This window comes from Myzus persicae, unplaced genomic scaffold (assembly GCF_001856785.1).
Source record: "Myzus persicae strain clone G006 unplaced genomic scaffold, MPER_G0061.0, whole genome shotgun sequence".
Classification (NCBI taxonomy): Eukaryota; Metazoa; Arthropoda; class Insecta; order Hemiptera; family Aphididae; genus Myzus; species Myzus persicae.
The window spans coordinates 739,632-883,810 of record NW_019102098.1 but is presented as its reverse complement, the minus strand read 5'-3'; the positions used below and the strand labels follow the sequence as shown (position 1 = coordinate 883,810).

At 28.0% G+C, this 144,179-nt stretch overlaps 16 protein-coding genes across 27 annotated transcripts in view; 7 read left to right on the top strand and 9 right to left on the bottom strand.

Moving 5' to 3' along the window:
- Nucleotides 1-8,387, top strand: part of LOC111031197 (cytochrome P450 4C1-like) — a 10,484-nt gene extending 2,097 nt beyond the window's left edge. Inside the window, exons 2-13 of the mRNA XM_022311043.1 lie at nt 352-557; nt 665-774; nt 1,055-1,145; nt 5,081-5,269; nt 5,333-5,402; nt 5,478-5,604; nt 5,678-5,759; nt 5,871-5,977; nt 6,093-6,161; nt 7,275-7,443; nt 7,510-7,695; nt 7,776-8,387. Of these exons, the coding sequence (XP_022166735.1) occupies nt 353-557; nt 665-774; nt 1,055-1,145; nt 5,081-5,269; nt 5,333-5,402; nt 5,478-5,604; nt 5,678-5,759; nt 5,871-5,977; nt 6,093-6,161; nt 7,275-7,443; nt 7,510-7,695; nt 7,776-7,969 (1,599 nt within the window). The 5' untranslated portion in view covers nt 352 and the 3' untranslated portion in view covers nt 7,970-8,387. The remainder of the gene's footprint in view (nt 1-351; nt 558-664; nt 775-1,054; nt 1,146-5,080; nt 5,270-5,332; nt 5,403-5,477; nt 5,605-5,677; nt 5,760-5,870; nt 5,978-6,092; nt 6,162-7,274; nt 7,444-7,509; nt 7,696-7,775) is intronic.
- A 2,070-nt stretch (nt 8,388-10,457) lies between these two features.
- Nucleotides 10,458-15,686, bottom strand: LOC111031200 (protein lifeguard 1-like). Its single transcript, XM_022311045.1, has 4 exons — nt 14,892-15,686; nt 12,251-12,329; nt 11,667-11,928; nt 10,458-11,581 (listed from the first exon to the last, which is right to left on the bottom strand). The coding sequence occupies exons 2-4, from the start codon at nt 12,294-12,296 to the stop codon at nt 10,948-10,950; spliced, it is 942 nt and encodes a 313-aa protein (XP_022166737.1). The 5' UTR covers nt 12,297-12,329; nt 14,892-15,686; the 3' UTR covers nt 10,458-10,947.
- Nucleotides 15,687-18,593: 2,907 nt separating this feature from the next.
- On the bottom strand, nt 18,594-21,146 carry LOC111031203 (probable peptide chain release factor C12orf65, mitochondrial). 3 transcript variants are annotated; one of them, XM_022311049.1, is made up of 3 exons: nt 20,707-21,146; nt 20,461-20,627; nt 18,594-19,313 (listed from the first exon to the last, which is right to left on the bottom strand). In XM_022311049.1, the coding sequence occupies exon 3, from the start codon at nt 19,248-19,250 to the stop codon at nt 18,798-18,800; it is 453 nt and encodes a 150-aa protein (XP_022166741.1). In that variant the 5' UTR covers nt 19,251-19,313; nt 20,461-20,627; nt 20,707-21,146; the 3' UTR covers nt 18,594-18,797. The 3 variants fall into 3 exon arrangements, with proteins under 3 accessions (XP_022166741.1, XP_022166742.1, XP_022166743.1); XM_022311050.1 differs by having other exon boundaries at nt 20,830-21,146; XM_022311051.1 differs by lacking the exon at nt 20,461-20,627 and having other exon boundaries at nt 20,830-21,146.
- Nucleotides 21,147-21,554: 408 nt separating this feature from the next.
- On the top strand, nt 21,555-27,054 carry LOC111031202 (mitochondrial carrier homolog 2-like). Its single transcript, XM_022311048.1, has 7 exons — nt 21,555-21,677; nt 22,536-22,620; nt 23,934-24,096; nt 24,308-24,439; nt 24,544-24,733; nt 26,596-26,663; nt 26,727-27,054. Exons 1-7 carry the CDS (start codon nt 21,555-21,557, stop codon nt 26,878-26,880), a joined length of 915 nt encoding a protein of 304 aa, XP_022166740.1. The 3' UTR covers nt 26,881-27,054.
- Nucleotides 27,055-30,844: 3,790 nt separating this feature from the next.
- On the bottom strand, nt 30,845-33,709 carry LOC111031225 (DNA repair protein complementing XP-A cells homolog). The gene is made up of 6 exons (XM_022311084.1): nt 33,005-33,709; nt 32,784-32,907; nt 31,755-31,885; nt 31,373-31,544; nt 31,182-31,299; nt 30,845-31,116 (listed from the first exon to the last, which is right to left on the bottom strand). Exons 1-6 carry the CDS (start codon nt 33,112-33,114, stop codon nt 30,962-30,964), a joined length of 810 nt encoding a protein of 269 aa, XP_022166776.1. The 5' UTR covers nt 33,115-33,709; the 3' UTR covers nt 30,845-30,961.
- A 210-nt stretch (nt 33,710-33,919) lies between these two features.
- Nucleotides 33,920-44,266, top strand: LOC111031224 (guanine nucleotide-binding protein subunit beta-5). 2 transcript variants are annotated; one of them, XM_022311082.1, is made up of 10 exons: nt 33,920-34,225; nt 39,763-39,977; nt 40,050-40,186; nt 40,266-40,384; nt 40,580-40,709; nt 40,793-40,936; nt 41,879-42,019; nt 42,078-42,174; nt 43,655-43,821; nt 44,121-44,266. In XM_022311082.1, the coding sequence occupies exons 2-10, from the start codon at nt 39,791-39,793 to the stop codon at nt 44,130-44,132; spliced, it is 1,134 nt and encodes a 377-aa protein (XP_022166774.1). In that variant the 5' UTR covers nt 33,920-34,225; nt 39,763-39,790; the 3' UTR covers nt 44,133-44,266. The 2 variants fall into 2 exon arrangements, with proteins under 2 accessions (XP_022166774.1, XP_022166775.1); XM_022311083.1 differs by having other exon boundaries at nt 33,921-34,120.
- A 41-nt stretch (nt 44,267-44,307) lies between these two features.
- On the bottom strand, nt 44,308-51,408 carry LOC111031220 (origin recognition complex subunit 2). 3 transcript variants are annotated; one of them, XM_022311076.1, is made up of 12 exons: nt 50,358-51,408; nt 50,185-50,274; nt 49,555-49,641; nt 48,058-48,222; nt 46,176-46,286; nt 45,959-46,090; nt 45,721-45,887; nt 45,439-45,656; nt 45,246-45,378; nt 44,927-45,170; nt 44,614-44,850; nt 44,308-44,550 (listed from the first exon to the last, which is right to left on the bottom strand). In XM_022311076.1, exons 1-12 carry the CDS (start codon nt 50,452-50,454, stop codon nt 44,351-44,353), a joined length of 1,881 nt encoding a protein of 626 aa, XP_022166768.1. In that variant the 5' UTR covers nt 50,455-51,408; the 3' UTR covers nt 44,308-44,350. The 3 variants fall into 3 exon arrangements, with proteins under 3 accessions (XP_022166768.1, XP_022166770.1, XP_022166769.1); XM_022311078.1 differs by having other exon boundaries at nt 50,181-50,253; nt 50,358-50,405; XM_022311077.1 differs by having other exon boundaries at nt 44,351-44,550; nt 50,185-50,253.
- Nucleotides 51,409-51,538: 130 nt separating this feature from the next.
- On the top strand, nt 51,539-55,976 carry LOC111031222 (pre-mRNA 3'-end-processing factor FIP1). The gene is made up of 11 exons (XM_022311079.1): nt 51,539-51,872; nt 51,934-51,973; nt 52,396-52,814; nt 53,565-53,691; nt 53,804-54,027; nt 54,158-54,300; nt 54,370-54,478; nt 54,767-54,844; nt 54,902-55,071; nt 55,172-55,228; nt 55,314-55,976. The coding sequence occupies exons 1-11, from the start codon at nt 51,723-51,725 to the stop codon at nt 55,456-55,458; spliced, it is 1,662 nt and encodes a 553-aa protein (XP_022166771.1). The 5' UTR covers nt 51,539-51,722; the 3' UTR covers nt 55,459-55,976.
- Nucleotides 55,806-65,446, bottom strand: LOC111031223 (synaptic vesicle glycoprotein 2B-like). Its single transcript, XM_022311080.1, has 11 exons — nt 65,238-65,446; nt 65,121-65,164; nt 62,728-62,889; nt 62,216-62,378; nt 61,759-61,880; nt 59,481-59,722; nt 58,842-59,026; nt 58,255-58,502; nt 57,758-57,917; nt 57,558-57,685; nt 55,806-56,283 (listed from the first exon to the last, which is right to left on the bottom strand). The coding sequence occupies exons 1-11, from the start codon at nt 65,342-65,344 to the stop codon at nt 56,228-56,230; spliced, it is 1,617 nt and encodes a 538-aa protein (XP_022166772.1). The 5' UTR covers nt 65,345-65,446; the 3' UTR covers nt 55,806-56,227.
- A 3,455-nt stretch (nt 65,447-68,901) lies between these two features.
- LOC111031194 (leucine zipper transcription factor-like protein 1) lies at nt 68,902-73,910 on the bottom strand. Of its 4 annotated transcripts, XM_022311038.1 has the most exons (8): nt 71,472-71,560; nt 71,011-71,403; nt 70,801-70,928; nt 70,502-70,696; nt 70,230-70,422; nt 70,029-70,148; nt 69,855-69,950; nt 69,369-69,509 (listed from the first exon to the last, which is right to left on the bottom strand). In XM_022311038.1, exons 2-8 carry the CDS (start codon nt 71,011-71,013, stop codon nt 69,369-69,371), a joined length of 876 nt encoding a protein of 291 aa, XP_022166730.1. In that variant the 5' UTR covers nt 71,014-71,403; nt 71,472-71,560. The 4 variants fall into 4 exon arrangements, with proteins under 4 accessions (XP_022166729.1, XP_022166732.1, XP_022166731.1 ...); XM_022311037.1 differs by lacking the exons at nt 71,011-71,403; nt 71,472-71,560 and adding an exon at nt 72,400-73,910 and having other exon boundaries at nt 68,902-69,509; XM_022311040.1 differs by lacking the exons at nt 71,011-71,403; nt 71,472-71,560 and adding an exon at nt 72,400-73,882 and having other exon boundaries at nt 68,902-69,509; nt 70,801-70,984.
- Nucleotides 73,911-76,786: 2,876 nt separating this feature from the next.
- On the bottom strand, nt 76,787-82,378 carry LOC111031193 (exostosin-3). The gene is made up of 13 exons (XM_022311036.1): nt 82,065-82,378; nt 81,867-81,990; nt 80,970-81,121; nt 80,252-80,906; nt 79,885-80,174; nt 79,253-79,507; nt 78,972-79,182; nt 78,766-78,896; nt 78,559-78,684; nt 78,359-78,486; nt 78,017-78,290; nt 77,849-77,953; nt 76,787-77,293 (listed from the first exon to the last, which is right to left on the bottom strand). Exons 1-13 carry the CDS (start codon nt 82,167-82,169, stop codon nt 77,189-77,191), a joined length of 2,661 nt encoding a protein of 886 aa, XP_022166728.1. The 5' UTR covers nt 82,170-82,378; the 3' UTR covers nt 76,787-77,188.
- Nucleotides 82,379-84,597: 2,219 nt separating this feature from the next.
- Nucleotides 84,598-91,296, bottom strand: LOC111031232 (peroxidase-like). Of its 2 annotated transcripts, XM_022311097.1 has the most exons (12): nt 91,135-91,296; nt 89,935-90,133; nt 89,509-89,688; nt 89,110-89,279; nt 88,832-89,045; nt 87,652-87,849; nt 87,452-87,587; nt 86,383-86,542; nt 86,063-86,239; nt 85,802-86,000; nt 85,633-85,732; nt 84,598-84,866 (listed from the first exon to the last, which is right to left on the bottom strand). In XM_022311097.1, the coding sequence occupies exons 1-12, from the start codon at nt 91,237-91,239 to the stop codon at nt 84,794-84,796; spliced, it is 1,911 nt and encodes a 636-aa protein (XP_022166789.1). In that variant the 5' UTR covers nt 91,240-91,296; the 3' UTR covers nt 84,598-84,793. The 2 variants fall into 2 exon arrangements, with proteins under 2 accessions (XP_022166789.1, XP_022166792.1); XM_022311100.1 differs by lacking the exons at nt 84,598-84,866; nt 85,633-85,732 and having other exon boundaries at nt 85,821-85,966; nt 86,031-86,239.
- A 3,094-nt stretch (nt 91,297-94,390) lies between these two features.
- On the top strand, nt 94,391-103,013 carry LOC111031214 (DNA replication licensing factor Mcm6). Its single transcript, XM_022311068.1, has 14 exons — nt 94,391-94,768; nt 94,841-94,990; nt 95,051-95,318; nt 96,269-96,417; nt 97,483-97,738; nt 97,824-98,007; nt 98,068-98,426; nt 98,853-99,020; nt 99,097-99,234; nt 99,317-99,469; nt 99,536-99,659; nt 99,751-99,891; nt 101,899-102,047; nt 102,875-103,013. The coding sequence occupies exons 1-14, from the start codon at nt 94,677-94,679 to the stop codon at nt 102,998-103,000; spliced, it is 2,457 nt and encodes an 818-aa protein (XP_022166760.1). The 5' UTR covers nt 94,391-94,676; the 3' UTR covers nt 103,001-103,013.
- A 17,534-nt stretch (nt 103,014-120,547) lies between these two features.
- On the top strand, nt 120,548-127,003 carry LOC111031181 (transmembrane and TPR repeat-containing protein 4-like). Of its 2 annotated transcripts, none has more exons than XM_022311014.1 (13): nt 120,548-120,879; nt 120,982-121,176; nt 121,259-121,490; nt 121,571-121,757; nt 121,840-122,025; nt 122,105-122,344; nt 122,424-122,620; nt 122,700-122,874; nt 122,979-123,187; nt 123,250-123,357; nt 125,125-125,266; nt 125,326-125,641; nt 125,700-127,003. In XM_022311014.1, exons 2-13 carry the CDS (start codon nt 121,122-121,124, stop codon nt 125,879-125,881), a joined length of 2,229 nt encoding a protein of 742 aa, XP_022166706.1. In that variant the 5' UTR covers nt 120,548-120,879; nt 120,982-121,121; the 3' UTR covers nt 125,882-127,003. The 2 variants fall into 2 exon arrangements, with proteins under 2 accessions (XP_022166706.1, XP_022166705.1); XM_022311013.1 differs by having other exon boundaries at nt 122,424-122,632.
- Nucleotides 127,004-127,274: 271 nt separating this feature from the next.
- LOC111031182 (putative tRNA pseudouridine synthase Pus10) lies at nt 127,275-131,003 on the bottom strand. 2 transcript variants are annotated; one of them, XM_022311015.1, is made up of 2 exons: nt 130,818-131,003; nt 127,275-129,246 (listed from the first exon to the last, which is right to left on the bottom strand). In XM_022311015.1, the coding sequence occupies exon 2, from the start codon at nt 129,242-129,244 to the stop codon at nt 127,835-127,837; it is 1,410 nt and encodes a 469-aa protein (XP_022166707.1). In that variant the 5' UTR covers nt 129,245-129,246; nt 130,818-131,003; the 3' UTR covers nt 127,275-127,834. The 2 variants fall into 2 exon arrangements, with proteins under 2 accessions (XP_022166707.1, XP_022166709.1); XM_022311017.1 differs by lacking the exon at nt 130,818-131,003 and adding an exon at nt 130,065-130,316.
- Nucleotides 130,491-141,085, top strand: LOC111031183 (beta carbonic anhydrase 1-like). Its single transcript, XM_022311018.1, has 5 exons — nt 130,491-130,700; nt 137,997-138,081; nt 138,552-138,691; nt 139,613-139,852; nt 140,507-141,085. Exons 1-5 carry the CDS (start codon nt 130,608-130,610, stop codon nt 140,714-140,716), a joined length of 768 nt encoding a protein of 255 aa, XP_022166710.1. The 5' UTR covers nt 130,491-130,607; the 3' UTR covers nt 140,717-141,085.
- Nucleotides 141,086-144,179: the final 3,094 nt, after the last annotated feature.

The window sequence follows — 144,179 nt, the reverse complement described above, 5'->3', positions numbered from 1 at the left end:
TATCACAAAACTATCGCTGTCATTAAATTACAATATATGCTTCCTAACATGTATTTTGAATGTTGTTAATATCAGACTATTTTTTTAAGAAGCCTATAAGATACCTAAGATACTAATATGATTTTATAAGAGGTCATTTCTAGGGTCTACCTAGTGACTTTAATTTTAGAAATTATTATGATTATATTACTATAATCATTATTATGAAAGTAAAATTTGCTAAGTTGTACAGAGGTCAGAGAGCGAAAAATGCACTGATATCCTCTTAAATTTTCTATAAATACACAAATCATAGCGAGACGTCCTATTAACAGAACTAATTAGGTAAATAATTTATTTTATGATTATTAGAATGGAAAATATTATACAGTCAGTAAAAAATTTCCGATGGACAACTTCAGAACTAATTGTTTACCAAGCAATTTTTTGTTTTGTTGTCATTTGGTGTCAATATAAATGGATCCGTCGGAATTTTGAAAAAGTAGCCGCAAAAATGAAAGGACCTAGAGGGTACCCATTTATTGGCTCTTCATTCAACTTTATTGGAACACCCGAACGTAAGTAAAATAATAAACACTTTTATTAGTAAATATTGAATAATATACGTCTTAATCTATATTTACCCATATGTATACCTAACCATACCTACCTATTTTGTTTTTAGAGGTTATGAAAAAAATACTTAAATTAGACGATAGATTCAGTCCAGGTCCGTTTAAAATATGGATGGGTCCATATTTCGGAGTTATTATTATTAAACCAGAGGACGTGCAAGTAATTATTTTTTGAACAGTTAAAAATAATACATATTTTCAATTACGATTTATTATTTTGTAATAGTAAATATTATGATTTAAATTAATCATAATAATAATAAACATAATTCAATCCTATACGTAACCTACACGATATGTACGCAAACTTCAACCATATTGACTTTTTTCCTATATGACGAGCACATCGGAAACTTGATGTCACTGTCACTTCTTTATAAACTATTTAAAATGAATAATATCCTCAATCCATAATTTGTATAAAATTGAATTTGTTTTAGGCTGTGTTGAATAATTCAAAGGCACTGCAGAAAGATCGTTTTTACGATTTTATTAAGAATATTTTCGGTGAAGGGTTGTTAACTGCCCCTGGTATGTACGGAGTAAATTATTAATAACCAGCATGAATTGTATAGTAAATTTTAAGTTATAAATTATAGGCATCGTGATTAATATAAATTGGTAGATATCTTATAAAAAATTTAAAAGATAATATACAGAATATAAATTTAAGTTTTTAGATTCTGAGCGAAGGGATGAATGTTTTGATTTTATATGTTTTATTTTGAGTCTGTCATCACGTTTTGGGACAGTAAAAATGCTTCGATTTTGTTTAACAGCATCTTTTCTGGTAGGAAAGTTTAAAATAGTTGGAAAATAGTTGGTTCTTTGGGGGGTCAATACTCAAAAGTAAAAAATTCCCAATAATTTTAAAAAGCGACAGGAAAACGGGAATTTTTACGAAAACCCGAAGAAATTCTACTGAAAAGTCAAATTAAATTTTGTGAGCGTTAAAAGTTGAAATTCTTACAACATTGGATAGTCCCTCCGTTTCTCATATAGTGGTATACTTATTTTGTTGTAATTCAAAAACGAATGACGGCGCATCCTTGAAATTTACACCATATGTTTATATTATCAATTTATACACTTGTACACAAATATTTTGACTCGTTTCGAGCTGTTTACGGACATTTTAAATTTTTAGTTTTTTTTTCTACAATTGTCAATAAAATGTTATTTGTTCGGTCAAAAGCTTGAAAATGTAATATAAGGTTCCTGTATATATTTACAATATCAGTTTAAAAATATTAAAAATACATAGGCAGGATTTTTTTATAAGCATTATTAAATTTCAGATATTGACAAAATTTATTTCAACCAAGAATAATGATTTATATTATTTTGTTATAAATTAAAAATATTATTCCTAGCCTCCTAGATACTTGAAACTTTTAAATTAAATTATTATATTCTATACACACAATGACTTTTCAAATGTATATTTTTTTGCAAAAATGAATTTAATTTACTGCATAGTACTATTGCTTACTAGTAAAATAAATAACCTAAATCACAATAATATCATCAAATGCACTAAATTACTAAGTAATATTATAGACTGACCGTCTTCGCTCAGAATCGTTTTTCGTATACAATGATTCCATATCAATATATTCAAATTTAACACTATTCATTACAGTGACCCACTTGTAACCTACTATTCACTTACCCGCTTTTCTTAAATCTAAAACAATAAGATAAAACTACTTATATACAAACTTTCTTTATCCGGTACCCTTTCTATATGGTTTTAAAAATAGATTTTAAATTCATTGTCAATGATATTTACATTACTAGTTTGCTGTTGAACTTGGAATAATATTCTTAACAACAAAATTGTGCAAATAGGTTTCCCATAGTTTTTCATAAGTCTGAAATTAATTGCTTTTTTTCTTAAAAATTCGGTTAGGTTGCAACATAGTATTATTTTTCAGACAAATATTCTAAAATATCTTCAATTTAGATAATTAAGAAATTATGAAATTGAAATGAATTGTTATTGATTCAATATTGTTAAAATAAATGACTTTTTTGTAACAATACTACCAAATAAATTATTCATTTCTAAAGAATCAATAATACGCTATTTTTTAGCCAATATGTACTTACTTGTGTGTAATTTTGTAATAATTTATTACATTCATGGAATATGGAAATGTGGATTAATATTAAATAACTCTGCATATTTTAGTGTAAATTTTGGATAACACCGTAACTGAAGAAAAAAATTGGTGCGCATGCTTGGTTTATCATCTTGTATAACACTATAGATGTAATTTGATAGAAATATTAATAATTTAATTGATATTATAATTTATGGATTTTAGGACGTATATGAATTATTTATAGTACATAAATCTAAAATATATAACAAAAAGCCCTTTAGCCCCCCCTGAATTCACGCTTGATTACCTAAAATAAATAGCATGTATAGCTGTTGCATATTTTTACTAAAAAATTGTTAATTTTCGTGTATCGGTGTATGGTTTTTACTACACTGGACACTAACTCTCTAACCTCTAAGTAGAGGTATGACCTAGGTATCCCTTTACAGAGGAAACATGTAAAAGTGACGTTGAACAAAGATATCCTATTGTTAGCATTGGATATTAACATCAAAGTAGGTTGGTCATTTTTATTTTGTCACCTTGGGTAAGTATAAAAAATTGTCTTTGAAGTTCGGTTACGTGGTCGGGACGCAACTGGTTTTTTGTAACGCGCTTACGTTACAGCTACTCCCCCCAAAAAGCAGCTTCCCTATCGCTATTGCTATTTTTTTTTTTAATGTAGTGTTCTAACACTTTTGCTTAAATTTAGCATGTGTATAGTAAACCGACGGAGTCGCCTTACACAGTCGTATAATAATTAATAGGAAAGTCTATAATCACCCTAAGTCTATAAGTCGCTACTCGCTTTACTATATCATAATAAATATCATTGCATTCTACCCATAATATTATTTATTGAGACCAGATATTCAACAATGCCCGATCGACACTCATCCCAAAAACCGAGATGGACATTTTTATTATATTACAGTAAATATATAATATACATATGTATATATTAATACATCATAGTACTCCACCTATAATATGTACTAAATACCCTTATGACGTTCTTTCGCCACCAATCCCGTTAGTGAAGACTGATGAATTTTTAATTCAAAACGATATACCTATCATATCACCAAAGTAGAAAACAATACCTTGATTACTCCGTTGTTCGCCCATTCGTAGAATTAACTTTTACCTACAAATATGACCGGGGACGATATTATAACAGCAGCACCTTGGTTGACACCTCTGATCCACCTACAAGTCACTACCGTGAGTGTATCTACTAACTAAAGTTTCTGTATAAATACAGGACTCTTTCCACAGTAGCATTATAATCAGTCTACCGACTATCATCCCACACTTGTAGACCTTAGTTTGATCGTTGATTTAATATTGGACATTTGGACTGTTTGGAATATTCAAGAATAGGTAGATAAGATAATCGTTTGTCGGAATTACATAACTTTCTTAATTTGATTGTATGGTTATCAATGCATGAGTTCATCTATCATATCATTTTTTTTTTTTTAATAAATGCAATAATTACCCGTAGATATATTCTGAATGGAAATAAAATATTTATTAGAAGAACTGTTTTGCTAATTTCGCTTGGATAATTTTGATTGATTGTGCCAAAAATAATTGCTTGGTCGGTTACATGGAAATTGTGAAATTGTTTCTGTGCCGGTGGGTAGATTTGGGATTAGGCGCATAATATTCGTTGTTGGATTTTAGGTAATTCGTAAACATTAATTTTTGTTCCTGTGTGCTGAGTGTTGACTCATAGAATTTTCAAATAAAACCCGTCACACATTTTTACTTGTCGAACGGTACTCGGGATTCTTAAAAAAATTTAATTCTTATACCTAAGTACATATTTTCTTAATGTGACTCTTCATTAATTATCATAGGGGCGCGTTTTAAAATATCATAAAAAAGAACACTAAAAACAAAACAAAAATATGCTTTCTAGATGAATTTAAAATTTAGTTATTTTATTAATTATTAAAATTATTTTTAACAAATAAGTAGCTAGGTGGCTACCTGTGTTAAATATTGTTAACACAACACATATTTTTATACTTATTATATGAATGTCAGTCGAATAAATAAAAATCGAAATAAACTCAATATGTATTTTGGTAATACCTAAAAAGTATGAAAAAAACTACTTAAGATTTTCAGTGCACATTTTAATCTACAAAAAGTTATTAGCCAAAAAACAAAGAATAATTAATAGATATACACACTTTGTAAAACCTTCGCTCAAAATCTACAACGTATTATAGGTTGGTATACAAAATATCATTGAAATATTAAAATAAGTTTATGAGAATTTAATACCTATAATATAGATTTACAAATATATTTTGTAAATAAAATTAAAGCATTTACTTTTTTCAGTTCATAAATGGCGTAAACATCGTCGTCTTATTACACCCTCGTTTAACTCCACTCTTCTTAGTCAGTTTTTCCCTGTATTTAACGAAAAAAACAAAATTCTCATTAGGAATCTTAAGAAAGAATTAGGTAAGACGACACCATTTGATCTCTGGGACTACATTGCACCAACAACTCTAAATTTAATTTGTCGTGAGTATTTTGATATAAAAATATTTAAATATTCAACTTTTTAAAACTGTAATTTTATATAAGAAACCGCAATGGGCTATAATCTTGACACTCAATCACAATATGGATCTGAATTCGAGAACGCAATGATAAAGTAAAAAAAACCATAACTATCATAAATAATATATAATATAAGATGTATACATAAATATTAATAATTTACTTTTAGAGCTTCAGAACTAGATTCATTAAGGATGAAAAGCCCGTGGTTGTACTTAAACTTCATGTTTAAACTATATCTTAAACTTAAGGGACATTCCGATGTATTTAATACGTTATACAAATTACCCTTAAAAGTATGTATTTTAGACTGAAAATTTTACAACGTTTAAGGCATAATAGATACAACGGTCTACTTTTAATTTTTAGATGATCCATGAAAAAAGAGAAGCCTTTGCAAAGAGGAAGATTTTAAAGAAACCAGATGCTGTGGATGTTACAGATGATGAAAGTGAGTAATTGCACATTTGCACGTTTGAAAATGTGCATACATATTACATATCCATTAAAATTTAAAATAACAATACCTATTCTATGTACTTAATTATTATTTATTATTTAGGAAAAAAATTAAAAGTATTTTTAGACACATTATTTGAATTGAATGAAGCTGGAGCTAACTTCTCCGATGATGACATTAAGGATGAGGTTGTGACCATGATGATAGGAGTAAGTAAAAATACGTATATACCTAACCTATACTCGTGATGAAAAATTATTATAATATATTTATTATTTATTCATTATTTGATACTTATACGGTAATATGTAAATTAAATTACAGGGTAGTGAAACCAGTGCTATTACAATCAGTTTTAGTCTTTTATTGCTAGCCATTTACCCAGATATCCAAGTAAGTAATTGTATTTATGCCATATTAACCTCGTGGGAATAACACATTATTAGAACTTAAGAATTCAGAAATTTACACTCAGTAACAAAATAATGAAATGTGCGTATTATTTATATGTACCTTATAGACTATAAGGTACATAGCGCACATTGCACATGTAATAAAAACTTTTAAATACGCAGTTATTTTTCATACAATATGTATTTATATGAGAATAAACTTCAAAAAATGCATAATTAAGAACCTATTAAAAAAGTATAATAATATGCAAAATTACCTATGCATTAAATGTTGTATTATCTATAAAAAATAAAAGTATATATTTTTTTTTTAAATAAAGGTATTAGTTGTGCACAATACAAAATATTTGTTAAATCTATATTATGATTCAAAATATACTTGATAACTTTTTAAAAAAAAAACTAAGTTGAATTGGAATTTTTTTTTTTGATTTGCTATCAAAATATGCATTGATATATATCTTTAATTAAAATGCAAAATTAATTAAATTCAATAAAATATGTAAAAATATGAAACAAAAATGTTCTATTTATGTTGTATATAATATGTATTATGAAACAAATGTACGTGGAGTTTAATTTGTATTTTGTAATATGCAGCTTCCTAAGAAATGAACACATAACTAAACATAAGTAATCGAGCCCATTGCTCTTATCCTTCTAAAATTTATTTTTAGGAGTTCCAATGCTAACTAGGTATATTATATTTATATATGGATTAAATTCTACAAAGAATTAACCAGTAGTCAATTTTTTTGGCAACCAATTAATTATATAATTCTTTGTACATTTTTTAAGAATTAAATTAAATTTTTTTATTGATCCGTCAAATCTAACTATACCTAGTTAGTCAGTCAACAACCGTGAACGCAAATACTCAACTCGATATCAAAATTATGATTTTCGCATGCAATTAGAAATTATCGGAACATTTTACATTTTGTGGTGTTTCTCTATAACACGTAATAACTAACTCCCATTTCTGACACAGCCTTTTAGCTTTAGAGATGATCCAACTATAATTGTTAATACCTTTCGTATTAATTCTGTGTCTTATTATTGGAATAGAGATATAATTATATTTACGTTTTAGGATAAAGTTTACGACGAAATTTATGAAGTATTTCAAGATAGCGATGAAACAATTACTATAGAAGACACTACTAAGTTGGTTTATTTAGAACAAGTGTTAAAGGAAACACTTCGATTATTCCCTGTATTACCTTTGGTATTTAGAGAACTCCAAGACGATGTTAAGATTGGTGAGTTAATTATTAAAACTGCAACTTAAATAGTTAAATAGTTGTAATAAAAAAATTATATTTCAGTTTCAGACGGTCACGTACTGCCAAAAGGAACGACGTGTGTCATATCTATATTAGGCACACATCATTATTCTGAATTGTATCCAAACCCTTGGACATTTAATCCAGAAAATTTCAATCCTGAAAATATCGCTAATCGCCACAAGTATAGCTTTATAGCTTTTAGTGGTGGCCCAAGAGGTTGCATAGGTAAGAATATGACCAATATAAGATCAATAAATTATGTTATTTATTATGTATATACTTATACCTATAAATATATAATTCAGGATCCAAGTATGCAATGTTGTCAATGAAAGTTGCGATGTCTACGTTCTTGAGGAACTACAGCGTACAAACACACTACACATTTGATGATATCAAATTAAAATTAGATTTATTATTGAGGAGTGCTAGCGGTTATCCCGTCAATATCCAACAAAGAGATAGAAGACCCACATATATACGAAATAAGAAATTGTAGGTTTCTACTTTCTACAGGATTAAGCGTGTGATTAATTTATATAATACTATAATATGTATGTCTTATTTTAATTCAGTACCTAAGTTAAGAAGATAACTTTAGGAATAGATTTGAATTAAGACTTTTATAATTTACTTTTTTTATACATAATTACCTACCTATATTATGTTTTTGCATTACACTCTTATACCTCCATTATTAAATAATTTGAACTTAATAAATAATACCTAATAAATAAACTCATTAATTTTTTGTCAATACATAGGCACCTAATATTAGGTTTATTATATTTTTACATTTATTTATTTTAAATCATAAATCATGATATATAATAAAAATTTTATACCTATTTATATTTATTGACGAAAATTAATTCTAGAAATACCCATAATAAATCATTGTTCCGTGTTTATATAATTTGTTCCTTCACAGTAAGTTCACACCTTGTATTCATTTATCACAGAAGTAATCATCATAGACACTATATTTAAATTACTGTTAACTTCCCTCGCTCCCGCAAAATAACATTTTTTTTATCGTAAATATATTACAAGGAGTCGAGGAAATTAAACAGTCTGAGTTTTGACTGTCCATTTGTGACTCACACAAACAATACCTATTTAGTATTTACCGTTCATAAACTTAAAATATTTTCAAAGCCATTTTGTGTAAACTTAAATTTTTTCAAGTTATAAAAAAACTCAATTTGAAAAAATACATTTTATCATTGAGATCTTTCATTATTTGGAAGTCGGTTTTTTGTATCCCTCATTGCCATTTGCCTTTTTAAAAAGCGTTTAAAGTAAGAATTTTGACAACATTTATCAAAATCATGAAAATGTACAAATTGTTTTGTAATATGGAAGTATAGAGTATTAAATTTATAAAGCTAAGTACCTAGCTAAGCTTTAATTGAATACAAGGTTACTCGTAAGTAATTCATAGTGGAACCAAATAATTACCAATTAATTCGAAGTTTTAAGTTAAAATTTAGATGAATTTTGTTATTTAAACAAATAATAACGGTGTTGTTTATTTTGTTGTAATTTAAAAATATTATTTGGCGGGTACTTGAAAATTATCTACGGTTATTCGCTTTTGAGTTACTACAAAACAATTAAACACATTTTATCGAAAACTGGATAGGTACCAAGGATTTGAAATTATCATAATATAAATATAATTGTAGGTACCTAGTTTAAAATTAATCAAAATATTTTGAAAAATTCAATGAGTAAATAATGTGAAGAGGTGTGGAAGTCTCTAACCACCGTCTACTATGAATAATATTATTTTAAGTTTTAATTATAATGAAATAACTTATTTGCAAACTTCAGTGATTTTTTCAACATTTTAACTTTAAACAATTATAAAAAAAAACTGTGCATATACATTTTTAATATTTTTTAATCGGAATAAGAACAACTTATGTAAAATCTTGTAGACAATTAGCATGATTTATAATTCAACATTAACATTTTTGACAACTATTCGCTTAAAATTAGCATTTATATTTTGGAAATTGAGGTAAAAAATGTAATTCTACCATTTCGCTAGCAAAATTATTATTATAATAACAGTTGCTTAATACGTGTATTATTAGGCACAAAAAATTGTTTTTTTAACACAAGAGCACTTTGGCATGTATAATGAAAATGTATATAGAAGGATTTGGAATATTCTTAAAAAAATTAATCACACTCCCCCACCCTACAAAGTTCAAGAGCTCATAGGTTACGTGCCTGGACTGTGTACAAAAAAGTTTTTGCAGATTGACTGATGGAGTAACAATGTAAAATATTTAACATAAAATAGCATAGTTTACCTTTTAATTTTTCAAGACATTTAATATATAACATAGGTATTAGGTAACAACAAATACATCTTTGTAATTAATGTATATTGCCAAATATTTTAAATCATAATCATACACTTATTTGTATATTGTACATGCGAAATATCCATTAAATTAAATGCCATAAACATATCAAATTATAAAGGTATATTTAAATAGGTTAAAAATGTATAATAACACCAATGGTTATAATATATAAGATAGCAAAAAAGAATAACAATGTGTACAAAAATAATTAAAATTTGTTTATACAATTATACCTATAACTGTATAATACTACAAAGTTTAAATTACAAATATAATATGTTTAGGAATGCTTATTTATCGAAAAAAATACAATTCATATAAATCATACGAATTATATTTTATTTCACATAATGTATTGTTCTGAATAAAATTACTCAATAACACAATATTTTTCATTACTAAATTAAAACTCATGTACAAGAATATATACTTTGAAAAATTAATTGTTATTGGTTTAAATAAAATATTATTTATTTATTTATTGAATTACATAGGCTTACATCACCCATAAATCCATTTTTCGTTGAACAATTAAGTTTAACAAGTAAAAATGTCAAGTTATTATTGCTATGCTTTGGTGCTTATACATGAATTAAAATGTTCTATAAGTATTAAATAAAAAAAAAATGTATTTTGTTAATTAATATCAAAATCCTTTAATTGTTACTTTAATTTGTTATATTCTTTAAATGTTTTATAACTGCAAATGTCGAAAATACTAAATGTCTGTTATACAATTTTGGCTAATCATAAAAAATGTATAAAACAATTTATGATGTATAATAGAAATACTTATAGATTATAAGTATGAAATACATTTGCTTCACACAAAGTATTTAATAATATGTTATTAAAATGTGTTTTTTAATACATTTTTTCGTATTATATATTAAACATATATAAATATTTAGTGAGAATAAGTGAGTAAATATTAAATATTATGAAAACTGACTCGCTGAACACAAAATAACAGAATAACTATATTTAATCAGAAAAATTAAAGCTAAAAGGAATAATAATCTACATCTTTAATTTAAATAAACAATCAACAGTTTCATTATTATTTGTATATATTTAAATCTTTACACATGAATGTTTAATCATCACCTGAAGCTCCAATTATGGCTAAAATGTACATGAAAATGTTTATTATGTCTACATAAATGGTTAATGCTGCAAATATATATTCTTCTGGAGAGATTGAATACTTATGGTCACCACCAACCATCATTTGGGTGTCATAAATAAGATATAAGGAAAATATAATTGCACCTGCAGATGCAATTATGAGGGTCATCAATTTACCAGGAAAAAATATAGCGACAATAGATGCAACCAGTAAAACTATTACAGCTACTGTTAAAAAACCACCCATTACTGTAAAATCTATTTTAGTCTGAAAAGCGAATATTGTAAGAGCAAAACATATCAATGTAGTTAAACCAAGAGCCAACAGCACTTGTTCTGGGTAGTAACGTGACACAGATACTGCTAATAAAAATGATTCAGCTAAGGTGAATACGAACAAAAGAATAAAGTTGGTAGGACTCTTGCGACGTAAGTTTTCACAGCATGCGAGAGCAATTAAAGTACCAAAAGTAATGATAATTGCAATGATACTTAACCCAGGATGTGATTTTACATAAGCTCTAGTGGCATCATGAAGAGTTGCCATAGCCACAAAAGTTAATGTGATAAGTAGCTGACACATCAAAATGCTGTAAACTTTACTGAAAGAACAAAAAATAAAATATATTAATATCATATTATAAAGGTACCATAATATTTTGTTATGAACAAATAAATTATATTTACCATATGAAGTTTTTACGTATAGTTTTATCGCTAAAGCCAAAGTTTTCAGGTGCGTTAAAACTATTATTTTGAGAATTATCTGGTATCCCTGCTCCATAATAAGGCATATTTTGTTGTGCATATGGGGGAGGATATCCACCACCAGGATAACCACCGCCAGCAGGATAACCACCAGCAGCAGGATAACCTCCAGCAGCAGGATATCCACCGTCAGCTTTTGGATATGGTGCACCTTGTGGAAAAAATCCAGGTGGTGGTGGTGCTAAAAAAAAAAGTATTTTGTTTACAATGAAACCATCCAGAATTTAGTAAATAATTGTAATCAATATTATTAATACAGTTGTTAAATGACACTTCAAAATGGGGAACGCATAATAAAAATTATTTAAACTAGGTCATCATAGAGAATGTCAATTCATGGAGTTCAAGATGATGTTTTACTTAAATTCTAAAATGATAACTGCTTATATTGTTTACTTTTTACACTACTAATATCTTAATATTGACAATTTAAGTTCAAATTGAAAAATTATCATAACATAATTCTCTAAAAAAATGTACTGAAATTAATATAATATACAAACCAGCTCCTGATCCATACGGAGTTTGTGTTTGTTGCCACGTACTCATTGCAAATGTTATTTATAAACTGGTCCAATTAATCTGAAAAATAGGACACAACAAACATTATTTAAATCAAAAATTAAATTTAAGTTATTCTTTTTTTTAAACAATAAAAATGACAAGATAAATCATACATTTCCAATACACACAAGTAAAAATGTTTTCAACATAATAATTTTGAGAATTTGTGTAACCAATTAGTAATACTTGAAAATAAATCGTTTGAAATACTAACATGTCTTAAGCAGTTAAATAAATAAATAGTTTAGGATAGACAAAAATAGTAAATGAGAGAATAGTGTAAGCGAGATAGATCAAAAATATCCTAATTATGCAAGATTAGGTAATAAGCAGGACTTTGATGGATATTAAAGGTGATAGTCTAAGATGATAACACTATCCCCCCCCCCACTCCTTCTGACATTTTTTTAGAGGATTTAGACACCCAAAATCAGTTTTATCAAATTTCATACTTACAATACATTATTCTAAACAAAAATTATTTCTCAAATCATTATCAAACATGCTAACTAAATTTGCTCTTAGTAATATTGTTAATAAAATTTTAAGGATGTAGTGTATCCTCTTTAAAATTAAGTTATCTTTTCAATAGGTTCAAACAACGCAATAACATTGACTATAGGTACTCCGTTTCAAAAGAGAATATACCAGGCGATGAACGGTTTTCGTCTGAAGGCTCGCACCTGCCACATCACAACATAGGTAGTTGAAAAAAAGTACAGAACTGAAATACCCTCTTTTGAAACGGAGTATATACAACACAGATGTGTATAGTTAATACTAATATTTTCAGTCCAGTATAAGACAAAGTTAGCCCTCGCTTGTGGAAGTTGGATGGATACAGATTTAAAGAATAATAATAATGAAGATATATATAATAAATATATTAATAAATATATAATAAATTAATAATTATGGTTAGTCAGTTTGTTTTCCAAAATTGCTTGGGCATAAAATAAAAAGAATGATAACAAGCAATAGAAAAAAAAAAATTTTCAAATCATCTGGACCCTCTTAAAAACAAATTTTGGATCCCTACTCTATGTATAAAATAAAGTAAATTAAATATTTTTCAGAAATATTTAAATTATCTGCAAGCAAAACTGAGTGACTTTTTTTATAACTGACTGGGTGACTATTGCTATATGAATTTTTTCCAACAATTTCAGCAAGCAAGTTACCAACTTATCTTATACTGGCTGTCAATATTATTATTATTGTTATTATTAATAGGGCCCAGATTTGAATGCTCCCGTGGGACTAACCGGCAGTAAATGTTTTTCAAGTACCTACCTACAAAATCTATTTCATACATCAGTTAAAGAAAAGCTTAACTTTTGTTTTGGGTCTTTTTTAAGGAAATTATTGCGGTTCAAAAGTATTGTTTGTATGACATTTGTTTACAATAATTTTTAGAGCACATTTGGGTAGCTTTTAGGGCATTTAATAAATTTGAACCATACATTTTAGGTACCTGCTAAGTTCATAATTTATTTTTATTTTAGATATTTGTATTATAATACAGCGTGATACGGACACCTAACCGACAGTTTTCTATAATATAACGACTAAGTAGGAGCTCTGAGTATTTTTTCTGATAACCTATTTATTACTAAACATATTTTTCTATGCGGTAAGACAGATTAGCGGACACCTACTATTGAGAAAATTACCCATTAAATCAGCTAACCCTCTCCACTGCACTCTACTAAGAGCCCACAAAAAAAAATAATAAGGAATTGAAACAATGATTTTCCAACTAGAATATGAATACTTTGAAATTATTCTATTTAATTATTTTTCGACTAATTTGTATAGTTATAGAATTTTGGACTATATTAATTGTACTATAAGTACTCTAAATTAAAATTATTTGACTACCTATGATTGATGATTAGGTATTCACGATTACTTGATACAGGATTATTTTTACAGGCACCCTACACAACACTTCAGTATTTGTGATAAATGATTCATTGGACTATTTCAAGATAACAGAAAACAAAACAACTATGATTCATCGGATGCCAAACAAAACCATCTCTCGGCTTTCCTACTGGGTCAATGATTATAATAGGTGTTGCACCAATACTGTTAATCCGAATCGGTTATGAGTTTGGGAAACCAGTTGTAACAGCGAAATCCATAAAAATAGGTTTACGCAACAAGACGCAAAAAATAAAATAGGCGACCTTGAACTTGCAGTATTCACGATTGTTCAGATGTCTGTTGCACTATTGGCTAATGCACACAGGGCTTACACGATTGCGATGCGTCATCACTCGGGAAGACGCGTATCAGCGTATGAGGGCGCAGCGATCGCAGCGTCATTTTTAAAGATTGGGTCGCATTTACAATTCCGTAAACGGACGGGCAACGGGATTCCAATTCGTGAAATCATCGTCCCGGGCTCCGGGTGAGAAGTGTTGCGGGTACGTGGGTGGGTGACATGTTGACACGGGCACACAGTGGTAGCCGTAATAATAATACGGGTATACGAAAGATATTAACAACAAAATACACACAATATACTTACGATAAGAGATTTTAAGTAAAAGAAATACAACGAAAATCGCTTACCCTCTGTCTTCGTGAATCCGTACAAGCTACAAACGGCAGTTATGTAACTGATCGTCTGCTTCGTAATGGGTATTATTCAGTACTGTTCACTGTAACACTGCGTTTACGATTCGTATTTCGGAGCGACACTTTTGACGACTACCGACGAGCGATTTAGGTCTACTGCTGCAGTGCTGCGTGTGACGAGATAACGACGCGCAAGTGCGCAACCGATGGACGATGGGACCAACGTGACAATGCGCCTGTGCGCAGGCCTCGATAACCGCTATTGGAATATTACCGTTGACAGACCGTTCGTGTCGTCTGTACACTGTTGAATGGCCCGAACGCCCCGAACTGCGAAGTGGATAAAAGTTTAAACACGAATTACACGATAACGATTTGCTACCTATCACCTATCGAAAGATCTAGAATATAGTTGTTATGGCCTTATGGGTTGTAGGCTACGGTGAAATAATGAAATGCAACGCGTTATCTCTCACAACGACTGATAAATGTTAAGTGACAACAAGAGCTTCCGTAATCAATAGTCGATTATGTATATAATTTTTGTGGTCTCAAACTGTCAACTTAATGTGAAATCTGAATAATGAATGAATACGGACTATAAAGTGACCAGTATATAGTGACTACTGACTAGTCTAGTTGTAACTTGCCAGAGCCTGAAATACCGAATGCTGAATACTGAAAGCGAGTGAAAAGTGAAAAGGTAGTAGAGAGCGATTAGTGGGCGACAAACAAAATACTGTATAGTTTATAAACCTAAGGAATGGGAAGTATGCTTAATGATAAGACTGCGCATATTTTTTTAGAGGCAATGTATAATTTATAATATAATATACACAACTAACAATAAACTCAAGGTGACGTCACACGTTACATTTGAGCTTATCATCGAACAGAATAGGGATTAGGGAACAGCTGATCGATTAATTTACATTATTCTAGAATTTTGGCAAGATGTTAGCTGCCACGAATTAGTATAGTACTATTCAATTTGTGGATACTACATTACAGTTTACATGTGCTGAAAAAAAACACATTTTATATGGAACACAAATTTCCATGGCCACACCACCCAACCCCGTCGACACATGTTCAGTCTGTTGGTACAAGGTCTATGTCATGTTCTATGATTTGCGATGCAGTATGCACAAGAACACAAGACGATGCACTATGCACATGCGTGAACTAGGACGTAAACGCGGTTCGTGTTGAGCATACTCATTTTAAGTATACTATGGAGCAATACCTGCAGCCTGCAAATTGCAATAACATATGATATAAACAAGGTGTAAATCACTGAGAAAGAAAATGAATAATAATAAAGATATTATATAATATTATCTATCTCGGTACTCGGTAGTATGATCGAGACTTTTTGACGGTCAGATACCGATATATATTAAGTCATGTCGATTACCATAACAGCTTCAATAGGCAAGTGGCGTCAGAAGTGCCAAGCATTTAATGACAATATGATTATAATAATATGGGTCACGAATTAAAATAAACCATATGGCATATTATACCATAGACCTATTAACTAGTTAATAGGTCTATGTATTATACCATGTAACATGTGTAAGCAAATACGTATGCGTAGATTTTAATCAAACTTTGTAGTTTGTGACATGAACTAAGATATATCTTAGTTCATGGTTTGTGATCATACCATGTTGATATGTTATTACTTATTATCATGCAATGACCACGGACTAAGATTTATATATAGGCAATAAGGTATCTTTTATCTATTAGCCAGTGTTTCATTTGGAAAAAAAATAAAAAGAGGAACTCAGCGGATGTTGGATGCTTTCCACACAAAATTAACCGTCCTATTACCGTGGCGGCTTGGCTTTCCCCCATATCCCCCCTAATCACAACAAAACAATATTAAATTTACTCTACAAATATATGTACAAAAAAAAAAAATACTTACTTATTAATTATTATTGAAAAAAACATAAAATTGGTCAACTATCAATAAATTATGCATTAAACAAGGTCCATAAATGTTAATATGAAGAACCTATCATGCATACCTAATACGATTTCTTGTCACTGTATTTTATGGTACTTGGACGTCCCTCCACCCCAGTGCCTCTTGCCAACCAACAATTTTAGCAGTACTGGACGTTTCCCCCCGTACTGAGACATTTCCCGCCTGAATCAATATATATATTTTTACACGTGAAAATAGATAGAAAATTAGAAAAATAGGTTCTTTTCCTTTGTTATACCCGAAATATAAAATATGATAATATTTTTTAATTCCCGCGAGCTATATTACCAGAGAAAAAATATTATTTAGGCTTTTTCATTTCTTTCATTTATTTAATTTTGTATTTTAATGTCAAAAGTATTAATATGAATATTATTCTGTGAAATGTCTTACCAGAATAAAAAATATAAGTTACGTGTATCATTTAATTTTATCATATTTAATTGTTTTAGTATTATCCGTTTAATGTTTTTAATATTTATATTAGTGAATTTGTATTGGCATTTGGCAAATAGCAAAAATGATATTATGACGTATTATTGGATTATATTTATATATTATTTAAATAGGATTATATTGAGCAAATTTGCATTGTATATTATTATTATTGTTTAATATTTCAATTTTTTGTCCAGGGGCAATTAATTCTTAAGGTTGTCTAATTTTATCAAAAATGCCTACCGAAAAGTCAAATTGAATTTTTATGAGAGTTTAAAGTTGAAATGTTGACAAAATTGGATATTCACTGAATTTCTCATGGAACGATTGTCCTATTTTGTGGTAATTCAAAAACTTTTAACTGTAGATGCTTAAAATTTACACCAAATGTTTAATTTATCATTTCTTATACTTGATACCATTTTCAAAATATTTTGACTTGTTTTGTTTATTTTGATTAAATGTCAAGGAACCTTGTATTACATTTTCAAGCTTTTTGACCGAGCAAATATTTTTTGGACAATAGTTTTTTACAAACTGAGATCATATTATTAAATTAGGTATAGTATTTTAATTTCTAATTTTTTTTTATGTACTGGACTATACCTCTATAATAATATATTAAATTCAATAACTACTCTGTGGCAGTAACTCAAAAATTTTATTTAAAAAATCTGCAAAAAATTTGGTGATAATTGATTAGGGCCAGGCGCACGCAAAAAAGCTGTACAAAACGTTCAGCAATAAATATTTCTGTCTTTCTTTGTTTCTATCATAACCACAGGACAAAAACTATAGTTTGACACTGTTATGGAAGTAGTAAAATTGTTTTAAAAAGTTCTAAAATAAGGTGAAGTCAAGGAATGCAGCATGCCTATTACACAAAAATTATGAAATAGCATAATAGAAAAATTATTAAAACTTTAAAATTATGTTTATGGCTCAATTTTTTCACAAGCCACAAGGTAAGACAAATAATACTTCTCAAACATAATATGTATAGTTAATGTCATAACAATATTTGTATTCAATAAGTTAAATTCTAAACACTAGTATTTCTTTTTTTGTACTAAGAATGAATCAGATGCAGTATATGTAGTAAATATATGTCCCCCCAATAACAAATAGGAGCCATTAAGCATTATATAAATTAATATATTTTGTATTCACTATATTTGTAGGCTTCTTGAAATCTAGTAGATGTTATAATCTTTGTAATTTAGGAAAATGATTTTGATTAATAGATATTTAAATGTTAGCTATTACATACATTGTTTATTTAATTATATTTATTACATTTGACTAATCAATAATAGAATATAATAAACTAAACAATTACAATTAATAAATGCATAATGTACCTACTTCTAATTTAGTAATAAGAACATTTACATTTTACAATTACCTCATTTCCAACAAAAAACAAGTCAAATACTAAACTATTGGTTATGAATTATGATAATTTAAGGTTTAAAACTACTTTCTCTTTCAATCCAATCCTTTTTCAGTGTTTCTAATTTTTTCCGTTTCCATTCTTTTTGTGCATTCTTTTTTTCCGTAATTGCTTTTTTTTGTGCTTCGACTGACTCATTACCATTTTCTATTACATCTAATTTTGTAGCAAGTTTATCTCTAGCTATTTTTCTGTTATCTTCCACACATCTTGATTCATGACATTTAATCACAATGCCAGTTGGTTTATGTTTTAATACAACACAATTAGCATTTTTATTGACGGCTGAACCACCAGGGCCACTGCCCTTAACAAACATTTCTTCAAGTTCATTTTCATTTATGATAGGTACTTTTGAGTGATCTATTGTCTGTTTCTTATTGAATAATGTTAAACTAATGCTTCTAGCATTCTTCACACTTTTAGTGTTAAAAGGTAGAGCCTTACATAATAATGAATACATTGATATAAAGGAAACGGACACAATTTAAACTATTGACTTTCTCTTTAATAACTCTTTTCCTTTCTGAAACAAATAAATATTGACAAATGGTTAATACAACTGTATTATCGAAATTAATAAAAGGCAATGTTTGTGTAAGCTTGTAAGCAATCACACTCATAATTCTGAAATTTGGTACATAGCTTATTATATACACAAGAATTTTTAATTTTGCACAGGGATTTGTTGGCTCAAAAAAAATATTATTTTTTTAAGATTTCTATTGGTTACATAAAATAAAATAGTTAAGTATTATAATTTTATAGAATTATAGGGTGTATCTTATATGAGATTAGACCAGCCATATTACCATGTTAAAACTATGCACATTTTACATTTAATGGAGTTTAAAACAGAGTAAATCCATTGGCATTATTTAATTTTTTCACGGGCAACATTGTGTAAGATCAGCTAAACATAAATATATATAATAATATCATTATGTCTATAAATAGTAAATACTTTAGTTGGTCATTGCTAGTCAAGATTAATTGTCATTTTTATTTCATGAAAAAAGTATGTTTTACTTGATTATAGCTTGGATTTGTATGTGTTAACATATTAAATCTGGTTATTCGTATGATACGACAATATGCTAAGTAAAGTCAACATTTTTTTATGGTATAGAGATTGAAAATATGAAAGCTTTTAGGTCATATTTATTTTAATCTGTAAATTTTTTGATTTTGTAGTTAAAATAGTAAAATAAAAACTTAATTTTAATGTCTCATCTTTTAGTAAAAAATTTACGTATTTTTTAGAAATTTCCCAAAAATTTAAACAAATATTCTTAGAATTTTCGAAACATATTTTTGACCTAATATTAAAATAAATTGATATAAGTAGTTACAAATAGATTTCACGGATAAAACCAGTGTAGTTATGATATTTTTAACGGCACCTATTCAGCTATTGGTTAATAGTAAATACTAAGATCAGAAAAAAACGATTTAGACCATGGACAATTAATATCATTTATATTTTTATTGATTATTGTCATGATTTATAAAGAAATAAATAATTTTATTTTTATAATTGTTAAATGCATATTTTAACTTTAAAATGTACCTATATAATATAAAAGTTGTAGTGAAATAAATATTGGTGATTAAATAAAATATAGCCATCAGAGAATTATGATTTTTTAACTGAACAAATATTCTTAACTTACATCAAAGAAAAATTTAATCTCTTCCGGTTTAACTAACTGTTTATTGACCAAAAATTCCTGTTTGATTCGACTTTTATAATAATTTTTGTCAGTAAGTTTTAAATTACAGCCATACTTCAAAAGCTCTTTGTATAATTTCTTTACTTGTAAATGGGTAATAGTCATTTCTAAAAACATAAAAAAATAATAGTTAAAATAATAACAAAAACAATAACCTATTTAAATAAATGGACTATAAGTACATACATTGGCATAATATCAGTAGGTCTGTGTGTTCTATATATATTAACAAATGGATGTAAACAATGATTTACTCTACAACACTTAGGCGTGCGTAATTATTGCATAACCACTCAACAGTAAACGTACCTGTGAAAGTGTACGGTTTCTCGGGAAATTTCAAAACATTTGAATATTGAATGGACCGTCAGACGCAGCTAAATGTATGGTTTTCTATATACATTTAGTAATTCTGCTTATAATATTTCAAGCATGAATGTATAAAACCGGAAGATATACCAAAGTTCACTTAATAAACAGACTGGAGAGTGCAGACCACGGACAATTTTTTCTATTTTAGTGATACGTCCATCGTCCTTTTTATGGTTAATGCGAGTGCCGGGTGGTGAGCCGTGACTCGTGAGCTGCGGTGGACACTAAGTACGATTAAATACATATTATACACATATTATATCCATATCTAGCTATTCAAGATTCTGTGATAAAACGATCAGCACCGCCAACCCATCCATTGATAATATAAGCATAGAATAGGTAAAATTTCACCTATTCTGTGATATTAGCAGGTATACTTATATCTTTCACTGTGACGCACTGACGCCGCCTTTGATTCTTGTTATCGACTTTCTAGCCGACCGGACGTCAGTATGATAATAAATAATAATTAATAAATTATTTTTTCTTTCGAAATGGGATTTTTGATTATTATGTCCATTTATTTTTGAGGTTTTAAAATATAACCAAATTTTTAAGGATATTGAATTGTATGGTACTATCGTCGGGTTATCTCAATAACCGGTGAGTTCAGAAGATATATGCATTTTCATTTCTAATTACTTAGACATTTTTAAGTAATGGATTCTGACACTGAAAATCGAAGGGAAGAAAATAGTGATGCTCCCAGACATACTTTAATGGGAAAATGCGTTATGAAAACCATAACTCATCCCCTGGATTATGCTAGATTTTTGGTGCAGGTAAGCCATAATGAAATATTAAGAGTTATATGGTTATATAGTTACTAAAACCAGAATACTTATTATCTTTATTATTTCTTTTAATTATATTTGTTTCAAGTTGATATTAAATAATGTATTTATTTTAAAGAAAATATTTAAAAATATTTACGAAGAATTTGTATAAGAAATATCACATGTTTAATTTTGTAATATATTAATTGTTAAGTATGTTAAAATAGGTCCTTATATCCAATATTTCAGTATTTTTTTATGTACAAAAAACCTACTCCCCTTTTAAAAAGTAAAAATAAACTTTTATATGGTCGGATTATAACTTTTGAATTTCTGTAAATAATATAGATAATCGTATTGATAGGTCTCGCATACTAAGCCCGGTAATAGTGTAACACAGGTAGGTCATAAAATAAACTCAATTTTTGCTTGGTAGGTTTCATACTTAACAAAAGCTATTTACAATAATCAATCATATCAAGGAAGGTAATAGAAAATAGAAAACTAAAAATAAAATTGAATTTACTATAATCTTGTAAATAATAACAGTATTTTGTAGTATGTAAATTATGATGAATTTGATAAATAAAATAAAAGGAACACAAATTATTTTATTACATACATATAATTTGATTCTCTTAAAACTAAAATAATTAAACCAAACTATTGTTTCATAAATATCAAAATATTTTTTTAAATTAAAAATCTATATACCAACATTTACCTAGGTATTAGTACAAATTTTTGAATGTCTAATTATTTTTAATGTATGGTATTATAGTATATACTCTGGTCTCTGGTTTATTTGATTAATATGATTTTGTTACTGAACTTTCTAAATGTAATATTATTTATTTTTAACAGATTGGCCATGAACCAATGGCACCGTATCGCCACAGAAGTATTTTTGGTGAAGAACGATTGTTCCTGCCGAATTTGGTAGTTTATGGTAATAAATGTCTACATTTAAATATAAACACCTCTGAATTTCTAGCTCAAATTAATTATTAATCAAATTGTTGTGGTTTTGACAAATGTTGTCAAAATTCTAATTTAAGACTAATTAAAATAATTGTAGATTTAAGCTCAACTTTTTTTTTGATTTCCACCAACAATTATGAGGAACTTTCAAATTTCAAATTTTACGACCAAGCAAAAATAATTTTATTGACAATTATTAAAAAAATCTGATAAAAGTCAGAAATTATTTATGCCTAATAGTCAAAAAAATGAAATAGTATATAGAAAATGCCAGTTTAAACATTCAGTGAGAATGTCATGTATCCACATTTTTGTAAGAGAAAACCAAATTTGATTTTTCTCTAAATTCCAGTTTTTCCTTAAGTTTTTTTTGGTTTTCCTCATGGTTTTAAAAATTACTGAGAATTTTCCATTATGAACTCTTAAACCAACTAGATTCCCTACCAGCAAAGTTACTGATGCTGAAAATCGAAGCATTATTTAAAATACTTATTGTGAACACAGACACAAAAAAAAACACATTGTAAAATTATTACTTTCATTACTCCACTTGGAATATAAAAGGTAGTCAAATTGCTACCGATCTGCTGTACAGTAGGTTTTGAGTGGATTACTGTATTAGTTTGATTTAAAATTTAGAATTTTAGAATTTTTAGAATTTTATGAAACGATAAAAAAAAATTAAAATTAAAAATAAATTAAATATTCATCGTTTCACTCAGAATCTAAAATCAAAAATGTAGACTGATCGATCTCAAGTAGACTTGACGACAAATTCAAATCTGTTTTCAGAATTCTTATCGCTTCAATTTATCAATCGGTACTTTTGCCGAAAAACACCTCTGAATTCTTATGTTGCACGTGTGTTAGACAAAGACAGTCGTCACCGCCACCGATCCCCTTAAGCTTTTTACACCTCACATTTATAAAAAAAAAAAATGGTAATTTCAAATGTCTTTTAGAAAATGTATAAAAAATGACAAATAAACATTTTGTCAAAATTTAAAGTATCCTCAGACCATGATTTTGTTTTTATGTAAAAATTGGAGTTTCTCCTTCATTGTTTTTATTTTTTCCTGTTATTTCGATAAGTATTGAGAACTTTTTACTTTTAACCTACCCCTACCTACCCTCCTCATTGAAAAATCTTTTGTCTGCTATTGGAATAACGTGTTATTTTCCACATTATTATAATGAGCTATGTATATAATATTATGTGTACGACAAAAACTATAGAATAAGAAGGTACTCAAGGTGACTAAAAACAATTTTTTTTTTCAGCTAAATACATTTATTCAGTTGATGGATTTAAAGGAATGTATGTCGGATTAGCTCCTAAGATCATAGGCATTTGTATTGAACATTATTCGTCGTCACTAATGTCTGATTATATTCAAATTGACAAAAATCTAAATGTAGATAATACAGATTCAGATTTAGAAGTGTAAGTTAACAATATAATTTTTAGTATCAATTATAAACTAATTTGAATACTCTTGGTGATAAAATAATAATTTGTATTTTTAATATTATACACTTGAATCCGGACTGCATTTATTATAATATTACCTCCAAACACAATTAATCCACTTATTTGTTACTTTTGTCTATTTGAGTTTATAATTTAATATATTTATTAAACCATTTCGATGTAGATGGAAAAAATGTGCAATCAAAACATCAAAGGAAATGATATGTACAGCCACAAGCATCATTTTGAGTCATCCCTTACACATTATTTCTATGAGAATGATGGCCCAATTTGTGGGTTATGAACATCGTTACACGTGAGTTTATTAAAAATAATTTATCTTTTTTCTTACTTATTATTAAATATTATCATTATATTATTTAAATGATAATGATTTATGTACTTTTCTTTTCACTTCAGTTTAGTGTTACAATCAATTTCACTTATTAGTCGTGAAGAAGGAGTAAAAGGACTATTCACTGCTATCATTCCACGTCTTTTAGCTGGTTTGGGAACTGTAATTCTTGTCAATGTGGCAAAACAAGCATTTTCACGTTATTTATTTGATCCTTCACCTTTGACATTGAACATTGCTGATTTTACCGCTTCGGTAAATTAATCTTTATGCTTTAATTATAGTTAGAATTTTAATTTTATTTAGTTGGAAGAGAAATTCTAAATGACATTAAAGTGTAACAGAGTACATTGCGACCAAAATTCGTCCAATTTCGCATTCACATCAAGACCTGCCGGCTAGGTGGTAACCTAGAATTTCCTAGGTTTAGTACCCTTAAAGGAGCACACAACACAAATAAAAAAATTCTTTAAATTTTTTTTAAATGTTAAATTATTGTAGTTATGGTTATATGAAATGATTTTGTGAAGATACGATGTAAAAAAAAATATTACTTTAAGAGATGTAGAATAGCCGCGTGACGTCACTGGGCCGGAGTTATCGTAATTGCCTATCTTATACGTGTAAAAGTTCCTGGCTTCACACAACGATTTATCAACCTAAATATTTTCTTTTTAAAATTTAATTGACGTATAAATGTGTGGTTTTATGTGTTTAAGACGATGCAAGAATCAGCATTTCAATATGACGTTTAGTTTTTTAAGTATTAAAAATCTTAAAACAGACATTTTGGTTAAACGGCGGACCCGTTGTTCGAACCCCACGCGCCGCTCGCCATGACGTGCGGTTTAACCAAAATGTCTCTTTTAAGATTTTTAATATTTAAATAACTAAACATCGTATTGCAATTCTGATACTTGCATCGTCTTAAACACATAAAACCAAATATTTACATGCAAATTAAATTGCAAAAATAAAATGTTTAGGTTGATAAATCGTTGTGTGAAGCGAGGAACTTTTACACGTATAAGATAGGCAATTACGATGACTCCGGCCCAGTGACGTCACACGTCTTTTTTCAATTGCTCATAACTTATTGAATAATGTGAGTAGAAATGTAAAATCTATACCATTATCCTTAGAATTGAACATTCTTTCAAATAAAAAAAACTTATTTTTTGTGTTGTGTGCTCCTTTAATTTCTTTGGGTACGAAACCACGGAGCTCAATCATTTGTATGCCCGAAAGAGTAGTGCTCTCTCATTGGTCCGAGTATAAGTGACTCCCTTGGGAGACTCCAAATGTAGTGGAAAATAGTTAAGACTTTATACCAAAGACATTAACCCATTGATATCTGTCCCTGAGATATAATTTAAACCAAGGCATAAGAGGTTCACCAATTCCAGACTCACCAAGAACATGAATAAGTGCTTTATGATTCACTATTATGAAAATCTGGGAATACATCTTAGATTCTGAACTTGTGGCATGTATTGGTTTTACAACGAAGTGTTTTTTTTTTGCTAACATGATTTATAGCAAAAAAATTTGCTTTGATTCTCAACTCCAATTTATTTTCTGGTAGGAAAGTGTTTCTAGTTTATATTTTTAGGATGTACAAATTAATAATTCCCAGTATTTTTTTTTAAAATTGGAGAAAATGAGGGAAAACTAGAATTTTTAAGCTTAACCAACTTTAGACAAAATTTGAATTGTAAAACTAATAAGAATGTAGACACTTGAATTTTTCATTAAATGTTTATGTAATAATTTTCTAGGTATTTAACCTTTAAAATTTTTTTTTTATAAATATCTTTACATAAAATATTTCCTCAATGATGGTACACTCGACACTTACTGTACAGCAGAGTTGTTACCTACTTTCTTCCTTGTTTACTTTAAACACCAAAACTACTAAATAAATTTAATTTTCCAAGAGAAACCATCTTTAAAGTAAAAGATTTAATTGCTTCTAAAATGGTGTAAAAATAATATTCACTGTTAAATCAATAAATTCATTGTTCAGCTTAAAACCTAAAGAAAATTGGTGTATAGTAAAAATATTTTGAATTAAAAATTTTGCTTTAAACAATAACATTTGTTTACTCTTATTTCAGTATTTAGCCAATGCAGCTACGTATCCATTTAATGTTGTAACTGCTTGTACAGCAATCAACAACTGCGGGTATGTATGGATACTTAATTTGTTTTATTTAATTTAATAATATGAAAATATTTTTTTGAATAGGTTAGCTGCTGGCATGCCTCCAGATATGCCTGTATTTGGAAATTGGTTGGACTGTATGAAATATCTGTACAGAAATGAACAGCTGAACCGCGGATCATCAACTTGGTTCAGACGTGTTCCACAAACACAATCAAAACTCCTAAAATTGCTCTAATTTAGGCGCCTAGTCATTCTATGTTGATTGTTATTTATATGTACAAAATGAAAATAAGTTAAAATTTTAGTAAATATTTTTAGCAGAACTGGAAACATAAATAGTATTGTATCATCATATTTTAAATTGCATTTTTATTATTATTAATAATTTAAACATTTTATGCAGACCAAAGTTGTTATTTTTTTTTTTTTGTAAATATTTGAAAGGCTGAATACTACATTTTTAAATATTATGTAATTTGTTTAATACAAACTACAAAATTAATACAGTTTCCATTCATATATAGTATATACAAACTTAAATTTCATTAAAGATGGTGGTCTGTATAGAGGATATATGTGCAGTTTTGGAATTTTGTTATCTATATCAGTGGTGTAGTGTGAAATTAAGAGGCAAGGTCCACTTAAGTGGCCGCTATACCCGCATGTGTTGTCTCCGTTTTACAAGTGCATAACAAATCAAATATTACATTCAGCAGATCACGTTTAGCTCAGTTAGCTTAAAAATTAAAGTGAATTGACCTCTTAATAAATTTAAAGGTAAGATTATTACGGAGGGCTACTCATGGGCTTTTTATTATATTTTAATTTTAAAGAGAGTGATGAGTATTTTAAGTTGTACAAACAATTAACGATTTTTATATACTCATAACTAAAAATTAACTACTGAAAATTTGATATGTTATGCACTTGTAAGACGGAGACAACACATGCAGGTATAGCGTCCTCTTAAACAAAAAATAAATTATTAAATAATTTTGCTAGTAGGTAATTACTAAAAAAAAATCATAATAATGATAATTGTTTTATAAGATTTAAATCTGTTTATAACCATAACATTGCGTTCTTGAAAGTTAACATTTTGAAACCTTTGTTTGATTAAAAAAATAACTTCTTAGTTTTTTTTCTTATGCTATGATATAAGTACTATTGTCTGCAAACTTAGGTTTACCTAAATGCCTAAATATTCCACTGATCTATGCAGCTGGTTTCATCATGTCATAATTTTATCACAACTTAAAGTTATGATATATTTTTTTTTTATATTGAAAGTATTGACATTTGTATATTTTTTTTCTATATACTTATAAATGTATTTAATTTGGGAAAACTCAAATAAATAAATAACTTTACATTGTTCTACAGATAGTATGTATGGTATGCATTTTGTTTTTAACATTCACATAATGCACTTTTTGCAGTTTGGCATTGCTGACTTGCAGGGAGTTTTTTATCTTAGTATTTATTTTTAGATTACTATTTTCCTGTAGCAGTTTAGCTAATTAAGGAACTTAGTTTTTATTAACTAGGAAATTAGTAAAGTTACAGTAGTCTCGCTAATCCGGATTAAACATAATGACATTTTTTTTTACCTTCCTGATAAATATAAACAAAAAATTTATACAATTCAATATTTATTGATGTACAATTTAACATTACCCATTATTATTGTTATGATTATGATATATGTATTACATATGTACATATATCAATACAAATTTAAAGAAAGTAAGACTGAGCCCACTGAAAAAATAGTACAAATACAAATACACAATAAAAATTTAATCGGAAACGATAATGTCTTAATCATGGGTATTCCCGAGTATAAACATTATACGTGAGTACTTAAAAACAAAGTATAGACTGTCCGAATTAGTGAGACTACTGCACTTTGTTTATTATTAATATACATACAACTTATAATTTTAGGGATAAAATTGCATGCCATTGGCTATAACAATCAAACTTGACAAATTCAAAAAAGGTACAAAGCAAAGTGCAAGAGAAGAAACAAGGGCCTAGGGACTTTATGAATTTGCCAACTAATCTTCCCGATAAATTATGATGTTGCATATCTTTCCAATTCCCTTCCAATTTTTCGATGTAACTACAAAAGGTTGCAAATTATGAAAAATAGTGTGTTCGAGTTGTATACATTTGGCCCTACTAATTTTAGTATAGCAATTAATGATTACAGTGAAAATAAAGTTGCAAATTTTTAAATCTAGTAAAAAATTGTTATAGTTATGACGTGGTGGGACGAACTTCACTCATCGTTGATCTATAAATATATAATTGAATTGTATAGGGTTTACAGACTTGGTAAGTACTGAACTAATTAGCACTAAATTTTGTACACATATTTCTTGAGACTCAGGAAACGTTTATAGCTATATTTTTCAACCACTAAAATATTGATCGACATAGAGTGGTTAACACATGAACTTAGTTTTGGTTCACAAAAATCAAATACTTTTTGCTGGTAGATGGGGATTCCTTCGGTATATAAAATATAATAGACTTATATAATCTACATGACTATATGCAGCTTATATACTCAACAAATATACTGCTCCACCGATTTTGACGAAAAATTCTTAGAAAATGAGGAAAGTTTAGAAAGTAGTTCAACCCTGTTCAAAAATATACTAAATACTTTATCCATTTCGCCACAGGCAATTATCCATCTCAGTTGAATTAGTTCACAAAGCGTAATACACTGACGCCAATTTGTCCATAAAATAAAGTGCTTACATTAAAACTGAGATACACCTATATAGAGCATATTTTATATTGATCATATTTTCAGGGGTGAAGTTGGGATATAAAGCTAGTTATAAATAGTAATTTTAATGATCTCATGTTAAATGATGTGCTAAACTTAATGTCTTCATTGTACCAAAACATATGCGACTAAAAAACAATTTAAAATACACAATAATGATGTACATTTACACCTTAAACCTTATAAATGTAAATTGTGCGAGCTATCATTTGGAATGTCAATAGCACTCTTCCGACATCGTCGAAAAGTAATGTATTTCATATGTTATCAAAACCCATAAATTGTTCAAGAAGAAATACAGTTATATAAACATTTTTGTTTTAGGTACACTGAAACAATGATTTCTTAGAGGACAATTGTGAATGCATACAATTAGTAGGTAGTGGTGGTGGGGTCGAGTTGTCCAGAATATGGTATATTGGTGGAGGATTACTAGTGTAAAATGCTAGTTTAGCCAACACTACAAGTCCAATTCAATTACCACACAACAGAAAACACTTTGGTAGTATAGAATATGTCATTTAGAGTCAAGTGATATCATTTTCAAAACAGTAATACCAAATTTGGATTTTTAGTAATATTAAATTTAAGAACTGATTAATATTCTTGTGCCATTTGGCAAGTAATCTAGTGTTACACGCCTGTAATTGTTGACACTGTCCACCGTTTTGCAAACTTCAACATGCAATTATTTTCCTGTAGCATTAAACCGTTTCAAGCTTCTTTGATAATATATAAATGTGTAAGTATTTGAATTATTTAAAATATTTTTTCTTTATTTATAAAAATGTAGTTGCTCGTTAAATTGTATAAAAGTATACTTAATAAAAAAATGTATAATATAAAAAAATAGTATCAAAAAATTTATAATGATGTCAACCCATGCAAAGATAATTGGTTTTCCAAAAAAAAATCAAATGCGGTGCTGGAATAATAATTATGAAATATTTTAAATAAATAAAAAATAACTGATTATGTTATATGAATAGTTTACTTACAGTCCATAGAACGATATTGGGATTGGTATTTTTTTTTTTTTGGCGGTGGTTGTGTAGTGTGTGTACACAACTGCCAGATGGACGGGGTTTTTTTTTCAATTTTTATGTCATTTATATTATTCTTTTTTTTCATGTAATTCTTTAATCTTGTAGTTATACAAATTAAAAATATTATTTATAATTGTATTGAAATACACTTTCTATTATGTTAGTTTTAGTTTTTATGTTCGTTTGACCGGCTAACTTAATATTATTATATTCTTTTATGTTCAAATTAAACATTTTAGTATTCATCTAAGATAAGAAGGTTATTATTATTATTATTTAATATATCATAGATAATTTGTGATAAAAGTATTTATCTTTTTATTTAGCTAAAAAATATGGGAAAGCCCAAATAAAAAAAATATATATATTCTATAGAAAGATTTAAATACTTTAAGTACCATTTACGAAAATAATAGTTTTGAATAGAATTGGTAGTTCTGTACACATTTATCCTAATCTAATATTAATTACATTTTTTCAAAAATTTCATGAAATCCACAAGAAGTGCAAGTATGTTCATAATTATCTTCTTCTTCATTATATATTTCTGTATCATATTCATGTTGATGAGAAGCTTTTGTGACTTTGGTATATAAACTACTTCTAGTTGACATTCTTAATTCTGAAATAAATTATTATCATAAAAGTATCATGTATCATAAATTATTATGAAATATTCACATATACCTTTGACTTTTTTCTTAAAAGTTTTTAACTTTGATGCCTTTTGCTTTTCTTGTCTTAATTCAATTTGTCGTTCCACTTCTTCTTCAGAACCCCAAACTTCTAATGCTCTTTTTTCCACCTATAAAAAGAACATATTCACATATGTTTTTTGTTGACATGTTACAATATCAAAATTGTTTCAATCCACTTACTTGAAGTAAAAGATATAATTTCATTTCACCCCATCTGGAATTGTGTGGATTTTTGCCCAGAATAAACCTAAGTGGGGGTGAGCGTAAATCAATATCACAATCTTTTAATAAATATTCTTTTTTAGCTTCTGTCTTGGTAATTAAATCAAATTTTTCTTTTCCAAATTTCTCCCTGTTAAAACCAAGATATGATAGTGTATAAATGGGAAATATATATAGTTAACATTTAAAATTTACAATTTAACCTCAACTATAGTAAATCCTGTAAACACTTTTTTTAATTTTCAGTGGTAAATATATAACAGTTTCACTATAATACACTAAATGTCTAAATTATAATCGAATTTTTTTTTAAGCCTTCATTTATATGTATATTACATACTTGCATCTATCACAGACAGGATGGTCAAAATTTGTCATTAAGTACGAAATACCAAATTCATGATTACATTCAAGACACATAGGCTGTTCAGTTTTTGATAATATTGGATTTGGTGTTGATGCTAGTATTATCTAAAATAAATAAATCAAATAAATATTAATTAGTTTCAAAAAGGTACTTGTGTTAACTTCAATAATAACTAACAAAATATATCCACTTTATCCAAGTAAAAATAACCACATTTTAGGATGTGACCTACCAGAGATTTTCAGATTTAGTTTGTGACTTATTGGGAAAAAATGTATTTAATATAAGTAATAAAATATAGTACAATTGTATAAGACATTGAACAAAACGAACTTATTTTATATTGGTATTTCTTATTGAGCAGTTAGCTTTATAACATTTTAAACCTTAACATTTTAACATTCAGCCTAAGGTATGGTAAATGATTTTAATTAGTATCCTACAACTTTATTAAGACCTCAATTTTTAATATTGACCATAATTATTTAATGGTTTATGTACGGGTCCCACCTACAAAATGTAGACATTTTATGAATGATAATAGCCAGTATGTTTTGAACAGTGGTGTGATTTCCATTCATCAGATACCACAGAAATCCCCAATAAAATTTCTCTTTGGATAACTTTAATCAATTTATTATCTCAGTTTCTTATAAAATTACAGTAGTTCATGGCAGGGTTACACGCTAAAAGATTGCCAAAAGAAATATTATCAAATTATACTTGAAACACATAAACATTTTCTACTTACATTTGTAAGTAACTGTGTATAATGACTAAATATATATTATACACTAATATACACAGAATGATACATAGTTATGTTACAAATGTATATGCATTTACAAATTAATTAATTAAATTAAATTCAGCAGTATTACGGTGGTATTTTTTTCCAGTAAAAATGTTTTGGTTGTTTAAAGATCTCGATAAATTTCAGCCCACCTTCAGAAATTATCTTACAAATTATTAATTAATCTTAAACTCAATCATTAATCATACCAGTTTATTTTTATCTGAAAGATCATCCTCGTTCAGCAGAAATCCAGCTTCAGTGTCTACATATGATTGACCGGCAACTGTGATTTGAAGACTTTTATCTATCTTTGACTGATGTGATATGGGTCTATAACAAAAAACGTTAATTATTAAAATTTAAAGTACGTAACAGCTATAAATCCATATTAAATTTTAAGCATATGTTTTAAAAATAAATCTTATACTTTTGGTAAGGTTGTACAACTGATCTAGCTTTTAATTTTTCATGTCTTATTTGCAATGCTTTTTTCCTATTTTCTTCTATGCGTTTTCTCTGATCTTCTGTAAGTTCCATTTTATACGAGGATTCCTATTTCAAATATTATAATTATTGCAATTCCGTTGTGTACAATGGACACTGGTTCCGCGGTTCCTTCCAATAGTTTTAGGAAACAATAGGTAATTTTGTAGGTAGTATTGAAAATGGAAAATAATAATAACACATTTGCACTTTTAATAATTGTTCTATTCTGTGTTTTAATAGTTATTTATAGATTAATTGATTGATTGCGATCGACAATTACCATATTCTACTATGGACATTGGACAGTTAAAATTACATAGAACATAAATGATAATTTTATGTTAAATGACAATTATTATTCCACTATAAGTTAATAATTAATCATTTTTTTTAATACCAAAAAAGAAAAATAGAATATATCAAATATTTAATATGAAATAATGACTGAACTAAAAAGCACGAACTAAAGTATTGAGATTTAAGACCTTATGGCTAAATCTTAAATCGTAGTTCGAGCATAGAAAGGATGTTATAAGTTCGTAATATTCGAGTTGGTACTTCAGAATAAAACGACGGATCACGCGATAAGTAAAATTTAAAATCTATGAAGAGTGAAGACTTCACAATTCTCTTTTTAAGAAATAACTTAATGCTTATCGTTATCTACAGTTACCAGTTACCGTGGAATAGCTGGTGTACCACAAACCAATGCTCGAAACGGCACACTCAAATACATAAAAACATGAATTTTGTGAGAAATGCTGAAAATGTTGCTCAGCTTGGACGGTTTTTTGATAATACGAAATAAAATCATTAAAATCTGAGAAAGCTCAAAATTGTACAGCTGTGTTGCAGCCCTTGCAGGCTGGCGGTAGTATACTTGTCTATGCTGACGGCTAAGTCGGTGGTGCTTACATATTGATTATTAATTCTGTACAGCCTATGCCGTCGCTGAGAGGATTTCAGTTTCAGTAATATAAAAAATGTTCTTAAGTTGGTTCGGTGAAATGATTCTTTTCAGTGAAGATTTTCCTGAATAGGAGATAAATTGAACGAGGTAAGCGTTTAAAGATTCTGCCCTTTGCACTCACTCTCTCACACACTCACTCATTCTCTCACTCTCTATCATTCTCTCTGTCTCTACTTGGATGAAACTATGACGGTACGGATCATAATATATTATATGTAATTATTATAAATAGTTAAAAATCTAATATTTAATATTATCTTATATTTTATTTAATGCTTAAATTTTTCTTAGAATCGTTTTTATTTGTATAACATGTTTTTTGTTTCACAATTAGGAAAGAGAAAATTAATTAGTAATACTATTCTTTAACATGGATTTATGTAATGAAAAATTGTAATTTTGTTGTATCAATTAATCTCAATAGATATAAAAAAATCAAATATATTAGGACAGTCAATAATTAATGGATAAACAATAATATACCTATCACAATATTGTATACTGGTAAAAATGATATTTGTGCACAAGCCTTAACAAATATTAACTATCATAATTTTAAAATAACATTCCGGATGACATATTTTATTCCCTAAGTACTGAATAAATACATTAACGCTTACTATTAAGGCATTGTTGTAAAATTAAAACATAAAATAAAAAAATATATTTTAAGACCCTTACCCTATCTTTAAAGTATACTTACTTAGAGGTATTTCAAAATTAATTTGCCTATCTACCCAAGTTTTTTGAAATTTGTGATAAGTAACTGTTAAGGGATAACTTAATAAATTTCAACCATAATTATAATTTGGTATCTACTTTATAGAAAAATTATATCATACATTGTGGTTGGTAAATATTCAATAAACCACTCACCTTCCTAATATATTGATGATGTATTGCACCAAAAATTGTATCCACAAACCACTTTTGTTCTTACCTAATAATAGTATTTCTAGGGTCACAACATTTCATCATTAACATAAAATGATAATTATGAAGAATAATTAATTGTAACATACCTTATGCAAAACAATAATCTTTTATATTCTGTACTATATCTTCATTATTGTATTTATTTATTTATTTTATTACATTATTATAATTATGTTCAATATTATCTATCATAAAAAAATGACTTTTAAAATAGATTACACTCAGTAAATATATGTATTTATGTATTTAATAAAAATGTTAATTACAGAAAAACTCCATCTACATATATTATCATTTAATATACAGTATAACAACTACGAGTGCATGCAATTTTGTATTACAAATTTTGAATTTTTTTGTTTGCTTATACATATTAAATCATATTTTGAACTTATTCGATAATATCATAGTTGAAAAAATCAGTAAGTATTATTCGTATTACCTGCTGATATTAAAACATTAATAGAAGAGAATGCCACGATTTATTTAGATGTTTTTACTAAGAATAAATCTTGAACTCACTTATTTGGTAATTGGCACTTAAATTGTAAAATATTGTCCTAAAATGGTGATTGTTATACGATTGAATAAAAAAATTGGGATTTCCTTCCATATTTTTAAGTCTCAACTTTATAAAAATTTTAAACTTTATAATACCTAAATGTGGTTCCTTCGATTCTTTTAAACCTGACATTGATACCATTTCTGATTCATACTTGATTTAAAAAGTAGAATAAACAGACTTTTTGTCCCTGTCAATTATTAAGGTAGGCCTCGAGAGTTATAAGACATTATTTGACCATAGGATATTTGGGAAAAGAATAAGTGATTTGGATGTAAATAATATTAATATGGTTTTGACATTTTGAGTTGAGAATACACAGTAACTGAAATATCAAAACATAAATAATTATGTAAATGTATTTGTATTGTACCAAAATGTATTATATTATTATAATATATTTATATAGTTTCCTTATATTATTTAAAATTTAAAATTGTATTGTAGGTTGTATATTTTATACTTATAAATTAAATTGACATTTAAAAAATAAAATAGTGATTTAAAATACCTTGGGACCAAATGTCCTATCTTAATAATTTATGAGAATGAAACGTTCTCGATTAAAAAATATGCAATACCATTATTTACAATTAACCCAGTGTATACAGCAAAATGTATTGTTAATGCAGATAAACTAAATAATATTAAGTTAATAATATAATTGTGTTGTCCATGAAAGTATGTGCAGTAAACAATTCTAATGATTTAATTAGTTTAGACTGTTATTTCATCAATTGTTGTCATATGTGACATAAACTGAAACAACCCAATATAAAAAATATTTACATAGTACATACTTATTTTAGATATGGCATAAAATTCATCATATCAGTATATAAATTAAGAAAAAAAAAGCTAATATTAAATAGGTAAACAGATTGATTCACCATGCATGCTTTTTACCTCCCCCTTTAATCCTTGAATAATATTATTATTGAAATTCTATTTTTTGGGATTTTCATGTGTAATATCTAAAGACTATAATTTCAAATGGGCATTTTGAGTTTTTATACATTTATACAGAATATTTTTGATATAAAGTAATTTTTTGCGTTTCATTGTTAATCAGATGATTCTTTTGAAATATTCCATATAATATTATATAACAAAAAAAACTAGTAACTTCTGAGTTACTTAATTGTATACACTAACCATGGGTATACACAGACTCTGGTTTCAAGGGCAGCATGAGATTAATCTGGCCCATTTCTAATAGTATATTTTAAAAATAAAGCTTTTGGTGTCCGTTTTCAAAATTGGTCACACAAATTATTGGCTTAGTAAAAAATGCAAAATTAATATTTTTTTCATTTGGTGGGAAAGGGGCTGCTAAGCTAATTATTGAGAAGCAGGAATCCTATAAGAATTCAAACTATATGAGTGTGGCAGTAGAAATGTTTCTACATATTTAAAACAAAATGTGTATTAAAATAGTTTTTAATTATGCATTTGAATGTACATAATTGTATATAATTTTGTGGATGTAAAATTTACTGCGGCCCGTAATTCAATATTTAAAGAAAAGTTCAGGAGCAGCATATTATGCTGCATCTGCTGCCCCTGTGTTCACGCTCATCCTATTCATAACTCAATGCATTTAGTTTTATATAAAAATATAATATATGTAATATTTAATCCTAGTACACAGACAATTTTAAAAGTGGTAAAAGTCCTTACACCATAATAACCTATTGTCATGGGCCTTCATCTTTTATTTATTTATTTTTTTTTTTATGTTGTAAATCAACGGGTATATACCCTTTTCCAAATTATATAAAGGAAACATATCAGATAAAAACTTAAAACTAAATAAGTGTAGTAAAACCTAACAAAAACATATAAAATTATATAAAAATAACTCTGAATTAAAAGTAATAAAAATATAAAATTATAGTTACATTATAAACATTTCTTTTTCCATATTAATCAATATTTTTTATAATAACATAGATTTAGATTTAAAACAATTACGTGAGAGAAAAAATTCATCTAAATGTATACAAATTTTATTAGCTAAAATTAAAGCTTGAGGGAAATAAGAATTGGTACCACTATTCGTTTTATAATGAGGAACTAAAAATAAATCTAAATTACGTGTAATTAGATATTATGGATTTCGAAAGCTGATTTCAGCCAACAATTCGGGACACACAATATTGTAATTAATAAGATCATTGGCAAACATAATATCAGTTAATTTCCGTCTAAGTGAAAGAGAAACAAGGCCAAAATAATCTTGAGTTAGATGGAGAGAGTACCTAGATAATTGAATATTCGACAAGTATGAAATCCTTTTAAAAAATGTATATTGTACATTGTTCAAATAATTTATATATGTCAAGTATTTGCATGACCAGATTACGGAGCCGAAATCAAGATTGGATTTAACTAAAGATGTATACAAGATTTTTATGCATAACGGATTTTTTAAATTTTTAGTATATCTATTAATAAAGCCTAACATCTTAAACGATTTATTAATCATCATATTATGGTTCGTTTTAAAAGAAAGATCATTTTCAAAATAAATACCAAGATCTTTGATAAAATTTACTCTAGTGAGAGAACACATTTCAATATTATAGTTAAAAAAGATAGGATTTTTTTTACGTATAAATGTTTTTGTATGACATTTATCAGTATTTAACGGTAATAAATTTAATTTACTCCATAATTGAAATTTATTAAGATTATACTGAAGAGATTCAGCATCACTTAAAGAATTAACTGTACAGAAACTCTTCGCATCATCCGCAAATAATAAAATGTTTATAGAACCATCAAGGACTAGTGGGAGATCATTAATAAAAATTAAAAATAGTAAAGGTCCTAAATGGCTGCCCTGAGGAACACCTGATAAGACAGGATAGTCATCAGAAACGTAAGACATAATTTTAACTACTTGAGTACGATCAGAAAGATATGAAAATAACCATTGTAAAAAGTTCCCACCTATACCAAAATTTTTCAATTTATGATTAAGTAAATTATGACTCACCTTATCAAACCCCTTTTGAAAGTCCGTATAAATAGTATCTACTTAGAAGCCTTGATCAAGAGCTTTTACAAGATAATTATGATATAATAATAAATTAGTTTGAATCGAATATTTTGGTACAAATCCATGTTGAGAAAAGCTTATATTATTACACAATAAATTTGATAATTTTTTTGAGATAATTTCTTCAAACATTTTTGGCAAAATTGACATTTTCAAAACTGGCCTATAGTTTTTCACATTTTGTTTGTCACCTGATTTATACATGGGAGAAATGAAAGATTTTTTCCAACAAAGAGGAAAAGTTCCACTGGATAGAGACAAATTAAATAAATAATGTAAAGGGTTAACGAGAGTTTTACAACACATTTTCAAAAAAATTGTAGGAATTCCATCGGGCCCAATACTTGCCTTGTCATTAAGTGAACCAATATAATCTATAATTTCGTGTTCATGAATAATAAATGAATTCAAATTAAAATTATGAAACTGATTATAAAATAAATCATTATTATAATTATCTATAATATTAGTTGTGTTAGTTGTGTATACTGATAAAAATATTTAGCAAATAACTTAATTGTATCATTCATATTATTCGCAGAAATATTGTCCAAAAATACTGAAAGGTGAATATTAGAACGATTAGATCGCAAAGATTTAATATAATTCCAAAACGACTTCTTATACCTAATCCTAAGTTAAATGGGTACCTCAAAAACTAACTGTTAAAATTTTTATTAAATAAGTACTTCTAAACATTCCAAAAAAATCTTATGCCTAACAATTTACATTTAAAAAGTGGTTCTCATTTAAAATACATTTGTGCTGTCATGGAATACTCTTAAAATTGCATACAACATTTAAGGATTTGAAAATACGTATGAACCTTAAGTATACTTAAAAATTCCAAAAACCTAAATTGTTGTTGTATTATTAAACGGGAAAATGGAGTTTTGCATGACTGGTGAATCACTTTGTAATTTCTATGATATGGTTTTTATTTTCTGAACTAACCCAATGATGTATTTCAAAAATAAATATTCTTAACTTTATTGTGTATGATAGAATTTTCATTAATATATAAAAACTAATTTATAGTTTGTACAAATTATTCTTTGCTTAGTAATTATAGTTAAATATTAATATAATGTACATATTTTTACTAGTTTTAATAGTTATACAATATTAGAACAATTATTATTTTAATATATTAAATAATCTTTATAGAACATAAACAATTCAACAATATTGCTTAATGAAAGACTGTAAGTCATATTCAGTAGCACCACCACTGGCAGATATTGCATTGAGAAACATTTGGAATTTGGACATGGCATTAGACGTAAATACTCGAACTGAAACAGTTGAATTATTAAGTCGCGAAGCTGACAGCCTAAAACACAAGCTTGAAGAAGAAAGAAAAAAACTTAACGATGTGACATGTACTTAGCTTGCTATTTAAATTATTATATCTGTTCACTATGTTCAATTCTTATTGATGATTTATGTAATAGTGGCAAATGTTGCGGAACGATTAGAGGAAGTTACATTTCTAAATATAAAACCTAGACGTTTGTTGAAAGGAAACCAAGCTAAAATGTTATGTTGTGATTGGTCTCCAGATAAACGGCATATTGTTTCATCTTCACAGGTACATAATATAAATTTACAAATGTGCAAAAGTGTTTAATAAAATATGCTTGCTTGGTGTCGGTGCATACAAATGCTAGGATGGTAAATTACTAATCTGGGATGCATTTACATCTGCAAAAGAACAAACTGTTACAATGCCAACAACTTGGGTGATGGCATGTGCCTATTCACCATCAGGCAACTTAGTTGCATGCGGGTAAGATTGTATAGGGTAGTTCATTGATTTTTGTAATATATTTTATTTTGAATAATAAAGGAAAAACTATATCAATTATGCCTGATTATCATTATTGTTAATAAATTATTACTTATTAAGTTAATGTAATCATTTAGATTAGATATCAGAACATAAATTATATTAAATAATAAGAAAAAATGTTTGTATTTTAAGTGGTCTGGATAACAAAGTAACAGTGTTCAATATATCCAATCCTGACGAAGATCCGTCTGCTAAAAAGAAAACTGTTGGTACACATACAAATTTCATGTCTTGTTGCTTATTTCCAAATTCAGATCAACAGGTAGTATTTAGTTGTTTATTCATAAGTTAGTATACAATATGTTAACAACACATTTTAATATTATATTCAATTATGTTTTTAAGATTTTGACTGGTAGTGGAGATGCTACTGCTGCACTTTGGGATGTCGAGTCAGGTCAAATGTTACAATCTTTCCACGGCCATACAGGTGACATAATGTCCATTGATTTATCACCATCAGAAATTGGGAATACTTTTATATCAGGTGTAAGTTATTATTTTTAAATTTTTTTTCTGTATTTCAACTAATCTATTTATTAAGTATTATGTGCCATAACTCATAATGTGTACAAAATATATTTGTAAATTGATATACTATCAAAGTTAAAGACAGGTACATCATACTCAATAAATACTAAAATATGCATGCATTTATTAATTTAACTTAAAAAAGCCTCATTATATGCAAAATCATTTAGTATGCTTTTGAAAAACGAAAACATTTAAAATAACATCTGTATCACTAAAGGTAAAAAAAAATATCAATTATCAGACACCGACTGATGATTAAAGTTTTCTGTATTCAACACAACTAGACATAAATCAAGTTTCTGTATGTTTTATAAAATCCCAGATAAAAAATACACTATGGAAAAAAAGCCCACGCAAAAAAATTTAAATATAAATATGAACATATGTATACATAATATATTATGTTATAAGTAATAGTTTTTTATAACTGTAACCAAAAAATCTAAAAAAATATAAGCCATAATATTAAATAGTAGATGCTTTTTATTAATTATTCATAAATTATATTTATTTATCTTTATAGTTAAAATTCATTGTACGTCAAATTATGGATCCAGAGCCAAACCTCAGTACCCTACAGTGGGCTCCTCCCCCATCTATAAAATCTACTAAGACATCTCTCATAAATAAATTAGGTTATCGACGCCCACTGCAGTGATGGATAATAATCTCAAAAATAAGACATATAAAAAGTTAAATATGCAAAAAAAAATGTCTATGAACTCTTAATATAATGAAACATTTTTTTTACCATAAAGCTATATTTTGAATAATTATTTTTTAAAAAATGCTAACATGTCCCATTATGTATATGTTATGAGTGATTTATTATTTTTACAATAATTAGTTTTTTATTGTAATATTTTTTTTTTTTAATTAAACATTTCTTTTTCTTAGAGTTGTGACAAAATGTTACTTTTGTGGGATATGAGAACTGGTCAAAGTGTTCAATCATTTGAAGGTCATCTTTCTGACATAAATAGTGTCAAATATCATCCAAGTGGAGATGCTGTAGCATCTGGATCAGATGATTCTACAGTAATGAAAACCATTCATTTTTTTTTATTTATTGCCTAATGTATTTTTAATTTATTAGTGTCGAATGTATGACTTAAGAGCAGACAAAGAAGTTGCTGTATATTCAAAAGAAAGTATTTTGTTTGGAGTTAATTCTATTGACTTTTCAGTCAGTGGTAAGTTGTATATATAGTAAATGTACGCAATATTAGGTATATATTATAAAATAAGACTTGCGAATGCATGTCCTATAGTATGATAAGTGCCTCACATTAAATTTACTTCCCTATATATCTCTATATCACAAGTAATATATAGTGCTTTACTGATTGACTATGAGGGTTGCCAACCTACCGGTATTAATCTATCACCGACCTATAAAAAGCCGGTATTTCCATCTGATTGAAAGTTTCAATATTAATATTTTAATATTTTATCGTTTTTGTGAAATTGGTTATCAGATATTGCTAAAAATGTTCTGATCATCCACTGCACAATTAAAAAATATAAAACAAATTGTACAGTATGTATTTTCAGTACCATTTTTAGTCACATGTATAGTTTGTGGGCGGATGAGAGTAATCGCTTAGGAGTTGATACTGTTAAAGCCATATTAGTTATAACTAAATTAAAAATAACTTAACATATTAATGTTCAGAGTTTTTTTAAAAAATAAATGAAAAAAATGTATTATATGCTGCAAAAAGTACCGTTAAATATACTTTTCTTGAATGTTTAGTTTACTATTTATTACCTATTTTAATTATTATTTTTACATTATGTAATATTTAATGAAAAGTCACGGAAAATGACATTTTTTTTTACCTTTTGTCGGTGTTTTCAAAATTAAAAGTTGGCCGCCCTATGACTATATAAAATCACAATTTTAAGTTATTTTAATTTATAGCAAATACAGACTGAGGCCCAAAAATATAAGGCAATAAAAAATATAAATTTTTATTAAAATAATGATTTAAACTAAATAATTAATCTCTATTTTCAAATTTATTGTAAACAATACATATAAAAATTACATTCTAAAAATAACACACAGTTAATAACTATAACAACAATTTCAGGGTTTAGAAAATTTAATTAAAAATTATAATATTTGTATGATATATTTTTATACCTACACACATTATCATTAAGTCCTTAAAATGTATTAAACCAAAATAAAGTAACGAACGAGCAATTTAGTAATTTAACTACAAAAAGTACCTTAAATTACATATAAATTACTTACAAAAAAATGTAATTAAATACCATCAAATTAATTAAAAAGTAAATTCATTACAGTAACGTGTAACTTAAGTTAGGTTTAAGTTACTTCCCTACACTAAATGTAGGACAATGGATTGAATTTGATAAATGTAGAAAGAAGTGATATATATTCTCAAAGCACTTACGATCAGTAAGGCTAGATAAATTAAAAACTGCAGGTAGGTTCATTAACGTGTGGAGGACAAACAACTTTTATAAAATAATCAACAAATGACAGGAATTTTCAATGAACCCTTTCAATCCCTATCGTATCTATAGATGAATGACGGTCCCAACGAACGGATTTGTACTCTAGGACAGATCTGACTAAGAGCCAAAATTAAGTAATTAAATTAAATAATATTAATACAATATTTAAATTATGTTATTTAGGTAGAATATTATTTGGTGGCTATACAGATTATACAATAAATGCTTGGGATAGTTTAAAATGTGAAAGAGTGAGTTTATTATATGGACATGAAAATAGAGTTACAAGTATAAAACTTTCACCTGATGGAACAGCATTAGCTTCTGCAAGTTGGGATGCTTCTTTACGTGTATGTATATTCATAACTGATTTTATAACTCAGGAGTTAATAGCTTTTTTTTACAAAAAAAATTTGATACTGAATAGCTACATTTTTTTTTATTATTCAATTATTATATAACTGTATAACTTATATCAAATCCAATGAATGAAAAATTTGAAAACTTAAGTTAATAAAGTATCAAGAATTTCTTTTTAATTATATAAAAATTAATACATTTTTTGAAATAACCATGTTATATGTTTGTTTTAACATGTGATTAACTAATACAAAATGTATTATTTACATAAACAACTTTTTTGTTATAGGTATGGGCATAAGTTATGAAAATTCAAGATTTTGAATGTAGATCTAGTCAGTAATACGTTCCGTACAATTATAAGAGTTAATGTTTACAGATAAATAATAATTATATAATCATAGAATAGTTAAAATATATAAAAATTAATTTTTATTATGCGTTGTAAATTATATTATTTTAAATATTAAAAATTATTCTTTTTGGAATTTAAACAAAAAAATATACAAAACACTGAATTTATTCATCATTTTCTTCATTTTGCTTATAAAACTGAGTAAGTACATCAACATCTACAGGAACATAGAGTACATCAGCATCACGTTTCCATTTTACTAATTCATGATCAACAAATTCAGTTAACTGACTTCTCAAAGCTAGATCTGTACTAGCTAGAAACCGTTGACGGCACCAACGATATAAGGTTGAGAATGGAACACCTTGATTAAATATCATGCATATATTAATTATTTTAAAATAAATACAAGAAAAATATAATTTACCTCCATATTTTTTATCGTTCTTATTTTCAATACGATTTTTAATCAGTAATAATAAAATACTTTTAGCATTGGATGTCAGTGATTTGAAAACATTATTCAATCCTGATAATGAATGTTGTGTTCCAATGTTTTTTACCATTAAGGATTGTATAAAATTAGTTTCAACTGTATATGGTAAAAAATTGGTACAATCCATCCAAATAAAATTGTAATCCCCAAGTTTGGTATTATCAAACACTAAATAAATGTTTGAAAATGTAATATATTATAATAATTTAGGTATTAGATAAATTTCAAACAGATCGATACTAACTTAAAGCAGAATTTACTCTATCCATAGATGCTATTAAATGTACTTTTTTTAATGAACAAATCCTTGAAAGTATATGCTGTGCTTTGTAGTTTTGTAATTCAACACCATCCAAATTGTTTATTAGAATATAAATATGTTCAGAATTCTTTAATTTTTGTTTTTCTTCAATTAGCTGAATTACGAGTTCAGAACTTCCTGGACAACTTTCAAGATCTAATAAATCAATTGTTATAGATTCTAGTATCTATAAAAAATCATGGAACAAAATTTTTAAAAATTAAAGGTGTTAATAACGAAAGAATTAAAAATTATAACGTACTTCTTTCATTGTCAGTCCAGGAAAAAATCCATTAATCACTAATACGGACTCTTCTGCTAACACAGACATTCTAAAATCATTTATAATTTGTCTTTTGGAACCAAATCCATACAGAAGTAAATTAAATCCTTCCCTAAAAATCAAATTACTGTATAACATAATAATTTGAAAACAAAGAATAGTAATTACTTACTTAAGTAAAGACATCCAATATGGAAACTTTGACACAATATCAATGTACATTGACTTTAACATTTTATCATGTTTAATGTAAGACTTTCCTGAGAGTTGATCAACCTGTTCTTTGTCTAAAACAGGGTTTTTCAATAGTTTCAATGTATTATCTGATGTCTTAGACTTTTTCACAGATTTAGCAGACTTGGATAAAAAATATTCATCTGATTTATATATCTAGAAAACATATTGCAAAATAAAAACACAAATATGTAATTGCAATTTACAAAAAAATACTTACAAAAGGAACTTCTTTTTGTCTAGTAGATCTTCTTAAAGGAGTATTAGTGGTCTTTGGCTGACTAGTAAGACTAGTATGAATACTAGAATCACTGTCACTTTCATCACTAATACTAAAATCTGAATCGTTAAATTCATTAAGTTGTTCAAATTTTTGATGTGCAATTCCTGGAAAAGGATAAGTAAATATTTTGTAGACCATTTTTTTTAGTTAATGTGTAGCTAAATGAAGTATTAACCTTTTGCAATCTGTTTCCGAACAGTTCTTGGTGTTTTTGTCAATATATGCTCAGAACTATTCACAGAATGTATTTTTTTTAATTTTTTAGGTGTTTCATGACCAAATTTGGTATCGGTTACTCTTGGAAAGTCTGTCACATTATAATCATTGATTATTAATAATTTATATATTAAATGTACATGTAAACTTAAATAATTTTGTATTCTATTTATCACCTTTGTCTGATACTTTATTTTTGACTTCAGATATAACTGATGTAGCTGTTGTTCTAGTTGTTCTTTTATATGGATTTTTTGATTTAACTTCACTTTCATCATCAGAGAAATCTAAGACAAAAAAGACAAACAAGTGTATATCACTCTGCTTTACAGTAGACGTGGAGTGGGCCACAGTAATGACTGAATGATTTAAATTTGAATTTGTCACCATTATGTGGAGGTTATGTATCAGAAAAATTGTGCCAAAGACAAAACAAGACCATACAACATTGTCTTGAAGGTTAGATTTAATTTTTTAATTTTTAATAATGCATTAGATACATATCATTTTAGAACATAATAAGATGACTCCATAATACTGGGTCATATTTTATCCTTATTTTTTCTTATTTCTTAAACATGCTACAGTTTCAACACATTTGAATTTCCAAAATTTCAATTCTTTTCACTAATGTCAAAACTAGGTACATCAAAAATTACATACACATATCGATGTATGGCTTATGGCCTAGATGTCAGAGCCAAAACTTAGTTCGAGAAAACTTATTTATCAACATAAATAAAAAAAATAATAAATGGCACAAAAAGAGTCAAAATATTTTTAAAATTAACCTAGGTATCAATAGAAAGTGAAAATTTCAAGTATCTAAGGTTATTGGTTTATGAATATAAAATATATATCAAAAATAGTTATTTTAAGGGTGAATATCTAATGTCATAAATTGAACTTCAAAAGCTAATAAGAAATTTATATGACTTTCTGGTAAACATTTTGCTTTTAATGAATAAATGTAGAATGACTCATATGAAATCTTGTATTTAGTTCTTAAGATTTTTACTCTATCAAAAAATTGTTTATCTAACATAGTTGAACAAAAACTAAATAAAATCAAACAATTTCTCATGTTTATAAGTAGCACACAAAAACATGTGCTAATCAAAACATTTTGAAAATTGTATCATGTATGAAAAATGGTAATCCAGTCCAATTTGGTTATTACAATGCTTTATATATAATGATAAATAATTATTTCAGGGTAAACGATTCCCAGCAATGTATTTGATTGATTTTAAATCTTATATGTGTAGTAATTCCGCTTGTATATTACAATATTGTTTACAACTTACAACAATGATCTGGATATAACAATATTATTTTGAAATGAAAATTAACTATAACAATAGTATGTACATATTTATAAATAATAAATTGGATATCAAGATTGAAAACACAAAGTAAAATTTTGAAAACAACCACTACTCAATATTAGAAATCAAGAGAAAAAGGGAGATTTTTTAAGTCTAAAAATGTCTGTATCGGATACAAAAATTATCTCAGATGCAAGAAATAACGTTTTTTACCACTACAATAAGAAATACAAGGTACAGGAAACAGTAAACATAGAAAGAAACAACAGGTGACGATGTTTTTTGGACTAGTGAAGACCTGCACAAAAATAAATTAGTATTAATTATTTAATGATATTATATTTTGTTCAAACGTCTTAATGTTATAATTATTCACTGATTATTTTCAGAAAAAATAGTAAACATAATTACGTTAATAAATCAATTTTATTTTTGAAATCCAGTCATCTAGATATACAACGAAATTCAGATATCTAACAATATTATTACCTAGGTCCCTTGAAGGTTGTAAATCAAACAAAATTACAACTCTTGTATAATACCTTGAATTTTTCTGTACAAGCAAACAACAAACATTTAGAGAAAATTAAGAAAGTATCTAAGAATATTCGTTTCTGAATTACATCAAAAAACAAAACTTTATGGCAAAACAGTATAATAGTAATATATAATATTATATTAAAATATTGTTATCATATATTATTTATTTAATATTTATGTAATAACTTACCTTCAGGATGAATATTACACATTTTTTTATCATCGTTGTTATGATATTGGAGATCTTTGCTATGTTGTGAAGTTTTATTTTTTTTCATACACGTTAGTGTTTTATTTTGTTTGGACTGAAAACTAAACATACGTTCACCTGGCACATCTCCATCTTCAAATAATGCTATAAACAATAATATTTTGTAACACCTGATGGCTATTGGTTGGTAAGTATTACCTTTTAAGCAAGAGCACATTTAAGTATTTGGAGGGCTTTGAATGAAATGGGGGACCCACATATATAAACAGAACCATACATCTTTTGGTACTTATGGGTTAACGCGACTACCACACGCCACATATTTATTATAGCGACTACCGCACACTATGTCCCACTCTACTTCTATTTTTTCCAGTGTTGTTACGATCGTGAAACAAATGAGACATTTTTAGTAGAAGTTCCTGATCAGTCTTCTGCTACTTTAATGTCCAAAATACATCAAAACATAGAGGAAAGAACAACAATTTACTCTGATTTTTGGTGGGCATAAAACGCAATATAAGATAATGGCTACTTGCATTTCATAGTGTATCATTCTTAACATTTTGGGGATCCAAGTACACATGTTCACACACAAAATATAGAAAGACTTTGTGGATCGGCGGAATGGAAAAACAAACGTCATAGAGGTACAGCAAGACACCATTTAAAATCCTACTTGGCAGAAATTACGTTAAGGAATACTCATAATGAAGACCAGTTCAACGTGTTACTAACCTTACCTATTTTACAAATTTTATTCTTATTTGTTTGTATTATTATACACTCTTACTTCTTTGTAAATTATATATTACTATACTTATAAAAACGTGCATTGCAGCATGAGTTTGATGTTTGATATTAAAGTAGTCGCGATAACCCATAAGTACCTATTTTTCTTCTATTTTTAAATTTTTAAAAAATTATAACACTATTCACTATATAATAGTGGACAATAAAATTAGTTTCTACTAATACCTTTTACTTCTTGTGAAGTATAATAACAAATTCACTTGTCGTTGAATTTGTCCAGTCCGTACATAACAATTATGGTTCATAATTACCGATCTAATTGTTTTTATCAACATATTTGTAGTTGACCATCATATTACTATGAATTTTAATATATAATTCCCAACTCCCTTGTATATTAAGTAAAGCACTTGATAATATTGTTACGAGCAATCGATGTGCGGTGATTGCGGACGACACACTTTTAAATTTTAATATCTAGATTCTAGAACACTGCCTATTTATTTGAACGCATATTATATCAATACATTAATACAATATCCATTATATTTTGATAAAACTTTAATTTTAAATGGAAAAATATAGTTCCATTTTGTATGTATTTTAATGTGAGTAGAAATGAAACTAATTTGTTTGTATTTACAGTTAAATAATTACAAAACTGTGGAGGTCCCTGGGTCCACCAACTTCCCTCTAAATCCGAATAATACTTTCAAATATTACCTTTTGGTTTCAGTGTTACATCTGATTCATTTTCATCTAACTCTTCATCATCACTATTTCCATCTAATATTTGATTTGTTTTTTTACCTAAAAATGTAAACTGAATTAAAATGCTAATGTTAAAATAATGTAAATATATATATATTTTAAACTACATAAAACTATATTTTTAATGAACATACTTATATGAATTGTGCTAAAAAATGTATTTTGTATACAAATTAAAATAATTATATTTAAAACTATGTATCAATACAGAGGAAATGTTTTTTTTCCAAAATCTAATGACTATCATGAAATATCAGCGACATATTTTTAATGTTTTCAAGATTTCTAGAAACTTTTCTAAAACTACAATGTAAATGAATTTTATTTCAGATTATTCAATAAATCATGTATAATATCCTTATGAAGGTGAAATTTATATTAATTGATTGATACAAGTTTAAAAAATTACTCATGTTAAATTAAAATGCAATACATTATACCTATTTTATGGGTATATATATATTGTATAACATTAACTTAGTATATTTTTTTATTTTAATTCTGAAGAAACTCAATACACTTAATTACACTACTGATACCTATATAATAATATACCAATAAGCATCATTCTAAATTACTTGCTTTTAATTGAAACTCCAGAGTTGTTTGCAGTGACTTCAAAAGATTTTTTTTTTCTGGTTGAATGATTTTCTGCAAATAAATTTTTATTTTCTATTTTTATATCATGAAACAGTTTATATTCATTATTAATGAATGTAATAATTTTTTTTTTTTCTTATTAGATTCATACTTACTTTCTAGTGTCTCATCTACTATTAAATGAGCAACTACTTGATCATTAATGAACTCCACTTCAATGTCATATTCAGCATCAATACTTGGTAATTCCATTGTAATGTTCAGGTATTTACAATTCCATATTGCAAAAATAACAGTGAAAATTTAAAATAAACCTCATAAGTTAATATTTCCAATTTATTCTCTAGTAGACACCTGTGTTCTTAATTTAGAGTTGTTACTAATCAGTAATGACAGACTTAAAGACTATAGTGGGCACTAGACAGTAGTCTATACTCTAATATCTATGCTATACAGACTAGACAGAAGTGACTTTATTACTTATTTTTTAGGTATTCACTACTACTGAGTAATGACTACTAAGTACAGACTACAGAGTACAGATATGTCAAGACATTGTCTACAGTATCAGCTGGTACTTGGTTTGTTAATTGTTTAGACGTTTATAATATAGTAAATAAATATATTCTGTTTCCCGCGTTTTTTGTCGACATATCATTCATAACCTCAAAAATTAGCTAAAAGCGTTATGTTTATGTTATTTTATTTGGTGAACGGCCACCACGTCCTACTAACTTGAGATTCCCATAGTCCTAAATATGACAAGACCGAATCCGTAGGGTGCTAGTTTATTAGGCTCTATATATTATCCATAGACATTAGACCTATTAACAACTTTGTTAATGGGTCTATGATATTATCGTACTATAGTCGAGACAGTCGTGTACCTAACCCGATTAATTAAGATAGTACCAACTAGAATGATAAATAATGTTTCGAGTTTTCGACTTTTGACGTCCGCATTCCGGTACAAAAGATACATACCATGATAGAATAAATTATTATTTAATTAATTATTTATTTTGTCATGGTACATACTACATGATAAGAGAATAGCACAATTTGGTTTTGGACTCAATAACTATTACAAATTTTCGCTTTAAAGGAAGTAAGGACTAAGGAACGAGTAGCCCGAAGTAGGCAGAATTGTTTCAATTCGTTCCCCCCACTGAACGCGTTTAAAGGAACGAAAACAAAATGATTATTTCTGGCAAAACTTCAATTATTTAATTATAACCTCTTTGACAAGCATTTCTTTTGAATCTCATGATAAGAGGGTTACCACATTATCATCAGAATAATATAAATTGTGTAATACATAGTTGAATACTGTAGTGAGCTAAGTGAGTTTAGTCTTTCATAGTTAAATGTTTGATTCACGAAACTGTGGAGTGCATTTTGCATAAGCAATAAATATTAAATAATGTAAAATCTTTCAATGTTTTTTTATATTTTATGAAATATATAATATTAAAAAAATTTATAAAATGATTTGAAATGTATTAATTATTAAATATACAATGGCAAGTATAAAGACTGAGGTGACCATGGCTGACAACGGTGATGATGACCAGTGGTTGTATGGGGACTCAAATTCAAATCTTGACCCTGTTGGTACATTAGTCGAAGATATTAAACCAGCTGAACCAGTTGGTATTTTAGAAGATGAGGTACTATAATAGAATAATTAGTTAAAAATCATAAACTTTTTAATTTTTTTTTTTCTTGTAGGAAGCACGTCTTATGGAGTTTTTGGCAAACCCTGGACCAGGTAACATTTAAAACTTTATATTTAGGTTTAATCATTTATTTTTTGGATGGTATAACTAATTTAATTGTGATTTGTTGTGATTAAAGAGCATTAAACAAATCTTTTTAACATTTTTTATTAATTAATTAAATTTTTGTTAGTACAGAAAATAAATAAAAATAGAATTTTTTTAATGAATATTGTTATATTATATACCAACTTTTTACCTAGATTTGTTTGTAAAAGGTACAGATAATAATGTTTTATCTTACCGAGAAAGTTCCTAGGTACGATAGCTAAATTTTCTATATTAGTTAATGTTAGATAGTTTGTTTAATATCTATTATTTACAATCAAATACTTTTATTAATGACCTAATATTTTTTTAATCCAAAATATGAATCTGTTGAATTTGAATTTGTATTTTGGTTATTTTATTAAAGGAAGTATAGATGTCCCACCTACTGTAAAAGAATTAGATGACGAGGATCCTAATCGACCTCGAAGTCCAGAAATATTCTTAGGGGGACCAGGAGTCCAAGCTGAGGTACTTGTTAAACGTTCAGAAGATTCATTTGAAACTAACCTGGTAGAAACTGAAACTGAAGTGGGCATTAATGTTCCTGAAAAAGTGGCTGAAGAGAATAATGAAGATAGACAAATATCATCTGAAGATAGTGAAGAAGATAGTGATGACGACATTGTTGTGGCAGCTGGAAATTTTACATTGTCTTCAATGGAAAATAATATGGTGTCACTTTCTCAGCAAAATAATGCAAGCCCATCGACTGCTGGAATAAATTTAAAACGAAATAACTTATTAACATTAACAAATATTCCTGGAATGTCGTCCGGAAATAAAGTAAGTAAAAAAAAAATTAATATTATAATATTATTAATAATAAATATTTATATAGTAACATTAACATCCAAGAATTTGTCAAAAGTTGGTATTAATAAATAATTGCTCATTGCAGAAACACAATCAGATCATTGATTTTGTATACATTAATTAATAGTTATATTAATATGCATATAACATTGTGGCAAGTTAAAAAATGCAAACCTTATAAACCATATATTCCAATAACCAAGATGTTGCTGCTTTTCTTTAACATGCTATAACATTACAACAAATTGTAATTGTTATTACAATACCCTTGTATAATTATAGAAAGTCATACTATTGTGCTAAAATAATTATTTTTGCTTAATAAAATAACTAATAAGATTTTCGGTTATGTCTGATTAATATGGTATGTCAGTTGGCTACTTAATAATCAATGAATCAATAATAATGTCGATGCTGGTGACTGCATAACAGTTTTATACGACATGTTAGACAAACAAAATCATATTTATCTTTAAATGTAGATGTTTATTGATTTTTAGATGAGTGCCGTTACTCATAAATAATCTTTACTCTTCTTGTATGTTAAGATCAAACTCTAATGGTGTCATAATACATTCTGAACTTTTATAATGCAAACAATACATTTCTTGAATTTTTATTTCTAATTTTGTGAAATTATTTTCAAGTAATTGGTTAATACAATTATTATTAAGTATTCTAACTGTTTTTTTTATTTTTGTATGATAATATACATATTAGCATCAAGGAAAATTTAATGTCGAAGATTTTGAAAGTATGGGCACCATAAATGGTGTTCCTGCTCATGAGTATTCTATTGAAACAACTGAAGAAAAACCATGGTTAAAGCCAGGTGCCGATATCACAGGTAAAATACTATTCATTTTGTAAAACTTTGGAAAATATGCACTGTATTAAAGTAACATTTTCTATGAGTTTAGACCAGGGTATTTTAAGTATTTATTTTAATATTTTTTTAGATTATTTTAATTATGGATTTAATGAAAACACATGGTTGGCATATTGTGAACGTCAAAGGAAAATGCGATGTAATGAATCATTAGTTGGAATGTCAACTTTGGCTATGCACAATCAACAAGTTTCTATAAGTGCTACAAATAATAACATGATTCCTACTTTGGATGTGAAGTCTACTGCAAAATTTCAAACACCAAATGTTCCACCAAAAGAAAACACTATTGAGGTACGTATTATAGTGTGATACCAATAATTCCATTGCTCTAATTTAATAGTATATTTTTATTGGGTATTTATTTATTGATAAATTTAATAATTGTACAACATTTATCTAATTTACTGTATTATATATTTAGGTTATGACAGCCGAAAGAAGAGAATACAGTCGTAAACATTTTTCAACTCCTGATTTATCTGTACCACCTCCAATAATTCCAACAAATTTTGATGTTCCTCCACCAATGATTCAAAATTCTATAAATTCTATACCACCCCCTGGGTAAATATAAACCTAAAAAATAATCAAATATACATAAGTTAGTAAAAAATGTAATAATATATGATTTAGATTTGGTCCTCCACAAATAAATGTGCCTTATGAACCAGAATATTATCCTCACGAACCAGATCCATACTATAATGCATTTGAACCTACTCAGGATATGCAATGGAATCAAGTAACTAATTATTTTTAAAACATTTTGTTTAAACTATTTTAACTGTACATTCAACACATGAGACAGCTAAGTTATAAAATATTAAATTATGTGCAATCTGTTAAGTTTAACAGTTTGGGTCTTTTAAACAATAGTTGCAGCCATTTAGTAATAAAATCTGATTGTGCCCTACACCATTAAATCTACTCTGTAACACCTGATTATAATTTTTTTTAAATAATATATTAATATTTATGTACCTATGATTTAACTTTAATGGTTTTTAATACTGCATTTTTGATCTATTAGAGCTGGAATTCGAACGTAAAAAGTATAGAGAACATTCCAACTCTGTCAAATGGAGATTCATACAACAAAGCAAGACCAGTAAAATTATTTGTAGCTTTGTAAATTTATAGCAAGTTTAAAACAGTGTTTTTGTAGGATTTGGTAAGAGATAAAGAATATTATGCATCACGAGTTAAAAAAGAACCAGAAGAAAGGGTATATGAACGAGATCGTGAGAGTCGCAATCGATACCGTGAAAGAGATCGGGAGAGGGATCGTGAACGTGATAGGGACAGAGACAGGGACCGTAGCAGACATAGAGAAAGGTTAGTTATTATTTATTGTTGATAATATTGTAAATATTAAACATTATTATATATTGTATGTACAATAAAATTATTTGTAATTGTTTTTACACATTATTAGTGATGGTGTTGAAAGTCCAGAGACAAGTTATAAAGAAGAGAGGGAATATAAGCACAAGTAATTCTGATTGCATTATTTAATTAGTTTTGATTAGTTTTTCTCAAATTTGGAACAATTATAAAAACATAAATCTTTTTATCAGGTCTCATCGTCATCGCTCTCGAAGTCGCAGTCATGAAAAGCGTTCTAGGAAACACAAGTCTCGTAGTAGAAGTGGGTCTAGACATCGTCACAAAAAGAAGAAAAAGAAGTCTGAGAAGAACAAGGAAGATGATAACAGTGAATAATTTTCTGTTGTCATGGTGTAAATTTAAACATTTTTTTTTTCATTAATTTTATTTACTCTTCATTTCATTGAGTTGTTAATAGTAAATGGTAATTTAAGGGTTATTGCAACTAATTTTGTATTGAACTTATGTTACATGAAGTACACATTTTATCAACAAATAGAATTGAAATTTTCACCTTTGATTATTGCGCTATTATTATTATTATTATTATTATTATCATAAGTAAACGTAAATTACTAAACAATATAACTTTTGTTGTTATGTCAAAAATTTAAATTATACATTTCTTTTTTTTTAATGTTGAACTGTTTGTATAACATAAAAATTAATTAAAATAGCTTTAAAATATACATATTAGTATATTAAATATGCATTACCAAATATTGTCATTTAGTTTTCCATGACTAATAAATAATGGCAATATGGCATGACTTCATGACACTAATGTTAATTTAATATGAGTTTGCAACTTATTTTGCTCAATTGTGTTAAATAAAAGACTAAAATCCATAAAATGTTTACTTTTATTTTACTATTTATACTTTGACAAAAGGTTAACCTTAACCGTCACTACTAAACAATTCTAAACAAGTATGGCTGTCAAAATATGTAGAGTTGAAAGTAAACTTTTTGTGAATTTGTTTTTTTTTTTTAATATTAAGTATATTATAGTATAAATTGATTTTTAAAAAAAGTCCACATCAATAATTGCAATATTAATTTATTTTATGTTTAATCAAAAATTATAAGTATAGGTTAATATTTCCTAATGGCTGCCACCAATTTTTAGTTTGGGTAAAAATGCCACTGCTATAAATGCAACTGAAAAAAAAGATACAAATGATAATGATATAATAACATAATTATAAAAATAAGGATGATACTTGTATGAACCAATATACTCTGTTCCAAAAGAGAATATACCAGTTTTTAAGTTGTAAACACTTTTTTCCTCTTCCCCTGGTCACTACATGTGACGTTATGTGGGAGATACTGGCCTCCAAACAGAAACCAGTCGTTGCCCGTCATATTCTCTTTTGAGACGTAGTATAGGGAATAAATAAAATTCAGTTTTTAATAAGTTATATTAGTTTGTTATAACTGTCAGATTACTTGCAAGGTGCTATGAATTTAATGCATCATCAAACTATAATACTAAAAAAATACACTTAACATTTTTTTTTAATTTCTAAAGTAATGAAATTTAAAAAAAGTATTAGAGCTTATTGAAAAGAAAAAAACATGAGTTCATATTTTGTTGATAAACATAAAACCAGTTATTTTAGTATATTTAAAATAAGAATGTTCTCATGTTTATAAACAAATTTATTCTACTTTTTGTGCACATTTTTACCTAATTTTTACTACTGTGGTCGCCGCTTATTGGACTCACGGTTAATTGACTCATTCGCCTATTAGACTCAAAACGGCTGGTCCCAATTTGCACATATACTAACACACAGCAAAAAATTTGTCTATACAACTCACACACTGGTTAATAGGGTCATTTGAAAATTAAATAAATAAATAAAATATGTACATACACTAAACAAACGTGTTATAAATGCGAAATAAGTCGGTACCAGTATTTTAGGCTTCAAATTGTACGTAGAAGGATTCAGCAAAGAGGCGATTTTTTCGTATTCGAGCAACATAAATCCTATGAAAATATGATTATGAAGTTGGCCAAAGAAAGGAAAATCCAATCAACCCTAGATGGATTTTTATCGAAAAATTAATTCGATTTTACAAACATAATTATATTACATATTATTTTATTTTTAATTGCGTATAGCTATATTTTTATACATACATACCTTGAATCTCAATAAATAATTTTTAGTTGAATAAGTTTTTAAATGTAAGGATTTTTAAAAAATTTTTGGGGTCATTCGCCTTATTGACTCATTCGGTTGATGGACTCAAATGGTCAGGTCCCAAAGTGAGTCTAATAAGCGGTGACCACTGTATTTCTAAATTTGGTGCATAAATTATAAATTTGTATATATTTAATATATTTTGTGATTATATTAAAAACACTAACAAAGCCACCAAATAAAACTAAAATTACATAATACTTGAACTATTGTACTTACTTAATACTAACAATGCTAGAAGATAAAATGTCATCAGACAACTTTTATCTATCAATATACCGACAACAATTATTCCGAATATAGCACCTAATCGACCAGTCATCACAATCATTGAAAATGCCACTCCCCTGAATACAAAAATACATCTAATAATATAGTGTGATAAACCTAAAACTATTGTACAAAAAGTTTACCATTACCTCACATTACCAGGAAATAGTTCAACAATAGTGCAAAATATAATGGGTTCTGTTAATGCAGTAAATCCTTCGAAAACGCAACACATTAGTTCTGCTTGTAGATCATTTTGGGTTATTGGAACCAGTAATGCAAATATAACTGGAACTCCACAAGCCATAACTATTAACAAATAATAATTTTAAATTTCTTAAAATCAACAAACAATTAGATGATTATATTTTTTCATTAAATCTTTTTTAAATAATAAAAATGTTTGTATTGAACTTATCCATTCCATGCACAATACAACTATTACATATTATAGTTATAACTTTATAAGATTGACACACTAGAACCCACACCATTTTTTTTCTTAATAATAACAAAATCTTAAGCCAGTAAACCAACCACTTATCTATATATCTCTATCTATATTTCTATGTATATTTCTATCTATATTTCTACATACTTAAGTACTCAAAATTATGTTTCTATAAATCTGAAACAAAATACATACAAAGCAATTTTTTTTTGTCAACATATTTAATTATGATCCCAGTTATAAGTACTAGAGGTATTGTAGAACATGCCACAATTAAAGCAGCTAAGTAAGCATCTTTTGAAACAGTTTGTCCAGGTAACACGGGATTATTATTTAAGTGCCATTCTGATGCTGCACATAAATTTACACCATCTTTATTTTGTTGTTTGTAATTAGAGTATCTAGAAAACAATTCAGGTACCCATACAAGAATAGTTATATATCTGTAACATATAAAATAATCAACAAATTATTTTAAAATCAGTGCTAAAGATGTGTAAGATATTTTGTATTCTATATATATTCTTAAAACATTTATAAGTGAACAACTGGGTTCTCATAATAATAATCAAACTCAACAAATTTGATTATTTCTACTGTAAGTTTTCTAGTGCATAGCTTTAAAAGAAAATTCTTCAAAATATTATGAAAATTATAAAATAGAAATATTAAATTTTAATTTTAAAACTTTCTAATTTATATTCATATTTTTATTGTAGTTATAATAATATATATTATATGAAATCAGTATTATGCCTTAAATAAATATTAAATATACTCACGATGCCATTAAACAAAATTCTACAGTACAAGCCACCATGATGTTTCTGAAATATTTAGAGAATAGCGTTACATGACCATTTTTTAGGACAATTAATCTTCTTTTAACATTTGTCATGAACGGTATGCCTCCAATAAATCCTGTATCAAACCAAACTGCTGAATGGGTTTGAGTGAAAATTTGCACCTTTAGTTCAATGATTTAAATGTATTAACAGTAATATTTATCTTTTAAATACACTATCAAGTATTTTAAGTGAAAACTAATATAGTAATATTCACAAATAACTAATAGGTAGTACCTAATAATATTACTTACGCATTAGTAAGTAGTTATAGGTACTGCTATAAATTGGAATATTGAAAAATATTAATATTTCATTAATTTACACACAGCATATTTTTAGTAGGTAACAGCTACTACAGCATATACCTACTTCAAATCCAATTTATTAAATTTATAAGGTATTTTAAGTTTTTAAATTAAAATGTAAAATTACAAAAAACCATACATTTTTATTCAAGAATAAGCCAAGTCTGCTGATTGGTTGGGCGGTATTAAAATTAGTTTTATGAAATTATATTCTTAACTACTAAATCAAAAAAAAAAATTTTAAATAAATATGTTAAACAATATTTACCGAATACGGTTCAGTTGCATGTTTATTGTTTACTAAATAAATGTGTTCAAGAACTTCTCTGGACTTCATTAAATAACCTCGAAACATTAAAAACCTCGGTGTTTCTGGATATTGGTAAATCAATATAAATGAAATTAAACTTGGTATTGACGTCAAAAGTATGAAAATTCTCCAAGCATTAAATTTGAAATATACAGATGAAATTAAAACAATATTGCTGGGAATTATCACCATAGCTAAACCTAAAACAAATAAAAAAAAAATATTTTAAGTCTCGATTAAATATGCTTACACTTTTTTTAATATTCTTTAAATAAAATAAAATAAAATAAATTTAAATTGAATGTAAACAAGAAAATACCTAAACATTATAACATTATACATTGGTAGGTACTCTATTTGTAAAATGGTACAGGTAACATCATATTTTTAAAAAAAAAGATCTACATTATTTCAATCTGAATATTTAATGCCTCCCCCCTCCCCCCAATAGGCATTAATACAATAATTGTTACATTAATAATGTATAACAGTTCACAAAAAAACAAAACCGAAACTAACTAACACTAACAAAGGTAAATAGTAAAATAAATAATTAGGTACCTATAATATGCAATTTATAATAATTGGACACATATTCAAAATAAAAGTGGAATGCTCATTACTCAAACCCATAACACAATCAATTAGAATAATAATGGTTCACCCCATAGGCCATAATTATTATGTACCTACCTAGGTTGGGCTAAGTACATATTATGAATAGGAACAACAAAAAGAAACGAGCAGATACCTAGGTACCTACTTTAAAGTTTATTTAGGACAGGAATAAATAAAGGAAATACGGGGGTAACTGAAATTACTGAACTTCAAACATTTAACAAATCCAGAGGTTAAAGAACTCGTCAGTTATAATCCAGAGGACAATATAACCACAGAATAAATGCAATTTTGAATGAAAATTTCATTTATTCTGTGATATAACACATTATTATTTAACTAGAGTTTTTTTTTGCAAAGATAATAGACTGAGATCTTTAGAGCATCAGCGGGGATATTTACAACATTGTATAAGTTATAGGTGACTATAAACTAGATATTTAATAACTATTTAAAGGACACTACACCAGTGTGTATAAACACAAATACGTGTAGGTATAAGAGTTTTCCGAGTTTTCGCATTGTTGTGCATTTGTAAGACGGAGACTCGGGTAGCGTCCTCTTAACTATACCTACCTAAATAACATATAGCTAACATCATAGCTCACCCCCCCCCTTTTGACAACCACTGGAAGGGAGTAATTGAGAAGTGATCGTCTCTGAGTTTTTAAGTGGTGGTTGGTGGGTGATGACCAATATATAGTCCGCGACATGCAAAGTGGCAAGTGTGTACTGCGAGCCTCAACGGGTTAGCCGACCTGTTAGCCATTGGCACTAATTTAGTATTAACTATAGGTGCATAGTATTTCAGTACCTAATATAACCACGGCAAGTATTTACAAATTTCATAGTGAATGCGCATTCATCTAGTTATTAGAGCTACAAGCTGAGTGGGTGAAATATTAGACTAGCCTCTTAAAAAGGTCAAGTTCACCACGCCACTGCTCACTACAACTTGATATGTTAACCTAAAAGCTTAACACGTAATAATCAAAGGGAACAAATAGATATATTTGTGACCTCAGAAAAAACAACATCTTATCCAATTTAAACGCAGCTTTAGTTCCGAACATAGACGATATCAAAAGTATGATCAACTTCTTGTGAAATACGAACCTGTACAAAGTACAATCAAATTAACTAAAAAAAAAGAAAAATTACTTGCAAGTAACTTAATCATCCTATATGATAAATTGTAAAACTGTAACCTTATGGAAAATTGAAACTTATAACCTTTGTCGTTGATGGTTAATGTTTTAAATTATAAATAATATAAAAAATTCTTTTGATTCAAGGTACCTAATATTTTGTTTAAAGATATTATTTCGATGACAATATTGGTAGGTATATGACATATCATACAATATTACAATCTACTAAAGTCTAAAAGTATACTACAGTAAGCTATAAAAATATTATAATTACCTCTATAAACACTTTTATTTTGTGTATTCGGAATCAGAATCATGTTTTATTGTTATAATATGCTATTATAAATAATTAATATAATTTAGAAGAAAAAAAGAAATAATTACATAAATAATAATATATTGAAATTCATGTTCTTTCGAAACCTTCAACCGTATTTTAATTTGTAATACAAACAATGTGTACTAACCTGGTCCAGCAATCATTCCAATAGCCCAAAATAATTCAAGAAAAAGTAGATAACTGTCTCTTTTGGAAAGTGTTAAAAATTCACCCAAGTACACATAAACCATGCACGTAGCACCAATAATCCTGAAATTAATAATTTTATACAAACACCATAACAATTGAGGTAAGTGTAAAAGTATCAAATATTAATTATATTCAATGATTTTGTATGTAGATTTAGGTATTATATTTAAGTGATTATGAGGAGGAGCAAATTTCGGCCAGATTCCAAACAGTTTTTTATTCACCTTTAAAAATTCTTTTGTATATCTTTTTTGAGATGTTAAATCATTTAAAAATGTTGAAAAACATTTATTAAAACATATTTAATGTTATTTTTACTAATATTATAACATTTTACATATATCTACCCACAAATATAAATAATTGAATATGCATATTATTATGCTATCACTTACGCAAATCCATTCCCTATTCTGAGTATGAAAAACAATCCAACATGCTGTACCAAGGAAGAAAATATAGTTAATAATGCATCCATTCCCATTGATCCCAAGATAACAAGTCGCCTTCCTTTTAAATCACCTAAAATACCCCAGAAATATGCTCCTAATACCATTCCTAAAAAATGTTTAATACAAAAATATAATATTTATAATAATTTACAAATATAGGCACCTATCTAGTGCAATTTTGTATAAGTAATTGAATAATATTTTAAATTAGTTAGGTATAACGTTATAGATTTAATAGACGTGCATAGAATGCAAGTTGTCAATTTATTAAGGTGTAAAAATAATTTATTGGTATTTACTAACAATAATATAATCGACATTTTAGTTCAATTCTTTTAGTGTATACAGAGATTTTTAGAAAGTATTAAATTAAGTTGCGAGAACTGGTTCTGGCAGATTTTCAGAAGCACTCCCTGCAGTACGCTTTACCATTCAGTGCACGATGATAGACTTACCGAGAAACGGAGCTCCATTTAATATTCCTTTGGTAGTTGAATTTAAATCGAAGTCTTCTCCAGCCGCAGGCGAAATAAATGATACGGCTGTCGTAGATATAGCACACGACATATTCACTAAACCACATGCTACCAATAATACATTTTGATATATTCCAGTTCCTAAAAGTATTTGTATGCATAATATTATGTTATGGTAGTCAATATTTGTAAATATCTTGGTCAAGTTAAACATAATTGTATAATTTGTATAATTGTCTTGTACCACAGGAAAAAAATACTCAACCTATGCAAGTATTGAAGTATAAAGTATTACAATTTCCAATATGTTATGTTATAGGATATGATCTAAGGCCTAAGGGTCCCACACTCCCACCATCCCGTCACTAAATAATATTTGAGTACGTTTTTTACACAATTATTTCCACGATACTATATACAAATATATTATATAGTGTGTTTGTATTTTTTTTTTCGAATGACGGAACACTATTAACATTTTATCAGATTTTTGAGGAACACAACCGTAAAATAAAGCAATATTTAAATACGTTTTAAAATTTTATAATACAACTAAACAATACATGAATAGTACAGCACAGTTTACATACAATATATTTATAGTCACTTAATAATAATACAATTAATAAATACAATTTAAAAAAATTTCTCAATTTCATAAATTTTCCATTGATTTTAAAATTATGACTGATAACAATTTAGAAAAAATCTCGTATTTTTAGAAATTACAACGGATAAACAAAATTTTAAGATATGGTTCAAAAGATTCAAAGTAGACTTTATATTAAATTAAAATATGTTTTCAAAAAGTTTTATCGGAGAAAAACTCAAGCCATCACGGTGGATCGCGTATAAGTCTATTTTGCTTCAAAATAGGTATTGTAAAATCTCCTTGGGCTTTTTTTTTTAATGTTTTAAAGCAGTTAGTGCTTTTATCGCATTTACTCTGAAGTCTGGACTTGTTAAATCGTATTCAAAACATTTAAATTAAAAAGTAACGAAGTTTGTCATGTGTTATCAATGTGTTTAATGTTTTTACCTATAGCTTTAATCGGATATTATTAACAGTAATTTTTCGAAAGAATCGGTACAACGTAAAATTGAAATTATTTTGAGTGTCGACAGTAAAATTAAATAAGTATAATTCTTACCTATCATCATTATCAACAGTCGTTAAAAAATTAATTTTAATATTATTATGGTTGTTTATTTTTGTCATGCACATAATTTTATTGTTTATGTAATATACATTTTTAAAATTATTTAGTACATAATATAAAATAGCCCATAGGCCCATAGGTATGCAATATGATCATATTGCAGGTATTCAAATTTCCCTAATGACTTCTAAGTTCTAATGAAGTAGGTACACAAATACGCCAGAAAAGCCCAGAATACTGAATAATTACAGGTACTAGTATTATGAAAAGACAATTTAAAAAAATATATATTTGGGGTTTGGGACCTCTGCGGAAAATCCCTATTTCCATGTCCATGTGGCCCTACCCAGTACCCACCTACGGGTATGTATATAAAAATTAATGTTTCTTTGTTTGTCCTCTAGATACCACAGGGTATAGGCGTAGAATGAGGGAGTCTAAAGGAACTATAGCCCTCACTCCCATCCCTTAAATTTTTTTGGTAACATTTTTAGAATATATGATAACCTAACCTATCTAAATTTATCACGCTACGTCCATGCTAGATGCTAGAAACACAAAAACTACTGGAGTGTTCTCAATAACAGCTATATCAATTGATTCCTTTAAACGCGGCGTTTAATAGGTACTTATTTTTAGGGTGACTTATACGTTACATCTTACACATGAATTTAGTTTTGTCACACGAAAATGATTTTTTTGCTAAATTAAATGGTGGCAACTAGTGAACGATTGTGTTAGGTTAGATTACTACCTAGAGGCTAGAGACTTTAGAGTACTACCAATATACCTATCTATTAAAATGAGTAGAAATATGGCATAAACATTGCAAACATGTTTAAAATAACAAATCTTAAAACCAAATATTTATGAATACACTTACAATGATTAATTATGATTTGCTGTTTTATTTGTGGTTTTTAGCATTTGTCGAATCTGTATAAAGTTTTTAGTGTTTACAACAAAAGTATGTTCATGATAAATCAAGAAGTGGAAAATCATAAAAAATAATCATTGTAATTACGATTGTATTAAATGCTCCAATAAAACAAAACGGAAAAAATATAAGAATGGATCATTTTAACTCAAGCGAAGTCAGGTAGTACAGCTTCATGTTATAAAACTATAAAATTATACCTACTTGAACGTAGTTTATAATTTAGTTCATAAATCTGCAGGTACAAGAAAAATGTTGAATTTTATTCTACTCACCAGACTCGTTCTGTGCTTCATCAAATGTTACTGGTGAATCTAAACTCAAATTAAAAAGATCTTAGGTACCAATCTTCTATTTATGACTTAATAATATATTTTTCTTTACCATCATACGCCGCCGATCTTCTCACGCCAACATTAATATCTGCAGAAACTTCGTCTAATGCGCCTTGTGCTACCAGTGTAAGCCTCCCAACACCATCGACGTGATGGTTATCCATCGTTTTAACGATCGAGGAAAATGTATAAAAAAAAAATATTGGTTACAGAGTTGGATTGAACTTACAAACTACAAAACCTATAGAACTCTACCTATTCTGTAATAATTATTCATGAGCATAGACAAATATAATATAATGTAACAAAAAATTGTCCACGGATTCTCATAAAATATAACATAAAATCATCCATGGATTCTCATAAAATATAATACAATGTACCTATATTATTGGTGTATCAACTCCATGGTGTTGATTATTTATTTTAGATATATAAAAAATTCATTTTTTTTTGTAATTCTATCAAAATTTCAACGTATTACTCAACTATTATGGTTAAGAAAAATGAAAGACTATTTTAAACCATGATCAATTCCATTTAATGTCAATGGTCTAAAACTGACCAATATGGCAATATATTCATCAATAATCCAAAATCCAAATTAAATAAAACTTTAATAATTATCGTTACGATGCCATAAAGAAATCGTCACAGACCCCGTTAAAATAATATATTGTGATTTTTGTCTCTTAAAATTATCGAGGACTGCACAGATTTATATTCATTCAGCTTTTAGTGTAAATGGTCTTACAATTAAACTTAATAAGTAGGTAATCACTAATCATCGTAATCACAAAATAAATTAAGCTTAAAAAAAATTCTTTTTTTTCTGACATTTTGTATTTTTGTGCACTGGGTGAAATAACTAAAACATAATATGAACATTTTTAGTTCAATGATTTTATAATTAAAATATGATTGTAGTATCAAACAATTATAATACCCAAGGGCCAAGGTGATTAAAATCACATCCACTCCTCGAAAATTCCAACTAGCGTGTTACTGCCTACTGCTTGGAATCGTCTTTAGTCTTTACCATACTAGGTATATAATAATATGTGTTAGGTTATTATTTATTTACTTATATTCCAATTTTCTAGGAACCCTTGAGTGATCTGAGTATAAACTGGCAAATTGCCAGTTACCACCTGGTGCGTTAATATTTATCGAGTGGCATTAGTTGTGAAACGCACACTATATAGGCATACATTAAAGAGCTATTATTAGCTAATGTTAACTGTTACATTTTTTCATTTTTCAATTTCATTCACGGTTGCTGTTGTTACCGTTACGTGCCTACTAATACAGTTAACAAAGTTTGGACTAAAGTACTATACGATGGAGATCACATCGCTTCTCGCCAATAGCACAAATGTCCCCGAAGGATACTCTGCGAGAAACGTCGGTTAGGTGAAGCTGTTGCTGCTGATCTTGCTTGGACTCTTTTTAAGTAAACATCAGCTGGTCCTTAGCCGAAAGATCATAGATTTTCTACTGGCATTTCATCTGCAGGACTTGATTAGATTTTTAATGTTTTTTTTTCAATTATTGCCGACAAATAATTTTTTACTCGGTTAAACAACGTGAACGATTGAATACAATACTCTTCATAAGTCTTTTTCGATTACAAAATCAAGAAATCACTAGTCTTTATTATAATTAATTAATTTACTATGAATTATGATATAAAATAAAAAAAAGAAATACTAAATAGTATTGTAATAATCTGGTGTAAAAAATTTATAATGAATAATTACACTTTTTCGTCATACGGTTTTCTGTTTTATTTTTTTTTTTAGTTTTGATAATTATTACTACGATTTTAGGACAGAATATTTTGTACTTCGGTCAGAATTAATATTAATATGATTTGAAATCCAAATGCAATAATTTCTAAAATGTGACAAAGTCATCGTCATATTATCATTCAATTATTTGAATATTAACTTTTGTATTTTTCAACTCTGTTTAAAATTTTTAACTGTCTAATTTCTACAATAAGTATTGCCATATTGGACGATCCACTTAATTAGGTACACCGTACATGAATCATACGATATTAGAACGGAACTAGCAACTGCATGATAGTAATATTATGATTATACAACATTTAAAATTTAAATGTCTTATAGTTTTCGATTACAATTTTCAATCCATACACAGCTATAGACAATATATAATATATATATTATATATTCATAAAACTGATAAAAGTAGCCAAATATATCTAATTCTACTCGTATGCTCACTTATTGAATACTCAATGGTCACATCAGTAATGTATACCAGGATTTTTTCAAGGGGGGGGGGGCTACAATATTTTATTGCTAGAGCCAGGGTACTACCGGGTATTGTAAGTCTGATATTTCGGGGAGGGAGGAGAGGAGGCTTAAGCCATGAAGCTCTTCCTGGCTACGGCACTGAGTCACAATGTCACATATTTACAATTTGCTATACCTACCTACTGCTGTAGTAGTGTATTGTTTCATGAGCTATGAGTCTATGACTCTATGAGTAGTTACTATAGTGATGAGTTGACACAGTGTGTTGTTGCAGTCAACAATTGTCAATTACTATACTATGTAGATACTATAAATATTACATATTAATTATTATATAGTATAATTGTTGACTTTTGTGTGTTGTAAACAATGTAAACTCAATTATAATTATTTACACCTGTAATAGTTACATTTCGACATTCAACTGTCGCAAAAATTAAAAGAATAAGACTTTGTGTAGTGGTTCTCATTAGATATAGAAAAAGAGTTGAAAGAAGAAAAAGCTATAGAGAAAATATTACAATAATTGGACAGCTTTTTTAATAAAGTAGATTTTTGAAATATTATATTTAAATATTTAGAGAATAATTGTATTTTTTTTCAACTATTCCTAAGAAAATGTATTATAAACGATTTTGACTAGTATTGCAGATCTATTATTACAATTATATTTAACTTATTAAAGTTTACTTCTATTAAATTTTCAATTTGATTTAAATCCTATTCTAAAAATTGTTTACCTAGGTGTATTTATAGATACTTAAATATGTGGGTACTAACAAAAAAAATTACTCTGGATTGTGAGAGGGGAGGAGCAAAATTGTTAACTCCATGGCGGCATTGGCCTTTTATTTGCTCAGGGAAGTCACTCTGTTGTACATCAAGTGTCAAAAGAAGTTACTGTAATGCATGTGTTAAATTTAAATTAAAAAATATAAAATTATTGTATACGAAAAACGATTCCGCTCAAAAATATTATTGTAGAATATAAGCTGATTTGGACTACTCGAAATAACCACAATTTGAATTTTAAATGTTAATAAACAAAAAACGTTCTGATTAATCTTAAATATTTATAAGCTGCTATTATAATAACTTAAGCGTTAAGCGGAACCTTTTTATTATTTTTAAATGGTACATGAATGAGTTATGAAGAATTTTGTATAATATTTTCAAAGTATTTCATCTGGAGATCAATTTCTTTATTGACATTTAACAAATTATAAACAAAAAAAAATCATAAATTTCAAATGTTTTTAAATAGCTCAATAAAATATATTAGCTTGTTTATTGTAAAATATAAATTTTATATTTTATTATAGGTAAGCACAATAGTCAATTATATACCAATATTATGTTCATACAACTATTATCTAGGTACTGTTAGGAATAAATAATTAGGTCAGAATATTTAGTTTCATTAAAACACTTCGATATCATATAAAACAGTTTATTACTAGGAAAAGTTAATATGTATAACATTGTTACGGCATTACGGCTTAAAGCTACGGCAGTCGTCAGCGACACATTATTGCGTCGTATCCGCGGTAACGGCGAAAAAAGAACTGTCGCGCGTCTCCAGCTTATAACGGTGGAGGCGCGCGACCCCAGTGTGTCACGACTTACAAAATTAAATTGCCCTTATAATAATATCGCTATCAGTACCTCAACTATTGTATAATGGATTTAATCAATAGTACAACTCTTTTTTGATATAGGTAGCTGGTGGTAGCCAGTATAATTACTTCTGCAGCGCTCTGGCCTATCACCGCTTGATCTGATCGCTCGCCACTGAGCCAACAAAATAGTGAGCTTACTGCAGTACTATGTAATTGAACATTTTTAAATGAATCTATATTCAATATTTCAAACAGCCTACTTTATTAACTAATTGTAATTTCAATCATACAACATTATCTTGGTTGTCTTCTTTCTCGTAAATAAGCAAACGATCTCTTAGTTCTCGAACCTGTTCGTTTTTTTTGGCAATTATATTCTTCATGTTAATGTATGCAGCAGTGTCATTAAATTTTCTGTCCAACTCCTTAAACAAATATTGCAATTAGCATATTATAATTGACAAATCTGCTTATAAACCACAGTTTGGAGTTGATTAAGAGTATATTTATATTTTATTGTGAGTTGTATAGTAGGTATGAAAAGATGAATAGCAGTCACCAGTCACCACTAACCATTAGATATAATAAACATAAGAAACTAATTTGATTAATTTACATTAATTGTATTCATCTACTTTTAATATTTGTCAGTGTGTCACATTATTGAGCACTATTGTTATTTCAATAGTCAATGTAATTTAAATAATTATACATAGGTATACCTGCCTAAATTATACATTTTAGGTAGGTATATGATAATATTAACTTACCAAATTTGTTAATGTTAATTGTGATTGCGCAATCAACAATTTATTTTCTAACTGATTCACTGTTGTTTTACATTCATCATGATTATTAGTATTATCCTGAATGTACATTTTAAAAATTAATTACTATTGGCACAAGATTCTAAGTCATTAAAGTTTGTTTTTCGAGATACCTACGTCAAAAATATTTTGAGTTTGTACTTCAATTTCAACTAAACTTTTTTGCGGATCTCCTTGTTTGTCTTCTTTTTTGGTAAGTAATTTCAATGCTTCTTTTTCACTATTCAATTTATTACACTAAAACATGTATGTTAACTTAAAACACAATCAGTTTAATTCTTATATTCTATATATTAAAAAAAATTTTATTTCTTTTACATTATCTTCTAAAGTTTTTAAATCTGCTTCCAATTTAGAATTGTGGGTTTCTAGCTGGTTTAATCTTTTTTGCAACACTTCAGCAAAATCATTTGTAATGTGATCATGAGTACTCAAAAGCTTCTTTTTTTCTAAAGCTCGGTTCATCATGTTAGAACTTGTTTCTATTTTTTCCATTTCTTGTAACAGTTCTCTATTTACACAAAATACGTATTATGTAACCCTATAAATAAGTAAAAATGTAAAATCAAAGTTTAATTATATCCACCTACTTGTTTTGTATTTCAGATATATCTACATTGAGCCTTAAATGCCATTTTTCAGCTTGTTGAAAAAATTGATACATCATTAGGAGATTGGTGCTTGTATATGCAGATAATTCACATTTTATTTCATTTGTTATTGTTCTTTCTAAACCGTTTAATATATTTTTCACTTCTTCTTTTGTGTATGTTTCATCTAATAAACTTAAAAATAATTACATTTTTGTTTTAATTATAATAGAATAAAATATGTTCTATAGTAATGAAATAAAATATGTTCTTAGTAATGTAATATAAACAATGTATACTTTGTTTTGAAGACTTCTTCAAATGCTTTTTTAATTAATATAATAGATTGTTTTTTTTGGTGACCCATAAATTCTACATAACTATCAATGACATTTCTATGGTGTTCATTTACTGAAATATCTCCTTCCTACAATTATATAGGTACAATATTAAAAAGAATTGAACCAAAATAGTTTGATGTACCTATATAATAAAAATAAATAATTTACCATAACTTTTTTTTTGATATTAATTATTATTTTATTATAAATTATAAATATTTCAATACAATAATAATTATTATTAAGTAAATACCAAAAAATAAACTAACATTTATAAACACACATAATACAGCTTACATTGATTATATATAAATTGTTATGACATTGGTAACTAGGCAATAGCTGTAAATGTGTACATACTACATAATAAGAATATTTATATAATAAATTATAATAATTGAGTCGTATAACGTAGCGATATCTAGCGATGAAATTAAGGGTGAAACCCAAACCCACATACCAACAATAGGCCATTCGACAAAACGCCATTATCATAACTGACAAAATGCCACCTGCTAAATTACCATCGTGGCATTGTACCTACTGCACTGCCAATCGTACCTATATTAGTGCACAATAATGTTAGGTACCTTCCAATTTCCATAATTATATCATAGAACAATAGTCACCTTAATATTAATTAACTATCATCAAAGAACATTAAGTTTCTGACTGAAAATTTAAACTAGGTACTAATTATAAAATTGTAATATTAAAATCAAAACTGCTGGTCATTTTTTTGGTTCAAATACAAAAAATAATACAGCACGAGTTCTGATAGTTTATATTTTAAACTAAAATATGATTATTAAAAGTGGGAGGCTAAGCCCCCTTAATTGCGACCATGTACTTATGTACCAATAAATAAATAACAATATTTTTGGTATGAATAAATAACAAACCAAAAAAAATAGTTTTAAGTACCAACATAGTATTGTTTTAAGAGTTGAGAGCTGAAGTGCTTGCAGGAGGTGATGCAATAGTTGAATAGTGGTAAGAATTTAGAACGTTTCAAACAGTTTTCTACTAGGTATTTCAGGTATTTGTGTAAACTGTCTAAATCATCTTGAATTGTATTCAGTAACCCAGATAAAGCTTTTGAAATAGATAAGGTTAAAATTTAAATAAATTTAAATTCTAATTCCTCCCTTTAATGAACAAATTCATGAATATGGTAATATCTATGTAAGCGGAAAATTATAAACAAATTTAATAGGTACCTATATATTTTGTAAAAAAATTAAAATATGCCTATTTCTACTATAGTAATAATAAAAAATAGTAACATAATAAGTAGGTAATAGGTATAGGTATGTAACCAATGGAAACCATTTAAACAAACAAAAAAAATTATTTTTTCGTGAGCTGAACAATATTCCGGTGCTAGCTACCAAAAGAGGTTGTAGTCTATTCGTAAAAAACACAGAGGTTCTAAGGGTATTATTTTTTTTTTTGGGGGGGGGGGAGCATAAAAATATGGTTGACCCAGGGCTGAAAAATTGTAAATACGGCCCTGGTTATATATGCTAAAGCCGAACACTATATGTCTATATTTACCATGAAGACAAAACCATAATGCAGTTGTCGGACAGCGAAATAACACATGAAGGTATATTTAAAGATCTCCGATCGGCCAAGTTTCATATACCGCCTGGAGCCGGGCCGGCGATTATAAGACATAAAATGCCTAACATTTCCACAGTGGGCCATCGACCATTTGCAGTGACGCTGAGATCAATAGGGTAGGTGTACGCCTTTGACAGTCTCGGCCGACCAATTCACCAGCCCCCGTTACCTATCCGACGCCGATGTGCTCGGACTCAATGAAAGGCCAGCCAGCCCACCGGATCGAAAGATATTTGTAGCCAACTACGCAGGCCCGAAGTGCAAGTATTATATTATGTCGCTGGTGAACGATGCTGTGAACTCCCCCTGTAGTGGCTACTCCGAAAGGAATCGACACCACCTACTGTACGTCCGTGCCGGCGACGGAACTTCCGGCGGCTTCGTCGGACGTCCGGGAGAGCTACGAACTCGAAGGCAGTTCGACGCTGAGGCGATGCTCTTCCGCGCCGAACATACATATAAGTTTTGGACTGGTCGACAATCAGGAGGTGGCCGCGGAACCCGTTTGACCCAAATGGCGTCGCACAATGTGGAGCCGGACGAAGCGATTCTTCCGAAGCATGTTTTGATTCGCCGTTTATAGGATGACCAGTTTATTGCTATATGTTTTTTATCCACAGACTTATCCAAGACTTCTCACGTGTACTGTGTACACCAGCTAATCGCGCTTTTTGCGTACTTTTGAGCACCGATGCAACCTGTTGCCGTTGGATCGTTCCTGTTTTCGGCCGGCACACCTGAAGTTTTTTCGACGCGTAAAGTTCGCGGAATTTGTAGGCTGACCTGCGATGGCTAGAAAACTTACAGCCATAAATATAACAATGTCAAGGAGTCACCTCAACCGGAACAAATCTTCTGACCACTAACAACGTTGCAACCACTGTGGGTAACCGTAACCGGTTCCGGGTTACCGCTGAAGACGGCACCGGATCGCCCGCCTGTCCAAACTATATACAGAGACGTTGGGTGAGGAGGAGCATCGCTTCTGCGTCAATCGATCCTCGTCTTTGCTGCTTGTTCTACTGCTGGAGAATGTACAGCTTTGTCGACCAATGACGTCATATAAGAGCGGTACGACGGTTCTGCGAAGTTCGCCAAAAAAATCTGCGGCGGGCTAGCTGGCTGTTCGTTCAGATCACGAGCATCTCGGCGTCGGGCAAGTTAAGCTGCTTGGTCGGCTGCTATGTAGAACTGATCTTATGGTGTCGCCTGCAGCCGGACAAACAGTGACGATATTTGGCATAGACTTATGTCGTCGAATCGCCGGCTCCGTTAGTGTATCGGGTGCGACGGTATGTCGAACTTTACAGGTTCTCTTCTGGTTTACCTAGTTTTCAGTTTAACCGAAATACGCATCGGAGTCCGAAGTTCAGCGGAGACGTGTTCCAGCCGCATCGGTCGTGGCTCGAAGTTGAAGAGTTGAACTTTAAGGAAGTACTCAAACATTACTATTGAAAGGATAAGAAAATGTTTGTTCAGTTTTTTCAGTTTTTTATATAAATAAATAATTTTGTTGTGTTACCTACTTATTTAAATGGTTTTTAATTGAAATAGTATTATACAATATGTTCTTTAAATGCATCAACATGCTTATGTAAAATAAGTTTATGTATAGCTTGTGAAAATGGTAAGTGAAGTGAAACCTCTAAATACCGGAAATTCTCAGGCACTGACATTTTGTTCACTATTCAGAAATTCAGGGGGTTCAGTTTGTTGTTGGTTTCCAAGAAAACGATTTGGAGGTGCCCGGCAAAGGAAGTTTTACTGTAGTTCATTAATCATTAGTCATAACTAAATACCAGATTTAATTGTATATTTAGTTTCAAGTTTTTTTACCTAGTAAAAAATTTTTTACCGACGCTAATTTAAAAAAACAAATAATAATCGAAAATTTCATATGCGTATATAAATATTTTGAAAATTGAATGGTGTATATAAATTGCTAACGCTAACATTCATTAAAATTTTATGTATCTGTGGTCAGTTTTATAGAATTACACTAAAAACCAAAATTGATTTTTTTGAAAACCAAGTTTCCGTAAAAATTCCAGATTTTCCTGAAAATTATTGGGAACTTTGAATTTCGACCTCCCGAAGTCCCGAATTCACCAACCTTTTCCTACCAGAAAAATTGCTTTTGAAGAAAATTGAAGCACTTTTACTGCCCCCAGACCACGATGACAGACTCAAAAATACAAAAACCCATAACATTGTAAAATCAATACTTTCATCTCTCCGTTCAGAATCTAAAATGGGAAAGAGAGCACTGGCGTCCCCGCAGACAAATGTATTTTAAGAATAAAAATAATAATTTCTAAAATGTATTGTAGGTATATATAGTGTATACACATTACACCCCGAAGACTGCAGTCTATTATCTCCGATTCTATTAAACCCATAGGTAATAACATTATTTACAATAATTAGTTAAAAAATAATAATTAGTTAATAATTATTATGAACGAATGATTAATAATAGGTATCCTGGTATCCCATTCAAGCTTGGCGTGGCGAAACGAAGACGGCGTTTGAGTTGTTGTAGAGGTAATAAATATTTAAATTAAGTCCAAAAAGAAAATTCAAGCTCCAAAATAATATGAAAACAAACATACTCGTGAACATCAACTCTTCCGGTACTATACCTGTACCAGCCGACCTAACAACTACCTTCATCCGTGTCTTTCGAACTGAAACTTGAAAGTATCGAGACATTTTATGAAAATAACCGGAACTTAACGACATATGGGAGTACATGCTAAATTATATACAGCTTAACAACTATTCAGACTATTGATGTGGAATTAAAAATTTGTTTTTTGAAATTAATACAATTGTTAATCGCCTCCAATGAATTGTAACGATTGGAAATTTCTATAGATACCTATATCAGATATTATATATTATTATGATAAATTCATAGACATTTTACTCAGTATGTAATCATATGTTTCTTTTTATAGCTTCATTGACTCGTTGAATTTAGTAAATAATAATATACGATACTATGTTTACGAAAAATAATTTTATGTATTGAATTAAGTACCTACAGACAGGGCTTGAAATCAAACTGAAAAATTTTGATTTTAATTTCAGTTTTATATATTATGATCAATGTTAGTTTTTTCTGATTTAAATTAAAAATAATATATTGATAATTTATATTATAATTGTATGATTTTTACCGGTGCGCCGTAACTCCGCACGGATCGTCGCCATTTTATAATATATCACCTTAGGTTAGGTTCATTTTTACATTGTTACACCCTTGCACGATACTAATTTAGCTGTATCATGATTTTTGATTAGATTTTGAATATAATTTTCTTTTTGTAGATTTAAAATTCTGATTTATAATTACAGTGTTATAGAGGTTACACATTTCGCAATGATCGCGAAAATATGATAGGAACAGTACTTCCTACAATCCTACATGATCACAAAACAATACCCATTATGTTAGCCACCCGACTAAAAGAGGCACGGACCACTGACGATAATATATTGACATCCCTATATCGATTGCGATTCAAGCAATAAAGATTTTACACATAATTTTCATCGTCTAGAAATAGTATATTGACGGATACCACCCTACAGCACAGCGCAACGGGTACAATATGCACATGGCACAACCATTCCCTCCCGGCAAACGGTGTATGCTTGCGATGAGCTAAAATGTAATTTTAGACTATATTGTCTATATTGAACATTGCACTAATGTACTTCAAATCAAACTTAATTGGTAATTCAATAAATTGGTTCAAAAAATGTTGTTCAGATCATTCATCATATTTTTACAATCATACTATTTATGATTTTTATGTCGATAACGTCTTCATCTATTTACAGTGTGATTAACGGCTGTTATGCTTCGTAGACTTATACCATCAACAACTAATTGATCAGGTGGTGTTACATCTTAATCGAATATATTACTTCAACTTTGTATTTTTTTTTTTTTTGCTCAAGAAATGTTATAACAATGTTTGTAGTTAAAACGCATTTTGTGCTATTTTTAGAGTATTTTCAGATAGTTTGAGGGAATTTAAGTACAGGCGCTAATTATTACTCAATTACAGAGTAAAATTTCCTTAATAAATTGAAATAATGGATATAGTAAATACTTGCAACGCACACCAACAATTTAGTAGTTATATTTTGTATTTAAAAACGGTTAGTAAATCACAGAATCTTACAATTTCATTAAAGATAACAATATACTACCTACTAATTAGTTACTAAAAAACATAAGATGTGGAAAGAAAAAACTGGACATTTTTAGAAAAATGTAATTTAATAATTATGAAAACACTTGTAGTATTTTGCTTATAACATTTTTTTATTGTTTGTAAACATTTCTAAAGAATCTAACGAACAAAATTTTCACCATATTTCCTAGCTACACACTATTGAAAAATATTTAGGAAATTAGGATTTTATATTTATAATCATAACTTTTCATCACATATAAATTATATAATTAATTAATGTGTATATATGTGTCATAGAAATATAAACTTTTTTAATACTTTTACAATGTGTTTATCAATAATTTATCAATTACATTATTTTATTCAAGTAAAGTCAAAATGGTATATATTTTTAGTTAAATTTAAAATTATCAGTCTTGTTAAATCATATAGACATATGACCCAATCTCTACGGAATGTGGACTGAAACAATCATAGATTTAATTTTGATCTGATTCTTTTTGTAAGTTTTAAATAAATTTAAAACATTTTTGTTTGTCATGCGGTATTCTAGTTTTAAAAAGAATAGAATCAACTCGAAACTGAGTATTTAGAAGAGGTGTATACCCAAATATCTGAAACACAAAAATATTTAATATTATAAAATGTTAATAAGAGGATGAATATTTGTTTTCTCCCTCAGGCTCATGCTAAACATAGATTAAATGTTTTCACCTAAAATCATTTTTCATGATTTTTGAATAGCGTTAGAGTAAAATCACTTATTACAAAAGTTATAGAGGATAATATTTTGAGGGTATGATATATTGGTTTTTATTTTATTATTATTTGACTAAGTATTTGACTTTCAAAATAAAAAATAAATTATGTAAATTTAAATAATGTTTAAATTGTTTTGATGTCATACTTAGACAAATCAATATATCATTCCATCAAAAATATTATGCTTTATTGATTTTTTAATCGGTAATGTTACTCTAATATTATTCAAAAACATAAAAAAATGATTCTACATAAATATGTTTTGTCTATGTCGCCTGTGGGCCAGTAAGAGAACAAAAAGCGAGCTGATATCCTCTTAAATGGGAATTTAAATTCAAAATTTCATATTTACTGGCATCATATTTTAAACTTGATGATAAATAAAAAAAACAAAACAAATATTTTACCTTTGTAAAAAAGTTGATACATTTATGGCGTTCTAAAAAGTGTGTTTCATCTTCAGACAGTGAAACAGGACATCCTGGACAGCGAAAAGTCCATCTAGATGTTACCTGAAGTTAAAATAATAAGCATATTATTGTAGGGTCAAAATATTTAATTAACCACATAATTACCTTAACAGGAGGTTTATTGGTAACATGAGATACCAAAAAATTCATTGCAATATCTTCACAGTTCATATATTGGTCTACTTTGTCTCGAATTGCTTGAGGTAGCCAGTATGAATACAAATATAAATAGTATTTATGTACAAACGCAGCGCCTGTTAAGACCATAGATAATTCGCAACTATAGTTTGAGTTATAAAGCCAACCACCATGGTTAAGGTCTAATGCATGAAAACGTCCAGGAAAACCAACAACTCTATCACGCTGTTCTCTCCAAACCCTTAACAATACATAAGTATTGGTGTTAAATAATGATTAAAAATACAATAATGAAAATCAGCAATTTACCTGAAACCAAACATAATTTCATCATGCCTTAAATGAGCATCATCGTCAACTGACAAAACAGCTTCAGTTTCAATTGCTTCATAGGGCAAAAATCTATTATTAAGACTATTTTTAGCTGCCTGAATGACCTGATGAATACAATTTAAATTACATAACATAAATTCCAAATATAAAAATAAAATTAATCATGTTATACTAACATGTATAGGTACACCGATTTCAGGCCACCGTAAGTCTTCGAGAGGTGGTTTAGGAGAATTCCACACAACAAGTACTTTATTTAAATATGGCAGACCATGTAATCGGCTAAGAGAATTCATAAGAACCTAACAAAAAATAAGTAAAAATAAAAATGTTATAAAATTAAAGAATATATTATATAGCAAAAATTATTTTGTTCAGTATACTTGATCACGTTCGTAAGTAAGTATAACAATGGTAAACTGTTCTCGTGGTGAGTTTCCACCAAGACTTTGACAGAATTCTTTTCCAGCTCCACCTGCTCCATTGTTAATTGGTCGAAAGCCTTTACCAGAGCCTTAGTATAAGAGACAAAACATTTAAAAATGAGTACAATTTTAATAGAAACCACTAAAATACGTGTTTCACTAACCAATGAATTTTGCATCTGATGGAAGTAATGGGTCAAAAGGCGTGTGAGGGTAAAGTTTAAATGGATCTCCCCAACTGTTCCATAGTTCATAACCTTGAATATTCATAATTGTATGATTTCTTTTAAAAACTGGAGAATTAAAAGGTTGCTCCAAGGGACCTAAACTTTCTTCAGGTTCAGCATCTGGTATTATTGGATCCATTTTAATCGGCTATATTAAAATTATTTATGTAGGTACTTACATATTTTTAATTTATATAATAAATTAGTTAAAAACTCACTTTAAAATTTTCACTAAATATACTTGGTGAAGGTGTATCAATCACTGGCTTGGGAGGTATACCAATTCTATTACGTATAACAGCAAGAGTTGTATCTAAAATAGATTGAATAGTTCCAAAATATTTTTCATAGAGCATTCTACCCTGTCGCCTCATTAATAGAATATCATTATCAGGTATAGTCCTCAACAACCAATGAAGTTCTGGAATCCTCTCCCCTGCTATGCATATAGCAGCTCTACACCAATCAATAACCTGAAATAAAGTTAAGTAAGAAGTTGTAATTCACTGAATACTTAGCATAGACATGTGTAGACTTTAGTTTTGGATGCAGAATAAGATAAACCAACCTATTTTTTAATTAAAATCAGACATGAAAATAAATTTCAAAAGAATGATAATACCATTGAGTAAACATATAGTTTACATACAAATAAATACACATTAAAACCTAATCCAACCCACAAAAATTATTCAATAGTTTAATTTTACGGGATTAAATTTACAATAGACTATAATCATCAGTAATTGGCATTCATATCTCAAAAATATAATAGACTACAGGTAATATTTTGGCTCCCTCCACTGCTCTCGTGCACATGTCTATGATAAAAATTTAACTATGATTTTACTTCATCAAAAGGTAATCCAATTCTGTCATGTTCTAAAAATACAGGAATAGCACCAAATTTAAGCGATTCAAAAATACGGGTTTGCATCATTGCTGTTGATATCATTTCATTATCTAAAGGAGCTGAAATCAATGTAAAAGTTGACTGAGTAATAAAAACTTTGCGTTTAGTTTCATCACCACACAAACACCAATCAGTGATATTACTCTCAACCCTTTGGTTCTCACAATCAGTTATTATATAAAACTGATCATCAGTTGTTTGTGTTATGAACTTTTGTAACATATCAACTGAAAAAAAAAATTAAATTGTTTATTAACAATTAATACAAATCTATTTAGTTTAATATATCTAAATTCTAAATTACCAAAGTTTTGTTGGTGTTTGGTAAAGTTGATATTTTTGTATCCCTCAAAAGATAACAGATATTTTCTTCTAGCTGGTAGCATGTATGGAGAATCCATCCAAACTTCTCCCCCTGGTGGTCCAAAACTAACAGGCAACATTATATCGTGGCCAGAACGAAAATTGTTTTCATTCCAAAATGACTGAGCAAGTATGGCACGTCCAAAATCAATATTTTGATCAAAATTTGGTTTGTTATAGACATTTTTACTTAAATAAAATAATATATTATTTCTACCATCACCGCCCCAAAAAGGAAGACGTTCTAATTGAGTTATGTTAATAGAATTTTGAGTTTCACCAATTAAAGCTACATACACACAAGCATTATCTGAACTGTTTGTAAAATGTGGGTTATAGCGTAAAACTTGAAAAACAATTTTATTCAATGATGTAGAAACTAATTCTGGTAATTCTTCCGGGCGATAAAAGTAAAATGGGAATCCTGATGTTAATGAGCAACGAGAATAATCAAAACAATTTTTCATATTACGACAGGTGTAATGTGTGTTTACTGATAGAGGTATAAATGAAGGAGGATTTTTTGGTAATATAATTGTTGGTGGGGCAAGATTAGGAGAATTCTGTATAATAGCTTCATTTTCTGCAACTTGGGCCTAAAATAATATAATAAATTAGCATACTTATATTTTTAGAGAAATTAAATGTATTATACTAACTTGTTTCACAGAAATTTTTAGTTTTTCTAATTCTGCTTCTTGTCGTATAAGTTCAGCTTTAGAATCTTCAATTTTTTTATGGTTTAAAGCAAGTTCACTAAGAAGTTTCTGCCGTTTTCCTTCAATATTTCTTAATTCATTGTTTACAGAATCTAAAAAAAAACATTAAGAACTCAATAAATATCAAAATATATATTTGTTACCTTACTATTGGTGCATATAAAATGGGAGTAAAAATGTCTGATTTAATTTTTTTTTTCATTATAATTTTAAATAAGTAGGTAATGTAAATATTGTAAAAAAAATTAAAAATTTATAATTTGATTACATTTTTTCATTTTTGAATACAATTTCTAATTAATTGAATATTCTTCCATCGATATTTTATTTTCGGCCACTCTAGACCACGAGTTTCGTGAATGTTCACTGGTGCTGCCAATGTTACATTATTTTAGTGCTGGAAATTAGAAATTCTTTCACCTAATTCTTGTAACGATATTATAGCTTAATCTGCTCCTAACTCTTCAAGAATTTTAAAAATTAACTTCCAAATAATTGGATGCGTACATCCAACAAGATGCATAAAATGGTTGTACCACGGGCTCTCGGAAATATTGTTAGTACAAAGTTTATCATAGCTTTTACTACCTTACCTACTAATACATCAATTATTTTGTTATCTACCTCACCTTCTATTACTGTAAGTTTACTTAACAAAATATCAAATCAGACTGTTTTTCCATTTAGTAATTTAATAATCAGACTTTGTTCCCAAAAAAAATCTGACTTTTACTCTGGGATTCATTTAATATATATAAATAAAAATAAAGAATGTGTATGTTAATAATACATTAGGTATGAGATACCTATATAAATATAAAATACTATTTAAATTACTTTTTATTCTAACTAGTTCAGCTATTCTATGTTTTAAGTCGGTAGCTCTAAAAGCACCATAGTCCCCATGAACTTCCAGTTTTGAATGTGAATTATAAGAATTTTCAAATCCATCTTTTTCTTCCTAGGATAAAATATATAATATTAAAAACATATAGACATTTCAATAACTTTAATTAATTTGTAAAATTTACCTACCTTTGAAAGATAGTAATGACCAATCAATGGTGCAATAATCAACAAGACCAGGATACTAAATAGTAAACGTGATTTAAATTTAAAAGTCGAAAGACAGAGAAACATTAAGCAGTTTGATCAGAAAATTTTATTATGTGTGGTAACAACAATGATAATATCAATAAGATCAGCGTAAGTATAATAAGGATAAATCAAGCCTTTTTGTGGCAGCACACTATAGGAAACAATTTTGAATAAATTATAGTTTAAAACATTTATTATATTAATAATATTCTATTATTTAAGAATAACTCAATATCTAAGGATTAATATAAAAAAAATTTGAATTCAGTATTAACTATTTTGTTATCGAAATTCATCCAATATGATTACTGATTATGATAGTGAACACTATGGCTGTATCTCAGAACAAATGATTCATGTTCCAAGTGGTCCAATAGACATTTGTCCCAAAATATTATTAAGGTTGTGTACAAAAAATTAAAATATTTTAGCGGCGACCGAAAATTAAATATCAAAACAAATAATAATTATTGTTAATTTTCTAATTTATTATTTTTATTCCTGAGACAGCTGGACAAAGTTTAAAATAGGTATGTATCTATGTGAAAATCAACTTAAGTTAAATTTCGGTAAAATTATAGAGTAGGTACCAATGCAAATTTGAGAACGATTATTCAGAGGTCTCCTCGAGATAGCTTTCAAAGTTTAAAGTAAAGAAGTTAATATTAAAACATCAATTGGGTTGAATGAATGAAAAAAAAATTAGAAGGGGTATGTGGATACCCGCAGACAAATGCATTTTAAGAATAAAAAAAAAAAATAGAGAAAATTATAAAGTATATATATTTCCTATAGGAAACAAACATTGATATGTGAAATTGGAATTGAAATCAAAATATTTTTATTTTAATTGCAAGCCCTGTCTGTAAGTGTAGGTACTTAATTCAATACAATAAATTATTCTTCGAAAACACAACATCGTATATTATTATTTATTAAAATACAATGACGCTATGAAAAGGAAACAAATCTAGGTAATTAATATCTAAGAATCTTATAGCTTCATTGCATTTAGTAAATAACAATATACGATATTGTGTTTTTGAAGAACAATTTATGGTGTTGAATTAAGTACACTTACAGCATTGATTTTATAATATTATAAAATCAATGATTACAGGCAAGGGCGCAAGACTTGCAAACATTTTGAATTTAATTTCAATTTCACATATCAATGTTTGTTTTTTTCTGATTTAAATTTAAAATAATATATTACATAATAAATAATACATTTTATTACTCTAATTCCGGGTTGCATTAACAATCACTAAACATTTAACGAATAAATAGTGAGTTAGTGGTTCTTTAAACATGATTTAGTGGCCCATGATTAATCAATTAAATTTTATTAAACCGTTATATTAATATTTTTTTCATGCAACCTGGCATGTCTCAGGTATTATAAATATTATACACCAATTAGACCACCATACACCTTTTACTCAATATGTAATCATATGTTTCTTTTTATACCTTTATTGTGTTTAATAAATAATAATATACACAGGTCCCCTCGCCCTGCCCTTACAACATTAAAAGTTAGGCATTACAAATACTGTTATACTGATTTTGGCGAGTGCTTCATGTTGTATATTTTGTTGTTATAATTTGTGACACATGTATCTATAACTATTTCAACAACTTAATTTGCGGATATATTATGATTGACAGAATTACTATGCAGTATGCACACATAATAGAGTTCTGAGTTGCTTATGATTAGGGCCCGGATTTATGTGCTCTAAAAACCTCAGAAATATGCATTTATGTTCTTATTTTGTAGGTAAATATACTCTATAAAATAAAAAAATAAAAAAAGCTTTTATTTCCATTATTTTTTATAATTTATGTTTACATAAAATTATATTGTATTTATACGGTTCATTTGTCGTAGACTTGTAATTATTTCAACATATTGTAATTTCAATCTGAACAATTAATATATTAAGAACCATACCATTTTTACATGTCTTGAAAAAGGAGATTCTGATGTTGCATTTGAAATTAACGTTAGTTTTTTCTAGAGTATTCGTACATTCAACTGTGTTTCCCAGATAATAAATATTGGATGACAGTGAAACGTTTTTAGCCATTCACTTCGACGTAAACATTAAACAGAACAAAACTAATAAGCCATCTGTAGAAAAAAATCCTTTATATCCGGCAACAAATTTCTTTAGTCTACTAGATGTAGTTGCACTGATTTCGGCATTTTAAATATAAATAAATTAAATCGAATGAATATTACACTCACTCGGATCACGACAAACACGACTAAGGGTTTGGTTAGGTTAGTCGATTACAGATTGAAACTTTATGTAACTTTTTGTGACAATAAGTTATAGGCATTATTTTCTTAAAATATTTCGTAAATTAAAAAACAAAGGATACTTCAAATTTATAATAATTATTTTTTAAAAATTTGTTTACAATAAATAAACCTATATATATTTATCAAGACTATTGGCTTACGAATATGTACATTAATTATACTTATTTACAAGTTACAACTAATTTTTAAAAAATATTATTAAAATATGTCTATTGGATATTGGATGTTGGATACCAATGGTGACTGTAAGTTTTTTTAGGACATCGTTCAATCATTGTATTAGATATTGGTTTTAGCTTATAGTATTCATTATGTCATAATAATGTTCACTATATCACTTGAACTCTCTCCATGCTTCTAGATCTATTTTGAAGTGTTTATCGCAATTCCATTTAATCGAAGAAAAACTGTAAAAAACATAATATTATATGTAATTAAATATTATTACGTACCTAATATATTGATTTTAAGTATTAAAGTACTATTTATAAATTATAATCAATGTTAAATGTTAATAGTAAACTGACTTCGTTCAATTATATTTTTAAATGTCTTCTCGTGCAATGAAATAATCTTTACAAAATTATGATTTTTTACTTTACAAGTTGATATTTTAAAGTTAAAGTATTACTTAAGTTATAATGCATATATTACAAAGTAACTTTTATTAATAATAAAATAACTAATAACTTATTGTAAAAAGGGCTCAGTTCGTATGTTTTACAATAAATCATAAATAAATAAACAAATAACTAGTATATTGATATGAAAAATGCAAAAATCGGTAGATGTGACATATAATAGTATAATATAAAGTTTGTTATTTATTTTTAAAAGTTTTGTAGTTATTAAATTGTTTAATATTATTAATTAAATAACATGAACTGGACATGCATGGCGTGCGGAAGGAATGAAGGATGCCTGATAAAAGAAATAATGACTTGGATATTAGCGGGGAGCCGGGGAAGAGGCCAAGGGGAAGATCACGAAAAAGATGGGTAGACAGCATAAATGAAATATGGAATGCAGCAGCCCAAAAAGGTGATGGGATTGATTGTAAAGTTATAGCGTATGACAGAGAGAAATGGGAGAAGGTAGTTTTGGCGGTAAATATCCTCAATGGATCGTAAAGCCGGAAAAAAATATATTATTATTATTTAAAATTATACATACTCGTGTAGACTTTTAAAAACATCTAAAGGTAGAGTAAATAAATTAGTTGTATCGCATATGACATGGCCTAAGTTAATTTGCTTTATAGTTTTTAGTTGTTCTGGAAAATCAAAAATGTTAATTAAAACTAAAATGTATTACATATAAATATATAATAAGAATAAAATACCTTGTGAAAAACTACCAGGTTGTCCTAGTACATCGTAAAAATATCGATCACCATACTTATATCTAAAAAAGCTATCAGATAATATACATCTAGTAGTAGGTCCAACCATGGATCCTTCTTCTGGCATCTCAAGTAATGCCCCGACATGTAAATCTACGTCGTGTACTGTTGCATAAAGTGTTTTTAATATTTGTATTGCCTAATAAAATAAATTATCGAAATGTATTACTATTTTTTAGTCACATGAATCATGAAATTAACTTTAAAAGGTATTAAATCCAATAAATCATCAAATGAATTGGCCCTTGATATTCCACAAATTGATCTGACTTGATTATATACTGGTAAACCGACATCACGGCCTCGCTGTATATCAATAGATAGTAAATCTTGTCCAGTAATATCGGGCAAATTAGAGCGAAAAAGGAAATTTGAAATCTAAAAATAGTCAAAATATAATTTTTAGAGTATGTGTCATATCTCATATCTATTTTACTAACAGTTAAAATGATTGAAAAATATATTTTAATATGTTATTAAATAAGAGTAATTATAATATGTATAATATACAAAAATCTAACCAATTGATTATATGATGCTTGATATTCACGACCTGTAGTTTCAACAAGTCCTCTTATTAACCAGTCAACATTTTTCCCCATAGGTAACAAATCAGGTCTATCCATCCAATCTGTTAAATTAACTCGAAATGCAGCTTTATACATTTTATTATCGATGAAGCTAAGAAAATTTGTAAAATATATGAATACAATATTACAATGTATTTCATTATAAGTAACTTAACACCACAAATTATTCATTTGAAATCATCTAATATATATTTTTGATCATTGTATTCCGTTGAGCGGTGTGTAAATTTTAAAATTAATCTAAGTACTTTTAAAATTCCATTGGTATAGACTATAAAAAATACTTATACAAATTGCTGTAAATAATTTTCAAGATTTTCAACTCATCAAGCAAAAATGTTATTAGCCATGATCAGAAAAATAACTGCAAATTTTGAAACGATTACAAATGTAGGTATAATGACAAAACGAACCAAAACATTTAATATTATATGTAAAAGCTCTAATATAAATATTCAGTGCGATGATTCTTAAATAAGTTAACACTTGAACGTTGTTTGTTTTTGTATTACAAGAATTTTGTTGAAAATTGGTTTTACTTAAATTTTTCGTGATTTTTAGTCGTTCCCGATTATTTTGAAAATTATCGGGAATGCCATTTTTCTCTGAAACCCCTAATTTAAAAAAAACAACTAAATTAAATTTGATACCAGAAACTATACTCTCAAGTTGAAGTTAAAATATTTTTACTGCTTTAAAATGTTACTGACGGTAGGTACATACACACGGATGATTTAACTTGTGCTTGTTCAAAATCCTTGTAATTATACGAACTATTATTTATTTTTTAGCCTTTTGAAAAATGATTCCTTAAAAGGGAGGCCGCAGTTCCGTGGCGGGAGGGGGAGGGGCAAAGTAAGAAATTTCTGATAACACAGCACATACTATTTTTTTGTTTTTACAAGTGATAAAACAATTTATATAACTGTTTGGAAAACATTTTATTTAAATACTTATAGTAAATCTATATAGTACCTATATTTTAAACCAAATACCGTACTTTAATTGAGCTGGAATTTGGTTATGAAGTATTCGAAATGAACTAACTGCAAATTCTAACGATGTTGATGGATTTATTCTATCACTGTACATTGTTTGAGGAGTAAATAAACCATAATACTCTGTATACGTTTCTCCTAAAAATATTAAATGTTTCTATAACAAAATAGTTTTATTCACGAAAAAAAGGGATTATTATACCTAATATAATAGGTAAATAATGATCGTAAGTAATGTGTTGAATAACTGCTCCAATAATCTTTCTAGTTTCTTGATAGAGTATTTCATCCGTCCAAAATTGGTTTATGTAAAACAGCTTGGATGCTAAATTGTTATGAAATCTCAAGAATAAATTATGAAGAAGTGCGTTTCCCAAATTTTGATTTATGCGAATATCTCCTGTATAAAACAATACAAATAATCGATATAAATAATTTTTTTTCCATATTTCCCTATGGTTTTATTATTTAAACAAACTTTTTTTAATATACTTATAAGTTGTATATTTTACATTCTAATGATACTATAATGTTAAACCAGGTTAAATTGTTTCAGATGTTTTAGACGCATCCTGTCCATTAGCCTTCTTTTAGAATATGCCTAATAATTATTGATGGTCAATGGATTGCCATAGTTATCTACCCGCATCTCGATTTGGAAAACCTTTGGCTTTCGTTTGTAATTGTGGAGAATGATACTACCATACAGTATCATGTCACGATGAATTGCATCGGTACTATTGAATCAGTAGAGTGCGGAGATGGTCCGAGGGCAATGTTTTGACAGCTTTGCATGTAACACCAATGTTAGTAATTTACTATACTAGACTTACTGGCATAACCAGGCAGTTGGGTTTAATGGGAGGAGGGTCGGGGGACATTTATTTGGTCTAAAATTAATTTTCTCCCACGGATGCTTTTAGCTTTGAGTCCGTTTATTTTTTAGCTGACCAAATTAAATGTAGCCAGGCGGCCATTGTAGGTTTTGATAATTAATTCAGAAGTCGAGGTGGTGGCCAGTTACACAATAAGTCAATAAAGCCATAGAAAACAAATATAGAATGAATGAATAATAAAGCTTTCTTCTTTTATCACAAATCTGTATCTTTTTCCTGATGGATGTGGTGTTTTAAATTTAGACTATAGTTAAGGCTCATTATAAAAATTATATTTACATTTATATAAATCATTAATTAATTAATTTTTTCTTCAAAATGTACTTTGAATTTTAGACTATTTTTAAGCTTCAACTTTAAAGTCTGTTCGTTACAATCATACTACCACTACGAGTATATACATATTATGTTTATTTAATAATAAATATTATGTTAATTTATACGAAAAATGACTTAATCGTTTTATATATAGTATTATCAACTAACCAGCGAGGAAGCAAACTCTAGAATTTGTTGATGAGTCACATTTTGACGTTGTTCGATTCACTTGTGGACAAAATTCTTCTACTCTAGTATTTTGGTTGTCCTTGACAATATCTGATCGGAGTTTTCCATTCATAAAGGATCTCAGTCCCGCTGCTATAGTATCAGTAGATCCATAAATTTGAGATCCATCAATATATTGAGAGACTTCGGCCATCTCGAAATACAAAAAAAAAAATTAATAGATTTTATAGACATAGAAGTTTTTATTTGGTACTAACAAATGTAGCTGGCATCAATGGACAACTGAAATTAGCCGATGTTACTGCACGGTTAAATGACATGCATGTTTTATTTTTATTTAAATAAACGGGATCATTTATGGGTATATCAATTACATTTTGACATTGAGTTGGTATTTTAGATAAATTTTGAACTGCACAACAATTTGCTATAAAATTAGAAAATAATTGTTGTTATTAGTTATAAATTACAACTATGACTTATATTATAACTTATAATATACAATTTGGTGTCTTAAAATTTAAATAGCTTTTTTGCGGATTTCAATGAATATAAATTGGACTATTAGGCAAGCATTATATTATATATAACATATTTACACCCCACAATTAATGATTTATATAAAAATTATAAGTATTTATTAGTAATAACATTACCAACAGATGTATCTGGTCTTAAAAGAGTGATATCATGAGCTATAAATTGTCCCCATTGCATTAAGAGTACATTTAGTTCATCATCATCTAACCGCTGATTATTCAAAAACAATTGTGTATTAATTTCTCTTGCTCCAGGCAACTGCGATCCATTTGATTGTTGTCGAAATTTATAAATACCTATAAATCAATTCAATTAAACAAGTCAAAAAAATATATTTTATAATTCTTACAAGTTATAACCAATAATTTTGAAAAAAGTTATATTTATGTGATACTATTATTAACCTAAATTAGATTACTTCATTCTGTTTTTCATATCATAAATGAAAATGAATGACTCTAAATTTTTGAATATCTCATTTAAAAACAAAATAAGAAAACGTTAAGTCTATTTATAATTAATGGTAAATACGAGTACAATACCATCACTATACTCAGCATTTAGGAGTCTCAGAAACGGAGTATTAGATGCGCCCCAAGTAGGCACTCTTAAGTTATTGCATGATCCGTTGAAAGTTCTATATTTCGAGTTTGGATTACATATTACAACTGGTGCACATCTTCTCATGTAATCTTCATTTGTCAATGGAAATACATCGGTGTGTAAAAATGGTGACTGTGCCTATTTTAAATCAAAAAATAATCAATAAATAATGTTATATAATATTATACATGATCATTTAATATTTCATAACTATTAAATTTTTTTTTTTTTTTATTGATCTTAAGCCCGGCAACTGTGGCCATTAGCTGTAGTAGGTATTGTAGGTTTTTTGGCACGGTAGGGGGGAACACACGTGTTTGTGTTTGGCAGAATTTTTAAGTGGGCACCCGTAGGTACTGCCATTCCCGGGTGGGGGGATGACGGCAATTCTCAACATCCGCCGTGACTCAGCTGAAGAAAAATGCCGCCCAGTGGCCGAGAATCGAACCGGCGACGGCTGCGCCGCAACCGAGGCCTAGACTGCTCGGCCACCTCGTCCCCCACCTATTAAATTATATTTTAAGAAAGTAGGTAAAAATGTTTTATTCTATAGTCCAGGAGGGGAGGGGGGGTCAAACCCACGGTCCTCAAAGCCTTTTTTTCCGATTATTATATTTGGATTTTGCTGGTGCCTATGCCTACGAATAATATTTTATCAATTACAACAAAGTGACAAAAGAAAAATCCTTGTTACCTATATGTTAAAAATAAAAATGGTATCAATTATAAATCGAAAAAAAAAAGTTGATATTTCAAATATTTATGAGTACCTAATATCGCTAGGCTCGGAATATCAAATAGAAGACAGAACCGTGCAGCATGAAATGTATTGAATTTTATAAAGTAGTTAAGCCCTCCCCCTTCTCAAAAAATCAACATTCTTATCATATATTTATGGTAAGTACCTTATACTATATAGTAAATATTTCTTTATTGCCAAGCTGATATCTGATGTGTGTAGACGTGTAGTGTAGGTACCTACTCATACATTAAATAAATCATAGATAAATTACAATGTTATATAGTTAATAGTTTGCAGGTCAGTACTCAGTTTGGCAAAAATCTATTACTCATCTATTTAAATATAAACTTAAGTAATAGGTACAAATAATTAGTTCAATAAATACAGTTTTACTTACATGCGTTGATAGAAGAATTGTTATTGATGTAATGATGATTGTCTGTACATGTGCAGCGATAGTATACACACAATTTGTTTGTTTAACTTCTATCCTCTGTGCCATGTTAGGTTATGAATATTGATGTAGTGCGTCTAATAGTAGAGAAAAACTTATAGTGTCTAATACCACACTATACACCGCTACTTTTATAGTAAATATCAAATATTGAAATACTCTATAACCAAGCGTAGACACATCACACGTATCCCTATTTACCATACTATTATACATTAGATCCGCTCAATTATGAATTCAGAATAAAAATAATTTCTTATTCCTTTCATTTAATTAATAGATTTCATGGAATTCCGTATTTCATAGTACCTTGCACCTATATAAATAATAAATACTTATATACATAAATTGTATTATGATCGTTCAAAATGAAAAAAAAAAACGAAATTATTAATCACTTTCTATAAAATTGAACTATACGTAATAATAAATATATAATGTTCTGACATTATATATTACTACTATTATATTGTTAACTGCAGGTTTGTGTTTATACGAATAATAATAGTATGTAGGTACGCTTATTATATTTCCGTGTTTTGTAATAACGTAAAAGTCATGGAAATCAGAGAATAAAATAGTTAAAATCTGAAGTTTACAAACACCTTCATGCATAACTTTTTATTTTTCGTATATATTTAAAACAAATTCAAGATCATAGAAAAAATGAATGAAAAAAATATTCTTGTTAAACTTCCCCTAAAGTTGACCAAAATTTTGACTGCGCCATATACGGTAAGGATTGCATCAAATAATACAAATTTATTTATGCCATTTCTGGAACCTTAGTATGTTTTTATCAGTTTTAATACTCTGCAAAAGGTTAAAGTAACATTTAAAAATTTAAAAATTTATTTAAACCAAATTAGGTATTTTTGTTTTATCATTTTCTATGCTTGATCAATTTTTAAAAATATTATGACTCGTTTTGAGATGTCTACAGTTATTTTAAATTTTAAATTTTTCTTAGTTTTAGATTTTAAGCGAAGCGATGAATGTATTGATTTTACAATAATGTGTGTTTTTATATTCATTTAATTATTTATGTATTAATTTTTTTTTTGTGTGTCTGTCATCACGGTTTTGGGCAGTAAAAGTGCTTCAATTTTCTTCAATAGCAACTTTTCTGGTAGGAAAGTGAATCTAGTTGGTGCATTCGAGAGGTCAAAATGTAGGTATTATTTTTTACTAGCATTTAAAGTTCAAACTTCGACAATATTTATCAAATTGAAAATTGAAAATTAGAGTCGCATATAATACAGAACTATAAATATGATATAAATATTAAGGTATATTATTATAGTAATATTCAGCTACTAAACATAACAGTATTTACAATGTTGTCTAAATAAAGTCTTTATTTGCGCCTATGCCTGGTTCAGATGTTGAAGGGGCAGGAGGCTGGAGCGTAGCATAATGTATTAAGGAGTAATATTTAAGCAATTCTTATGACATATACATTTGAGCTGTGTCAATCATGTGTGAGTGTATAATTAATCTGCTAACAGCCGCCGACAAATACAACTCTCGCAAGTGCATACACATTGCAATGCATTGCGGAAAATTCATTATAATTAAATATTTTTATTCACATAACTATACCTACAAACTAGGTACTAACTATAAGCTGAAAAATACTTCCAGATGTTAGATCGTAGTCTCGAAAAAATGGTTAAATATAATCGAATATAATATAAATAATCATTTTAGGTATCACTTTTTCTATTTAAAATCCAAAAATTTTCAAAATAAATATGAACATAATGCAATTATTACACAGAATTCAAAAAATAATATCTTGATTCTGAGATTCCTAGATATTTTGTCAAATAATTCATACATATATCAAAAATTAAAATCGGACATTGTGAAGTATATAATATGTGTAATTTATCACCGCGTATTGGTCTAAGAAGCATGAAAAAAAAGTGTACTGCAAATTCTCTAAGAAGTAAGAACCATAGAAGGCAATAATAATTATTGAACACATAATTTTGAATACAATGCATTTTTTTTTTTTTTTTTGAAACTTTGTTGTACAACAATACATTTAAAAAAATTACTAATTTAAAATTACGATTGATTAGAATTAAAATATTTTTTTCAAATAGCTGTTATAACAATGTAACTACTAACTGTTAGAAAAACGAAAATACCCATATGATAAAATTATTAAAATTACATATAGGTTTATTAGTAATGGGTTATAAAAATATAATAATAGTAGCCAGAGTCTACCTATAGGGGGTGAAGGAAGGGGTCCACGACATAATTAGCCCCTCCATATATTACTGTAAATTGTAATAAATATTTATATACGTTTTATTTATATTTTATACCGATAATCATTGAATAATTACTTATAGACTTATGGTACAATTTATTTATAATCTTAAAAATAAATTGAAAATAAAAAAACGATAAACTAAACAAATTGAATATATAATTTAGGTTGAGGGGCCTCACCAAAAAATTAGGCCTAGCCCCAAAATTCCTAAGTAGGGCTTTAATAATAACGAGAATAAATGTAGTTAAGAATAATTTTAACTTGTAAATTATAAATTATAATAAACCTAATGTTAAGAAATTAAAACGTAAGTTTGAAATTGTGTAATATTAGTAAAAATCATAGCTTATAGGTAATAATAGTTGGTTTTAAGTAGGTACTAAATTAATAATTTTTCTTGTGCACTGCATAAAATGTTTCTCATTGCACAGTGCACACTGTATAGTAAAAAACTCAGTTTACTTGCTAATATTCCACTAAAAGTAGTTTTAGTATACTTTAGTGATATTTAAAATGTATTTTTAAGTAAATATGTATTTTTATACATGATTTTGAAATTCAGAGTAATCTCACTTCGAAGCAATATTTTAGAAGTAGTTACACATCGTAACAATAATATATTTTATGCATAATTTCGGTATAATACAGGAGTAGCTATAGTCGTGGCCACGAATTATGATTTACTAAAAGATATTAAAAGATATCTTGATTCGTGGTCATGACATAATAAATTATTATTATTAATAAAGTGTTCGAACACTCGAAGTACCTAATAAATTCGAAGTATTATCAAATCGTCGTAGATGATTCTCGAGGTAGTTGTAGCAACCCAAGTTGTCGGTAGACCACATTTATTTAAATGTGGTTACACAGGTTATCAAGTTTCCCGCCAATTTATGGTGGACAACAACAAAACATTAACTTCGGGGCAACATGAGTATATGACGTCCGACTGGCTGAAACTGGAAGGAAATAGACAATAGACTGTCCTAAGAGTGTGTGCTGTTGTCCCGTGTATCAATAATTATTAATTACTGTTCATATTATTCTGGTAAGCTCTTCATCAATTCCTCAATCGTCATTCGTATTTTCTCTCGTCGTCGTTTATGTTTCATCAATTAGCATAGACATAATTGTGTACTTAGCACAAATCATTTCTTGTTAAAATAAGTCTTATCGTCGGTATCCTTTATTCACCATGGATGTCGCTGAAACTCAAACAGGAGTCAATAGGGTACGCGATCAGTTGAAAGTCAGGTCGCAAAAGTTATTTCAAGATTTCTTAGAGGAGTAAGTTTAAATTATATATTTTTAAGTTTTTCCCCTTAAGATAATAACTCTTCAATTCTTTTTAAATATTAGATTTGTCGAAGAAGGCTGCAATGAACCCAAATATTTAGAATCTGCTATTGAGATGACAAATTCTGAACGTTTCACATTGGAGGTCAGTTTCCTCGATGTTGAAAAATTCAATCAAAATTTAGCCATCACCATTCTAGAAGAATATTACAGGTATGACATTTGGTATCTATTTTTCACATTTACATAGTTTAATCAATGTTTTTAATTTAGAGTTTATCCAGCTTTGTGCTTAGCTGTTGGTAATTTTGTAATCGACCGAACTGAAGCTACAGGAAACCACCAAGATTATTATGTGAGCTTTGTAGATGTTACCACTAGGTTCAATGTAAGAGAATTAACAACTGCCAAAATTGGCGAGTTGGTACGTATTTCTGGACAAGTTATTAGAACACATCCTATTCATCCAGAACTAGTATCTGGACATTTCACATGTCAAGACTGTCAGACAGATGTTCCTAGTGTTGAACAACAATTCAAAGTAAGTCAATTTAATTGTATTGGCCTATATATTTTACATTTTTTTAGAAGAATCATTACCAGTCCATATTAAGAGTACACTTATAGAATGAATACCTACTAAATAAAGTATTTTATTTTGTATTCTGTTCAGACAATATTTACAATAGACAATATAGATTTAAAATATTTTGATGTATTTTAACTATATTTTCAAAATCTATATGCTTGTTAAGCTAGAAAGTGTATAGTTTAAATAGTTTCTGTGTCCCCATTATTCAAACTTATAATTATGCATGCAATAATTTGTTACATTGAATAATTAAGTATAGATCTCTTGAACTTCAAATGACTAGCTTCTGAATAAAGTCTAATTAGATTAACACTTGATTAATCTTAAAAAGTAATAATGTTATTGAAGATATTTATTTTGTCAGAAAAAATTACTTTTTCAGGTACATATTAGTATTGTTAGTGGATTTTATTTTTTTAGTTAATCTTTGGCAATGAAACATTTCATAATTCTTGAATTTTTTATTTGGCTTGTATTGTATAATATTCATACTCCTAAACACGCTTATACCTATGATGTTCATTAAAATTTGCTTCTCTATTGTCTATGTATAAATTACTTTACAATAATGCATGAGTCAATTACTTTTTCTTTTTTTTTCTTTTTTGATTGATGATACATTAACTTATTTTAATACTGATTTTTTAATTTATCCATTTTGCTTATATTATACATATTTGTATCTATTAGAGGATATACTCTTTTGAAATTCAAGTGTTTATTTTTCATTATTACCTCAACACTTGAATAAAATAGTGTTGACTTACATAACTTGTTTAACCAATTACTATACAAATAAATTAATAAAAAACCACCAATGGCTGTGTGCATAACTAATAAATAAAATACAATTTGTCAACAACAAATTTTGTATTTAAAGGCTATTAATATTTTTTTAGTATACTCAGCCAACTATATGCCGAAATCCAGTTTGTGCTAACAGAAGAAGATTTAGTTTAAATGTTAATAAGTCACGATTTGTTGATTTTCAAAAGATAAGAGTTCAAGAATGTCAATCAGAACTTCCTCGGGGCAGTATTCCACGAAGGTATACATTTCCTACCATAATACTGACACATAATAACACATTGACTGCCATGTGACCACAAGCTATCATCTGTAATTCTCAAATTTTATATGTTGTAACCTCTGGCGTACATAGTTGATCATAACTACCATTCTATGGCCGCTGGCAACCTAAAATTTAATAGTTTTATATTAACTTTTCTATGCCGTGCTACAATAATGTACTAAAAAAATGTGCGGTGGCCTAGAGGGAATTATTACAATTTTTTTGATATAAGGTATATACATAACTTTTTTTTTGTATTTATAAATGTTTTTTCAAATACAATAAGGTAAACGAATTTGGAATGACATTGAAAAATATGCTTGGCGTATCAATAATACATATCAAGTGACATGGCAATCATCGTGTTAAAATAAAACATTTAACATATGCATTTTGATATCCCAAATCTTAGAACCAGGCAATTAGATACTTTTATGTGCCACTCTAATGTTCAAACTATGGTCAAAATGCACCTATAAATAGCCTAATGCAACTAGTTAATTATTTAAATGTTGATCTGTTTTCCTCTGTCTCCTTAAATAATTTGAATTATTGCCTAAGTAATCTTTTGGCTGTATAAATGTTACATTTTATGTCAATATCTCATTAAATTAAGTTCCGTTGTTAAACATCTTTATTTTGTATGCTTATCCATTTTCTTTCAGTGAATTTTTCAACCATAATTGTCACATCACGTATATTATACTTAGACCTGCCTTTTTACCAATTATATTAGTACCTGTACTTTCATATTATAATATTCAAGGTTAATAGTAATGTAATAAGGAATATTAAACTATGTAAATTCTAGACGTATATCTATAATATTTGTAACTGGGTTCGTCCGTTTAAAATGTACAAATAAATAAATATAAATACCACTTATAAATTAAAGAATAACATTATATATCTATAGAGTATAGATAGAAATCACGCTTTAATTATTAGAAAATATTAATATTTTTACTCATATTTCTATTTTTTAAGAAATAAAATAAAAACTGCCTTTTATTTATTTATGTTTATTTGAAATTTTTATAGTCTTGAAATTATCCTGAGAAACGAAAACGTTGAAACTGTACAAGCTGGTGATAGATATGATTTTACTGGTACATTGATTGTTGTTCCTGATGTAAGTGTTATGTCTACACCTTCTGCTAGAGCTGAATCTGCTTCCGGACAAAAACGAGGAGATGCAAATAATGAAGGTGTCAAAGGACTAAAATGTTTAGGAATCAGAGACTTAAATTACAAGCTGGCATTTTTGGCATGCAGCTTATCTGTAACAGGTTCAAGAGTAAGAAACCATACAAATATAAACACTAATATTTTTCTTCAAATTTAAATATTACACAAATATTGAAATTCATATGTTTATGTAGTTTGGCGGAAGTGGAGAAATGCATAATGATGAATCAACTGTTGACTCAATTGAACGTATGAAGAAACAAATGACTGGGCCACAATGGGAAAAAATATATGAAATGAACCGTGACCGTAATTTATACACGAATCTAATACATAGTCTTTTCCCTTCAATCCACGGAAATGATCAAATTAAGAAAGGTTAGGTTTATACATGCATAATTTTTTGATTGACATTACATTTTTTTGTTTAATTTATAGGTGTTTTATTAATGCTTTTTGGAGGAGTTCCAAAAACTACATTAGAAGGTACTACCCTTCGGGGAGATATTAATTGTTGTATAGTGGGTGATCCTAGTACTGCTAAGTCTCAGCTACTGAAACAAGTGGCTGATATGTGTCCTCGTGCTGTTTATACTTCTGGGAAAGCTTCAACTGCAGCTGGTCTTACAGCTGCTGTTGTAAGGGATGAAGAATCTTTTGATTTTGTTATCGAAGCTGGAGCACTTATGTTAGCTGATAATGGTGTGTGTTGCATTGATGAATTTGATAAAATGGATGTACGTGATCAAGTAGCTATTCATGAAGCTATGGAACAACAGACTATATCAATAGCAAAAGTATAGTATTTATAATCAAACAAATTTAAATATTTTTGTATAAATATAATAGTTAAGTTTCAAATTATCTATAAGTTTGACTAAGAATAATAAGTATAATTATTATCATCTTGTTTATTTGTTAATTTATTTCCTTCTAATATATTTTTTTAAATAATTTTCTTTAACTATTACCTTATTAAAGACATATATCTATAAGTAATTAATTACCACATTATTTTTTGATTCACATAAGCTAAAAACTGAATAATTTATATTGTTGTTGTATTCACTTTAAAGTTAAACTTATAAATAGTAAAATTGTTTTAGTAACTTTGGGTAATGGATAAGAGTATATTAACTGGGTGCATTGATGGGTTCAAAGACAAACACAATGAGATTCCTTATTTTAAATACATGTAAAATTTATTATTGTCATGATTTTAGGCTGGTGTTAGAGCAACATTAAATGCTAGAACATCAATATTAGCAGCAGCGAATCCTATTAATGGTCGTTACGATCGAAGTAAATCTTTACAACAAAATGTATCCCTCTCAGCTCCAATCATGTCTCGTTTTGATTTATTCTATGTTCTTATAGATGAATGTAGTGAGGTAATTTAAAATAATTATTATTTTAAGCAATCAATAATTAATTGTAATAATATTTAATATCATTAAATAACTGTAGGTTGTAGATTATGCGATAGCGAAGACAATTGTTGAAATCCACAGCAATATGGAAGATACAACTGAAACATTATATAGTCAAGAAGATATTTTAACGTATATTGGTTTTGCTCGTCAATTTAAACCCCAACTCACAGTTGTAAGTAAAAGAAATATATATGTAAATTTTGGTACTAAAATTGTGGTTGTATTTGTAATTATTCATTGGTATTCATTCTTAGGAAGCTTCAGAGAAATTAGTAAATGCATATACTCAATTAAGACAGCGTGATAGTCAATCTAGTACAAAATCAACATGGCGTATAACAGTAAGACAGTTAGAGTCATTAATTCGTCTTTCTGAAGCAATGGCCAAAATGGAATGTTCAGATCATGTAACTGATAATTTATTTTTTGTAGAAAAAACAAATATTTTAATTAAAAATTGAAATTATCCTTAGGTAACACCTAAACATGTATCTGAAGCTTTCAATTTACTTAATAAGTCCATAATCCGGGTAGAACAACCCGATGTCAATCTAGATGACGATGATGATGATTTGATTGGAATACCTGAAACTGATGGTAATTTTAATAAATTGACTGATATTACTATTTGAATTATTATTAAATAATTTTAATTTTATATATTATATTAATGTTCTGTTGTATTTAGGAATGGATGTTGATTCAGTAGAAGAACCAGAAAAACGAGGTTTAACTAAAAAAAAGTTAACGCTTGCTTTTGATGAGTACAAACGAATTACAAACATGCTTGTTGTTTACATGAGAAGTGAAGAAGAAAAACGAATCGCTGGTTTGTATTTAGCTGTTTATTTTTAAAATCTGAGTTGAGCCTTAAATGTACAAGTTATACAGTAATATAATTTTTTTGTGAACTGGTTTTTTTATTAGAAAAAAATTTAAAAGGTGAAGAAGAAATTTCGCAATATCTTTCAAAATAATTAAGAAAAACATAACAAAAAAAAATTAAATACAAACTTAGAATTTTTACCTTAATAATTGTTCAGTTGCGTTAATTTTATTAAAAAATCTAAAAAAAATGAGGTTTGAGACTTTTCATCAAATATTCATAATACCATTCACTAGATACTATAAATTATTTTGGCTCTTTTGTGCTATTTATAGATATTAGACACTTTCTACTTTTACACGTTATTTTTGATTTATCTATATAAGCCCTAGGGTTTGCGGTTTTTCTGTATACTGGCTCTAATACTGCAATTGGTATTTTATTTCAATACCGTCAAACCATTTGATTTTTTTTTGGTATTCTAGTGTAATATATATAGTGCGTTTTAATTTGAATTTTAGATTCTAATTGTAGCGAATGAATTTATTGTATTTTACCACAATGTGTGTGTGTGTGTGTGTGTGTGTGTTTTTTTATCAGAATCTTTTCTGATAGTAAAGTTAATCTAGTTGATACTTTTTAAAAGTCGACATTGAAAATTCCTATTTATTTTTTAAAATTTCTTGAAAAACAAACAAAAAAATGTTAATTTTTGTACCTCAAATAATATAAAAAGTTTACCAGAAAGTAACATTAATTTTTATAAGCATTTGAATTTAAAATGTTTACGATGTTGGATTTTCACCAGTAAATTAACTAACTGTCTTCAACCGATTTTTCATATATTGTAGTTATTCAATATCAAATAACAGTAGACACTTTAAATTTTCATTGGTTTTTTTTAGCATTTTCCATAGATTGTAAAATTTTCAAATTATTTAACTATTTATAGCCATGAGACATTTTTAAAATATTATAAATTGTTTTTCAGTTAGAAATTCATAAAAGTTTTTCTTCTCAAAGCTAACATTAGAAATTTTAATAGAAGATTTCCAACAGGTTTTTCTACCTCTATCAAAAAAAAAGTTTACCGGAAAGTTATGCCATTTATACATTTTATACAATTGTTTTTGGAATTTTTAATAATTTTTTTTTAACTATTAAATTTGATTATTACAAGTATGCTAGGATGACACAATGTCTCCGCTCAGAATTTTTTTTTGTGTGCATTGGTTTATTACTGAATTAAAATAAGACACATACATTACAGTGACATGTTCGACAACTACTGCACAGGAGAGCTTTACCTTCTTGTTCACCTTTTTTTGTTGAGATTTTTAATGCTTTTTCGAGTTTTTTTACTGCATTATATTCATACTCACAATTATAACAATATATGCAAATCAAATTAAGTTTCTATTTATAGTTATATATTAATATATACCGTGAAACTTCCATTCTACAAAGTCTAATGGCCTCACAAGTAACAAAAAAAGATTTTTTTGTAGAGAATTTTGTAAAATAGAATTGAACATATTTGATTTTAATTTGGTTTGGATCTCAAAATATTTAGTTAAACAGAACATTTAGTTAGTTTTAACTTCATGTTTCAGTATAATTATACAAGAAATATATAATTAAAGTGAGCACTTATTTTTCAACGTATTTAAATATAGTTTTATTGTCAAGAACTACCTATCTGAATCTCTTTCTATGTCGATGATTGGTGGTAAGTCCAATAGTCTATCTTGATCTGTGATATTGGAATGTGTCCAAAAATTTTTTAAATATTATTTAAGATAATCACGAGATTTGTAGTGCACCCTTGTAGTTTGCGGCAATGACTACCATCTCTATTCAGAATTGTTTCTTGTTTGTAATGGTTTGCATTAACTTACAGTGTAACACACCCATTACGGTGACTTACTCAATGATAAGACTGTAGCAGAGCAAGTTCGCTGATATTTTATTTTGACAAGGATTAAATTCCATTACTTTTTTGTGTTTTAGAAAAAGGAGAAAGTGATGATGGTGGATTATTACGTAGTGGCATAATCAATTGGTACTTAGAACAAATTGAAGATCAAATCAATGACGAAACTGAGTTGTTGGAAAAAAAAAGTTTTATTGAGAAAATATTGGATCGTTTAATTTATAATGTAAGTAAATTAGGAAGATACCACCCCCATATATGTTGTGTTGGTCTTACAACTGTACAAAAACAACAAATTTCACATTCACAATAATCTAATTTACTCGTTTGTTAAAATATTAGAGTAAATTGGCCAATTATAAAATTTGAAGGTAAGATTATTCTAGGAGGCTCTTATTTTTATTTTATTTTTTTATTACAAAAGATTTTAAAACTATACATTTATTGTTAATTTTTATATGATGATAACTCGCTGCAAAATAATAATATCAATAAAAGCCATCAAGATCGTTAGGTAATATTGTAATAATCATTAATCATATATTTAAATTTTATAATAGGTCAAGTCACTCTTAATATTAAAAATATCGTAGTAAAATAAAATGAGTTATTGGAGAGGTTACCAAAAATTTTTGGCTCACAGGGCCCTTTTTGAACTAAGGTTTTCTAAGAGCTATTCCCATGTCATAGGATGACTAACCATAAGAATTAGAAAAATTAAATAAAAACCAGGACAAATTGTAATGGGTAATGGGTAGTATAAAATTATGTATTTAATTAAAATTATACATAATTTGTACATTTTTATTTACATAATCGTTATCATTTCCATCTCCGCCACTGTCAGGTTTTCAAATTTATCAAAGATACTTCAAAGCACCAGAATGTCGTTTCGCTCTTTGGGATCCGCTGGGTTATTGTGAAAGTAAAATGTGTTATACTGTACATTATACTACAGTGATAACATTTGAGAGTGTGGCCTCCTCCAAATAAATATGAGTACCATATAATATATAATGTTACTATACTTGAAATATTTTTATTATTTAATAGGATAATGTATTAATTGCCTTATCACAACAATCAAAATCACAGTCCAGTGGCGTAGAACAAGAACAAGATGTTGTAGATGAAGATCCTATATTAGTAGTCCATCCAAATTTTGTGGCAGACCTCTAATACATTGTATTGTAATTGTAACTTTTTATTTTTAATCATCTAAATATTAATTTAAAATTATTTCTTGAATTATTTATGAATATTATAAGTTGTAAACTTGTTATATTTGCTAATTCTTTTTTTTTTTTTAAGTGCAGTGAAATATTATTATTTTACATTAAACTGTGTATGTGTATTATAAATTATAATATTAAATTATGTATTTTTTTTTCTATTAAAAACAGTGTTTAAATAATTACAATTACTCGTATTATATTCTACAGTTTATAGACTATTTGCCATTTGGTAAATTAAACTTAGTTCAAACTGCATACAAATAGTTTAATTATCATAATCAACTAAAATGTATTAACTATAGAATGATAGAAACCTAGCCTGGCCTAACCAAGTTATAGAAGGGATAATTATTATTTGATTTTGGTATATCCTGACTGATATTCTGTACAACCAATAATAATTTTCTTTAAAAATATATTTATAATTATTAAGGGATACTCTATTCTAATTTTTTTTCCCAGTAATTCTTAAAATAATGATTTTATGCATAAGTGACAGGGCCTATATTAGAGGAGGTTTGAGCTGCGCACTGAACCCCCCAGGTATTGAAAGGTCTTGCGATTGTCGCGGTATTTATTTTATTTTTTTATTTACTGCTCTGCTCACCCATGTCAACACTACTGCTGCCCGCGACCTGTTGAAAAAATAAATAATTTAATAAATGCCCTGAAGAAAAATATTATAGGCGTACAGTGAATACAGTAATAAACAATACAATTACTTAAATTTAATTGATTTTAGACGATTAATGTCATGGTAAAAGAAATCAAAATGTTTATTAGTATTACAATTCATTAACATTTTGTTAATAGGCCAAACATGGCTGTAATTTTATTTCTAGGCATATTAAAATATATACATATACCTCCTAATAATTTTGAACAATAGACTTCATTATCAATGAATAATGGCTAATACGATTATAGTTAAAACAAATGTCAAAAATGATCTTCTCCATAATAATAGGCCAATTGGATCTTATATAATTAATTAATCAGCTTGGATTGGTAAGGATTCCATGTAACTGAAGCATATTCTAAGATAGTATGAACAAGAGCACAGTTTAGGTCATGGGCGGATAGGCCTACCGGGCAACCGGGCATTTCCCGGTGGGCCCCCCTTCGTATTTTGGGAATGGAGCCTTTTTATGGTTAACGCAATGACACATTAGTATTATATAATCACACAAGAAATTTCAAATTTGAAATATTATATTATTTTATATTATAATCTTTTATTTTTTAAGTTTTGAACTACAAATTATTAATTAACACTGGTTTTGTCAACATTTGAACTTTAAATGCTTATAAACAATAATCATTCCTATGTATCGTTAATATTTTAGCTATAATAAAAACTTATATAGTATATACCTATTACATTTTTATCTTTTTAACCGGACAAATAATTTTTTATTGACATTTGTAGGAAAACAACTCAAACTAATCAAATACCATTGAAGTGAAGACAGTTTAACCAAGATTACCAAACAATTTTGACAAATTTTCTTTTTTTCCCAATTATTTTAAAAGTACTGGAGGATTTTTAATTTTGACCTACCAAAAGTACTAACTAGATCGAATTTGCTTTTGAAAATATATTCGAATAATAATTCAAATATTTGTCGTACTGATTATTTGAATAACTTATTTGGAAAAACTAGGTATCGAATAATTATTCGTTAGTTTTTATTCGTTGCCGCCCATCACTAAATATATAATATAGGTGCTTATTAATTATTATGATAATTATAATATAATCATGTATTCATGTAGAATATTAACTAAAAGACACTATATTTTATAGGTATCTTAGTATAAATAGTATAATGTTTACACTTAATAGCATTTAGCAGTATAAAATAAGTAGGGGTTGTCAAATAAATTTTCTAATATTTTTAAAACACAAATTGTGTTTCTTAATGTGTCTATTACATTCATAATTTTCAATATTATTCAAAGTGTAAAAGCCTAACTTAAACACTAAACTTTTATAATTAGATGTAGGTACTTAATTAATAATTGATAATGGAATATAGATGTTGTTATAGTATATTTTATGGATTTTCTAGATGTTAATATTGCCATAACAGACAAATCATACACGTCCAATATTTTGTTTTGATATTGTAGGTAATATAATTCATCTAATACTGTACTTGCGAGCAACTTTTTTTTCATGTGGGGCCCCTTTTTAAAATTGCCTGGTAGGCCAAAAATGGCCTATCCGCCCATGGTTTAGGTAATAATTTCCAACATTGAACTCACTTGCATTTCTACATATAGGTATAGGTACCTATTTATACATATAATTCGAACATTTGCATTGTCTTATTTAATGTTATAGTAATATACTAATATCATACATAATAATATAATATGTGGTAATATGGTTATTAAATGAAAGATCATTTGATAGGTTTATTCCAAAGTCCATTACATGGTTTTCTATTTTAAAAGTTTTTGACTTATTGTGTAGTTTGAATACATTTATTATATTTATTTATTTATATTGAGTGAAAGACTATCACATATTCACGCCTAAGCCTCATATCAGCTAGGTATGTAAGTTATAGGTATCCAATTGTAAATTCGAACATTTGTCATAATCGAAGTACAGAACGAATTACTAAATGCAATTTTAAATCGTCAGTAAGTAAAGAACATTTGGGTAGTGTGATAAAAAACGATATTTATATCATAAAGAAATAATAAAAACAATAAGGGAGATAAATGCCCCACTAGAGGGGTGGCTACACCAGCAAATAAATCTTAAACTTTTCTTATTTTGTTGTAATTCAAAAACGAAAACCGTAGATACTTGAAATGTCCACTAAATATTATTTTCATATTAGGTAGCTTTTTTTGTACATGGTATAATTTTAAAAACTTTTGACTTTTTAGCTATTATTTTCAATTTTCAATTTTTTTGTTTTTTCTAATAAATATTGATTAAATATCTTTACAAAATTCCTCATAATTTGTTATACCCAGTGTTGGGAAGGAACGCGTTCCTTTTATAGGAATGAAGCTCGGAACGTGAGCTCTATTTAAAATATAGGAACGAGGAACGGGAAAGAGTTCCTATTATTAAGGAACTTGAAAGAAAATTTCCGTTCCTCAAATAATGAAAAAATTGTATGTTTAACACGTTGAGTGCCACAGTATTTATGAAGCGCATATTATTGTGTTTCCACGCTAAAACTGAGCCGCGACGTCGTCGGTTGACTACGTGTCGACATCGGTTCCGCGCGCCATGGACCAATAAACGAAATACGTTCTCGAAATATTGATGTGTTTTACAAATAATCTGTACAACCAAATAATAATAATTTTATCGTAGACAAATGGGAATCAAATTAATTTTCATTTAAGATTCATTGTTCGAAAAATTAGTTCTTCTCAAACAAAACAAAAGGTGAGTATAAAAATATTTTTTCATCTTTATTATTAATAAAGATAATATATCAATATTTTGACTTTAAAGTAAATTGATGAATTGTTTTTTTTCATTCTTCATTTCCATTTCTTATAATAGGAAATAAATTGAATTTAAAAAAAAACAGATTGTTGTATTATGCTATTATCTCTAGGTATGTGCTTTACTCAGTGGCGTGTAACATAGGGTCTACACCCTAAATATGGGTGGGTGGGTATTAATTAAAGAAAAATAGGGCATTTTATAGGTCGGTATAACAGTTTAATGAGGGGTAAGTCACCAACAATTATTAGAGCAACACCTATTTTTTTTATGATACACGCCACTGGCTATACTCCTATATGGGCTATAACCTATAGCATGTCTCTATGTGTGGTGTATCGTGTATAGTATACACTGCAATACTGTTTACTATAGTAATATACATGTATAATATGCAATAATGCAATATTTATATTTATATAGACATAGAGTATAGACAGTGTTCAATGTTCATACTTCACATTGTATATTTATATTTTATATTGATTATTAAATAATAAACAATTCTGAGTGAAGGAGTGCATGTTTAGTCAAAATAATAAACTTTTTACTGGGGAAAGTTTCAAGTCTAACCTAACCTTTGAGTTAAAACAAATAAACCTTAGAAAGGAGTGAGTTAACGATTTAAGTGGTGGTCAATGGTGTTTTTTGCGAAAAATGTTTAAGTCAGAAATAATCGGTTAACTCTCTCGATCCGATTATTTTGTTCGCAAAAAACACCATTGACCACCTCTTAAATAGTTAAAAATGTGTAAAGGAACGGGAACGCGTTCTTTTTTTCGCGACAGGAATAAGGAACAGGAAGGAGTTCCTTTTTTACAGTAGGAACGAGGAACGGGAACGAGTTATTTTTTAAAAGGAACTTTCCCAACACTTTTTATACCTAATGGCAGTTCACAACTTTAAGAGTAGCTTAATATTCATAGGTAGGCAAGATTTTTTTTTCCATCATCATTTCGCGTATTCAGGGAGGGGGAGTGTTATGGGAGATGGATCCGCTATAACCTTTTTTTATATATTTAATGTTAGTGCCAGGGTAGAACCCTGCGATTTATCTGAGAAATAATTAATCTATATGACGTGTCGTCTCCCGACAATGAAAATTCTACGCCACTGTTCGCCGCGCCGTGTTCGGTCGGTCCGGCCAGCATTATAGTTAGTGGTCGTTTCGTAGATTCCATTCGCAGGACATGTTTTGAGTGTGTAATACCCTGTCCCCGTGTCCCTGTAATAATATTTACTGCCCTGCAATTGCAGCTAGGCTACCATCACATTAGGTCCCGACTCCCGGTAGATGTTGGTGTAGGTAAGGTCGGCTTTTGGGAACTCCCGGATTCGGACGTTAGCCTTTGCGGGTTATGTACGCGTCTCGTCACGCCACAGAGGATGATAATCCAAAAGTTCTGACCTTGCAAAACGGCGGCGACGGCGTATGAACGTCTCGACATCTCGTATCTATGTAATGAGACCTAACCTAACCCGAAGATAACTGCTGAAATTTACCTGCTGAAGTTGCTGCCTATGATGCCTTACTTGTCTATGGTTGCTACTTGCAACTACTGTTGAAGTTGAAGACGCATCGAAGCGCCTCGCGGGTAATCCTTGTCCCGTGACCATAATTTTTGGATATGTACAACTGCGCGTCTGCTCGACGACTGACGAGAGCCCCAGCTGCAGTTGGTATAATGAGACCAGAGACGGTGTTTGACGGGAGGTATGCGTGGGGCACTTGCCTCGGCGGATAAATTTTAAAATATTTTGTAAGTGGTATAATTCGTATAGATAGGTAGCTAGATTATATACAGTGTTTCAAAATGTATGTTACAACTATTTTATCATAAACCTATTGGTAAATATTCAATAAATAGTGAAAAATATATAATACTAACACAAAAGTTTTTTGATTTAGAAACGGCTACCTATTATGATTTCATAATTTTATAACTGCTTACAATATTTTAGGAGATTTTGAGGGGTCAACTTTAGAAATTCAAACAGAAACCTATACCTACTTTTTTACGTAGATTATATGCATAGAGTTTTGCATTAATTTATGTAGGGCATGCTTGATGACTCAAGATAAAAAATGTAAATAGGTACCTATAATTAGTAATTATACACAATACAGACATACAATTTTAAAGTTATCATTAAAATACCCACAATTGTATATTCTAAGTTAAACGATGGATATTGTGGTTTTACAATGATGCATTGATGTGTGCTTTTTTCAGTATATGTATATTAATGTAAGAACATTATGAAATGAATTATAAAATATTCAATAAGAAAAAGGAGGTACTTAACTACTGCTGTATTGCTGTAAAAGTAAATTAAGTGTGATAGTTGAGCTATCTTTAGAAAAAAAAATAAAGAAAAATTGAAAAATGAAAATGTTTATAATTAGGTTAAAAATAGTGAAAATGTTTTTACAATTATACCATTTATAGAAGAACTTGTAAAAATATTTTGTAAAAAGGTCAAGTATCGGCTGTTATTTGGTTTTTAATTACAACAAAATAACAGAACTTTAGAGAATAGAATACGAGACGTATTAAACGACACTGCAGATAAACATATCTGGGCCACAAACACGATTCGCTATTTTCACTGTCGTTATTTACTTATTTCCTGATTTTCATATATGAATATAGTATGTGAAGTGTAGACTCTCTAAAATCAGTTGTATTGCAGTGTTGATGAAAATAGAGGACAAATTTGCGGTCCTCTTCTGAGAGGAATGGATTCGCGTTCGTCATTTTTTGCGAATCCAATGGCAGTCAGGCATTTATGTATTTACATTTCACAAATAACGGTTTGACCACGACTACAATATGTACAAAATACATCTATTTTGAACGTCCTTCGCAAAAATATTCAATATTTGAACAGCTCAGTCAATACTTATAAATTATAAATAAAATACGAACATATAAAATATAAATAAATAAAAATAAATATATTTATATATTATAACAAAAACAAGTATATAATATAATAAATAATACAAATGTAACAATACCAAGGTATAGCAGGCAAGCATGAGCATAAAACAAATTAAAGGTAAGTTAAAAGTTAAGTTAATTTGAACTATTCAACTTATTAACTTTTTTTAAATTTGATTTTCATTAACTTAGTTTTTAATCAAACTGGTTTTTATTGATATTAACCTCCTAAATAACAAGTTATTAAATCTGTTACTTTAATTTATAAATAATAAAAATACTTCATACAATTATTATTGACGATGCATATTGCATAAATATTTACTTTTTGAAATTTTAAACCATATAACTGGGTATTTAAACGTTATGAACAAAAAAAAAAAAATAACTTAAGTTAATAAGTTAATTGTAAGTTTACATATAACTTTTAACTTAATTGAGTTAAAAAAATAGGATAGCTAAAAGCTTTAAATGTAAAAACAAAAAAAAAATTAAAAAAACTTTTAAAAATATTTTCCATCATCAAAACTGCAAAGGCTTGGATTTATAGGTACATTATATAATATATAAACGATTCAATCAATTAAAAAATAAAAATGTAATAATACAAAATTAAAAAAAAAAATAGTTGGTAATTTAAAATTTCGATATTTATGTAACAAATAAAATGTATAGTTAATGCATGCAAAAATACCAAAATATTAAATAATTTATAGTTATTTGCATGAATGTTTAAATACAAACAAATTAAATATTTTATAATATAACATGAACATTGAACAATGAACACGTTAGAATAATTAAACGCGTTAGAAGATAGGCACAAACAAATATAGTTATAACTTAACTATAAGCATGCAAAAATACGAAAAATGAAATGTATTAATAATATGACAAAAACTTTAAACTATAAAATAGTATGATAATCATATAAGAAAAATAGGCGAAACAAGTTAGTTGCTTGGGTGTATGAATATAAAAATGAAACAACCACGTTAGAAAACATAAAAAAGTAACAGATAATAATAATATAGGTAGGTACCAAAAAGGTAAAATACATGTATAACTTTATAAGCATGTAGCATAAATACGAAAAAATGAAATATATTAATCATTTGAAAAAAATTATTAAAAATGAATAGTAAGAAGGTAGTAAAAACGATTTAGTCATAACGAAAAAATCAAATAATATAGGTACGTAAATATGTACGAAGTGATATGCGAAACATATTTATAAATAGGTTCAGTTGTGTGCACGCCGTTTACGGCTGCCTGCACCGCAGCAGAACATCTTTCTGCCGGCATTCGCGATCCGCCTTGCTATTGACGATAAGAACGACCTGCGTTTGAGTACTGGTTCTGCCATGGCTTCAACCGACTCATCTGGGACAATCTGATCGATACTTTCGACGTCCCTCAAAGGCGACTCGTCGGAATGATCATCGGCCGACGTGTGTTCCAAGTCGGGCGGCAATAAGGGCTCATCGAACAATGTCGAGATTTTCTCTTTGTCCGACGGTGGCTGGATATTCTCCACGTCCACAAATTTCTGGATTAACTCCTCGTCTACACACTGCTGGATTTCTGTATCGATCGACGGTAATATGTTTTTGTCATCTGCAGCAGATGCCCACAATTGCTCGTCGTAAAATTCCCACATTTCCTCGTCGTCGTTTGACGGAACCATTTTCTTCTCATCTAATCTTTCGTCGTAAAATTGACGCTTCGTCGTATCGTCCGATGGACTTCGATCGATTATGCACGGTCCCAACTCCTCGTCGGACAGCCACGATCGGTTGACGTCCGATCGCCAGCTTTGGTCGTCTTCGGGCGGATGCTCAGCGTGTTCGTCTGCGGGCCACCATTGCTTCAGATCTGTCCGACTGAAGTTGTATAGACGGAGGACAGATCCGTCGAACTGTTCTTCGACGAGCTTACTAATCATCCATTCGTCGATGAAAGTCGTACTTCTATAAAAACGCCGAGTGCTTCGTGCCACTATTTCCCTCGCGGAATCGAACTGCAAGGCGGCATTGGCTGGCGGAAGACGCACTTCCGGCGATCGGTTCCGGTGGCGGCCGTCATTTTCATTGTCATCATCTTCTCCAGAATCGTCGTCCGAATCAAGTGATACAGCTGTCGAATAAGCGTAACGGTCTTGAAACGAATCCTCCTGCCCTGGTGTCACGTCGCTCCCGACGTTCACAAGCAGATTTCCACCACCACGGGTAGGTTGCGTGCCCACTAGGGACACGACTGTCTCAGCTCTAGTAGTCATACCAGAATCAGAGGCCTGGCTGGCCACCTCTGATCCTGGGGTCTGGCAAATTGATGACGACACCTGAGGCGTGCCATCCTCAGCCGCCGCCGCCTGGTTTTCCACGCCTGGCGAAGTAACTTTATTTGTTGTATTTGTGTCGTTCATTAGTATTTTAAGGTCAGCTTAGCCCCCACCGACGACGCCAGCTTCGCGTCGTCTGTCTGTCTTCCGGTCAGTTTGTAGGATCTACTAAGACACCGGGGGTCGATCGTTTCCCCGGTGGTGAGCTTGTCCGCGACCGCTTATTCGTCCATATCAAAAGTATGGCTTATTTCACGGCTACCCTGTATATCTACAGGGCGTTCCCCTATCCGCAGCCCGGGGACGCGCCCGATGGCATGCTCATGCACACGGGAATGCACCAACGTTTACATTTTTTCTGTCTGATTGAAAAAAAATCGACTACCATAATTTTTTTTCTTTTTTCTTAACAAATCACAAATATTAAATAATAATTATTATTGTATATTATTCGAAATAATATAAATAACTGTTGTCTATTATTAACTTAATATAGTCAATACCGAAGTATAGTATTCTACTTCTACTATATATGAATGGTTTACGATAAAGGTGGTAATAATTACCTTAAAACTAATCTAATTAAAAACAAAAATAAATAAATGGACAAATAATATATGAGTTATATTATATAAAACGCCAAAGTAATTTAATATTTTTTACTAATACTGCCATACCAAATCGTTTTTTTGTTTGAATAATATCATACTTCGAAAAAGTATACATTAAAAATAAGCTTAGGTATAAAAACGTGATCATATATTAATGGTATTTTGAATTTGCCTTGTAAAAAACTCATAAGAAGGATGTATATTGAATTGTAGAGCTTTTTACTGACTAGTGTTATACTATTATATACATAAATGAAAAAAAAATGAAATCAGATAAAAAAAATGAACTGTTTATAAATAGCTTAACAGATTCAAAATATTTTTTAAATTGTACTTAGTCTTGAAAACATTTTTTATAAATATTTGATGAAAAATTCAAATCTCTACAATCATTATTTTTTAAATTTTTTTTATACAAAACTAAAAAACATGTTTAAATTCATCGCTCTTATGAGAATTAAATATATTGCTTTTAACGATGCTGTATTATATAATATGCGAGATAATTTTTTGACATAGAAACTAAAAAATATGTTTATACCACATTATTGTAAAACAAAAACATTAATGATAATCGCTCCTATGAGAATCTATAATATATTGCTTTTCAACAATGTGGACTATGTGAGAGATTACCTCTAGTCTTCTGAAAGCACATTCATGAGATCCGTTGTATTCGTCGTTCCACACTTAATAAAACTTTTCTCAAACTAGTTATTTTTAAACTAAAATTAATTAGAACTGTTTTAAAAATAGTGTTTAAGAAAACAAAATATACATTTATTATTAAACTATTATTTATTACTGTTATAAAGCGGCACGAAATTAACTTTTTTGTGCGAAAAAATGATCTGTGCGAAATCATAACTATACTGATGACGAAAATTTGTAATCGGACTAGCGTTTCGTAATTTATAAACAATACAGCGAATATCTCCTGGACAACGAAGAAAACGTATATGAGATTTGTAGACGGTCAATTTTATTTCCAAAGAGAATATAATGTACACACATAGACATAATATACTGAAAATTGGTTCGATTTCCACAATTTTAATATTTTTTAATTTCAATTATTCGACTAACGGATTTAATGTAGATTTTTTGTTAAACATTAATTTGAATAATTATTTTTAAATTATTGTTTTCAACACCGATATATTATGTGATAAAAAAAATATGTAGTGGTAATATTATATTTTAAATCCATCTTATTGGTACCTACCTACGCATTGCTTCTGATTGGAATCTTTAAATATACAACAATAACTAGTTTATTTTTTTGCCTTTTTATTGATTAAGAGAGATATTTATAACCTATAAGTGTACTTAGATAAGCAAAATTGGTAAATTTGAATTATTTACAAGCAAAGAAAAAAGAATATTAAATGATATGAATACATGAGGGAAGAAGCCACTCATGATAAGTAGCACCTCTAAATTAATAACCTAAATAATACAATTATATTTCTATTATATTTTGATTAAGATAAACAAAAAAAAGTCATTGTCATCAAATATTTTTTATAGAGCCGAGGGATGTTTATCAAACATTTTGTATAGATTATATTCTTTCATTACCTATATATTTTAAAGAAGATTTTAAACCCACTCAGAATTGAGAGCTTTGTACTATAAAATAAATGTAATTAACTTTACCTATATATACATTAACACGATTATTTTATTTATTTTGTGGCTATAATTTGTGCCTTCAAACATGGGAAGTTAATTATTTAAATTGTTCTCGTATAGTTTAAATGTATAATAATATTATAATTGTCTTACCACCAACGGCCCATCACGAAAACTGTTTTAATATAATGTTACCTGTAATAATTTATTAGTATTATTATAAACTTGATGTTTGTAATCATTTTATTAAGCTTAATTTTAAATTAAAAACTTTTATATTGTGTAAATTATTATTGAAATATTAAACCAATAGTTATATATAGGTATTATTTGTACATATTTTTATTTAATTCATAATTCACGGTTGACATTTGTATTTTACAAAACATAAAAATATATTTATTTTATTCTCATATTGGTCTTCTTGGTGAATAATATAAATATTATTTATAAGTGACTCAAAACTCAAATGTAAAAGAAACACTTTTTGATGGTGTGATTTTTAGTTTATAAATGTTCAAATTTAAAGTATCCTAGTTTCTTTTAAATTAAAATTGCAAATAGTATTATCGTTTACATGAAATAAATATTTTAAAATTTTCATTATTTATATCAGGACACACGGAAGCTGGTGTAAATACCTAATACCCATACTATATAATAATACGGGTATTGCAGGACAGTATATAGTATAGGTGTATACAAATATAATTAGTTAATATTATTCATTTACATAATATTTATTTATAACAATTATAACCATATGCTTAATTAAACGATGTATTAGTGTATTACCATATACAATATTTGAATGAAAAGTGTTTTGTTTACTTAGCTATTAAGCTATATAAATTTAAAGTTATAAGTATGGATTTTTTTGCACAACAAACGATGAGGACCAGGGGAGAAGCAATGCCAATTGCCAACACCAGTTCCTCCTCCAATTCTCGATAACAAGGGAAAAAAGTGTAGATAGGATATTTATGACCTAAATAATATTTAAAATATCCAAAAAAAACTCTTTAATGCTCCAAAAAAAAAAAAATCATTTTTGGCTAAAAATGTCTAAAAATGCAAAATAAAATTAGTATATTTTAAATCAAGGGAGCATCAAATAAATTTTTGGCTATGATATAATTTTATTGAATAAAGGGAAAAAACGCAAGTCATCAACATCCTATCTCTAGAAATATGTCATACGTGTTTGCGTGTTTGTCATGTCTGGTTTACATACCATACGCGGAGTATTCATAAAAAAAGTTGAATGAATTTTTGATTTTTAACTGTTTTGAAATTGAGATTTTAGATAATACTATTGTTAGTTTAACTATTATTTATTTTTATTATATAAAGTCACACGAGTATAACTTATTTTTGCTACAAAATGATTGTTATGAAACTAAAACTATATACTGATGACTACTATTCTCAATAGGAAAAATGTGTGTTAAACATTGCTGCTAATATAGGGTGACCATACGTCGTGTATTATACGGGATTGTCCCGTTTTTCTACTTTGTGTCCCGTTGTCCCGACAAAAGTTATACGGGGCGCATTTTGTCCCGTATTTTCAAGTAGGTCCCATATTAATCCCGTTTTTCTCTTTATTGTTAATTTATTATTTTTTTATTTTTTTATTTTATTCTACGATATTTTTGTATCACAATATTCAATATAACATCATTATTTTTAGATTCTTGTCTTGACAATAAATTATTATAATATTGCTGGCGGGTTGAAAATAGAGAACTAATAATGTCACATCATTATCGACAACGTTAAACTGACTATTATAAATACTATAAAAAAATAGTTGTATTACGATAACGTACAAAATGTTATTAATATTATTATATTGATGTGTGACGTCGTCTACTAAATAAGTACAATTCCATCCGCCACAACCAGTTTGTTGTCAATTATAATGTCTATTTTTATTTTATAATATTTATGTAAAATTATAAATATAATTTGTTATTAATATTATTTTATACGTGAGTGTCGAGTTCACGATGACATTCACAGTGTAGTCGTAGTCGTAGTGATGTAGTGACTTGAAGTTAATTAAAATTCAGTGTGACCATACTAGCTAATTTGTTTTTCAAAATGCCCAAAAGACGTTGCGTTTTTACTCCACAATTAAAACTTGAATTTCCTTTTTTAAAAGATGCTGATGAAGTAGGAAAAATATTTTGTACCATATGCAAGTCAGTGTTTTCTATAGAACATGGTGGACGTTCAGACATAACACAACATGTTACAAAAGTAAAAAAACATTTACTGGCTTTATCAGCTGCACAAAACACGAAAAGGTAACTTCTTTTTTTTTTAAAAATGATCCGGGTGGGTCCACTGATGAAAGTAGACGTACTGCAGCACAAGAAGGGATATTCGCATTTCATACCGTGGTACACAATCACTCATTTCGATCAATGGACTGCACATCATCTCTTTTAAAACAAATGTATAATAAAAAATTTACTTGTGCTAGAACTAAGGCTGAATCGATTGTTTTAAATGTGTTAGCTCCTTTCGCCACGCAACAAATTTGTAAGGAAATAGAAAATATAAATTTTGCTACAATTATGATAGATACTTCTAACCATAAGAACCTAAAAATCGTACCAATTTTTATACGTTATTTCAAACCAAATTCGGGAATACAAATCAAAGTTTTTGAAGTAACAAATTTAAAAGGAGAAACAGCAAATATTTTATCAACTTATATAATTGAAAGTTTAAAAAAGCATAAGTTGTCAGATAAAATTGTTGCATTTTCTGGAGATAATTGCAATACTAACTTTGGAGGTGTTTTAAGAAAAGGATCAAATAATGTTTTTTCAATTTTAAATAACAATTTAAAAACGAATATTTTTGGAGTAGGTTGCGCTGCTCATATTTTACACAACGCTATGCAATCAAGTGCTGATGTGTTACCTATTGATGTAGAAATCATAGTTAACAAAATTTTTCAATTTTTTCATATCTATACAGTTCGAGTTAAACATTTGAAAGAGTTTTGTGAATATGCAAATGTTGAATATAAAAATATTCTTGGAAGTGTAAAAACTCGTTGGTTATCCTTATTACCTGCAATAACAAGAATTATTGATATTTACATTTAATCGGGCTTAAAATCATACTTCGAGAAACAGGAAAAGTGTCCTACAATATTAAAATCGTTTTTTAATGATCCTATGTCTATAGTGTGGTTTCATATTTTGCAAAGCCAATTAAAGGTTGTCTGTGATACTGTAACTAAAATAGAAGGGGATAAAATATCAGCCTGTGAAGTTGCAGATGAATTAGAAATTTTAGTTGGAAAAATAAAAAATAGAAAAAATCTAAACTTCCTTACAACAAATATTTTATCGCTTTTAAATGATTTAAAAAAACAATAATATGTATAATTAAAACTCATTCAAAAAAAGTACTGATCTATTTTATAATACTTTTTTATCATACGTAGAAAAATGGGGTTGTCACTTTGACCAGTTGAAAATATTTCGTTGGGTCCAATTAATAAACTGTCCTACTTGGGAAAATGTTCAAAAATGTATTACATTTCTTATGGAAAACAACCGAAATAATTCTAACATAAAATTAGATGAAGATAATTTATTTGATGAATTCAGTCATGTAGAACAAATTTTTAAATCACGAATTCATGAATGGCAAAAAAATTCAGCTAAAGTAGAAGTTAAGTGGTGTGAAATATTTGAATACACTAAGGCTCATAACATTGATACAACTAACATATCAAAAATTGTAGAATATTCTTTGGCAATTCCTGGTACAAATGCTGCAGTAGAACGGATTTTTTCAACCATTAATGTGTTGTGGACAGATGAAAAAAATCGATTTTTGGTTGAAACTATCAAATCAATTTAAATTGTAAAAACACATTTTAAAAACTTATCTTGTAATGAGTTTTATAATATTCTATTTAAAGAAACTAGGTTACTCGATGAAATCAGTTCTGCACAAAAGTATACAAAAACATCAAAAGAAGAAAAAGTGCCATCGACATCAAAATAATTTTTGTTTGGACTTTGTGTACATATTATACTTATATTAATATTTTTTTTGTATTTAAAACTATTATACAGCATACACTTGATTGGTTTTTTTTATATTAATATATTTAGTCAAAATTAGAATTTCCTTTTTTTTTTTAGTTGAGTAACTTAAGTGTCCCGTATTTTTATTTTATTTTTATGGTCACCCTATGTTAATATCTCCTGAGCAACCAACAGGAAAAACAAACAAAAAATTAAGGAAAAACGGGAATTTTTTACGCAAAACCCATTTTTTGAAAAAATCGATTTTGGTTTTTAGTGTAACTCTAACAAAAATGTACATACATGAAATTTTCACTGAATATATGTGTAAGCATTTCCAATACACCATACAATTTTCAAAATATTTTGATTAGTGTTGATCTATTTGTAGACAAATGAAATTTTCGACTATTATTTATTTTTTTTAAGCCCAAGTCGATAAAAAAAATGTTCGCTCTGTCAAACAACTTGAAAATTTAATACAAGGTTCCTCGTGAGCGCTTGGTAATGGAAATTAAAAAAAAATTGAGCTTAAATCCACAATAATTTTTTATGAGTGTTTAAACTTTGAATTTTGACAAAATTCGTAAAAATCATGAAATTTAGCAAATTATAGGTATTTAGTTAGAAATTCATAAAATATTATCTATTTATATCAAAGATTTAAAAATTGAATACAAGATTCCTTATAAGTTTGTCTATCTTTATAATAATTTCGAAATGAAAGTAAAATTAAATTTTTATGAACGTTTGAAGTTGACATTTTTACAACATTGGATATTCACATGATTTCTCATGTAGTGATTTTCTTATTTTGTTGTAATAATTCAAAAACGAATAATTGTAGTTGTTTGAAATTTACACCATATGTTTATTTCACTAATTCATAAACTTGTACACTTTCAAAATATTTTGACTCGTTTTAAGCTGTTGACCGTCATTTTCAATTTTTATTTTTTAATTTTTTTTGTTCTATAAATTATTTGTTGGGTCAAAAAGCATGAAAATGTTATACAAGACTATATATTATTGCAATAGCAGTTGAAAAATATTGAAAATACTTTGTCACTATTTTTTTTTATAAGCATTTAAAGTTCAAATTTTGACAAATTTATCAAATTGAAAATTGAAAAATGATTTTTCAGTTAAAAATGTATAAGAAAAATAGAAAAAAAAATTTCAAATTTTTCGAGCTAAGGATTGAAAATTTAAAACAAGGTTCCACTGAGCAGTTTTTTCCGTAACTTAAGAATATAAAAAAATATATAAATATAGTTATTTTTTACAGACATTTCAAGTCCAAATTTGGTCAAATTACATATTAACAGAAAGAATACGAATTTTGTTATTTTGTTGTAATTTGGTTCTATAGCAGCCCAATTTTACATAAGAATATTTAATATTTTTCCAGCATCACTGATAATTTAAGAATAATATTAATTCAATTTACCAGCTACCGTATTAAGTTTTTTGTGTTTATTCATTGGCTTTATTTTTTGGTAGTAAAATATTATCAAAAACTTCATACATAATCTCTATACAGATCACTAGATCAGACATTTTCTTTACCTGGTACCCACTTTATACGGGGTAATTTTTATAATTTATCGTTTGTTTTCCACACATAAAAAAATATTTTTTGTAATTTTAGTCATTAATTTCTATAAAAACAAAACAAAATATAAATAATAATATTTTAAATTTCATATGATTTTTTAGTTTCATTTGTATTTATTAGTTAATAGTTTCCATAGCAGCGAAACTAAATAGGTATACATTATATTTTAGATAATTGATTTCATCATCGATTATATTGTTTAGGTATTTGTATGTGATTGAATTACACAGAATTTTATATTTTGTTCATTAGCATTCACTCGTAGACTATTATGGCTCAACAATTACAATATTAGGGATACCCCGGATACATGTTACGTAACAATATTAGATACTGATAGTAAAAGTAGTAATAGCAATAAGGATATAGTAATAAACTAATAAGATAGATAATCGAACATATTCAATCAAGATGTATAAGCATAAAAGATACCTAATTAATATTAATAGGTAGTATACACAGACTTAAACAGGTACTACACTACTACCAAGGCCGTAACTAGAAATAATTTACGGGGGGGGGGGGGGGGGGTTTTGAACCCTCGAAACCCCCCCCCCCAGATACGGCCTTGACTACTACCCACGATTTAAGATAGTACTATCTTAAATCGTGCTACTACCACAGAATAATATAATATTATTAATATACATTAATATGCTACTACCATTGATTAAATACAAATCTGTGTTGAATTTTAGTCTGTGGTACAATAATAACACCGTATCGTATATGATCAAGGGTGTTGAGATATCATGTTAAACAAATCAGCGATAACATATTATCATTTATTCTTTTGATATCGTTGATAAAGAGTTGAATAATATTCAATATATTTTCAATTTCGGTCAGTGGTCTTACTAAGCCCTAGCCGGCTATATTTCTACTTAAATTATATATTACAACTCTGAACACTTCCACTATTAATCGAATGAATAATAAAAATATTTATCTGCCATCGCGATTTGCTGTTTTATTGGATTGCACTACTGCAATGTCGGACGGTTTTTCGATGAGCCTTAAGATTCCCTTCTGTTTGTTCTGTGATGAAACAGCTAAAAATTCTATATTGTCACTATACTGATTAGGAAGCATAACTTTCCGGTAGCATCAAGTTTTAAGGAGAATGGAGAAGTATGAATGATGCTTGTTTCTCTATTTATGTTTTTTTAATTTGTAAGTCACTTTAGTACTTTATGATTCAATCACTTGTGTGTATTTTTGTTTGTTTGATAGTCTTAATTACAATTCTTTTGAAACGTTTAGTATGTTTCAAATGTTGTTTATGCCATGGAAATGTAACTTTATTAATATGCATAGTGAAAATACTGAACTGAACAGCAGTTAACATTTGAAATATTGCTATAGAACTAACTATGAAGTCAAAGCAATCAGCAGTTGTCTCGTGGGATTCAAAATTACCATTTCCGAGTAAGATGGTTAAATTTTAATATTTATTTACTTAACATTATTATTTAATGTAATGTAATCATTGTCAATGTACGTTTTTCAGAGTTTCCAGTCTGGTTGTATGTTTTAATAGTAGCATTTGTATCTATATTATGCTATGGTAACTCATATTATGGTGCGTTTGTATTTGATGATTCTGAGGCAGTTGTAAATAATCACGACGTAAATCTAGAAACTCCAGTTATTAAGATTTTTAGCCACGACTTTTGGGGTACGAGACTAACAAATCAGGCTAGTCATAAATCATACAGACCTCTTACAATACTGTCCTTCAGGTATCTACATGAGAACTTATTATATTTTCTATTTAAATAATTGTTGATTATTGAATTATTATTGAATTCATTGTTTTTAGGTTAAATGTGTGGTTAAATAATGGACATTTATGTCCAAAGTCATTACATTTCACCAATATAATTTTACATGCAATTGTTTCCTGTCAACTGTTACATGTCTATAATTTGTTATTTAATGGAAATTCTCCTAAGACTTCATTTTTAGCAGCTCTCATGTTTGCAGTGCATCCTTTCCACACAGAAGTGGTATGTTCTATACTTCTGTAATTGTATACTATAAGTATAATAATAAATTAAGTTAACTGTGTACTGATATATTTATTTGCAGGTGTCTGGTATAGTCGGTCGCGCTGATCTACTTAGTGCATGTTTGTCTCTTCTTGTCTTCATTATTTATCATAGAACAGCAAAAGCTAAACAAATAAATACATTAACCAACATAATAGCCACAGTATTTTGTTGTATTTTAAGTGCCATGGCTATGCTATGCAAAGAACAAGGACTTATGATTATGGTAGAACTTATTTTTGTTATATTACGTTTAATTCAGTGAATAAATAAAACCGACAGATTATCAACATACCTAATTATAGACGTTTTGTGGTGTGTTTGAAGTTATTGTAATCAACAAAATCACGTTTCAAAATATTATGAAAAATATTACAATTTCAAAAATAATAAGATTGCTTAAAAAAGAATCATTAGAAAGGCTGTTTATATTGACTGTCGGATTTTGTATTATTCTTTATGGCAGATGGACTATCATGGGCTCTCCTCCTACTTTTCAACAAATTGATAATCCTGCATCATTTTTAACAACACCATTTGAAAGAGTATACAAATTTATAATTTTTTTTTTTGTTTTCCATAGTTTATCAATTTGTACATGTTACTTCTTTAACAATTTTTCAGTTTGTAAATTACAGTTACATCTATTTCATCAACATTTGGATAATGATATGTCCTGTTTGGCTATGTTTTGATTGGTCAATGGGTTGTATCCCTCTGATACATTTGAATACATTTCCCAAAGATCCAAGATTATTCATTGTTTTTGGATTTTGGACTATTCTTGTATTAATATTTTATAAGATCCTGTTTTCAAAAATGTATGATAAAAAGTGTGTATTTTTTTTTTTAAATTTGTATTTCTGTTAACTAATATTTATAATCATCATATTTTTTCAGACAAATACAAATGGGATTTTTATTAGGTCTTTTATCGTTTCTACCTGCTTCAAATTTAATGTTTACTGTTGGATTTGTCATTGCAGAACGAGTGTTATACTTGCCTTCCGCTGGTTTCATTATAATTGTAGTCCTGGGTATCAGGAGATTATGTTTTAATTATTTTGTTCAAAGAGTAAGTTAATATATTACTTTTAATCTTTATGTAATATTTGTTTTTTAAACATTTGTTTAGTTAAATATTTTAATCATTAACACATTTTATTCATTGTAATTTAGGTTGTTAGAATATGTATTTTACTATTAATTTTTGTACATTCCATTCGAACATATCAACGCAGTAAGGAATGGAGTTCTGAATTAGAATTATTTAGAAGTGCATTAAAAGTTTGCCCAATGAATGCTAAAGTACATTATAATTTGGCAAAAAGTTTAGCCGATATTGGACATACACAGGAAGCTATAGACCGTTATAAACATGCACTATTGTAAATCTGTTATATTTCTTACAAAAGCAAACCATTAATATAATTATAATATCATTCATTAGATTACACCCAAAGTATGATCAGGCGATGAATAATTTAGCAAATATTTTAAAAGACAAAAATGAATTGGAAGAGGCCAGATCTTTATTAGAAAAAGCTGTTACTATCAGGTAAGTGAAAAGAAAACTGAATATTACATTTACTTGAAATACAAGAAATTATATTTATGCAATAAAAATAATTTTGGTATAGTATCACTGTGATAATTTCAGATAATTTTGTATGTAATAAATGAAGTTATTAATCTTTAATATTTTTGAGGACCTATTTAACAGTTTGAATATACTAGAATATGTCCTCCCATAATTTTTACTCATTATGTAAATAATTCTTTGATAATTTACTTATACCATTATCTATTATACACTACTTTAAAATAACACTTAATATTGCATTAGCTTAAAAGGACATAGTACACCCACAGTGGAGTAGCAAGAGTATGGCTAACTGTGTCTACACTAGGAGCAAAAAATTGTGCTTCAATAGTGGTATTTTTATTTTGCCTTCAAAATAACATTTTTGCATTATACATATTACAGTTTGAAAATTGAAATGAGTATATTTTTGTTTATTTGCTCACACTAATTGTGTATTTAATGATGAAGTTATGAAAATAGCACAAGGAATATCCCAAATTGTATTTGATTAATTGTTGTTATAAACTAATCATATACATATTTTTAGTGAAATTTAAATGACTATTAAATTTGTATTCAACCAAAGTAATGTTGTTTTTGATTCTGATTTTGGCAAATTTTGAACCCTCTTTTGCCTGATCATAAAATTAACTTACTAAAATTGTATTAATTGGAAAGAACTAGAAAAAAAGGTTACTTGATGATACAATTATTGATCGAGGTACTAAAAGTGTTCAAATATAAAAACGAAAAATGGGGCAAAATTTTAAAAATAATTGTGGATATTATTATGTTTTTCAGTAGAAGTAATCATGCTCTTATAGGACATTTAGAGAAAATTCCAGACTCAAAAAAAACATTTAAAATTGCTTGATGAAGGGAAATCCAAAATCAGTTACTTCTCACTAACCATACAAAATGAATTTATTGATTTAATAAGAAAAACTGTAAAAACTGTAATTTCTTGAAAACATTAAAAAAGTAAATATTATTTGATAGCACAAAAAGAAAATTTTGAGGTTTGAAATTTACATTGTTGTAATAACTGATAATTATAATAAAATGTTGTATAAATTGTATTCTTAAAAAAATAAACACAAATAAAGATTCAAAAAATATTGCTTCAATTTTTCAATTGGTAAAAAGGCGCTTTTTTCTATGTTTGCCAGGGGCGCTTATGAGTCTTTTAACTCCACTGTACACACATATTTTTTCTATCACATTAATCTTACACACCAGTTATATTGTAAATCTATGTGCTGGATTCTTATTACAGTTAATTTATAGTTAATCTTAGATAAAATTAACATATTTTAGGATTTGTAAAGGAGAATATTAGCTTTGCTCTAACAAAAAGTTTTTTCATATATATATAACTATATTCCTTTCTAAAAGAGAATAAAATGGCAGGGACCAGTTTTTGTCTGGCAGGCACATCTCCCACATAACTACATAGGAAAAAAGTGAGCAGATCTGGTATATTCTCTTTTGGAACGGAGTATAGTTATATAGTTAAAAAAAAATGAATTATTTAAATACTTTACTCTTAACTAGTTTTAATATATAAATATGAAGAAACTATCAGCTCAAGCACAGTTTGAATTCTCCTCTAAAAATTTGCTTTGCTATATCTTTAAATAAATTGTAGTAAGAATCTGGTTAGTAGTTTTTCTACAACACATGCATGTACAACGTCTTCTTAATATAATGACAACATTTTATTGAATTGGTTTTATTCAGAAATGATTTTGCTGCTGCTTGGATGAATTTAGGTATTGTATTATCCGCTCAACACGAGTACAATAAAGCTGAAGATGCATACTTAACAGCCTTACAGCACAGAAAAAGTTATCCTCACTGTTACTTCAACTTGGGAAATTTAGTGAGACCTATATGAAATAAGTGATTGTACTCATTTGTATAATATAATTTTTTTTTTAGTATTTGGAAATGGGAGAGAAGACTAAGGCATTATTTGCTTGGCAAAATGCTACATTTCAACAACCAACCCATGTTATTTCATGGAATAATATGATTGTGCTGCTAGAGTCAATTGGTGAATTAAAAAGAGCAGAGAATGTAGCTCGCACAGCCCTTTCTATTTTACCAAATGAACCAAATTTACACTTTAATATAGCCAACATATTAGGTAAAATAGATAAATTTGTTGAAGCTGAAAAACATTTTTTGGCTGCTATTAAATTAAAACATCGATCTTCTAAAGCTATATTAGTTGCATTATATCATTCAAATCTTGGTGAGTATTTACTTAAGTTAGATTTTTTTTTAAATTAATTGTTTGTTTATTTTTATAGGAGTTTTGTATCATCGTTGGGAAAAATATGATCTCGCAGAAATGCATTATTCACAAGCATTGATGATTGATCCAAATATGCAGAAAGTTAAAAATCACCTTGCATTAATACGTAAACATTTAGGTGAAATCAATCAACCCACTCTAAGTATGAAGTCTTATCAACAAGAAAAAGAGTTTTAATAAATCAAATTGGAAAAGTTTTTGTTTCATTAATATTATGGTTATATTATGCAAGTACAAGTCTGTATTGCTGTCATGTTTGCGTTCTAAAAGTTATCAAAAGTCAAACATAAATATTATGATAACAATGTTGGTTTAGATCATACAATAGAAATACATATAAATATAATATGAACAAAAATGGTAAATGATCAAGTATAACATTTTTAATAACCACTACTGTGAAAACATATGGTTGTGATTAATTTTTAATTTAGTCATGTATGAAAATATAATGAATATTTTTGTAGTTAATATTTATTTCCAAGTAATGTCTTACTTTAATTTTTATTTGTGTGTACCATGACATCAAAACTTCTTTTAACCATTCCAGTGATATAATCTAAAATTAAAGTATTTAATTTACTTAAGTTAATGTAACTACAATATTGATTAGTTCTTGAAAACCAGTTATTATATTTTGTTAGTGTTATAATATGAATGTACAGGATAGTTCATCTATGTTTAATCATGAAACAACTGTTTTTTCCCCGTAGAATGTATTTTACTATTTAAAATACTATGTAATTATTTAATTTCCATAACTTTTTGTTGATTGAATAAGATATGTTCATAAGATGTTTTGTAAAAATGAATTTTTTTTATCTCGTACACGATGTACAGTTTAAAAAATGTGACTTTTGAGGATGCTACAACTGTAAGTGTTGCCTGTCTTATTTTTTTTACATAACGTTAGAAATCTATGTATCAGATTCTTACCACAGTTCATTTATTATTAACATTAGAGCAAATTTACATGTTAGACAAATTGTAGAGGAGAATATAAACTATAAAATGTGTCTAAGCAAAGATTTTTTGATACTTTAATTTTAAAATAAGTCATAAGTATGTCAGCATAATATTTGTTTTCACTCTTAGACCCATTCTTTAACATAGACAAAACACATTCACCTAAAATCGTTTTTATGATTTCTTAGTTATCTTAGAGTAAAGTTACCTATTACAAAAATTATAGAGGGTAATATTTCTCAGGGTGGGTATGAAAAATCAGTATACCATACTTTCAAAAATATTATTCTCTATCGTTTTTGCAATGATTGATTTTACTCTAAAATATAAAAAAATGATTCTGTAAATTTTGTTTTGTCTATGTTGTGTACGGGCCAGAGAGATAAAATGAACAGTTCGCTGACATCCTCTTAAAAAAAGTCATTTTTTCAAATTCATACAACTTGTATTAAAATAAATGTATAGAAAAAATCTTTTCTCAAACAATTTATATTCTCCTCTACAAGTTTAATAATATGTAAAAAATACTCAAATATTTACTATGAATAAACTGTAGTAAGAATCGTGTTCATGGATTTGTAATGTTACAGACATATAAGAAGGGTGTAGTCTCCTGTTAATTAAGTATCCAAGTGATATTATAAATTTATAATACATTGATAACACTAATATTTAGTCATTATCCTAAGATTAATTATTTTAAGACCAATGCAATTTAGATTCATATTGTTTGAAGTATGATTTAGATTTAAAATTTTTACATTTTTACATGGATTTTTGTATTAAAATAAAACTTAATTGGTTATCCTAACAGTTTATTAGTACTAAACAACCCAATATTTCTTACAGTAAAAAATTGTACTCCTTTTTATATGTATTAATACTGGAATGTGATTTTATAAGTATAGGAACAAGTATGTATTTCACTACTATATAAATTAAATACAACAGGATGATCTGAATAAAATACACTCTTTTTAGTTAAATTTAACAAATTTTTTAAGGAAGTTTAACCATATTTTATTTTTTTCTAAGACATGACATGTTTTAATATTCAACATAATCGTTTAATAATTTTAATGCTACTAGATTTTTTAAAATTATAAAACGGTTTTCAGTACTGAATATCAATCACAGAATAGGTTAAATTTAACCTATCTGGTGTTAATACTTTACAGGGGTAGGCCAATCAATTTCAATATCTAAAACATCTAAAGCCAATATATCAACTGTATCGTTTTCTAAAACTGTCCTGAGGCAAGGATTTGTACGTCCAAAGTCTCCATGTACAAATTCTTTGACATATGTACCAGCCTGGGTGGATAAAATCACATTGAAAAATGAACAACCATTATCTACACCAACTTTGGTTGCTACAGCTTTCATCGAGTGTATAGTTCTGGGCCTGACCATATTAGCTCTTCTATGTAATACTCGGATTGGTGTGTACTGTGATATTTCTAGAGGAGCACAGTTATTGAGTTTTTCAATATCTGGTAACTCTCCTTCAACATAACAAAGAGCCTTATATACTTTGATTTTAAATTCTTCACCTGATTTCAACTCTTTTAATTGGTCTCTAACAACATTTTGCAAGTGTGTTACAGTCACTTGGGGATCAGTGTTTATTTCATTTTCAATTTCCCTCAATACTTCATAGCTGAATTTAGTTAGTTTTGGATTGACTAATTCGATGGCAAACGGCCTTCCTCTTCCTAACATTCTGACGTCAATGTCTTCTCTACCAGATGAAGAGAATTTGAATTCATCAGCTAATGCACGTTTTTTTATTGGATCAGATATTATTTCTTCAACTGAACTCTCTAGCCTTCTTTCTTGGTCTACTATCCAAGGTGTTTGAGAAAGGGTCCTAGACCACTTATTATAACGACCAGCAATATATACGCTTTCATGTCTAGCATCTACACTTTTGAATTCTATTACTGATTCTGGTACTGATGGCATTTCACCATATTGACTAACGAAATCTTTGTTATCCATTTGAGATAAAATATTTTGTAAATTTTTGTTACTTAATTTGATAATTGCATTTAAACAATCAAATTCATCTTTTATATCTTTATAATGAAAACCTACAGTAACTAGCAACGGTGAATGCACATCAAAACGTTTACCGGTGGCTTTCACAATAGCGTCCTCAGCCATTAGTTTCCATGCGTCTTTAGCACAAACAAAAGCTGTAGGAAACGTTGGATTGAATGTTATTCTTAGTTTTGATACATATAATGCAATTGAATGCCCACGAATAATGGTACACATGGGTAAATTAAATGCTAAATTAAATGTATCGGAATCATATTTAGATGTTTTTAGATGAGAAATTATTTTATTGATAATATCATCTTTTTGTGGATTTTGAAATAATCCCAAACATGCTATACAAGGATTTTTTTTTAGACGTTTTGGTTCATCATGATCCTGTTCTGATGCAGCAATTAATGTCTTAACATTAATAGTAGAAGGTTTTGTCAAGTGCCTAACTGCACATACTCGACAACAACCAAATTTTAACAAGTTCTGTTGAATTTCTTCTACGTTCTGTTCCATTGCCATGTCTGTAAATAAAAATACATTTGAATAAGTCAAATATTAATTTTATTCTAACTTGTAAAAAGTATTTGTGAACTTTAATTTTTTTTTAACTAACTTATTGTATTCAATATTATTTGCAAAACAAATTATGTATTACAAGTAGCATGTTACTTCTTCTGCAAGAAAAATTGAAGAACCAGACATGTTTTTGGGTAAGTGCAGTTGAAAAACATCTAGTAAGCATGCTACATTTTACTAGAAATATAATTTATTTATTTTTTGTTTGTTTGTTTTTATTGTTCATTTGCTTTTATATGGCAATAAGCTAAGGATTACAAAAATCAGCCTTGCAAAAATTGGTTAGAAAAATATAGTGGTACTTACAGAAAATACATTTATTTTAAAAATTTACAGCCATTATGTCATTTTATAATGATTTATAAGTTAGGTATATTATGTTAATTTAAAATTTAAAAAATATATTTATTTTCATAACTAGTGGCATTGATTATAAACACTAGTAACTAGTCTGCTGGTAGCCCATTATTATAATAATTTTAAAAAGCAAAACAAATTCAAATGATTGTTTTACAGATTTTAGATGATACCACTAAGGAAAAACATGTGTATTTTGAGTAAAATACACATTATAGAACTTCGGAGACGTTCAATTTGTTATCAAGAATTAATGTTCAAAAATATTCCAAATTACATGATCCAACGTTTTACACAAATTTAACCGCAATTGTAAAAAATATTTTAAAATTTGTCACTAGTAAGTGGTTCAGATTATTATTTTTCAGACGAATAAATTAAACATCGAGTTGTGTATTCAATGAACCTCGATGGTCGTTGTAATCGTCGATGGGAACATGTACAGCCGGCACTGCGATGTCTACGCATAGCAAGTGTTCAGTAAATGAAAGTTTTCCTTTCGTATCAAACTTGAGAGTTCGATCGTCAACAGGTGTTCGATTCGCCAAGTAGCGTCATGATTTATTTTTCATCCTGGTTTAAATATCTAACAATTAACTACGACCGCGGGAAAAGAAACCGATTAATTGTTCGAAATTGAAAAGAACTGGCGTGTAGGTACCTATTCACGAATTACAATCGCATGCGGTAATGTGGTAGGCACGCGCGTGTGCGCGCGCTCGATCATAATCAAGGCAGGCGGAGGCGGCGAACGCCCTTGAGCGTCGAGAGGTCGACCGGCGACGACGACGGCATTACGATTAACGTTGCACAGCAACAAGCGGCCGCTCGAACTTTTTAAAGGCAGTACTCACTAAGGCAGTCACTAGTCAGTGGTTACTAATAAATTGAGCTCGGGCGATGTGCGGTGGTTAGTCAGAGTGGTCCGACGTAGAGCAGGGCGACCGATATGGACCGGATATTTCGAGGCATAATGAAGTACAGGCGGACGAACAGGGCGAAAATGGTCGAACAATTCGTCCAAGTGAAAAACAACCCGGAGGTAAGGCCAACGCGAAAGACTTCGAGTCCCCGTAAGACGCAAATACTCGGGGGAGGGCACAGTTAGGTTGCTGGAAATGAATATTTAACGAGATGCTGCGTCTAAAATATGCTTTACCTAATTAGTAATTGCCTCGTCAATTGTCGTCAGTAGTCGTCTTGTCACTTTGTCAGCTGCTGAAACGACGTTATAGAACGGCGCATTGGAATAATGAATATGTATCAGGAAACCACTGGGACTGTCACCGACGGTTTATCAATTTATCATCGGGAAACGTGCGGCGTGCTCGCTTATCGTCTTGGTATATAGTAGTCGTCTCGGACTCAGTGTTGCCAGCAAACAGCGATAACGATATTTGTAAAAACGACCTGGGTGGCTGGGGTCTTTGCCCTCTGGGAGGTGCAGCAAGTGTTGCTGTTTACAAATTGCAATGCAAGTTATTGTATATTCTCAATATACATAGACACATAAATTATGTAGTGTTAATTTTTTTATAGTAAACAATTCGACTTTGCTATTTAAGCCCCCCCCCAAAAAAAAACTAATTCGTAGGTATACTAGATTATACTTTTTCTTAGTATTTTGCTTTTAATCTTTTTTTAAATACAATTTGTTCTCTCTCCAATATATATACATACATAATATATTGCTGTATCACTATTTTGTTTCGTGCTTATATTATGATCAAAGTTAGATGCAGATAGACAATGGTGCCTAACCGGAAAAGGTCGGTGGCAATCGCTGATCGATTATTTTGTTGAAAAATATTCTATGTTTTGTATATATATATATTATATATAGGTATATATGAAAGTAATTGTAAAAAACGAAGTTTAAATAAATATATATATATATATATAGTATACTTGCGAGTTGCGGTCATAAGCCGTCGTAGCCTTTAATCGATATCGACGATACAAATAACTATTACTACTGACGACTGTCGGTGTCACGAAAGTCAAATTAGGTAGTGATAATTGTGTATTTCAGTATTTGTGTGGGAGGGGGAGTATAGCCAGGGTCCAATATAGGAATATTTAAGTTCCAACCAACAAAACTCCTAAGTGCGCGCCTGAACTGTAGTGATCGTTAAATAATAATTATACAAATTATGCCCTGAATATAAAAGCCTGAATAGGGTATTCACTTTTGTTATAAGTTATTACTTATAATACAACAGTGGTCTTTTACTCGCGGGTGATCACTGTGAAGCAGGATTTTTGTACTTACCTTCTCTGTAACTGAGATCGTAGATGGCTGTAATTCAATTTTAGCGCCAATTACTAAATTACTCGATTTTGTTTTTGCACATAATAGCTACTCATGATTCAATTATATTCATTCGCCATCATCATTTTTCAAAAGCAAATTGGAGACGATAATTTTTTTTTATAATTATGATCGTTATTCGTTTTAAACACTTGCGTCTTCGTGACGAAGGGAAACACGTTAGAGCTTGGTGTGTTGTGTGGTGGTTGGTGACGTAAAACGTTTGTGAAGTAGCCCGCGCCCTTTAAAGGATAAGAATCGCACAGCAATCCTTAAAATTGGCACACTTTTAAAATAAGTTGAAATAACGCCCCTGTTCATAGTTACGATGTTAGCACTTTTTTTAGCTCTATCGTTTTTGCCAAAAATTAAATAGGCCGTGAATTCTACTTAAGTATTCAGCTTGCGTATTGCCATTTTTTTAACGTGTAACTATAATTTACAATAATGTATTATAAAATCAATGACCGTACCGTTTATATGTACCTAAGGTACCTATAATAAAGTATCAATACATAAAAACATTATATTTGATATTCGAATATTAGTATTTTCTATAATTTATTAGTTTTGTATATAAAATCAATCCCGTTTTGCTGGGGACAGTGGCGTAGCCAGGATTTTTTTTCGAGGGGGGCTGATCAATTTTTTACACAGCGGTGGTTTAGTTTTTGATCGAATACCATAGACCGTTAAAATAATTTTTTAATTTTATTAACATTTCGGAGGGGGCTGCAGCCCCCTCAGCCTCCCCCCTGGCTACGCCACTGGCTGGGGATAATATGTGTTAGGTATTATAAATGAAGGCAATCAAATAAAAAAAAATGAAAAATGAATATTAATAAATTGACATTTTGATGAAATGGGTAGATAACAAATTATAATACCTAGGTACGTTAGTTTGTTTCCTATATCAATTTAGTTACACGTTTTACGTAATGCCATAATGGTACAATAACGTAGGTACCTACCTACCTATAGGTTTAAAGTTTTAATAGTACCTACTTACCCAGTATTTTGGTAATATTACGTTGTTCAAAACTTATTATCGACATCGATATTGACTATATATATGCATATTATTATATATAATATTATGATAGTTTGACATGTTATGAATATTTTAGTTTTTACAATTAGTTTTTATCGTATTCATATCATCACCTTTTAAAGTTATGTAAAAATTAATCGATATTCAATTTTAACGATGGTCACTGATAGAAAATTGAATTTACTAAGATAGTTTATAGTGTTGGTACAATATACTACAATGGGTGTAGGTATAAAAGTGCTGTAACTGAGGTTTTCCAAATGATCAAGAAAAACTATAAAAAAATATTTATAAATGTTCTCTCTAGATTTTAAATAATAGTGTTCAAAATATTTTGGATCTTTTTATTTATAGACATCTGAAGTGTTCGAATTTTTTTTTAAATGTATGTAGATAAATTTTGGTTTTTGAGTAAAAAACTAGAAATTCTAATACAAGGTTAATTATAACTCATAAGTTGTTGTATAGCGAATACATAGTCGAAATGTTTTTATACAAATTTAATGTTTTTTGAAATTCTTCAAAATTAAGAATATTTTTAAAGTAAAAAATCCATTAATTGTTTTTTTGCTGGAAATTAAAAAAAAATTAGCATAAGGCTACATTCCTACATTTTTTACAAGAGATACTTGATAAAATGCTCAACATAATAAACGATTTTTGTTATATTGTTATTGTTTAAAAAATTTAGTTGAAGAAATAAGCAACATTTCATTATTACTCAAATTATCATTTTTTTACACCGTGATATTTTAATATATTTCAACTTTTTTTAGCTTTCTTTTATGAACGCTGATAAAAATGTTTATGCTTGCTCAAAAGCTTGAAAATATAATACTAGTCTTATCCCTGTAAGTTGTTATTAGAGACATCAAAAAATACCAAAAAGGTAAATGTACAATTTTCAGCTATATAGACTTCAAGTTCATAAGTCATCAAAATTGCAGATATTTTAACGAAAAATAACGATTTTAGTTATCACCAATATTATTCATATTTTAGCTTTTCGTTATAACTTTATTATATTATATAATAATTTACTATAGGCCATACATTTTTATAAATATTTTGATTCATTTATATGTGTAAGCTGTACTTTATCGCGGTAATGTATTTATAGTAGTCACACCATTTTTTGGCAGTATATGTCGGTATCTAAATCAAAATTCTAACGAGTAGGTAGTTTCTAAGTTATTAAAATTTATATACCTATACCCAGGTTTTACAGACATTTCAATCATTTTGTATTTCAGTAACTTTTGAACATTTCATCTTGCGTAGGTACTAAGTCAATTGTTTCAAATTAATTAATAGTTAGTAATAAGTAATAACTATTATTTTCAAATCATCAAAACACTACATATGTTCCAAATCTATTATCCTTTGTACACAAAACTAAATAACTCAAAAACTACTCGTTCAAATTTTGATTTAAATGTATAAACATTTTTAAAAAGTATTGACAGGAAAAACAGTGATTTTGTTTGAAAAAAAGTTTGTATTACCACATGAAACTTTAATATTCTAGGTATTTAAAATTTTTTTTTTTAAAGTATATGTATTTAAAATTATAAAATTCAGAATAATTTATCGAATAATTGTGGTTGAACATGCTTGGTGAATAAATATTTAATTATAATAAAACACCCTTAGAAATAAATAACCATACAGACCGTCTCCATTCAGAGTTGTTTTTTATATACAATGATTTATAGTAGAATAATCGGGGGTCCAAAACAAAAAATTCCGAATAGTTTTCAAAAGTGTCTGGAAAAACAAACAAAAATTTAAGGAAAAACTGAGATTTCTACTCAAAACTTGCAGTTTTCGAAAAAATGTAATTTGATTTTTGATGTAGGTAATTCAAAAAAATGTAATAGTATATACATGACATTTTCACCTAATGCTTATATTAGCATTTTTTATACTTTATACAATTTTAAAAGTATTTTTAGGTTTTGTTAAATTATTACCCATAAAAAAATGTTTGCTTGAAAAAAGAACTTGAAAATGTAATAATAATATAATAATATGTTAGGTTGATTTGGTTAGGAAAAATCGGTATGCAATTGTGTATTTACTATTTAATTGAAATTAGCAATTTGTCAGTGCAAACAATATAAAGTCAAACTAAAGAAACCATAAAAAAATATGTTAATTCAATTTTTTTATCCCATTCTTTGAAAAATGAGGAAACCCTAATAATGTTACATAATTGCATCTATATTTTATAGAATGAATATATTTTTTTAAATTTAAACAGGTTGCACTTGAAAATCTATCGTATCTTAATGTAATATAATTTATTATTAACACAATTTGTGCCATTCCAATTAGGTACTATATTTTTATACTTCTTAAGTCTTATCTGTTATTACATGTACCAAAATGATAATAGCCATTAATTAGAGTCAATATTAATCATTATTGTATAAATTATTTACACAGCATTTATAAAATATATTGAATGCATAATATAGGTATAATGTTACTATTTACACTATTAAAGACGAAAGTTTTTAAATAATATATTTATATATTATACTAAACAGTACCAATAAGTGGTTGCGCAGATATGAAGTAAATTTTTTAGGAACATTGACATATTGTATAACCACGAATCACGCGCGATCTATGTAACATACATTTTCTTGGACCCTATAAGGGGGGGGGGGGTCACAACTCATCGCGTCGTGTCGTATTCCGTATATTTAATACAACGGTAACAAAATGTCCACGCGTTTAATGTCAACTTGTGAGCCCCCTGAAGTCATACAATCATACCTATGATTACAACACCTATGATTATTGAGTATAATTAATAGTTTTTAGATATTTTTTTATTTAATAAATTAATAAACTGGGATAATTTTTTACTAGGACACTAGGTAATATATTTTTAGAAACAATAATGTTTAAATTAATTTGTATTGTAGGTAGTTGTTTTAGCGCTACTAATCTAAAATGACTTTCCAATAGTTTACGAGTTTTGACTGACCTTCCTGAACTTGTTTTTGTTATATTCCGTGTGTGAGAGACAGAGAAAACAAACCTTCGTGTGACGTCCACTTAAGGTTGCAAAAAACTATTGAACAATCATTTAACAACTTTATAACGGTGACAAATGTGAGATTTGGGCAATGCATACGTACCCATAAACTGTATACATTTTTTCAACATATTTTTTTAATCCTATATACTATTATATATTAATTTATAACAGCCAGTTTTCACCGATTAATTTTTTTTATCATCTTAAAGATATTATAACTGATTTAAGATATAGTTTTAAATGGGTATGTTTCAAATACATAATATTTACTCATAACTTGTTGGTAGGTACCTTGGTAGCTTTGTAATTTTTTTAAATACATTGCAAAATGACAGTTTCGGTATTTAGTACTCTGGAATCCGCCCAGAATTGTTATTCAAATTTTATGATTTAATGATTTATCTGTTCATAATTTAACTTTCAAATTTAAATAGCAAAATAATATATAATAAAATATTGGCTTGTTTGCTCTAAGCCCTAAGGTGAGTGAAGGGAAACGTATGCCTAGCATCCAATCCTGTAGACAGCTATAATTACGTACTTACTTACTTTTTATTCATTAATAATTATAAATCATTGTAAAATCATCGTTGTTTTTATCTGCAAAAAAGAGTTTATTTTTAATTTTTTAAACATGTTTTTTAAGAATATCGTTCATAAAATCACTATTCATATTTTTCTCGTTATTAATGTCGTCTATACTTACTTACAAAAGTGAAAACTCTGTCATACAATTTTTAATTTTATATTTGTACATACATTTTTCAGTGATTTTGCGTACCGAACAAATACTACAGAATCCAGAGCAAAAGTGAAATTATGTTTTAGTAACTTATGAAAAATTACAAATATAACTTGTAATATTTGTTTACACTTTTAAAAAAAATGTTAAATAAGTTTTTACTTTTTTAGAAACTCGATCACTTATTAATAAGTTATCAATTATAACATAAATTTAGAACCGTAATGTTCTATACTTTATAGTTTATATTACATGTTAATAATTATGGTCATTTGAATTATTTAAATTTCTTGGGTAATTAGAAATAAAAAAAATAAAATACCCGATTTGTTTTAAACTATTGCACACAACGTGTGTTAGTAATCGATGAACTTTTATGTGGAGTGTTGAATATGATTTTGTTTTAAATTTGAAAAAAACATTTGAAATTCCATAGCAATTACTAATTAGTAAAAACCAGATTTTACACAAACAAACAAAAAAATAAATGTTTGGGTGGCACAATCACGAAATAAGTGAGCTACATTTAAATAACCTGCCCATTGGAATTCAAAAATCTATTATACATAAAAATGTTTTTAATTTGAATCAATTTCCAAAAAGTGCTAAAAAAGTAAATACGTATTAAAATAGTATTTAACCTTAAATTTTCGGTTTTAACTATTTTTGCACAACATTATAATACATTTAAATAAATTACTCAATAGCCAATAGGTACTTATATTTTGATATTTAAAGATGAAACGGGATTAGTTAAACATGATACCTACCGTTATGTATCTTATGAACGTGAAACACAAATGAAAAATGAATAATCGCATAACGATTAAAACGTACATTTTAATGTTTTATTACAGTAAAATACTGTTTTTGCAAGCAGTTTTAAAATCTTCTTTATTAAACAAATAAATTAATAACTATAGTTGTATTATGATGTTTATTTATAGTTTTAGAGTCAATTATTAACATTTAAAAATAAAATATTAGGTGTCATGGTTTATTTTTTACATAAATTGATTTTGGTTTATGTATGTAATACATTATAAAATGAACCATTAACCCTATAATTTGTTTTGACTTTTTAAAATATTTCCATAAAAATATATTAGTGCTAATAGTAACTATAAGTCATACATTTTTATTAAGTATAAAGTTTTTAAATTATTATTTAATATGTTTCAGCCTAAAGCATTATTTTTCACTTGCATGGACAGCCGCATGTTGCCCGCCCGATTTACTGAAACTAATATTGGTGATATGTTTATTGGTTAGTATGTGTTATATAACTCAGGGGCAGTATACATTCTAAAATATAATTTATTTTAGAATACATTATGGTAATTTTTTTTTGTTTTTATCATTTGTTACTTTTAAAGTCGTTTAAAGTTTTTAATATTATTTTTGTGTTTATTACATTTTTGTAGTATTTTTACTTAGAGAATTATAATATTATATCAGGAGTTGACTTTAAAAATTTAATACTCGCGTATTATGATTAATTATACAATTTAATATAATATACATTATAAACATAAAACAGGGATAAACATAAATATGTTTACCATATAAGTTAATAAACTATTGATTCCCCTCGCGGCCTACTGATTTAATCTATTGTATACTCATAATATATTAATTAGTAATTACACCAATAACTAATAAGTAATAATATGTACATTTATTGCTATATAGTAGTGAATTTATAACATTTTTAAACTTTTATGTTATGGTATTTAGTTCGAAATGCTGGAAATTTGATTCCACATTCGCAGCATTTCCTAGATGAATATACTACATGTGAACCAGCAGCCTTGGAACTAGGATGTGTACACAACGATATAAGGCATGTTATCGTTTGCGGGCATTCTGATTGCAAAGTAATATTATTTTTAAAAATAAATTCCGGTGAATAAAAATATTCATCTAACCCTAAAATTTAATACTTTATTGTTTTCCCACAGAACTTATATAGTTTCAAAGTTGTATAAGCCCGTTGCATTTTTTTCTTAGATATATAGTTTCTACTCTGCCAATTCAGAAAAATTATTCAAGTTTTATAGAATTAAGTACCTAATTTACAATTTTAAACATTTTAAACAAATATTTTTTTGTAATTTATTGATATTCAATTCAAAACATCTACAATTTAAAATGTCAAGTATCATTTGATTATATTTAGTTCATAATAAAAACGAGGTAAAACTTACTTTTGTTGCTGAAAATGGAATGTATCATGTACTATGTAGGTACCTATCATGACCGGTGATTTGTAATAGTATTCGTATTTTAATATTTTTGTAGTTCACATGACCTATCATTGCTTCTACAACAATCCTAATTTCTTGATGTCCGTTGTGGTATTGCTACATACCTCCATATTGGTTGTACATCGTATTCTGTACAGTAGGTACCAATACATGCATATCGATCATTTATTGGCAGTTGCTACTTATTAAATAGGATTAAAGGACAACAATTGTATTTAAATGTAATATTGCTTAAAATCTTAAGAAAAAAATGTTTCCTTAAGAATTATGTAGTAAAAATATATTATTTAACTTTTGCTGTATTGTATTTTGTAGTGTAGAAAACGTTGATAGTAACTTTAAAGTAGGCAAATATGCAAAATATTGCTGCATTTATGGGTTACAACATAAAATTGGATAAGATTTTATTTTTCCGTCAGTCTTTATTTAAAAATAAATACTTAATAATAGTTAAATAATCGTTTGTCTTATGCTGGGCGTTGTTGTTATTATTAAAATAAAATGTTAGTTAACTTGTTCGTTTATTCTTAGGCAATGAACTTGTTGCACCTGCTCAGGGACACTGAATTTGCTAGCATCGACAACCGCCGGATGTCGCCGCTCCGATCATGGCTTTGTACGCACGCAATATCATCTTTGGAAAAGTATCAACAGCTAGAAGCATCAGGTTTTGATACACCACTAATTTTTCAGGCCGAGACTCCCTTACGCAGGATTATTGCTTACATTGATCCAGAAGACAAGTTTTCTGTCACAGACAAGTTATCACAGGTATAAAATACTATAACTATAACTACTCTGATTTTAAAATTTGAGTCTATACATCAATAACTTTTAAAGTTGAATTGAATATAATTTCTTAAAAATAAATTAATGCTTCAAATTAATAGGTACGCTTTACAATTGATTTAACTAAATAAAAAATCTAAACATTAGTTTTACTCGTTTGTTGTAATAAATCATTTTATTTTTGTAAGTAACAATACTTTTAGTGTCTAAATCTTAAAATCATTTCGTAAGTTTAAAATTAAATATTTTCATATCAATAATGAATAACTTTTCTGAGACGTGTGAGATCAGAATATTGTTACATCAAGTTATTTTTCAATCAACAAATTAATTTTCAAACATGTCGATAATTATTTAACATAAATAAATAAATTTACAAATTTAAAATATTTATAGGTGGGAACTTTTATTTTATTCATATTAGGTAGTTATATACTAGCTAGGTATTATAATTTTTAGTAGATATCTAATGAATATTGTTATTTGTATTTATTTCTGTTATACTGTCTTTCAATAATTACGAACTATAAAATCTTATACGATTTTACATAATCTCATATAACACTACAATAATATAGTAGGTAGCAATAATAGAAAATAATGTGTATTGACATATTGTGTATTTGTTTGTTATAGGTTAATACCCTACAGCAGATGCAAAATATTGCCAGCTACGGTTTCCTGAGGAAGCGTCTAGAGGCGTATGACCTGCATATACACGCTCTATGGTTTGACATATATACTGGGGATATATACTATTTTAGTAGACAGAGCAAAAAATTTGTTGAGATAAATGAAATGAACGTGGATAAACTAGTGGAAGAGGTTTCTAAGTACTATTGCTAAGTCAAAGGTGAAGTTTATACATCCTTCGACCATACACATACATACATAACGCGCACGCACACACGGAGACTTAACTTGGTGCTTAATATTAATTAAGGCTAACAGACTACTATACTATTTTGAATACATTCCAAAACAGACATTCCAAAAAAACAACTACACATTACCGTACTTAATTTTATTTTATATACCTAACTGTTATTGTTAATTTTCAATCAAAGAGATTTTGAATCTCCATATTATATAACGTTATTTTATTTTTTTCATATATAACTTATAATATATATTTATTGTTTTTAAATTGTTATAATTGTTTAAATCTTATATTGTCGATATTATTTTGTCACCAATAAAATACTAGAGAAATGACGAACGTGTACAGTGGTTTAATGTTAGGGAAATATTATAGAACAGCCGTCCATGATGTGAGCATTGTTTCTTGAATGCGCTAGATAAGTAGAGCATGAAAACTCCAGCCGGGATGCTGCGTGAAAGAGAAAGCAAAGTCATTTCTTTGTCGTGGTTTTCCACACCATGGTGTATTCTTTTACATGATTTTTCTAGTCACGGTTGTCGCGCTGGAAGAATACAGATTTTCCACTGCGAATAAGTCAACTCATCAAGGGTCCTCGTAAATGTATATCATATTATTATTATCATGAAATAAGTATCATTTTTGTCCCAAATTTTTATTATAAAATCCTCTGATCGTGTACTATGTATTACGGACCTATTGAAATATCCTCTGATTTAAACATTGAAGTTAAATTAAAGATTCGAATAAATGTATAGGAATTATTTATAAATATGTACTTAAGTTATAATTTGTGTGCCTACATAACTGATTTTGTGTCAAGAATCAAATAATAAATTGAATTATAGTTCTTACAAATTAAACATTTGTTTTTCGCAAACAGAGTATTTAAATTTTAAATTTTAAAATAAAGAATCCATAGATAATATTATTAAATATAATATTATAATTGTATGGATCTATAAATAAATTTAATCAGTTCCGATAGAAATATTAAGTGCAGATTAATATTTTAAATTTTGTCATGAGAAGTTAGTTTATCGTATAAAAGAGTAGAACATAATATAGCCACATAGATGATAGGTAATCGAAATATTAATGTCTGAGTGACTGAGTTTGACATAATGTCCATCATTAAATATTTAATGCATGAATAAATTAATATGTAATAAATCAGAAGGTGTTTTTAAGCAGTGTAGTTATTTTAATGTATAGATATTTCTCCATAGAATAGTGTATGTATTGCCGAGTGGCCTATATTTTTCAAACTCGGTGTGTCATGACTATACCTAGTTTGTCATTAATTTTTAAGTACTTATTCAACAATTAGTGCATTAATTGCATAAAATAACTAGATTATGTTAGGAATAAACAATTCAATTGACTTTACTAATATTCAATAGATAAATTGTAATTTATTAAACATATTACAGAGGTTTGTAGCGAATATTTATATATATTATAAGTTATAACATTTTAAATCACAGACGATTGCATATTATTTTCGCAAAGTAGGTACTTAATAAAAAATGCGAGCAAGTAGGTAATCGCTCTGCTGTACGGTAGGCGTCGAGTGAACTTCGTCATTGAGTAGGTCAGTATAATAGATGTGTACAATTTTAATTCAATGATAAATCAATATATTATACGAAAAACGATTTTGAGCTGACGACCGCAGCCTATACTATCGAGGTATATTTTATCACCTATGTATTGATACTGTTATTATAGAAATTGATTTTACTGTTAATAGTACGTTAAGTTTAAATAGTTTTTGCTTAAAACATCGCATTTATATTTTATTACACTACTGATTATTATTATTATAATAGTACATACTATGTGTACCGGTATAAGCAGGTAGGCAGTACCTAATTTAAAATTAATCTAAATATTTTGAAAACTTCATACGTACTTATATTAAAAATGTTAAATGTATAATAACATACGCTAAAGTTTCAAGTTTCCCCAATATTTTTGAATTAAACTAAAATAATTAAATCGTTGTTCTTCTTTAAAACGTCCAATTTAGTCAAAATTTGAATTTCAAATGTCTATTAAAATAGTGCACATATAATTTTTAGAATTTCGATTTTCAGTTAGAACTTTTAACAGGGAACCTTGTATTATATTTGCAAGCCTTAGCTATAAAAATAAAATATTTTATGCTTTTCTTGACTACAAAATAATTTGAAAATTTCCGTGATTTTGACAAATTTTGTCATAATTTTAACTTCAAACCCTCATAAAAATTATTTTAAATTCACATTTAATTTTTTTTTTAAGCTTTTTACTTCTCGTGAATTTTAGATTTCGAACAGAGCGATGAATGTATTGATTTTACAATGATGTGTGTATGTTTTTTTAATATTATACTCGATAAGTAAAAAGAGGCTTTGATTTTTAACTTTGAGGCAATGAGGGTGGTTTCTGATAACAATTTCAACAATTTCATACTTTTAGAGGTAAAAATGGATAAGTCTTAAGTACTTTTCAAAAGCATCTGGAAAAACAAAAAAAAATAAGGGAAAAGGGTGGATAATTACGCAAAACCAGTTTTCAATCAAATCACTTTTGTTTTTTTAGTATAATCCAAAAATGAATGACTTTAAATACTTTAAATTTTCAACAAATGTTTAAATTAAAATTGTCTCTACTAGATTATATATTCAAAATGTATTGACTCTGTTTTAAGCTATTTATAGATACTTAAAATATTTTAAGATTTTTTTTTTGTTTTTTCTTTAAATGTCAATAAAACAATTTTCTCTCGATCAAAAAGTTTGAAAATTGAAACAAGGATGCTCAAGAGTTTTGCTACTTATAATAAAAAAGAAGTTCTTGGGAATATTTACATTAATATTTTTTGAGCGTTTGAAGTTCATATTACTACGACATTGTTATAATTTCTTATTTTATTCTTAATTCCCATTTCCCCCTTAAGAGGGAATTAACCATTTCACATTGGACAACTTTTTTATTTTGTTGTAATATAAAAACGAATTACCGCAGATGCTTGCAATTTTTACCAAAAGTTTGTATTTAACATATTTTGTCTTTTTTTGAGAAATTTAGAAACATTTAAAATTTGAAATGTTAATAATTTGTATTCTAAATATGTCAATAAAAAAATTTTTTGCTGGGTTAAAAATCTTGAAAATGTAATAAAATATAAGGTTCTTCATAAGTTGTTACTGTAAAAAATTGAAAATATAATTGATGCAGAAATAAAATTTGAAATTCAAATATTGACAAAATTCGACAAAACCACGAACATTTGCAAATCATTGTTTATAAAAATGTATAATATGTTCGATTTATTTCATAGCTTAGATTTGAAAATTTGATGTAAGGTTTCTTACAATAACTAATCCATACTGTGACCAAAAAAAATCTTACAAACACAGTTTTCTTTTATAGACATTTAAA

Excerpts from the sequence above, each read along its gene's own strand:
- LOC111031200 (XM_022311045.1), bottom strand. The coding sequence starts at position 12,296 with ATGAGTACGTGGCAACAAACACAAACTCCGTATGGATCAGGAGCTG. Across the intron at positions 11,929-12,250 it reads TCCGTATGGATCAGGAGCTG|CACCACCACCACCTGGATTT; the intron begins GTTTGTATATTA and ends TTTTTTTTTTAG. Across the intron at positions 11,582-11,666 it reads ATACGTAAAAACTTCATATG|TAAAGTTTACAGCATTTTGA; the intron begins GTAAATATAATT and ends TTGTTCTTTCAG.
- LOC111031203 (XM_022311049.1), bottom strand. The coding sequence starts at position 19,250 with ATGTATTCATTATTATGTAAGGCTCTACCTTTTAACACTAAAAGTGTG.
- LOC111031202 (XM_022311048.1), top strand. The coding sequence starts at position 21,555 with ATGGATTCTGACACTGAAAATCGAAGGGAAGAAAATAGTGATGCTCCC. Across the intron at positions 24,734-26,595 it reads TTGCTGATTTTACCGCTTCG|TATTTAGCCAATGCAGCTAC; the intron begins GTAAATTAATCT and ends CTCTTATTTCAG. Across the intron at positions 26,664-26,726 it reads ACAGCAATCAACAACTGCGG|GTTAGCTGCTGGCATGCCTC; the intron begins GTATGTATGGAT and ends TTTTTTGAATAG.
- LOC111031225 (XM_022311084.1), bottom strand. The coding sequence starts at position 33,114 with ATGGAACTTACAGAAGATCAGAGAAAACGCATAGAAGAAAATAGGAAA. Across the intron at positions 32,908-33,004 it reads GTTGTACAACCTTACCAAAA|ACCCATATCACATCAGTCAA; the intron begins GTATAAGATTTA and ends TTTTTGTTATAG. Across the intron at positions 31,300-31,372 it reads AATTATATCTTTTACTTCAA|GTGGAAAAAAGAGCATTAGA; the intron begins GTAAGTGGATTG and ends TTCTTTTTATAG.
- LOC111031224 (XM_022311082.1), top strand. The coding sequence starts at position 39,791 with ATGAAAGACTGTAAGTCATATTCAGTAGCACCACCACTGGCAGATATT. Across the intron at positions 39,978-40,049 it reads AAAACTTAACGATGTGACAT|TGGCAAATGTTGCGGAACGA; the intron begins GTACTTAGCTTG and ends TTTATGTAATAG. Across the intron at positions 40,937-41,878 it reads GGAATACTTTTATATCAGGT|AGTTGTGACAAAATGTTACT; the intron begins GTAAGTTATTAT and ends TCTTTTTCTTAG.
- LOC111031220 (XM_022311076.1), bottom strand. The coding sequence starts at position 50,454 with ATGGAATTACCAAGTATTGATGCTGAATATGACATTGAAGTGGAGTTC. Across the intron at positions 46,091-46,175 it reads AAATAAAGTATCAGACAAAG|ACTTTCCAAGAGTAACCGAT; the intron begins GTGATAAATAGA and ends ATAATGTGACAG. Across the intron at positions 44,551-44,613 it reads GAACGATAAAAAATATGGAG|GTGTTCCATTCTCAACCTTA; the intron begins GTAAATTATATT and ends TATTTAATCAAG.
- LOC111031222 (XM_022311079.1), top strand. The coding sequence starts at position 51,723 with ATGGCAAGTATAAAGACTGAGGTGACCATGGCTGACAACGGTGATGAT. Across the intron at positions 52,815-53,564 it reads GAATGTCGTCCGGAAATAAA|CATCAAGGAAAATTTAATGT; the intron begins GTAAGTAAAAAA and ends TATACATATTAG. Across the intron at positions 54,301-54,369 it reads AATTCTATACCACCCCCTGG|ATTTGGTCCTCCACAAATAA; the intron begins GTAAATATAAAC and ends TATATGATTTAG.
- LOC111031223 (XM_022311080.1), bottom strand. The coding sequence starts at position 65,344 with ATGGATAACCATCACGTCGATGGTGTTGGGAGGCTTACACTGGTAGCA. Across the intron at positions 62,890-65,120 it reads TGAAGCACAGAACGAGTCTG|GAACTGGAATATATCAAAAT; the intron begins GTGAGTAGAATA and ends AAATACTTTTAG. Across the intron at positions 59,723-61,758 it reads TGGAATGATTGCTGGACCAG|GTTTAGCTATGGTGATAATT; the intron begins GTTAGTACACAT and ends TATTTGTTTTAG.
- LOC111031194 (XM_022311037.1), bottom strand. The coding sequence starts at position 72,552 with ATGGCCCACTGTGGAAATGTTAGGCATTTTATGTCTTATAATCGCCGG. Across the intron at positions 70,929-72,399 it reads ATTATGGTTTTGTCTTCATG|GAAGGAGATATTTCAGTAAA; the intron begins GTAAATATAGAC and ends ATATAATTGTAG. Across the intron at positions 70,149-70,229 it reads TAAAAACTTTAGAAGATAAT|TGTAATAAATTGAATAGTGA; the intron begins GTAAAAGAAATA and ends TACATGTTTTAG.
- LOC111031193 (XM_022311036.1), bottom strand. The coding sequence starts at position 82,169 with ATGTTTCTCTGTCTTTCGACTTTTAAATTTAAATCACGTTTACTATTT. Across the intron at positions 78,487-78,558 it reads AAATCGGTGTACCTATACAT|GTCATTCAGGCAGCTAAAAA; the intron begins GTTAGTATAACA and ends TGTATTCATCAG. Across the intron at positions 77,954-78,016 it reads CCAATAAACCTCCTGTTAAG|GTAACATCTAGATGGACTTT; the intron begins GTAATTATGTGG and ends TTTTAACTTCAG.
- LOC111031232 (XM_022311097.1), bottom strand. The coding sequence starts at position 91,239 with ATGGCACAGAGGATAGAAGTTAAACAAACAAATTGTGTGTATACTATC. Across the intron at positions 87,588-87,651 it reads TTATTTACCTATTATATTAG|GAGAAACGTATACAGAGTAT; the intron begins GTATAATAATCC and ends TAATATTTTTAG. Across the intron at positions 86,001-86,062 it reads TGGATTTAATACCTTTTAAA|GCAATACAAATATTAAAAAC; the intron begins GTTAATTTCATG and ends TTATTTTATTAG.
- LOC111031214 (XM_022311068.1), top strand. The coding sequence starts at position 94,677 with ATGGATGTCGCTGAAACTCAAACAGGAGTCAATAGGGTACGCGATCAG. Across the intron at positions 95,319-96,268 it reads GTGTTGAACAACAATTCAAA|TATACTCAGCCAACTATATG; the intron begins GTAAGTCAATTT and ends ATATTTTTTTAG. Across the intron at positions 99,470-99,535 it reads AAATGGAATGTTCAGATCAT|GTAACACCTAAACATGTATC; the intron begins GTAACTGATAAT and ends AATTATCCTTAG.
- LOC111031181 (XM_022311013.1), top strand. The coding sequence starts at position 121,122 with ATGAAGTCAAAGCAATCAGCAGTTGTCTCGTGGGATTCAAAATTACCA. Across the intron at positions 122,026-122,104 it reads AACAAGGACTTATGATTATG|ACGTTTTGTGGTGTGTTTGA; the intron begins GTAGAACTTATT and ends ACCTAATTATAG. Across the intron at positions 123,358-125,124 it reads GAAAAAGCTGTTACTATCAG|AAATGATTTTGCTGCTGCTT; the intron begins GTAAGTGAAAAG and ends GGTTTTATTCAG.
- LOC111031182 (XM_022311015.1), bottom strand. The coding sequence starts at position 129,244 with ATGGCAATGGAACAGAACGTAGAAGAAATTCAACAGAACTTGTTAAAA.
- LOC111031183 (XM_022311018.1), top strand. The coding sequence starts at position 130,608 with ATGGACCGGATATTTCGAGGCATAATGAAGTACAGGCGGACGAACAGG. Across the intron at positions 130,701-137,996 it reads AAGTGAAAAACAACCCGGAG|CCTAAAGCATTATTTTTCAC; the intron begins GTAAGGCCAACG and ends AATATGTTTCAG. Across the intron at positions 138,082-138,551 it reads TATTGGTGATATGTTTATTG|TTCGAAATGCTGGAAATTTG; the intron begins GTTAGTATGTGT and ends TATGGTATTTAG.